Below are 144,179 nucleotides of genomic sequence, written 5' to 3'. Positions count from 1 at the left end.
TCAATCTGTGTTTTGCATGAGGCCACCATAACTGAGCTATAAAGCAATCTGAGATGGCTGCTACTTGTGCTGGGCTTGGATATTCCCAGGTGAAGTCAAGCTGTGAATCTAGGCTGGCGGCTGTTAGTGCCAGGCCTGGGGCTCATTGAGGCCAGCTCTTGCTCAGTTGAGAGGATTTCGGAAATTCTGAAGCATGAGCCAAGACCAGCTATTCATGTAGAAGAGCAGCTTGGGTGGTCCCACAAATTAGGCAGAGTGGAGTCTCTGGGGATCTCCAGGGTGGGTGGAACAGTGTTATCGAGGTTGATGGAGTCTCGGGAATGATGCCATCTTGCCAGCTCTGTCGGGGGAGGGTATAGAAAAGGGACAATGACTTCTGCTCACCTTCATGTCAGACACTTTGGTTTCTCTCTGTTATCCACTGGTGCCTTTCAAGCTGCTAGCCCAGTGCTGGAGCCCAGAGGGAGTCTCAGGGACTATGGGTGGGTTCTTTAATAAGAATTGTTTGAGGCTCCAGAAGTTTCTTCCACCAACTCAATCTCTGCTGGTTTTTGCAGCCAGAAGTTGTGGGGGCTTATCTTCCTGGCACTGTAACCCTGGGCTGGAGGCCTGATGTGGGGCTTGGACTCCTCACTCCTGAGATATCCCTCCTGAATTTTTATCCACCACACATGGGTGAGTGACCAGCCTGTCCAAGTCTGTGCCCCTCTTACCCATCTGGCTGGATGTGGTCTCTTTAATTCCATAGTTGTCAGAGTTCTATTCAATTTGATTTCTGATGGTTCTGAGTGATGGTTGTTCTGTACTTTAGTTGTAATTTTGATGTACTTGTGCAAAGAGGTGAGCCATATCTGCCTGTGCTGTCATCTTGACTAGAAGTCAACAATATTCATTTCTATCAACAAAGGGAAAGTTAATTAGTTATACACACCCCTACAATGGAACACTGTGCATCAGATAAAAACATAAGTAATATATGTAAATGCTGACACAGAACATTTGCTAAAATATGAAGTAAAAACTACAAATTTCAGATAAACAGGTACAATATAAAACTTCCAAAATGACCTATTTCCGGGAGGGAAAGAGTACATGGGAAAAGATCTTGAAGAATATATTTCAAGCCAAGTTGGGTGAATTCCTCTGGAGAGGGACATGGTGTTAGAGGAAGGGCCAAGGGGAATGTTCACTTAATCTATGTTTCTATGCAATGTTAATGTTACTTAACATATGACTTATAAAAATTAAGAATACGTGAAAAGACCTCTCTGTAAAAATATGTTTTAAGCCCTGGTTGGTATGGCTCAATGGATTGATCCCCAGCCTGTGAACCAAGGTGTCACCAGTTCAATTCCCAGTCAGGGCACAAGCCTGGGTTGCAGGCCAGGTCCCCAGTGGAGGTGTGCAAGAGGCAACCACACATTGATGTTTCTCTCCCTCCCTTTCCCTGTCTTTAAAAAAATAAATTAAAAATCTTTAATGAATGGATAAATAAATAAATAAAGTTTTAAAGACAAGAAAGGGCATGGAGCAGCAGCCTAAAGTTATGTATCTTGGTACTGGCTCTGCACTTGCTAGCAGACCACCTTGCTGCTCTGAGCGTCAGTGGCTCCACCTGTAAAAAACTGATGCTAAAATGAGATGACATAAATAACAAGGTTTCATGGACTTCACAGTGTACCAAAATTCATAGAATTATGATATATATAAAGTTTCAAGTTACTAAAGTTAGGATGGAAAGCAAATAAATAAACTAATCAAAACAAGGTCTAAATCATTTTAATGACTTGGAATGTTGGGCCTCAAACAACTGGAATAATTGAGTAGGGATGAGTATAAAGGTTTATTTGTAAGTTCAAAAGCATAAGTGCAGGACATAAGAAATCTGGTGTTCGAATCATTACTATAAAATATTTTAGAAGTAGTTATGTCTGTGGATGCTGAAAATGGAGCATAATTTCAAGTCATATTAAGAGAAGGCTTGGGAAGTGGGACTTTGTCACAGTTGTCAACTGAACCATCCACCATGATTGACTGGGCTAAACTGGCTGAGCAATTAGAAACACTAAAATATATATATCATGCAGAAATATACGATTTCTCTGAACTTTTCTCTATTGAGAGCCATATAAAAACATTTAATATCCTAATAATTTTCATTATAATGGGAGTTCCTTCAGAGCAAGCACTGCAAATTATATTTCTTAATTCCCTATAAAACTTAGAGGAGAGCGAGGCATATAAAAGACACTTAGTAATATATAGAGAGAATATTATAAAAAGAACATATGAGAATATATATTAAACAGAATAAAACATATTTTAAGACTGAATATAATGCAGTTCCCACTGCCATCAATCTGACCATTCGTGATGACATACACAGTTCTTGGGTGTAACAGAGTGAGTTGAACCCATACTGCCGGTTGATATTTTTAAATGTGTTACCTTTGTGTGACCTTGCTTTGTTCTTTTTCTTTAAAGCAGAGTGCAGTGGAAGTTTCCATTGATTCATTACTGTATCATATTAGTAATGGTGTTATGTGCAGAAGATTTTATGTCATAGGTGGCAGAAATGGCTGGCATCCATTAGAATGTGAAAGGAAATTATCCATCAATCAGAACCAACTGGGGACAACAACTATTTAAGCAAAGAAGCCCTTTGTAGAGTTTTATGAGAATTCAGACACATATAATTTATCTCTCTGTTAAAAAAATTCATTTAGGATACTAATTTTAGCCCTCTCAGATGTGTACTGTTGGAGGAGGCAGTGTGTGCATTGGACTATGGGAAAGATGGGAGCAGTGTGCATCACTGTGTACTGTATCTGTGACTCCTTCTCCTTAACATCCACCTGTGGTTTTCTTCGATCAGCCAATACACATTTAAAAAATTATATATATACATACATACATATATATATACACATATATAAAATGATCCATTCTTCCTCCTATTGTAAAATGAGACTCAAATTCATGAATTTTCAGAGCTTTTAATGATGCATTAGCAGGACTTAAAGGAAGTTGGCTATAGCCTATAGAAAATAGATTTTGAAACCTTAAGGGACAGGTGTCTCCTACTGTCATATTTTAAAATATTGTTCTCATCTAACTCAATTAATTGGTAATTTGGGTTTGAGAAGACAACGAAAGAAAATATATTACAGCATTTTGATTGGTGAGATGAGAAATAAGATGCAGGCATGTGTCACAGTGGAGATGAAGGTAATGTTCAGGATCCTGGCAGCACCAGGGGTGTCCAATCTGCAGACCACATGTGGCCCAGGATGGTTATGAATGTGGCCCAACACGAAATTGTAAATTTACTTATGCCTTTTTTCTGCCCATCAGTTTTGGTTAGTGTTTGTGTATTTAATGTATGGTCCAAGACAATGCTTTTTCTTCCAGTGTGGCCCAAAATGTTAGATACCCCAAGAAGCTGTTTATGAGACTTCCAGTTAATATGGAGGTGTAGATAAACATGGCTTGCCTCCCTGTGCAACTACATCAAAACTACAACTAAACTGTAGAACAATTATCATTCAGGAACATCAGAAATCAAGCTGAATGGAAGTCCTACAACTACGGAATTAAAGAAGAAACCACGTCAAGACTGGTAGGAGGGGTGGATACATGGAACAAGCTGGTCCCACACCCACATGTGGCAGATAAAAATCGGGAGGAATATCACTGGAGCAAAAGGTCCTAGACCCACACCAGACCCTAAAGCCCAGGATTCTATTGCCAGGAAGAGAAGACTCCATAACTTCTGGCTATATCAACCAGTAGGATTGAGATTGTGAAAGACTGATGCTTTTGGACTCCCAGGCAATTCCTCTTATAGGACCTGTGCATAGACTCACTCCCTCTGAGCTCCAGCACAAGGACAGCAGATTGAAAGGCATCAGAGATACACAAGGAGACACTGACTTGTCTGGCATTAGGGTAAGAGCTAGGGAGCAGCTCTTTGTCCCAGAAAGAAGTGCTGTCAGAGGTTATTGTTCCTTTTCAGAGCCCTGCCCCTTCACAGAGCTACAGAGTCAGTAGGCTGGCAAATATCTGAGATTCCATCAACCTGGTTCACAATGTTTGCCCCACCCTGGTGATTCCCTGAGGCCCTGCTCCACCCAACTTCTGGGCCCACCCATGCTGTTTCCAGTGGCTTTTCCATACAAATGGCTTGTCTTGACCCATTGTTCAAATTTTTCTAAATTCTCTCAAATAAGCAGTATTTGACTTGAGCATGTCTACTACATCTTGATAAGTTGCCTTAGGCCCAGCGCTAGTAGCAGCCAGCCTTGATTCACAGCTTGGCCTCACCTAGACACCTCAAAGCCCAGTAAAATGACAGCCATCTGCAGATCACATTGTAGCTTAAGCTGTGTTACTCCAGGCAAAACACAGGTGGAGGCTGACCTTGGACATGCCAACAGCAATCAAGGCTCAACTACAACAGGAAGGTGTACTCAGCCCACATGGTGGGCAAACTTCAAGTACCCAGCTTGAGTAATAAGGGAGACTGTGCCAGAGGACCCTACAGGACAACTACTATAATTAGGCCACTCTACCAAGCCTGGGAGAAGTAACAGCTCTATCTAATACATAGAAAAAATACAAGGAGGCTGCAGGAGTGAGGAGACAAAGAAACCTGGCTCAAATGAAAGAAGAGAACAAAAATCCAGAAAAAGAACTAAATAAAAGAGAGACAAACAATTTTCTAGATTCAGAGTTCAAAACACTGGTTATAAGGATGCTCAAAGAACTTAGTGGGGATCTCAGCAGCATAAAAAAGACCCATTCAGAAACAAACAATGTACTAGTTGAAATAAAGAACAATTTACAGGGAATAGATGAAATGAGGACCAAATCAGCAATTTGGAATATAAGGAAACAAAAACAACTCTTCAGAACAGCAAGAAGAAAAAAGAATCCAAAAAAACATGAGGATGGTATAAGTACCCTCTGGGACAACTTCAAGAATTTCAGCCTTCATATCACAGGGTTGCCAGAAGGAGAAGAGAAAGACCAAGAAACCAGAAATTATTTGAAAAAACAATGACAGAAAACTTCCCTAACTTGGTGTATGAGGATATATAGATATACAAGTCCAGGAAGCACAAAAAGTCCCTAAAAAGAAGATGAATCTAAAGAGGTCCACATCAAGACATGCGATAATTAAAATGCCAATTGTTAAAGATAAAGAGAGACTCTTAAAAGCAGCAGAAAAAAGCAGTTAGTTACCTACAAGGGAGAATGATAGCTTTACTGAATAAATGATAGCTTTACTAAGCTAACTTTTAGAATTAAAGAATAGTAAAGAGCTTCCTAGACAAAAAGCTAAAGGAGTTCATCACCACCAAACCAGTGTTATATGAAATATTAATGCATCTTCTTTAAAAAGAAGATAAAAATATGAACAATAGTAATAAATATGTGTCTATCAACAGTTGAATCTAAAAAACCAAATAAACAAGCAGAACAGAAACAGAATCATAGACACAGAGAATATTTTGACGGTTGCCACATGGGAATAGGGTTGGGGGATGGGCAAAAAAGGTTACGGGATTAAGAAGTACAATTGGTAGTTACTGAATATTAATGGAAATCTAAAGAAGAGTATAGGAAATGGAGTAGCCAAAGAACATATACACATGACCCACAGACGTGGACAATGGTGTGGGGATTGTCAAAGGGAGTGAGGATGATTGGGTGGAGGGGGACAAACAGGAACGACTATAATAGCATAAACAATAAAATATATATATATTTTAAAAGAACCGGTTTACAAGGTTTGGAGAGGCATAACGGAAGCCACATGTATTAAGTGCCCAAAGCTAGCCATATGACAACCCCCAGTCCTAAAGGGACATGAGAAAGGAGTGGTAGCCAGACTTCTTCCCCCCCACCCTCCATAAGAGAGGCCACCCAACTGGAGCCTTCAAGAGAGAAACAACCTGCAACCCAGCCAGGAGAGATTTACGGGGCCAAATGCCCAAACCTCATCCTTCTACTACCCTTCCATCACCTGCTAGCTCTTCCCCGTGGCCAAACTCAGCTGGAGTCAGAGAGCCAAAAGGCTGGTCAATGCAGTGATGTAGGTCAGCTTCCAGGGGCATGGTGTGGGGTGGAGAAGGGTGGAGAGTGCAGTTGGAGGAGTAAGTGGAGAATATCTAGCACAATGGACAGTCTTGACCCATATGCTACCCCATGGGCATGATAGCTTCGTTGTTTGTTTGCCAATTTTAATTTATTAGATTTAGAAAACATTGGCATACTTTCTGGTTGCCTGATACCTGAACATGTGTGCTATTTTGGGGGAAGTTGCCACATTCAGAGCCCCGTCTTTCCCAGATAGAAGACAGAAAACTTGCTTCCCAGACCCTCATTTGCAGTTAACTTGTTAACGTGTGGTTTAGAGTACATCAATCAGACATAGCCAAGCACAGCAGTTTCTGCTTGAAGAATGAAGCTTTGCACGGAACCCATTTTGCTGCTGAGGGTGGTGGGCGAGGACACTGGCTTCAGGACTCGCAGGGCCTACACCGGAGCTCCCATGACTGGGCCTCCCATAACTGGAGCAGCACAAACACACTGCACAGTTTTATAGGCTGTCATTCACAGCGTGGTATGTTCTGCACAGAAATGTCGTTGATACTGGTGGCAACTGTAGGTTCAGAAAGCCAAGTTCCTATAAATATCTAGTTCACTATAGCACCTAATATTTGGTGCTTGCAGCAGGAGTGGTTTTCTCAGAAGGCTAGTTCCAAAGTTTGAAGCTCTATTCCTGGAAGCTTATCCTCAGGCCTGATTCTAGCTTTCCCAACAATTTTTTGTATGCCACGCAAAACTCTTGTAATAAGTGACTTTTTGCTGAATCTGCCCAAGTTAGTTTCTTGTAACACACTACACTTCTATTTTCGTATCTTTACCTTATCTTTTCTTATTTTTACCCTCTTACAGTTATCTAAATTAAATACTTAGTATTTTCCTGAAACACACTATACTTCCATTTTCATATCTACTCTTATTTTTTATGCTCTTACATTTCTCTGAATTATGAACTTAATAGGACATGGCCATGTGAAATAATAAGGAGCATCCTGGTTAACTCTTCTTTCTATCTGGGGCCAGAAATGACAGTATGTACATATTGCATCTTAAAGAGATAGTAGACTTCTGATCAATGGAGGCATAGGTAAACATGCCTCACCTCCATGCACAATGATAGCAAAAAATACAATTCGACTGCACAGCAAATATCACCCAGAATTGTCAGGAAATTGAGCTGTGTTTGAGAAAATTGAGCTCCAACAACTAAGGATTTAAAGAAGCCACATTCATCCAGACTGTTAGGAGGGACAGAGATGCAGAGAGGTGTGGAGATGTGAAATGGTGCAAGGAGGCATGGAGACAGAAGTGGGAGGACCCACATCCATGTGTGGTGGATAAAAAATTGGCAGGGACACCTCAGGAGCCAGGGATCCCAGCCCCAAGCCAGACCACCCAGCCCAGGGTTCCAGCACTAGGAAGACAATCTGGTACTGAAACCAGGAGTCCCCATAACTTCTGGCTGTAAAAACCAGTGAGTTGGGGCTGCAGAAGAAATTGTGTGCTTCTCAAGCACTCCTCTTAAAGGGCCTGTGGTGGACTTAGGACTCACATAGGCCTATCCCCTCTGGGATCCAGCACCAGGGAAACAGCTGGAAGGGCACCCCTGGCACATGGGGAGAAAGTGGAGTGTGAGAACCAGGAGACAGCTTCCTCCTATGCAAACACCAGCAGGCAGTGGCATTGTCTCACCACAGAGCAACAGAGCCAAGACACAGGTAGCTAGATAAAGATAGATAAACTATAAAAAAGGAAACAAAAATGACATTGCAGAGTTCAAGGGCCAAAAAGATTGCTATCTCCATGAACAAGCAACACCGACAGAATGCCAAAGGGTGAGCTGGGCTGCAGCCTGGATCTGTTTGTCTCTAAGTCCAGAATTAGGTGGTGGCGGCTGCTCCACAGCCTATTCTACTTGAGACAAGGGGCCTGAATGAGGGTGACTGCCTTAGTCAAAACTGCATGAGCTATGACTTAGGAAGGGCTGTGTACCTAAGGAGGTGAAAGCATGCAGGCCCAGCCTTGAGATCAAGACACGCACCAAGCCACATGTCGTCCTTGTGACTGGACCTGGCATCAGCGTGGCCGAGACCCTGAATTGGCTTTATAGCATCTGGTTCTGAAAAGAATTTCAGGGGGCCAAGCAAATGGACAATCACAAAATCAATGAAAATAGACCCAGGGAAAGAGAGGAGAAAGAGCCAGCTAAAAACAACAACAAAACAATTCAATTCAAAATAAACTTGCAAATAAAAATTCCAAAATCCATGAAATCTAATCCTAAAAAAAAAATGAAGTCGATAAAATATGAAATCAGAACATAAGTTCACCTCAGAAAGAAAGTAATTTTCGCCCTGGCTGGTTTAGCTCAATGGATTGAACACTGGCCTGTGAATCAAAGGGTTGCTGGTTTGCTTCCCAGTCAGGGCATGGGCCGGGTACCCAGTGAGGGACACGCAAGAAAAAAACACACGTTAATGTTTCTCTCAGTCTCTTTTTCCTTCCCATCCCCTCTTTCTAAAAATAAATAAATAAAATCTTTAACTTTTTTAAATTAAAAAAAGTGATTTTCATGAGCAATGTAACAAATTGGTTAAAACGAGAAAGTGTGAGGCAATAAATAAGAGAATAACTATAAAAAGAACTAGCAATTATGAAACAAAAATAGGCATAAACAAGGTGAGAACAGATGGATATGCAAAATAACCAGAAGAACTCTTGACAAGGGAAAGGTAGCCCTTGAAATTTTTAAAATACTTAATAAATTAAATGAACTCTAGATACAGTACAGGAAATATTGATCCCTGGCAAGATCAAACTGAGGAATTCATCCCAAATTCAACGGAGATACAGGGTGGTTAAATGCATAAAACATGAGTCCCAGAAAAAAAGAGAATGAAAAGAATGACAGAGAAGGACCCTGGCTGCTGTGGTTCAGTGGATTCAGTGCTGGCCTGTGAACCAAAGGGTCACAGATTTGATTCCCAGTCAGGTCACATGCCTGGGTTGCAGGCCAGGTCCCCAGTAGGGGGCGCACGAGAGGCAACCACACATTGATGTTTCTCTCCCTCTCTTTCTCTGTCCCTTCCCTCTCTAAAATTAAAATAAATAAAATATTTTTAAAAAGAATGACAAAGAAGCAATGAAAGTTGCTTAACATAAAAATAATGGTTCATAATTCTCCAGAGTGAAAGAAAGACTTTTAAGTCCTTGTATTGAAAGCTTACCCTTGGTACCAAAAGGATAAATACAAATAAATACACACCTAGGAACGCTATCATGAGACTTAAAACGAACAAATAAAAGGAAATCTTAAATGTGCCAGAAAGAAAACCTGGAAAAATATATGTGTGTGCATATGAAGAATAACACCATCGGACTTCACAGCAGCAACATTAAATGGTACAAATGATGAAGAAAGCAGTCTTCAAAGTGCTGAATGAACAAAACTCTCAACTTAGATTGTGATATGCAGCGAAACCACAATTTAGTGATGGTGAAAATAAAGATATTTCAGACACACAAAACTAAAACCATAATCTGAAGACCTCCATTGACAGGAACTGCTTTGCCATCAGGCTTCCTACCCACTCCTCCCACAGTTCTCCACTGCCGGGCCACCCCTTCCTCACTCTCTTCCCTGCCTACGTGTGGTCCCAACCTAGCTAATGTTATTAACCCTCCCCCCGCCCCGTCTCCCTCTACTCTTCCTCACTATGCATCTCCTCCTCTAACGTGGACCTCCTTACCGCCACAGCATGGACACCAAGCACCTGCAGCCCTCTGCATCTTGCCACCCTGAGCCAACAGCTACACCTCTAGTGACCGAGAGTTTGTGCTCTCTCCTTCCCTAGAGCGTGCGACCTGGGCAACCTAAGACCAGAAGCATAGAAAAATGCTTCCCCGTTATCCTTTAGTTACCAGCTTTGTGCAGGGGATGGAGTAGCGGTAAGAAGTGAGCCAGAGAGCAAAGAAGGTCCAGGTCATGGGCAGAGAGCTGTGGCAGGAGGGAACACTGAGAAGTCCAACTCTTGCTATAATGAGTCACAATCTTAAAATGTCTCTATCTTCCCACTACTGTATTTGTGTGTGTGAGAGAGAGACAGAGACAGAGACAGACTGAGATTTTGTAATTCTCGAACATATGTGTCTCAAATCGGGAGCAGCTAACAAAAACACATTAGTTTCCTATCTCAGATAATAAGATTTAGTGGAATTTTCCATTTAACCAAGAGCCATTCTCATTTGTATTGTGAAATTGCAGTGAACAGGGATCCTCCCACACAAGAATGTATTGACCTAAGGCCTGATCTTTCTCCAGTACACAGTCTGACTGGTTAAAGCATCAGTTCTCCATCTTCAATGAAGTAGCTTAATCTGTGCTCTGAAGGCAGGAGGGCCCCAGCTAAGCTATGATGTCTTCTTCCTTTCAGGTTCTGGGGTTTGCGTGTTGCTTTGAGGGTGGAGTTTGTCCACAGAGGTATTTGTAGTAATAAAGAACTGTTTTATTTCAAGCCTGGTGAAATCTTGACCAATTTAACAGCCTATTAATTTTTAAAGAAGCTTCACAGAAACAAAATCAAGGCCATTTCTGATGACTGGCACAATCAAATTTAATTTCCCCAAAGCATCAATTAGAGAATAGAAAACTTCCAAATATGATAAAGAGTGAGATATTTTTCAAAAACTGCTGAGAAACATAACAAATAGATGAATCTCTAAAAAGCCAAGTAATTTGAGAGTTATAGTTTAAAAATAAGAGATTAAATATGTACCATCTTGTAGAAGCTTTTTGCGAATTAAATGTCTTTTTTAAATATATTTTATTGATTATACTATTACAGTTGCTCCATTTTCCCCCTTCATTCCCCTCCACCCTGCACATCCCTTCCCCCCTCAGTCCCCCACTTTAGTTCATGTCTATGTGTCACAAGTTCTTTAGCTTCTATATTTCCCATACTATTCTTGCCCTCCCCCTGTCTATTTTTTACTGGCCATCTATACTACTTATTCTCTGTACCTTTTCCCCCATCTCTCCTCCTCCCACTCCCCTGTTGCTAACCCTCCATGTGATCTCCATTTCTGTGATTCTGTTCCTGTTCTAGTTGTTTGCTTAGTTTGCTTTTGTTTTTGTTTTAGGTGTGGTTGTTAATAACAGTGAGTTGGCTCTCATTTCACTGTTCATATTTTTATCTTCTTTTTCTTAGATAAGGCCCTTTAACATTTCATATAATAAGGGCTTGGTGATGATGAACTCCTTGAACTTGACCTTATCTGAGAAGCACTTTATCTGTCCTTCCATTCTAAATGAAAGCTTTGCTGGATAGAGCAATCTTGGATGTAGGTCCTTGCCTTTCATGACTTGGAATACTTCTTTGCAGCCCCTTCTTGCCTGTAAGGTCTCTTTTGAGAAATCAGCTGACATCTGATGGGAAGTCCTTTGTAGGTTACTGTCTCCTTTTCTCTTGCTGCTTCTAGGATTCTATCCTTCATTTTAATCTTGGATAATGTAATTATATGTGCCTTGGTGTATTCTTCTTTGGGTCCACCTTCTTTGGGACTCTCTGAGCTTCCTGGATTTCCTGGAAGTCTATTTCCTTTGCCAGATTGGGGAAGTTCTCCTTTATTATTTGTTCAAATAAATTTTCCGCTTGTTGCTCTTCCTCTTCCCCTTCTCGTACCCCTACAATTTGGATATTGGAATGTTTAAAAATGTCCTGGAGGTTCCTAAGCCTCTCCTCACTTTTTTGAATTCTTGTTTCTTCCTTCTTTTCTGTTTATTTATTTTTTTCTTCCTTCTGGTCCACTCCATTGATTTGAGTCCCAGTTTTCTTCTCATCACTATTGGTTCCCTGCACATTTTCCTTCATTTCACTTAGTGTAGCCTTCATTTTTTCATCTAATTTGTAACCCAAATCAACCAATTCTGTGAGCATCCTGATCACCAGTGCTTTTAACTGTGCATCTGATAGGTTGGCTATCTCTTGGTCACTTAGATGTATTGTCTCTGGAGCTTTGATCTGTTCTTCTGTTTGAGACTTTTTTGGGGGGGGGTTCTGGTCATGCCTTTTATATATGAGGGGCGGAGACTTAGGTGTTCACCAGGGCGGGGCAACCCAGTGACTGGGTTGAGATGCTGTAGGTGGGGGTGGGGTCAGAGAGGGAACAATGGCGCTCGCTTCACTCTCTCTCAGATTTCAGTCCCTTCTGCTGCTTCCCCCAAGCAAATTGGGCCCTTCTGGTGCTAATTTCTGTGTGGGTGGGCTTTTGTACATTCTAGGACCTCGTGGGTCTCTCCAACAAACTCTCCTGTGAGGCTAGGAGTCTCACAGGCCTCAACCCCCACAGGTGTTATCAATCAGTGTTTTGAGGCTTTATTTTTTGGTGCTGGGGCCCTGGACTGCATGGTCTGTCTCACTCCCCAGTTTTGCCTGGTTTATCTCTGTGTGAATGTGTGGCTGCCTGGTCAGCCTTTCGCACCTCGCTGGGCCTGCCCGCTGCTGTCTTATGCACCCAGGGTCTGCAAACCATCACTTTTTTTTTTTCTGCCATGATCCCTCTCTGCCCAGCTGCCCAACTCCACCCTTCCTACTGGTCTGGATGAATATGTCTATTTTAACTCCTTGGTTATTGGACTTCCATACAGTTCAATTTTTTATCAGTTCTGGTTGGTTTTTTTGTTTCTAAATTTGTGTTGTCCTTACTTTGGTTGTGAGAGGAGGCACAGTGTGTCTACTTACACCTCCATCTTGGCCAGAAGTTTTTGAAATGTCTTTTTATGGCATTTATTTCTCTTTTCTTTGATTACAAAGAACATATAGAAAAAGGCAGACAGGAAAAAATGCCGATTTTTGGTACCATCCTAGAGATAGCTATGATTAATTTTTGGACTTTGCTATTTTTTAACTGGCTTTTTCTCTCAATATATATGATAATTAGTTTAATATATTATAAAATTTTCTTATGAACTTTAATATTACTGCAATAATATTATTTTATGATTGCAGACTATCCCATTGTCTCAATGTATCATAATTTGTTTAGCCAATCCTCTTTATGGCTATCTGGCTCTTTCCAGTTTCTCACTCTGATAAATAATGTGCAATGAACACACTTTTACAAAAAATTTTTTTGCACACCTTAGATGATTTTTTTGTTTAGATTTTATTTATTTATTTTTAGATGAGGAAAGGGAGGGAGAAAGAGAGGGAGAGAAACATCAATGTGTGGTTGCCTCTCACACAACCCCTATTGGGAACCTGGCTCACAACCCAGGCATGTGCTGTGACTGATAATCAAACCATGACCCTTTGGTTTGCAGCCTGTGCTCAATCCACTGAGCTGTGCCAGCCAGGGCAGATGATCTTTTAAGGTAACTTCTGAAACTTTTTTTCTATTCCTGAAGGCTGGAGTAACTGTCTCAGGAGAGAACTTTTAAGTGCCAATTTTCTTCTAGAACAGGCTATCCCAGGAGTGTTGACTTTATGGTTCACTGTGGTGCCAAACACTGGAAGCCTTGATGCAAGCAGCTAAGGTGGCCGAATCATTCTCAACAGACAGGCTCATGATTCATCAACTCTTCATTTCCATCTTGAAGCCCTCGAATTGTTTTTGCTGTTCTATTCAAACCAATTAAAAAAACAAAACAAAAATCCTGGACTGACTTGCATGCCAACTTTTTGATGCAGCTGAAATTAATTTTGATGTGTTTAATATAAGATTGAGAACTGTTCTCTGAGAGCTGTTATTTTTAGAGTATTAGTAACTGTTCCCATGCCTTCCCAATGCCAATTTTTGGTGAAGTTTATCAGATCTGTAATATATATTTTAATTAACTCCATGATTGAACCTAATAGAATTCTGCAAAACTTAACTGAAATTTTAGAGAAATCTGACGGGTATCCTAACACACAATTCAGTCCTAAGCATGAGTCAGAAAAAAAGACCTCTTGGGCTCATGAAATGTCTGTCCTTACATTAGCAGTCTCTCTTAAATCTCAGCAGGCAGAAAAATGAAGTCACTTTGGACCAAAGCCTAAGAACACAATGAGCTCAGAATACAAAATCCTCATTTAGGGAGGAGTTTATAATAGTCATCCTAGCAAGAAGTAGAATTTAAACTCTGCAGGTTGTTAGTGACACTGTTTATGTTTAAATAGCCAAAAAAGATGGGGAAGGAGCGAAGGGGATAGAGTTTTTCCTATTTATATTTTTCATTTCATTGTTTTTTCTTTTATTGGTGTGGGGTTTTTTTGGTAGCACAATATTTAAATGCGTGATTATGAGCTACAGTAGTTCTCATTTCATCACCATTAAAAAAGGGGAAAATGCAGGTTTATCCCAGATGACCTAATTATGGGTAAAAGAAACCTTATTGATTAAAATAAAATATTTTTTCTGAATATAACTAAACATTCTTAGAATCTTACGTTTTCATGATGCAGCAGCTAAAAATTAAGTTTATGGCTTATGGAAAAAGATTTTCTGGCTGAAAACAAATAACTAGGGGGAAATGGGCATAATTAAAGCATAGAATTTCTGATTCAACTAATATTTTTAGGAGTCCTGACCCCAGAAGAATTATAATCAGTTTTTAATAAAGGCCAATTCAGAAGGAACAGGGAAGAACTTGATGTTCATGGCACTTTTCATAATCACAGCTTGTTTTCTTTCTATAACCTCAATCGTTTGATTTATAAAAATTGGAAAACACTGCCTGGTTCATTAATAGTATATGTGAGTTCAGACTAAAAGAATGCCAAAGAAAGAGAAGGCTTTGGAAGGGCTGGGAGAAGAATCCAGAGGAGAAACAGAAGCTGTGCTGAAAGCCTGGGGGGCCTTGGGGCACAATTCCAGCCGCACCCTTCTCTCCCATACCAGAGTCAGCACGACAGGTCAGGAGCACAGAGTGACTGCGAGAATTAAAGTTCCCTCAGGTTCCCCCTTTATAAGCAAAATGAAGAAATTCTCATGACCTCTCATCATCCATTTGCAACTCAAGGTGAATTAGAGTTGAGAAATCAGAGGAAATGCCTGAAATCCATGAGTATGAGTGTTGCTGTGACTTGGGGGAGGAAGAGCAGAGTTGGGGCCCAACAAGATGAGTCTGGGCTTACTGCCAAGCTGGCCAGGCTAGGAGTGGGGGATTGGGCCCCTCCCTGAGAAATATGGGCATATAAATCACATGATGACAGGGCCCCATTCCCTGACTAAGCACACAGAAAATAGGAACAACTGGGGGAGGGTCCATGAGGTTCTATGCACCAGCAACGATAATGAACAGCACTGGCACTTTAGAGTTTACAAAGCCCTGTCATCTTTTTTTCTCATTTCTATCCTATGGACTCCTCACATTTCCAACCTTGAGTAAACTCTTAAGAGAAATTATACCCCAAATAGTTTATAATTCTCAAGCCAGGGGAAGATTCAGCAAGGGATTCTAAACAGAATCACGAGAGAACTAGTTTCTGAAGGAGGAGTGAACCCAGAGAGTGTGAAGTGCTGTGGGCTTGCTGACTGGTGGGCTCACTCACCAGACTCCATTTTGTTCTGCTCCCTAGGGTGTTCAGAAAGAAGATGCTATGAAGAGCATGTTCAGGCCACTCCTATCCAGACTGGGGTAAAGAGCTTCCAGATGGGACTGGGGAGAGCTTGCTGCCTACAAATCTTCATTCCCCTCCCAGGTAGACACATGACATTTCCAGAGGAAAAGAATACTATTCATCCCTTTTCCAATCTAGTAAGCCTCACATCCCCAAATGAGTGAGTCAGTGAGCAAGACTGAACTCACTCCCACACTTCAGATTCCCAGTGCATGACTTGGTTCTGGGAAAGAAGGATCCACATTGATAGCCATGATCCTCATGAACTTTTACAAGCAGCCTGCAAATTCCAATAATTACTCTTCACATCAATATCTTAGCTGTGTGTTGTTAACCCAAACCTGCTTTACTAAACTATGAGAGGTATTAACTTGTGGAGAACCACCTCAGCCAAAGTTAACAGCTATTTAATGTTACCATCTGCAGTAAATCTCCAGCATTTGTTAGAGCCAGCGTTGGCTTTGCCCCCATTGTGAAAGCCTTGTGATCCTACAGGGTCCTAGACCATGGATGTAGCAGCACCAGCTGGATCCAGCAGGCTGAGCTGTTTCGAACATTAACCAATTCGTGGAAGCATAGAGGAATCCTTGGCTTTAGGGAACGAGGAAGGCATTCAATGGAGGTGACTCATGTCTCTCTCTTCTCAAGCTTAAGTAAGTCCACCTTCATCCTTGTAGCCCTGGAGATGGGTCAGGACTTCTCCAGGCCTTCAGGTTAAGCCTGCAAACTACTTAATTAAATGCTAACTTGAGGGTTGGTGATAAGGGAGCAACAACTGCTGGGGACCCTATAAAGCCAAGTGGTGACCAGCAAGGCTTTACAAGGCTCCCTCTCACATGCTCCAAAGCTTTTCACTGTTCTAGGGGCCACAGAGTCATCCATGAGCATTAGTAAACAGAAGACCAGTGAAAGTGACTCAGCACCAGAGAGGTAGCAAGGGAGAAGAAATAAAAGCAAAGAAAAAGTTGGAGAATGAGCAGTTACTGTAGCTGCACCCACTCCATGACCCTCAGTGTCAGATATACCCTATTTTCAGCCTGTATTTCTTAATCCTCATCCTAGGGTATGTTTTTATTGATTTTTTTTAGAAAGAGGAAAAGAGAGACAGAAAAAACATTGATTAGTTGCCTCTCATATGTGCCCCAACCAGGACTCGAACCTTCAACCTTTTGGTGTACAGGACGATATTCCAACTAACTAAGCCACCTGGCCAGGGCTCCAGTCTACTTTTTGACCACATATTTTTGTATTAACATATATGGAGGCATGAAGGGTGGGGGCTGAAGTGTCCCTGCCCCAAAAGACACAGAAAAACAGTCAGCAATTTTCCCAGCCCTTCATTTGTTATCTGGTCTTTAGAGACTAAAATAAATCTTGATTAAGCCTTACCCTATATATTCTTTCAAATATCTGTCTCACTGAGTTACAAGACACAATATACCATCACTATTATACACACCTCTTGAGCAGAGAACAATCTATTGTTATTTTTTCAAAATTGTACTGGAGCATCAGAATAATGAAAATAAATTAGAGAATTTTGAAAGCTAGAAACAACTTTTGGGCTCATTAAACTCATTCTTCTTCTTTTCTGGATTAGAAGCCTGAGTGCAGTCCAAAGAGGTGAAGAGGTTTATCAAAGTCACCTGGTTGCACAGGGAAATCTGGAATTGCAATACAGAGATCTCGTTTTCTAGGAAGCTATTTACTGAAGAGTCTTACCAGACTCAGATTTGTTTCTTTTCTCATCCCCAGTCCAAAGTAGTTAGTATTCCTGGACTGTTGGGAATCGCTCTGCCTGGTTTCAGGAGTTGTAACTGCGCCCCATGGCTAAGGCTGAGTGAGCAGCCTCCAGACTGTGAGCCACTAAGGAGACAAAGCTTATCTCTGGCAGCAATGCTGCTTCTGCTTCATCCCCTGCCCCCAACGCTTGGTCAATAACTCAGAGACCTGTACAACCCCTCAGAGGGGGGGCAACCTAAGCCAGACATGATCACCTGGGAGGCCCTCAAGGAAGGACTCGGGGGGCTGCAGCAAAGAGGGAGTGATGGACCCTTGCCCCCCCTGACTATTCTGACATAGCCTGAGTCCCCATTTCCATATGGGAGAAGCGCTTCCTGGCTCTAATCCACTTAAGCCTAAAAATCTATGATGGAGAAGGTGGTGTAGCTCTTTGCTGGCTAGAGCGGGATCCGGGGTGATCAGGCATAAGAAAGAATTCACAAAGTCCTGTGAAGCCTGCTTTGCTAAGAGTGGTTTCATTCATATGATAAGGGTCTGGGCAGGAAATGAGTATATCTCCTAAAGTTTTTGAAACCTTCTTACTTGACAGACACTGACTCAGATTAAGCCCTCAGATTTCTTTGAAATGTTATCTATTATTTGATCCTTGCCACCTGACATTGATTGATGAACTTTACCTGTATTTCTGTGTATTATAACCTAATAAAAGCCATTGAAGAAGAGGTTCATAGTCCTTCTCCTCTGAGAGATTTACCACCTCTCCTCCCCAAGCAGACTACATCTTGGTAGTTTCATTTTCATCTGTGGCAGACAGGGGGACTTGCTGGCAAAGTTGCCCCACACTGGAGCATTCCAAATTGGTGAACAATAGCAAAGAACTCAGTGCCATCCAAAGCACTGATTTCTAGTGTTTCTTCAAGGGTGTTTTTAGCTTTCAATCTGTTACCCATAAGGAATATTGAATTTAGCAAAGTACATCAAAGTTTTCTATGCAATATGTTAAGAACAGCTGAAACCAATTAAATGCTAATCAATTTTACCCTGTCTGATGCAGAGTGGAAAAAATGTTCTGAAGGTCTCTCCACCCTGAGATGTTCTTGGCAATGCATCTTTGTGCTGTAGGCCCCCTCCCATCTCTCTTAGTCATATATATGAGGGAGGAGACTTTGCCAACTCCCTTCAGATCCGAGAGAAAAGAAGAACTTGGCCCAGACTTTTACCTTGAAATAAAAGTTCATCCTGGGAGGAGAAGGCTGCAGACTCTAGGACAATGCACAGCATGATTGAGAAAACAGGAGAGACTAAGAAAGGCAGTGTTGTCCAGCCACATGTATCAGTCCTCTGTGGATGCCTCATGGACTTACCGAGCATCTCTAATTCTATTTTCTTCCAGGTCCCACCTTCTCCCTGAAAGACGGGTAGCAAAGCAAAATATTTTCAAATCTGAAAAACTGGGGTTTGAATTTGGGCTCTGCAATTATTAGATTAGGCAAGTTATTTAACTTCTATAGGTCTCAGTTTACTTATTTGTTAAAAGGGAGTAACAATACCAAACCTCAAGAATTAAATAAGGGACTTCCGGCTAAGATGGAGGTGTAGGTGAAAATGCTGAACCTCCTTGCATAACCAAATTTAAGGACAACAAAGATTTAGAAACAATCACAACCAAAACAGACAGAAAATTGAACTGTATGGATGTCCAACAACAACAAACCATTCATCCAGACCGATAAGAGGGGCAGAGTCAGTGGCTGGCAGAGAGGGGTCCCGGTAGGAAAAGGCAATGGATAGCAGACCCAGGCGGGCGCAGGATGAAAACCCAGTAAGGCTCACAAGGAGGCCGGCTGATCATGGACACACATTCTCGTGCAGATAAACCAGACCAAAAAACGGGCGGTGAGACAGACTGCACAACCCAGGGCTTCAGCGATGGGAAATAAAGCCTAAAAGCACCAACTGAAAAAACTTTCGGGGGTTGAGGTGCAGAGAGAGGCTCCCCTCCTCACAGGAGAGTTTGCTGGGGAGACCCACAGGGTCCTAGAATGTACAGAAGCCCACAGACCTGGGAACCAGCACCAGAAGGGCCCAATATGCTTGTAGGAAGCAGCAGAGGGACCGAAATCTGAGAGAGAGAGAGAGAGAGAGGAACAAGGGCCATTGCTCCCTCTCTGTCCCCACCCCCACAGAAAGCATCACAACCCAGTGACTGGGTTGACCCTCCCTGGTGAACACCTAGGCTCCACCCCTCATACATAACAGGCGTGAACAGACCAAAACATTATGGCTCAAACAGAACAGATCAAAGCCCCAGAGCCAATACTTCTAAGTGACCAAGAGATAGCCAACCTATCAGATGCACAGTTCAAAACACTGGTCATCAGGATGCTCACAGAATTGGTTAATTTTTTACTCAAATTAGATGAAAAAATGAAGGCTATGCTAAGTAAAATGAAGGAAAATGCACTGGGAACCAATAGTAATGGAAAGAAAACTGGGTCTCAAATCAATGGAGTGGACCAGAAGGAAGAAAGAAACAACCAAACAGAAAATAATGAAGAAACAAGAATTCAAAAAAGTGAGCAGAGGCTTAGGAACCTCCAGGACATCTTTAAACATTCCAATATCCAAATTGTAGGGGTACGAGAAGGGGAAGAGGAAGAGCAACAAGTGGAAAATTTATTTGAACAAATAATAAAGGAGAACTTCCCCAATCTGGCAAAGGAAATAGACTTCCAGGAAGTCCAGGAAGCTCAGAGAGTCCCAAAGAAGGTGGACCCAAAGAGGAATACACCAAGGCACATATAATTACATTAGCCAAGATTAAAATGAAGGAGAGAATTCTGGAAGCAGCAAGAGAAAAGGAGATAGTCACCTACAAAGGAGTTCCCATCAGACTGTCAGCTGATTTCTCAAAAGAGACCTTACAGGCAAGAAGGGGCTGGAAAGAAGTATTCCAAGTCATGAAAGGCAAGGACCAACATCCAAGATTGCTCTATCCAGCAAAGCTTTCATTTAGAATGGAAGGACAGATAAAGTGCTTCTCAGATAAGGTCAAGTTCAAGGAGTTCATCATCACCAAGCCTTTATTATATGAAATGTTAAAGGGACTTATCTAGGAAAAAGAAGATTAAAAATATGAACAGTGAAAGGACAGCAAACTCACAATTATTAACAACCTCACCTAAAACAAAAGCAAACTAAGTGGACAGCTAATCAGGAACAGAATCATAGAAATGGAGATCACATGGAGGGTTAAGCAACAGGGGAATGGGAGAAGGAGAGAGGGGAAAAGGTAAAAAGAATAAGTAGCATAGATGGTAGGTAGAAAATAAACAAGGGATGGGCAAGAATAGTATGGGAAATGTAGAAGCTAAAGAACTTATGACACATGGACATGAACTAAAGGGGGGAATGTGGGTGGGAGGGGGTGTGCAGCATGGAGGGGAATGAAGGGGGAATGGGACAACTGTAATAGCATAATCAATAAAATATATATATTTTTAAAGTATATGATCAAAATACAATTAAAAGACAGAAATTGATAAATTGGATTGAAAAACATGACCCAATGATATATGCTGTCTATAAGAGACTCACTTCAAATATGATGATACAGACAGGTTGAAAGTAAAAGTATAAAAAAAACAATATGTCATGCAAACATTAATCAAAGCAAAGCAGGAATGACTCTATTCATAACAAAAAGAGCAGAGCAGGTATCAGAGCAAAGTGGCTTACTAGAGATAGAATGATCATTATATATACCAAACCAATCCACCAGGAAAACATACCAATCAAAATTGTCTCCAGTGATATATTTGATAATGGGTTACTATTCAAAATATATAAGAAGCTCATATAACTTAATATCAAAAAAAATCTGATTGAAAAATGGGTAGAGGACCTGAACAGACACTACTCCAAAGTGGACATACATATATGGCCAATATATGTATGAAAAGATACTCAACATCACTAATCATGAAAGCAATGCAAGTTAAAACTACAATGAGATATCACTTCACCTGTCAGAGCAGCGATCATCAATAAATGAAGAAGCAACAAGTGTTGGCAAGGATGTGGAGAAAAGGGAACCCTCACATACTGTTAGTGGAAATGTGGATTGCTGCAGCCACTGTGAAAAACAGTATGGAAGTTCTTCAAAAAATTAAAAATAAGACTACCATATGACCCAGCAATTCTACTTCTCAGAAAGAAATCCACTTATCTGAAGAAATCCAAAACACTAATTTGAAAAGATATAGACACCGCTATATTCATTGCAGTGTTATTCGCAACATATGGACACAACGGATAGACAATTGGATAAAGAATACATGGTATGTATCCAATACTCATCCTTAAAAAAATGAATTCTTTCTTTCATTTGTGAAAACATAGGTGGTCCTAGAGGGTAGTATGCTAAGTGAAATAAGTCAAGACAGAGAATGACAAATACCATATAATTTCACTTACATATGGAATCTAAAAAGCAAAATAAATGAACAAACAGAACAAACAAAGGACAAATTGATGATTGCCAGATGGGAGGAGTTGAAGGATGGGTAAAATTTTTTTAAAAGGTGGATGTATTAAAAACTACAAATTGGTGGTTATAAAAATAGTCACAGTGATGTAAAGTACACCATAGGGAACATAGTCAATAATAGTGTGATAACTGTATGTGGTGGCAGATAGGTATGAGACTTATCAGGGTGATCATTTCATAAGGTATATAAATGTATAATCACTATATTATCCACATAAAACTAATATAATTTTGTGTGTCAACTATAATTGAAAAATAAATTTTAAAAAAGACACCAACACCTGTTGCACTTTTCCAGTCCTTATTGCTCTGACTTAATTATCAGTATCTATAAGGCCCAGAGAAGAAACTGACTTACTCAGAGTCACACAGCAAATTATTGCTGCATTAGATGTAGAACCTAGTTTTATTAAATCATTTTTTATTTTTAATTACAGTTGACATATGTCATTACATTAGTTTCAGGTATATACCTCAGTGATTAGACATTACATAAACTAATAAGAGATCATCCCAATAAATATTGTACCCATCTGACACCACATAATTATTAGACTATTATTAATTACATTCCCTATGCCGTACTTTACATCCTGGTGACTATTGTTTAACAACAAATTTGTACTTCTTAATCTCTTTACTGCTTTCACCCATCCCACTACTGCTCCCATCAGGCTACCATCTAAATTTTCCATCTATCTATGATTCTGTTTTTTTTCTGCTTGTTCACTCATTTTGTTTTGAGATTCAATTGTTGATACATATGTGCTTATTTCTTCTTCTTCTCCTTCTTCTTTAAGACCCTTTAACATTACATATGACACTGTTTTGATGGTAATGAACTCCTTTAGCTTTTTCTTGCTTGGGAAGATCTTTATCTGTCCTTCAATTCTAACTAATAGCTTTGCTGGATAGAGTAATCTTGGCTGTAGGTCCTTGCTTTTCATTACTCTGAATGTTTCTTGCCAATCCCTTATAGTCTGCAAAGTTTGTATTAAGAAATCAGCTGACAGTCTCAGGAGAGCCCCCTTGGAGGTGACTAACTGCTTTTCTCTTGCTGCCTTTAAGATTCTCTCATTGTCTTTAACATTTGGTATTTTAATTACGATGTGTCTTGGTGTGAGCCTCTTTAGGTCAAATTGTTTGGGACTCTCTGAGCCTCCTGGACTTGTAAGTCTACTTTCTCCACCAGAGTAGGGACATTTTCTGTCATATTTTCAAACAGATTTTCAATTTCTTGCCTTCTTTCTTCTCCTTCCAGCATCTCCATGATGCAAATGTTGGTACACCTGAAGTTATCCCACAGGCTGCTTATAGTATCCTCATATTTTTTAATTCTTTTCCCTTCTTGTTGTTCTGATTGGTTGTTTTTTGCTCTTTTATATTACAAATCATTCATTTGACCCTCAGTTTCATCCACTCTACTGTTGTTTCCCTGTCAATAATTCTTTATTTCAGTTAGTGAATCCTTCCTTTCTGACTAGATATTTTTATGTTGTTGGGGTCCTCACTAATTTCCTCGAGCTTCTTACAACCAGTGTTTTGAACTCTGCATCTAATTGATTGTTTACCTCCATTTTGTTTAGTTTTTCTTCTATAGTTCTATTCTGTTCTTTCATTTGTGCCATGTTTGTCTCCTCATTTTGACAGCTTCCTGTGTTAGTTTCTGTATATTGGGTAGAGCTTCTTTGACTCTGTCTTGGTAGCATGGCTTCATCTGGTAAGTGTCCTGTAGGGTCTGGTGGCACAGCCTTCTCTATAACCCAAGCTAGATACTTGAGGTGCACCCTTCATATGAGCCGAGTACACCCTCCTCTTGTAGTTGAGCCATGGTTGCTGTTGGAAGGTCAATGGGAGAGATTTACTGAGGCCAGTCATCTGTAAGGATTGATTGTGACCACTGACCATCAACTTCTGTCCTCTATTAAGGATCATCTGTGCAGGGGCAGGATGGTGGTACTCCAATGTATTCTGTAGCTTTCCACTGGGTGTGATGACCCTGAGGTTTCCTGGGTGGTTAAGGCCAGTGTCAGCCCCCACTTGTACTTTGCCCAGAGCCACCCTGCCTGGGCTATAAGCAACTGAGATGGTTGCTACTTGTTCTGGGCTTGGAAATTCCCAGATGTGAAACTGTGAATCTATGCTGGCTACCTCTAGTGCTGGGCCTTGGGCCACTTAGCAAGAGGTATGAGGGTTGGAGGCTCACTGAGGTTGACTGTTGCTTTTTTGAGAGGATTTAGGAAGTTGTGAAGTATGAACCAAGATTGGCCATTCATACGAAAAAGTCTCTGTTAACAGATAGGGTGGGCCCATAAGTTGGATGGGACAGAGTCTCAAGTGATCTCCAGGGTGGGGCAAACAGTGTTAGCTAGGTTGATGGAGTCTCAAATATGGTATCTGCCTTCTGGCTCTATGAGGACAAGGTTCAGAAAAGGGACAATGGCCTTTCTTTCTTGGGGAATGCTGTCCCCAAGCTCTCACCTTGACTCTAGACCCTTCACTCATTCCCTGTACACCACTGGTGCTTTTCAAGTATCTACCCTGATGCTGGAGCTCAGAGGGAGTAGGTGAGTCCATGTGTGGATTCTTTAAGAGGAACTGTTGGGACTGTAGTAGTTTCTTCCACCAACTGAGTCCACACTGGGGTTTTTTTGTGCCAGAAGTTATAACTTATCTTCTGGTCACTGGAACCCTGGTGAGGCCTGGGGGGCGTGGTGTAAGACTGGGACTCCTCACTCCTTAAATATCCCTTCTGCATTTTTATCTACCACATATGGGTGTGGGACCAGCCTGTTTCATGTCTCCGCCCCTCCTACCAGTCTGAGTGGATGTAGTTTCTTCAATGCTGTAGTTGTCAGATTTCCATTCTCCTCGATTTCTGATGGTTCAAAGTGATGGTTGTTCTATAATTTAGTTATAATGTTGATGTGGTTGTGTGAGGATGTGAGTCATGTTCACCTATGCTGCCATCTTGTCTGGGCACTTTCATGAAGAATCTATCACTCCCTGTGGCAGGTCACTTAACTCATCTGAGAGGTCACCAATGACTCCTCTCATGCACTGACTTCTTACTGGATTTCCTCCAAGCCTATCTATTGGAAGGACCCAAGATTCTCTGGCCAGACCCCAGTTCCATTTCTCCCAAGTGGTCTACATCTGGTCCATAGGATATAGTCACATCTCCCTTGTCCCAAAACTCTGGGTATGCAGCCCACTTCTACCCTTTCTTAGGTGGAAGTCAGTTGTCCTTGCACCATATTCTCTAACTGCAGGGAGTACCTTCCTTAGCTCTCTGTGTAGTCTCATGCAAGCTTATCACACAAGGTCTGAGCAGAAAGCAGCACAGTCCCTTGGGTCTCTGGCCTATCACCAGATCCCTCCTAAGAGATTATTCACAAATCCTTTTCCTTCACATGCTTACTCATTGTGAATGTCACTGATCTGACTAAGGGGTACACACACCAGGAAGCAGTTCTCCACAATTGCCTTTGTAAACTTGCATGGGGAGAGTCCATCTTACACTAGCTTTGGTAATATGTATGTTATATCATGTATATTGTATTTGGAGCCTCAGTCAAAACCATGGCTGGAAAACACATTCTAACATCCTACTATGTTTATTTGAATGAGTATCTTCTATTTAAGGAAAGTGATATCAGTTTTTTATTTATGGTAGAAAGAGTTTATTTTTTAAATTAATGTATTTAATTATAGAGTGAGTTTTAAAAAGTATATTAAGTGATAAAATACAGGAGAACATAGGAAAGGCTAAGACACAGATCATATATGAGTAATAGTCATGATAGATTATAAATCATATTTCATAGAGATTAATTTTGTGAAAGTGAAAAGCATACATTAGAGGAAGGAAAAACTGTAGTTTCACTGTGAATGCTGAAAATGCATGCCAACATACAATTGTGAAGGCTTAGTAGATGAAACAGGGGACATTTGGAAACATTAAAAAATGCCTTCTGGGAGTTAAGGTACAAAATAGACTGCACGGGAGCATTATGTCCTTTGTTTACCATATTCTCCAACTTTTGAGGACACTGACCTCTCCCTCCCAAATGAATATAAAACTAGAGCAGTCCATTCAAAGGGAGCTCATTCCCTGGCCATAGGTGATTGATCCATGGTAGGACATTGACTTGAGTTTGACTAATTACACTTTTCCTTAAGAGTCTGAATTAGGACCAAGAGATTACAACTCAGTTTGACTGTCCCTTCATGAATAGATGTACTATTACTGTGCTAGTAAATTACATACCTGAGCTTGTAAAATAGACCAAACTCTTATAAACTAACAAATGATAAAACAGAACTCTGATTTTTACATTGCAATAAGAAATATAATGATCAACAAACTGAATACTTTAGCGTACAAATCAGCTTATTCTCACACTGTAGGTTAATTTACATAAGCAGCAAAATTATCAGAAAATTCCTCCTAGTCATTCTGCTAGCATTCAGAAGAAGGGATATGCCAACCTTGAGGGTCAGATCTTGTGTTCTTTGGGTCTAGATGCCTTTTATTCATCCTAGTGCTGGAAACACTCATTGGCTTTACCTTTCTCTATTATTCCATCACCAGCTAACACCCTCTTAAAATGGCATGTTTTTTTTTAAATATCCTAAATGTGGAAGGTTGAAGCATGGTCCCCTTGAGAGATATTCACATACTAATCCTTGGAATCTGTGAATATTACCTTACATGGCAAAAGGAGGCCTTGTAGACATGAGTAGGTTAAATATCTTGAGATGGGCTATTACCCTGAATTAAATGGGCAGGCCTTAAATATGATGACAAGTGTCCCTATAAGAGTAAGGAGACTTGGTACACAGACAGAAGATGAGAAGGCAAAATGACTCCAAAAGCAGAGATTGCAGTGACCACAAATCAAGGGATGATGGCAGCCCATAGCAGAGGAATGAGGCAATGATAGATTGTCCCCCAGAGCCCTGGAAGGAGCCTGGCCCTGGAGTGAGCACAGCCCTGCCAACACCTTGATTTCGGCCCAGTGATACTGATTGGGACTTTTGGCCTCCAGAACAGTGAGAAAACAAGTTTCTGTTGTTTTAAGCCACCAAGTGTGTGGTCATTTTTACAGCAGCCCTAAGAAACTAATACACCAATACTCAGTTTCAGCCACCCTTTCTCTTACAGGTTTTGTGTGTGTTACCTACCACTGAGTCAACTCCAACTTCTGGAGTCCCTATGGATGAGTAATGTCCACATGTCCTGTCCTATCCTCAACTGTCCTGCTCAGCTCCTGTAGACTCATGCCTATGGCTTCTTTTACAGAGTTGATCATCTCATATTTGCCCTTCCTCTTTTCCTGCTGCCTCCTATTTTTCCTAGCATTTTTGTCTTTTCAAAGGAATCCTGTTTTCTTGTGATGTGCCCAAAGTAGGACAGCTTCGGTTTTGTCATTTTTGCCTCAGGAAAAAATGTTAATTTTTTCTAGGACCCACTTATTTGTCTTTCTGGAGGTCCAAGGTATTCATAGAACTCTCCTCCAACATGAATTTACACACCTGAACTCTAATTTATTATGTGTGTGAACTAATAGTCATATATGTATTAGAAACTGACTTTTGCTACCATAAGCAGAAAAGGGAAATTGTAATTAGGGTCCAGGGGAGACTCATGGAGTGTGAAGGTAGGGATGCAGCTGGACTTCAAGAACAGGCAAAACTGGGCAACCTGGGAATCCTCCTTTTCAGTCTTCATGCCTACATGAGCATCTCTGTTTCATGGTCTCTCTGCTGTAGCCAGGCTTTCTCTGTTACTCACCCCATGTAGCAGACAATGTCTTCCTCCACCAGCTCTCCCCTGTAAATTGTGTTTCCTCAGCTGTAAAGTGAAGAAGTTGGATATTATGTTCTGCAAGCTCCCTCTGGCTCTGAAACTTGATGGAATTCTATCTATTAGGAGTCCCATGTGGTGAGTGATGGGAAGATCCTGAGAAGTACAGAGCACACCTTGTTAGGTATGAGGGAGCAGAGGTGCAGCAGGGAAGGTGCAGAGCACTGAGATGGGATCTCTTAAGGGGCCAGTGAGATCATGGGCTTCGCCAACCAGAGAAAAAAATTTGACAGGTGGCATGTTCACTTGGCAATGTACCTTCAGGCTGGCACTACCCATTTATGCTCTGATGGCTAACATCAACTATTTATAAATTCCTTCTCCTCCTTTAGTAGGATAATACTTTTTTATGCAAATGAGCTGTACTGCCCAGCTCTATATCTGTATTTCCCCAGAGCACTTGTTGCTACTAGCCTTGGAGGAAGTTCAGTCTGGCCTTGAAACTACAGGGAGACAACATGTGAACAAGTGTTCAGTCTTCACTTAATGTTGCTAATAGGTTCTTGGAAACTTCAACTTTAAGTGAAAGGACATACAACAAAACAAATTTTACCATAAGCTAATTGATATAAATGAGAATTAAATTCCTCAGTTATAAAGGACAAATGGACAACAACAAGGCAGGGTAGAAATGGAGGAGGGAGGCAGGGAGGGCTGGAGTGGGGGGGGGTCTCTGCCCACAGGGCCCCTCCGGCCACCACGGATAAGAATAAGTCTACCAGGACATGAGGCTCCTTGGGGCCTCCACATGATCATGCCTGTCTTAGGTTGTTCCCCTCTTGGGGAATCTTACCCATCATTGGCTAACCAACCAAGCATTGGGGGAAAGTTATGGATGAAATAAAAGGGGCCTAGGCAGTGTCCCTGCCAGGAGATAAGCTTTGTCTCTTTAGTGGCTTATGGTCCAAAGGTCGCTCACTCAGCCTTAGCCATGGGGGCGGAGTCACAGCTCCTGAAACCAGTCAGGAAAGTTCACAACACTGGGGTGGTGGGTAGGGCGGGGGAAAGTGCAGAAAACTGTACTTGAACAACACTGAAAAATAAATAAAATAAATAATTAATAAATAAAATTTAATTTCATTTAAAAAAGAGTTCCTATGGTATATTTCTGGTCACAAATTCTAAAATCTGTCTTTCGTTGGATAGTTAACACTTCCCACTCAAGTATTATAATTGCCTACTTGGCTGCCTAGATGTTGCACCAAATCAGAATTTTTAAGATGGCAGAGACTTCGTCTTCTTTAAGCCTACGTTTTCATCCCCAGGGTAGTGCCCATCACATACTAAGTGTTGATTTTTTTTTGTTGAATGATTGAGAATGAAGGTGAGTTTTTGACACGTTGAGTGTGAGGGGCCTTTGAGAGTTCCAGGTAGAGACACCAGCTAAGCTGTTGGTCGTGTGTGACAGAGCTCAGAAGGTCACTCTGGGCTGATGCCACGGTCGGGAATGAGGTCACTGAGTCAAAGTGTCTAGAGTATAGATGGCATTATCAACATTTTGGGCTAGAAAATTCTTTGTGGGGCTATCCTATGTATTGGAGAATGTTTAGCAGCATTCCTAAAGTCACTAGATGTCAAGAACACACTCAAACGAATACCCAGAATAATGTTTGACCAAATATCTGGGCACCCTGTGACTCAATCAAGTACATACATAAAATTAACCACCATGCCACTCTAAACATTCCATTTCTTTTAAAAATATTACATAATATAGGCTTCACTGAGGTACCTTGTTATACCCTTACGTGAAAGAAAACTATTCAAATTCATGTTTAAACAACACTCTTCTGTTTTAAAACACTGCATTTTGCATGACTATATTTAGCTCTGGCGTTCATAGGTAACCATTACTTTTTAAGCAACTCACAGCTTGCTAGCTTCCAGGAACAAGGATTTTTAAACAGTCTTGTGTGGAAAAGCGCTCTCCCTGAGAGTCAGGGGTGTGGTTAGCAGTGAGAAACTTGGCCAAGACTCGTTTGGGAAAGTGGGGTCTCTAACAGAGGCACACCCAGACCATGCCAAAGGAAGCAGAGAAATGAGTTACAGAGCAAAGGAAGGCTGGGAGGAAGTCCTAGCAACACCGCTTGGGTAAGAAGGAACATTTGCAGAGAGTTGTTAGTGGAGGGTGAATTTTCAGGAACCAGTACGGCCCTTGTCAGTCAGGTCTCAGAGCCAGTTGTGAGCAACCAAACTCCATTTTTTTTTTCATCTACATGGAGTAAGAATAATAGAGTGAGCAGTGGACAAAGGAGCAACACATTTCTCTTTTCCTAGAAAATACAAAGGAGAAAGAAAGAAAGAGAGGAGAATGAGAATTTCTTTTTAACATCTAATTTAACCTTTGGAGCAAGATTATTATATCCTTTGCATAGAATATAAAATTAAAGTTTTGAGAGATGAAGTTACTTGCCCAAGGACATAAAACTAGAAGTGGGCCAACCAAAACTTAAACACCCACTTTTCTCTCATTGCTGTTTATTATGCTGAGGTGACTGTTAGGGATGGCACTGCGCCTTTCCCCACCCCTGCCCCTGCCATATCCGTATGTGGAAGTCCTAACCCCCACCATCCCAGACTGTAACCTTATTTGAAAAGGGGATCTTTACAGAGATAATCAAGTTAAAATGGGATCAATAGGCTGGGCTCTAAACCAACATGACGGGTGTCCTTATAAAAAGGAGAAATTTGGAGACAGATAAACGCAGAGGGAAGACAGTGTGAAGAGACATAGGAAAAAGATAGCTATTTGCAGCTTTCCCTCCTGGCCCTTGGAAGGAGCCAACCCTGCCAATACTTTGGTTTCAGACTTCTCGCCTCCTGCAGAACTGTGAAACAAATTTTTGAGTAAGTCATCCCGATTTGGGCAACCCTAGCAAACTAATAAAGTGACTCCATAGTAAGGATTTAATCAAGGAAATAAAAAACATTGGTTATTTTTTACAAAAAGAATTTAATTGAAGAAACTGGTTAAACAGGTATTGGGGACTGAAATGTAAAGGGGAACTCTTAGGTAACAGAACTGCAGGAAGCAGCTACCATCTTTAAGGCTAGAGAAAAAGGGAAGAGGTGGGGTTATGAGAATCTAGAAGCTCAGAGAAGACAGGGTCCTGCGGAGCTGGGGCCCAGACTTGGAGGCTGCCTGTCAGCATTGGTGTCTCTGGGGGCTCAGAGAAGGGACCCACCCACTGGAACTCAGATCTCTGAGGAGAGGGAGCAGGTGGTAGGGCCGCTGTCTCCAAGGGGACTCTCTGAGTTTGGCTTACAAGTACAAAAACTAGAACCTTTGTCATCACAGGATGAAGAACCTGTTCTGGGGTGACACTGATAGAAACAGAAAACAAAATAGTCACAATAATCTCTTCCAGGCCTCCAGTCCCTCTATAGCGTCCCCAACGGTCAGTGTCACAGGGAGCTGACTGACCAAGGAGAAATGTGGTTTGATGGTGTCCCCCTTATTATAAAGGACTGGAGGGGTGTCCAGCCTTTTGGAGTCTCTGTGCCACACTGAAAGAAAAGTTGGGCCACACATTATATACACTGTGACAGACAATCATAAAAGTAGATCTCCTAATGTTTTAAGTAAATTTACAATTTTGTGTTGGGCCACTTTCATTGCCATCCTCAGCTACATGCAGCCACAGGCTGCAGGTTGGACGCCCCTGAGTTCTGCTCACCATCCCATCTCCAGCCTCATTACCAGTTGCCCTGAACTTGGCCAAGTTTGCCTGCACCATTTGGTATACCAGCACTTAAAAAATTTCCTGAAATACACTCCCATTACTCCTCAACTTTATTAACTAATATTTGTCTGTATAACCCTATTTTCTCTCAACCTTGGCCAGGCCCTCAGCCCCGACCAACAATGCTTTCGCTTGTTCCTATTAAATGTCATTTCTCATTCTCCGTGTGCACAACTCCGCACCCTCTTCATAAGCCCTTCCTCCAGTTTATCTGCCTCAATCTCAACAACTGAGATCATTTATCACACAGAAAATGAATTCTCAGACAGGAAGCCCTCAACTTCTCTTCCCTCTTCCTCTAACTTGCTATTCTTTCTGGTCCTAACTTTCCTCCTTCCTGCCTGTGCCAGGCTAATCTCCTCACCGTGGGGGCTGCAAACCCCATTCCTCCTGCCTCCTCCAGGCCTTACTCTCTTGTCTACATTTTTTTATTGGCTCTCTCACTCCCAATGCTACTTCCTCTCCACCTATAAACACATTCGAGTGTTCTTCCACCTGGAAAAAAGCTTCCCCAAACCCAGCTCTGTTTTCACATTCACATCCACATGTATCCTTCCTTCCTCACTTTCCAGTCACTCCTCCGCCCTTGCCCTCCGGCATCTTTTAAACACCTTCCAGAATGGTCAGCAAAGACAAAATGACTAAAGTCATTGTGTACTTCTCTTACCTAACCTCTTGGTAAATTTTATGATGTTTTTCTTGGTTTAAAATGGATATGCAGTCATTATAGACATTTCAGAAAATCAGAAAAGAATAAGATACATTTTTTTAAAGTTCTGAGAAACCATGCAGCATGTACGAGAGAACTGGGGTCCTTGGAGTAAAGAACTGAACAAGGAGAACAGGAATTGAGAACAGTTCAAAGAATCCAAAATGTTTACACTGAAATCTCAACTAGTGATGGTCTTTGGAGAATAGTTCTGGACAGTTCGGCACTCTGAATACCTAATGTTCATCCCCTTAAACACCAAGATATCTGAATCTTTTCACATAGGCTAAAAATCTGTTCCCAACATAGCATACTTCTCCCCTTATTCAACAGAGAAAAACAAAACGATTTACTCTTATTGAGGCTTAAGGTCACAATTAGGTGAATAGAAGTAATATTAGAACTATATTTGTGGCTTGCCTATTATGTGCCAGGCCTGCGGTATTTGACATATGCCACCTGAATGTCATTCACATAATTTTCACAGGTCATCTGGGTTTAATAAATGAGCAAACAGGCTCAGAGAAGTAAAGGAGGTGATAACCTGCAGGTCAGCTTCTCAGTGGCAGGGCCTGAGTTTGAAGCTGAGGCCTTGTGTCCTTTCTGCCACCCCATGCTGCGAGCCCAGAGAGGAGAGCACTGCGGTCAAGTCTGTGTCTCCTGGAGACCTGAGAAAAACCACTGGATGTCTCTGAGACTAAACTGTAAATGTGCAGGTAGGCTTTTTGTCAGTAGAAGTTGGTTCTTTGGGTTTCAAAATAGTTTTAATATTAGTTTGTTAGGGCCACCCTACTAATACCACAGACTGGATGGCTTAAACAATAGGAAATTATTTTCTCACAGCCTGGAGGCTAGAAGTACAAGATCAAGGTACTAGCAGGTTTGGGTTCTTCTGCAGCCTCTCTCCTTGGCTTCAAATGGCCTTTTTCTCAGTGTGTCCTCACTTGGCCTCTCAGTGTGTCCTGATCTCTTCTTATAAGAACACCAGTCTGATTGGATTGGGGCCCACTTTTATAGATAGCCTCATTTTAACACAATCACCTCTTCACAGGCCCTGTCTCCAACATTCTGGGGTACTGAGGGTTAGAGCTATAGCAAATGAGCTTTGGGAGTGCAATTTAGTACAGAATAGTCTTTGTAAAAAAAAAAGTTTTGACATCTAAAAACTCGGCTTTTAGCTATTAGAAGCAAATGCCCCCAAAAGATTACAGGCATAAAATCATATCACACTATTATTATTATGTCATATTATTAAATTATGAATCCTATACATTATACTTGGATTAAATTTCTTTGAATTTCCACTGTGCTCAGTTGATCAATTACATTGATCAATTACAATACTGGTTATAGGGACAAATGAGAAATTTAAGACATGCTGTCTTTACACTAAAGACCCTAGACAGTCTTGATGTTTTAAATGTTTATACTTATTTTTTACTGTTCTTCTGACTCCTCCATTGCTATCTAATGCTATCAACAGTTTTTCTTGCTGTTTGCAATATACACTATGATCCTCTGTCACTTACCCCAATTCAACCTTAGAAACTGGATTAGTTTGAATATACAAATAAGAAGATATCAACATTGTGTAAAAAGCTTGCCTATGGGTGAACTCTTTGGGGTGTGGCTTGTATGAAGCCTGTTTTAGAGACTTACAGACTTTGCTAACTGCCTACTATCTCTGCCTGTGTTTTGGTTGTTGAGCTTGCCCCACCCAACTCAAGTTTGAGGTCCATGAGATGTTTCCATATAGTAGAATCTCAGGCAAGGACAAAATCTCGTACCTTTCAGTAGAGAAAAACCTTGACTTTGTCAGGGGAAGCTCTGGAATCTATTTAAACCCCCAAATTCATGAATATTACATTGGCACATACAGTGGATAATATTACCTGATATGTTCTCCTCCTGCCCACCCCACATTTTCCCATTTATGTCCTTTGACCAGTTTCCATTTGACCTAGACTTGAAGTTGCCATTGCCTTGGGCTAGGTTTGTTACAACAAAATGCAAATAACAAAAAAGTCAGTTCTCAACATTTGGGTTTTAAAATAGTATTTGCAAGAAAAAAGGATTTTGCCATTCAAAAACTTGGTTTTTAGATATCAAAAGCTAATACCCAAAATGACTCAGGGCATAAAATTATGGCAGATTATACATTAAATTGTGAATCCCATGTTTCTAAAAGAGCTACATAGAAAGCCTCTCTTTGTTAGCCCTGGTTATGTTGTAATTAAACAAAACATGCTATTTCTGTGCAACTACTCTAATAAAAATAAAACAGTGTGTTTTAAAAGAATGTGCTATAAACAATACTGAGAAGAATTCTAAGGGTTCTATGACCCAGTCCACCATCCCAGGGTTGCACAGGAGGGAAGAGAAAGATGTCACCTGGGTGACTTGAGAAAGACCCTGTGCCTTTCCACAAGCTAGGGGGGAAAGTAAACAGAACTCTCAGAATCTGTTGGGGAGACCAGAGCCCAGATCTGCAGATCAGGGGCCAGTTGAATGGTCTGGCGCTGGAGGGGGTCTAGGTCAAGAGGCCAGAATCTGCCTGAGGAAGTCCCTGTGTACCCAAGCAGCTGTTCTGGCTCCAGAGAGCAGGTGAGCCAGGAAATACCCCACAGTGAGTTCAGGAAGGATCCGAGGTGATGACCCAGAGTTTATAGCCCATCCTTTCCAACATTCTCCCCCAGGGGAAAACAGGGAAAGCCAGTGAGCAAACTCAAAATCTGCTGCCAGGTAGAAGGAGATTGTAAATAGAACTTAAGCTCAGGATAGAAAAGGAAAATTTATTACTTCCCTAACCTCAGTCCTACTCCTGAGTTTGTGTCCTGAGAAATATGTTCCCACAACAGATATGATTTACACCCCTCCCCAAGCTATAAAGTGTAATGGAAAGTTATACTTCCAGTTAATGCTTATAATTCCCTGTTCTACACACTCCATTGAGAGGCAGATACTAGCAGTCTGCAAGTCATGATCTCTTGCTGAGCTGCTCATTCCACTCACCAACTCAGAGGAAGAGTCCCATACATGCCTCAGTGCATCTGATTAAAAGGGCTTCATCAGAGCCCACTTGTTCACAGTGACCAGAGCTACTCAAGCTGTCATAAGCAAAATTTTTCTAAAAATAATTTACTGGAAGGATACCAGGGTATCTCATGCACCTCAGAGGCAGAAAGAATGATGCAGACATTCCAAGAGTCTGGGGACCTGAGGGTTCACAGCCCGCTGTGCATTCTTGGGTTTAGGCAAGAAAGAATTTAAATATGAACCAGCATAGAGTTTAAAGGGACAGTGAGTTTATTGGTGTAGCAGTGAGACAGAGAGTGGGCTATCCCACAGTCAGAGCAGCACCCCCCCACCGGCCCCTTAACAGAATTTGCTTCCTTTACTGAAGTCCATTTCATCAGGAAATATTCATTAAAGGGAAGGAATATTCAGGATCTTCCTAGGAAAGGAGGGGCGATTTTTCAGAGGAGCTTTATTGGCCGTTTTGTGTCCTTATGTGGGCTTTCAGTTTCTGATCATGGAGGTTCAGGGAATGTTGTTCAGCATCCTGATGTATTACAATGAGAGTATAATGAAGTTAAAAGTTACTGTTGGGTGAAATTAGTTGCTATGTTGGATCGATCTTGTCCCTGCCAGTTTTAAGCCATAAATCCCAAGTGGGGTGGTCTTATTTCCTTGTTAACATTCCTGTGGCTTTTATCAATTGCAGCTGTTTCATCACATACTCTATCTCAAGAAGATGCAGACCTTGTACCAGAGTCAGGACTCTGGAGCCAGAACCAGGCCATCCGGAATACAGCCTGCGTCCCCCATTTCCAAGGATGGCAGGCTCTCTCCCCTCTGCGTGTTTCTGAATCTCTGCTTCTCGGATCTCTCCCTGAAGTACAGCTTCCTCTTCTGTGTGTGCTTGGTTCCTCCCCCCAAGATTAACAGGTAGTTTCTCAGCTCAAGGCCTAGGAGAGATGGCTAGAGGCTCTGGAGCTCATTTCTAACTCAGGGAATATTCTTTCATTTAATCATTTTAAGTGAGATTTTTATTTTCCATTAAAAACTTTCTCTAACTTTTAAAATTTTAAACCAAAGAAAAATGGAAAGAATAGTGCAATGAACAGAGTTGTATAACCTTTACTTAGATTTGCTGATTGTTATGATTCTGATGCTTGCTTTCTTTTTCTCCGTATTATATATACCTTCTTTTTCTGAACTCTTTGAAAATAAAAATAAATTATAGCTATCGTGGGATATTATCCCCAATTTCTTCTTCATGTATGTCCTGAAAGCAAGAACAATCCAAGAGGGAAAATTGGGTTGACTCGAACCCAAACTGGCTGTCACTGGGTCAAGTGTCCAAGCAGTTTCTGTGAGGGGTCACAGGGTGCAATACCAGCTTTGGAGTCTGTCTCTCTGCTGGGCTGGGCAGGGGGAGGGCGAGTCCTCAGGGAAGGACATGGCTGGGTGGGTACTCAAAGTGATTATCCTGAACCCAACTACTTTTTATCCCTTTTAGATTAAAGTGAGATATATATATATATACAAACAAAACATACCATGTCATGGACCCTTGAGGTTGAATAGCAGAAACCAGAAAACTGAAATCCAAAGGTCTACTACATTTGACAATAAGTCTACACTTGCTAAATGTCTATAGAACGTTCTCCTCTTGACCACTTCCAGTGGTGGAATTCTGATGTTGGGTATGCATATCCATAATGTGCAGGATTCAGTACCTGTGAAAAAATAAAATAGTTAAATAAATAGCTAGCAGCCATTGAGTGCTCACTCTGTGCTGGGCACTATGCTACGTGTTTTACACACATTATCCAATCTCATCCTTATAAAAACCCTCTGTGATGTTATCATTACTCACATTTGCAAAAGAAGCAGAAGAGTAGAGTTTAGGTAACTGGCCTGAGCAGCTACCTTGCAGGACTCAAATCCTTCACAACCTGTAGTCTTAACCACACTACCTTGTGTTCGAAGCATAACCAAGCCCTGAATGCATAAGGAAGATATTCATTTTCCCCTCCCCCTAAAGAGAAAGAAAACTTGAGCCTATTTGAAATAACAGAGGATGGAAATGTCCCAAATACTAGTCTCCAGACAACCCTTATCACTTTTACTTCAGGAAGCTCACTGGGAAACAATCATCACAGAGCAAGTATTCCTGTGCCAAGTAGCACTGTGCCTGAGCAGCCACAAATACTTCAAATTCAACTAAAAGGTCACATGCCAGATAAAAAAGGTGATGGCATTGAAATCAAACCACTCTTTCTAATCACAGTCTTTCCTCAGCCAACATGTCAATGGGAGTCTCTGAGGTGCTTAGCCAGATGGCAGATGGTGTGTCCCCGACACTAACTGTGTTCTGAGGGCCCTTCACAAGGACGTCTTCTGCTAAGTGGTGCCCATGGAGTACACTTCTTGCGGAGCCCCAGAATTTTAACTCTTGTAATCTATTAGATTCATGGTCAAGTTGATAAATACACTACACTGCTGCCTCCGAGTCTGCTTGGGACACAGGGTTTGAATATTGTCCCCCACTGGGCCCACCAGGATGCTTCAGCTCACTGTTCAAGTCCGGTTTGGGAATTCTGGGGTTCAAATCCTTAGGGGCCATTACCAATGTCACAGCCGCCTGCAGGCAGCCTCCTCAAAGGAAACTCTTGCTCCAGACCACCTTGTGTTCCTCCTGCCTGGGATGGCATGTGCCAAGGACACTGGAGTTAGGTGGCAGGAAATCATTACTCCCTTTCCTGGCATTCATCTCGTAGAGAGGAAATCATTCCAACAAACTCAATTTTTCCCAATAAGTTCTTATGACTCAACCATGCAGATAATTTTTAAAGCTTTTCCTAAGCCTACTTACACTTATTTAATTTTTTTTTGAGGAAGTGAAATGTGTTCTGAAACTTCCATTTTACAATGTAAGGTGCTACTTCCTGTTATTGACCTGAACTATATTCTTTCAAGTTTCCTCAGATATCCAACTATTCTTATTTTAGTTGCCAAATCCCTTTGTAAAGGGAATTTTTACCCCTGTGGTTAGCTGGGCTCTTTCAGGCTACTTGGAAAACACATACCTCTGTCAGTGAAAGGAATGTGTTCATTGCAAGGACACAAAATGCGAGCCACGGGGCATCATATCCATTTTGGGGGGGTTGATTTTTTAGAGAAGAAGGGAGAGAGAAACATTGATTTGTTGTTCCACTTATTTATTCATTCATTGGTTAATTCTTGGTTTCAATGGGAACTGCAACCTTGACGAATCGGGACAGTGCTCTCTCATCAGCTGAGCTACCCGGCCAGAGCGTCATCTCCATCTTGCCCACAGACTTCCAAGATGGAGGAGCATACCTGTCTTCATGGAGACCTGGAACAGTAACTCAATGCTGTTCTCATTCAGTCTGAGCTCCAGTTACTTACTTTCCCTTTCTCCATGTAGCGTGCATTTTTCCAAAGACAGTCGGTTAGATCAGCTTGACGCTGCTCCCTCCAGTATGGAGCTCCCCTACTTGGTCAGACTCTGTGACTGTCATGTCCAACCATACTTCTTAGCTTTTGACTCGAGGAGAAATGCCTTGTTCCATCATTAATAGCCAGGACCATTTGAAAGAAAGCTAGGGGGCATGACAGACATTTGTGATTTCATGGTGTATCTCCTAATTTATATTTACTGTTTTGTTCTATAACATCAAGTTTTCCTTCATGAAGGAAATGCCATGACCATTAGCAAATTGTGGAGATTAAAATGTTAACACAGCAGGCCCCAGACCACTATCCTCAGAAAGCTCTGATTGTAAGGTTGGTCCATAGCTGGCATGAGGAAACTTGGATTCCCAGAGAGTTCCCACCATTTCCAGAAGTGATGAGAATAGCTCACTGCACCTCAACTGTGCAAATGGCATTGCTTGTGCTGAACATTTGCTTTTCTTCTACGGGTCTGAAGTACTGGTACCTACTAGGCAGAGAGTGCCCATATAACAAGTCCCCAACAAAAACCCTAGGCATTGAGTCTCTGATGACCGTCCCTGGTGGACAACATTTCACACGTGTCCCAGTTTGTGGCTGGAAAAATTACCTTGCACCTGTTTTCTTGCCCCATGTGCTCTGTCTTTTGCTGATTTTGCTTTGTACCCTTTCACTGTAATAAATCACTGTCATAAGCTCACCTGTGTGCCCAGTCCTGCAAATCCTCCTAGCAAATTTTGGAAACTGGGAGTTGTCTTGGAGACCCTCAACAAAGAGTCAATCGGGTGCATGTGAATGAAACTTCATATCGGAGTAGCACCATTTCTTCACATTAAAAAAAAGAAACTGTAAGTCTCTTCCTTGGAGAGATATTACAACTCCCTCCTTCATACATCCATTACAACTATTTACAGCAATAACTTGAAAGAGTCAGCTTTCTTTGGAAGGAGTCATAGTGAGTAAAAATTTAATGAGGGCGAAGAGGAGAGACATCGAGGGGCAGGCACAGCTGGAGGGGGCGCCCGGGCGGCACCCCATAGGCTCACTCTGAGTGTTGTTCAGCAGGTTAATGGCAGCATTTCTATTTATCATGAAAAGCCAGTAAAAACGAGCATTTTGTGCCATGGTCACACATTCTTAATGAGGCAAATTCTTCTACTGCATGACCTTCATGAGCAGATCAGTTCCTTTAACCAGCTGCATTTATTCACTGTCATTTTTAAGTTTTGCTGGTGCATTAAAAATAATATCTGAGGGTCCGAAAGAAGCCCTATCATTGTTCAAAAGTGCCTGATTTACTCCCAGGGAATAGGCCAGGCCCTGGAAGAATCTCCAACAATGTGGTCTTATGGTAAATGTCAGTGATTATGCTGATAACAGAGTGTTTCACCAAAACTAGGCAGGAGAAGGCATTTTTTTTTCAGTGGGGGCAACAAGCATCACCTGCTTCGTACAAAGCCCATGACTGGGGCATTAGCATCCTGCTTCTTCCCGCAGGGTGGGAGTCTGGAGAGAAGCAGAGAGAACGTAGACAAAGGAAGGGTTTTGGAGGGAGGGAGACTAAAGTGGGAGAGGGGAGAGAGGAAGATGGAACAGCCACAGAATGAAGAAAGGCTCTCTTCAGCCTTGGCTCTGGCCATGAAAACCTCTGTCCCTTGGGGTTCTCTCAGGGGAGACCCAGTTTACCAATAATCTGGTGCCACTGCCACCACTCTCTCATCCAGCCCAGACCAGTTCCACTCTGACTGAACCTATAGGAAGATGGGCCCATCAGTCTGACCAAACCCATAGCCTTTCCAATCTCCACATAAATTCCAAAGGCAGTTGTTTACTCCTACATCTGGATTAGAGGAGGGAATATGCGGTGTCCCACCTCCCCAGGACAAGTCTGTTGTTCTTCTGCCCACATCTCTACATGTCCCTATGGTGTGTCAAAGTGGGAAAGAGCCCAGGAATCTGGTCCTTGCAGAGTACAGTATGTTTGTTGTTTTGGTCCGCCCAGTGTCCCACCTGTGGAAAAATTTCCTCCCTCGTGCCACGTGGTTTGTGAAGATATCAGTCAGTATTCTGCCTGACACCACCTAACACCTAAGGGTGGTGTCGTGACCCAAGCAGAGCCAACCACTGGGCTGTTCCCTTGGCAACATGCGTACCACCCAAGGGGTGGTGGGGCAAAGACGCAAACAGGACTAATCAGAACCCTTCCCTGAGGTGGATATATACACCTTGGGAACATAAACGCTCTGTTCTCGCTGGGGTTCCAAGGCTGGTTGAGTGCAATTTTGGGACCTGTACTAGCCATCTTCTCAGCCAAATGGAGAAATTAAAACTGCAGAACAAGCTGTGAGCCTGATAAGAAAAAAAGAGGGACAGAGAGAGAGGTGGCATCATGGAGTCCTGTATTTGTTTTGGGGGGCTTTCTTAAAAATTGATTGCAATCTTGGTGGCTTACAACACCAGAAATTTCTTCTCTCAGTTCTGGAGAGAAGAAAGAGGACTGAAGGCTGAAACCAAGTTGTCCGAGGGGCACTGCTCTGTCTCGAGATTTGGCAGTGGTGGTGGGGGGTGGGGTGGGGGAGAGTCTGTTCCTTGCCTCTTCCTGCTCTGGTGGCTGCCAGTATGGCCCTGATGTTCCTTGGCTGCGCCCCTCCAATCTCTACCTCTATCTTCGTGTTGCCTTCCTTGTGTGTCTCTTCTCCTCCTCTGTCTGTGTCTAATATCCCTCCGCCTCTCTCTTATAAGGATGCATGTGATTGGAATTAGGTCTCAACTGGATAATCCAGGATAATCTTCTCCTCTAAAGATCCTTAGTTTACTCACATCTTTGCCATATGAGGCAATATTCACTCAAACATGTAAGGTAACATTGCAGGTTCCAGAGATTAGGACGTGAGTGAATCTTGGCGGGGTGGAGGAAGCATTTTTTGTTAAGCCTACTATAGTCCCATTCAAATTCCTGGGGCCTTAGTTCCTGCAGCTCTTCCTTCAACCCCATGTTCCCACACCAGCCAGTAAATTCCCTCTTGCCTTAGGCTAGTATGAGTCAAGTTCAAATCCCTTGTATTAAAGGTGTCTTTAGATAATACACATCCCTGTGTCTGCAGCAGGCTGGGAAATGGAGGAGGCAGCCTGGTAAAATGGACAGAACATCTACCCTTCTGCAAGTGCTTGAGAAAATCATTGCCTTTTCCCAGCTTTGATGTTTCAAAAAGAACTGTTGTATTTATTTATGCTAGCTATGCTATTGTTTTAAACACTCTGGAATTATACTTATGGCCTGATAATCAGTGGGATTTTTTTTTAAAGTTATGACCAAAACCTCAATGTAAGAGGTTCGAGCAAAAAAAAAGCAGACAGCAAAGCTAAAGAGTTTGGGGCTAGTCAGTTGCAGCTCAGTTTGAGGCTCTGAATATATTACTGGGTTCCACCTCCTGGTTCTGCAGAGCTGGCAGTACCTCAGGCCCCAGGAGGTGCCCCTGCACCTCAAACTCACATTATCTTGTTCCCCGGGCCAGTGAAAGAGAGAGGCGGTTTTCCTAATGAGTGGAACAAAAATCTTGGAATAGAATCTCATTGGCACTATTGGCCTGACTTCTGTCAGATGCCTACTCCTAAAATGTGGGCAAGGAAATGAAATGCACCAATTGTCTTACCCCCGATCATTGCTTCAGCTCTGGAGGAGCAGAACACGCAGATGAGGAGTGAAAGAGGACCGGTGTTCTAGGGAAAGAGGGCAGGTGGGCACCGTCACCAGAAACAGAGTGAGAGCAGCTGGCTGCAGAAGGAATAGACGTGTACAGACTATCGTGACAATTTCATGATATAAAATTCCTTTATTTATACAAATGTGTAGGATTACCAGGCTTGTGATAAGCAGAGTGATTATCATAAATTATAGTTCTGTGAATATAACATGAAAATTTATACTACTCATTTACAGAATTTTCAGACATTAACTAAGGAGATTGTGTGGAGTTAGCATCTTTAGACAGGGCCAAATAGGCATACATTTAAATTATATGTTGCTCTGTATAAGTCAATAAATCCATGAATATTTAATAAGTACTTTATTTCCTCCAAGTTGCTGATGAAAGCATCTTGTCACAGGTGCTCTCCATGATTAAACAAAATATCCCCCAAAATGTGATTAATGTCACAATAAATATGATTAACAATAGTAAATATTGTACTCAATTCTAGAAGTGTTCTTTCGGCCTAAGTGTGACATTCACTTCTGTTGTGGTGGGCTCCAAACTCAGTGGGTACGTGCCTTCACCAATAACAGTGGGCTAACATGTTATGTACGTTATAAAATATACACAAATTTATAAAGCAACAAGATGAATTAAAGGTAAAATAAGCAACATTTTAAAAACATTTGATTTGTTAATAATCAAAAAAACCAGTTATTCTCACTTGAAAAATAAATTCAATGACAGTGATGTTTTATTTCATTCCAGAAATGTTTTCTCAACATTTTGTGAGAGGGAGGGTTGCAGCTCTAACTCTAAGTCCAGTTTATTTTGATATTTGGTTTTATGACTGTCAGAGGTAAAAAAAGATAGCTCAGTGTGATAGACTGAATTGTGTTTACACAAAATTCATGTTGAAGCCCTAACCCTCTATGTGGCTGAATTTGGAAATAGAACCTTTAAGGAAGTAAATAAGGATAAGCAAGGTCAGAAGGTTGCAGTCTTCTTTTTTTTTTTTAAAGTTGAACTTTTTTTTTACAGATCCGAAGAAATATATATTTTTTAATTTTATTTAGTTATTTTTCAAGTACAGTTTTTTGTCTATTTCTCCCATCCCAGCCCCCCCGCCCCATCTCCCCACCTCCCTCCCATTCCCCCCTCCCCAGTCCTCATCCCTGTGTCTTTCATACTTGTTCCTCAAAATCCCTCCCCATTTTTCCCCTTAAATTCCCTCCCTTTTCCCCTCTGGTCGCTGTCCCCTTGTTCTCTATTTCAGTGTCTTTGTTTTTATTCTGCTTGCTTGTTTGTTTTGTTGTTTAGCTTCCTGTTAAAGGTGAGATCATATGGTATTTGTCTTTCAGCATCTGGCCTATTTCACTCAGCATAATGCTTTCCAGTTCCATCCATGTTGTTGCAAAGGGTAGTAGCTCCTTCTTTCTCTCTGCTGCATAGAATTCCATGGTGTATATGTAACACAATTTTTTGATCCATTCATTTACTGACGGGTACCTAGGTTGTTTCCAACTCTTGGCTGTTGTAAATTGTGCTGCTATGAACATTGTGGTGCATAGGTTCTTTGAAATTGATGTTTTAGGATTCTTGGGATATAATCTTAGCAGTGGAATTGCTGGGTCAAAAGGCAGGTCGATTTTTATTTTTCTGAGAAAGTTGAAAAGAACTTTGAAGAGAGAGTTCAAGAGGGCGTGAAACCGTTAAGAGGTAAATGGGTGGGGACCGTGCAGTCTGCCCGGAGGATTCAACCCGGTGGCGGCAGCGGGTCCTGCTGTGCCTGTGGCCCAGTGGATCTTTCCCACTTCCCCGCTTCCCTGTGCCTCCCTGGTCCCTCCCCCTGAGAAGGATGCAGTCTTAATTTGATTGAACTTATGTTCTTACAACAAAAGCGATACTAAGGACGCACACACAGAGAGAAACAGCCAGGTGAGAACACAGAGGAAGTGGCCATCTGCAAGTCAAGGAGAGCGGCCTCACCAGAAACCAACCCTTCCAGCACCTTTGCCTTGGACTTCCAGTTTCCAAAATGTGTGAAAATAAACCACTGGTGTGTGAGCCACCTGGTCTGTGGTGTTCTGTTACAGCAGCCCTTGCAGACTAACTCACTAGAAATACACATAGCTCTAGATGGAAAATGTACATCACTGACTCACAATATTACAATGCTCATTTTTCAGTCCTATGAACCAATTATGCGAAAGTTTAGTCAAAATTTGTCTAGTAGGTATAGGTGGAAGCACTGCACCTTCTCACACAACCAAGTTTAAAAACAACAAAGTTTTAGCAACAAAAACTCAGCCAAACCACAGAAAATTGAACTACATGGAAGTCTGACAACAACGAACCCTTCAGCCAAACCGGTAAGAGGGGTGAAGCCAGCAGCAGAGCGGGGTCAGGCAGGAAAGATCCACTGACTGACCTGGGCTCACAACCCAGGTGCGTTGGCAGCTGTAGGCGGATCCCAGGTGTGGAGTAGTGGGTGGACCCACTGAGGGCTGACCACAGTCACACATTCGAGCGCAGATAAACCGGTGAATGAGCGAAGCAGTGAGACAGACCGTGCAGGCCCCAGTGGCAGAAAGTGGCAGAGGGGACCGCCATTGTCCTCTCTGACCCCGCCCCCACATATAGTGTCACAAACCAACGACCTGGGTGGCCCTGCCCTGGTGAACATGTCCTGGTACATAACAGGCACAAACAGATCAAAACATGGCTCAAGAACAACTCAGAGCCATAGAGCCGATAAATCTAAGTGATGAAGAAATAGCCAAACTTTTGGATGCACAGTTCAAAACACTGGTGATCAGGATGCTCACAGAACTGGTTGATTATAGTCACAAATTACAGGAACATATGAAGGCTAAACTAATTGAAATGAACAGAAATGCACAGGAAACCACTAGTGATCAAAAGGAAACTGGGACTCAAATCAAAGGAGTGGACCAGAAGGTGGAAGAAAATGACCAAACAGAAAAGGATGAAGAAACAAGAATTTTTTAAAAAATGAGGAGAGGCTTAGGAACCTCCAGGACATCTTTAAACATTCCAATATCCAAATTATAGGAGTACCAGAAGGGGAAGAGGAACAGCCATGAGTGGAACACTTATTTGAACAAATAATAAAGGAGAATTTCCCCAATCTGGCAAAGGAAATATACTTCCAGGAAATCCAGGAGGCTCAGAGAGTCCCAAAGAAGTTGGACCCAAGAAGGAACATACCAAGGCACATCATAATTATATTAGTCAAGATTAAAATGAAAGAGAGAATTCTAGAAGCTGCAAGAGATAAGGGGACACTCACCTACAAAGGAGTTTCCATCAGACTGTCAGTGGATTTCTCAAAAGAGACCTTACAGGCAAGAAGGGGCTAGAAAGAAGTATTCCAAGTCATGAAAGGCAAGGACCTGTATCCAAGATTGATCTATCCAGCAAAGCTTTCATTTAGAATGGAAGGGCAGATAAAGTGCTTCTCAGATAAGATCAAATTCAAGGAGTTCATCATCACCAAGCCCTTATTATATGAAATGTTAAAGGGACTTACCTAAGAAAAAGAAGATAAAAAATATGAACAGTGAAAGGACAGCAAACTCACAGTTACTAAGAACCACACCTAAAACAAAAGCAAACTAAGAGGACAGCTAGATCAGGAGCAGAACCATAGAAATGAAGATCACATGGAGGGTTAGCAACAGGGGAGTGGGAGAAGGAGAAGGGGGGAGAAGGTACAGAAAATAAGTAGCATAGATGGTAGGCAAGAATAGTATGGTAAATATAGAATCTAAAGAACTTGAGACACGTGGTCATAAACTAAAGTGGGGGAATTGTGGGGGAGGGGTGTGCCAGGTAGAGGGGAATGAAGGGAAGAAATAGAACTGTAATGGCATAATCAAAATATATTTTAAAAAACAACAAAATGTGTCTAGTAAATTTTCATCTGCTTTAGAAATTGTTCTTCAAATAAATTGAAAGTTGTTGCATTTTTATATTTTTGGGGAAAAACTTTGTGTTCAAGTCCCCCTAACTGCCACGGATAAAAATGAAACTACCAAGACATGATCTGCTTGGGGAGGAGAGGTGGTCAGTCTCTCAAAGGGGAAGGACCAAGAGCCCCTTCCTCAAAGGCTTTTATGAGGTTTGTAACACACAGTAATACAGGTAAAGCTCATCAATCAATGTCAGGTGTCAAGGATCAAACAATAGATAACATTTCAAAGAAATCTGAGGGCTTAATCTGAGTCAGTGTCTGTCAGGTAAGTGGATTGCAAACACTTTGGGAGACATACTCATTTCCTGCCCAGACCCTTATCATATGAATGAAAGCACTCTTAGTGAAGCAGGCTTCACAGGACTTTATGAATTCTTTCTTATGCCCGATCACTCCAGAACCCGCTCTAGTGGCAAAGGGCTGCACAATCCTCCAGGTCAAAGGTTTTTAGGCTTAAGTAGATTAGAGCCAGAAAACACTTCTCCCAGATGGAAATGGGGACTCAGGCTATGTCAGAATAGCCAGGGAGCAAGGGTCCATCACTACTCCCTCTTTGCTGCAGCCCCCCAAGTCCTTCCTTGAGGGCCTCCCAAGTGATCATGTCTGGCTTAGGTTGCCCCCCCTCTGGGGGGGTCTTACCCATCATTGACTAACCAACCAAGTGTTGGAAGCCAGAGATGGATGAAGCAGAAGCAGCACTCCTGCCAGGGAGATAAGCTTTGTCTCCTTAGTGGCTCACTCAGCCTTAGCCAAGGGGGGTTTACAGCTCCTGAAACCAGGCAGGGTGGTTCCCAACAATATTTTTCACAAATGAGTAAATAAACTACTGGGACTCTTGTTTGGAGAACTTTTAAACAGGTTAGAAGATTTTTTTTGATATTTTAAAAATGTGTATTTTTTGAGAGTTTTTGTGGGTGCCACACCTCTATTATCTTAAACAACAAAATCACCTAAGGATGAACATTTCCAAATATCCTATTTCAAAATATGTTCTTTGTAGCACATGTTTCTAAGAGCAATTAATTTCTCATTCATTATTTGCATCACAAATTTTCCTTGAAGCGGTAGAGGTATGTGGATTTTTTTAAACTAATAGGTAACATTCCACTTGTTATCACATAAAAAGACAATGCATTTGGAACAGCTGTCTTCATGTCAAATAAATACTTATATTTTCAAGTTGAACACAATGGCCTCTGTCCCAAGATCATCTGTGAGCCTCAGTGTGGTAAAACACAGTCACTTCCCATGTCATTTTTAAGCATTACAAATTTTCTGCTACATGTTAACTTAGAAAAATTAACCACATCATGACTTTCTACATCATGCTGTGTGGCTCTGGTCCCAGTGTCTTTGGTGCAGCGGCTCATCTGTGGATGGTGCAGCCACGGAGACCAGGTGTGGGGTGGCCGTGGGACCTCACCCTGAACCTCTTTCTGCTCCAGTCGAAGCAGACATTCCTCTGTGGCTCCACTTGCACAAGCTTTCTAGAAAATATTTCATTAAAGAAGTGATTTATTATTAAGGATGTACCTTTTTCCAATATAGCTTTCCTCATTGGCTCACAAACATAGTACTTCATTATGTCATTATTGAAACAGAATCCAGCCAATACAATAAGTTTAGAAACATTTAAAACACTTGTATTTTCATTCCCTTTATAGCCAATCAACATGGTGTAATTTGATCTAGTACTCAGTTTTCCTGCTAATCTTCAGGTCTATAATATGCCTGAAATTTATTTATATATATATATATAATATGTATTTATAAATATATATATTTTGCTAATTTCAGTGGTGTGTGCTGACCACAGATTGTATTTTAGCTTGTGGGCATACTGTTTTCCAGGTAATGCTTCTACTATTCCTGATTAGAGCAGGAAGACAATTGTTTCCCCTAAATGTATGTCTTTTACTGTTAAGAAATCTAAAAGAAGGTCTCTCAATATTTAATCTAAATTGAGTGGAATTTTCTAAAGTACTTAATTGCATACTGCACATTTTCAAGTGTCATCAAAATTCTTTTAAAAAAGAGCCCTGACTGGTATGGCTCAGTTGGTTGTGCCCCCTTCCCCAAAGCGAAATGCTATCGTTCGATTCCTGATCAGGGCATGTGCCTGGATTGTGAGTTTAGTCCTTAACAGAGGCAACCAATCAATGTTTCTCTCCCTCTCTTCCTCCTTCCCTTCCCCTTTCTCTAAAACTAAAATAATAATAATAATAATAATAATAATAATAATAATAAAAACAGCCTCTACCTTAAAAAATAAAAATGTAGGTATTTGTTTTTATACCTGGTTTCTAAATTTCTTGCTAATCCTAAGTATTTTTAACTGGTGCCTTAAGGAACACTTGGGATGAGAATATTGGTAATAATAATGAATGTGAATTCATATTTCAAATACTTTTTTCGTTACCTTTGAAGTTTCCGACTTACTTATTGTCAGATCTGATTGAGTCATTGTTTTTACCTTGCTAATGTGGCAGACAGCAAGCTCTTCTATACAAGTAAGAAATATGTCAACTCTGTCCTTTTTTTAGAGAGAGAGAGAGGGAGAGAAACATCAATGTGTGCTGGCCTCTCACACACCCCCTCCTGGGGACCCACAACCCAGGCATGTGCCCTGACTGGGAATCAAACTGCAACTCTTTGGTTCACACAGGCTGGCACTCAATCCATTGAGCCACACCACCCAGGGCCCTTTTCCTATTAACAGGAAAAAAATTTTTATCCTCATTTTTTTTGGTTTCATAGCCAAATGTTTTTTTTTACCTAGCTAGTTAAAACTAGATAGTATTATATGTAATCCATTTAAGTGGGCAACCTCAGTGTATCACAATGAGTTAAAAGGGAACTAGCTGCCGTCAGCCCCTCTGTGTGGGAGAATGCCCGCTCTCTCCTCATGGTACCTGTCTGACATATGGACCAAATAAGGGCACCACAGTCTGTCTACATATTTGTAAAGTCAATTCCTATTTTTAGGTTGGAAGTAATAAACAGATAGATATTATTTTCCCATGCCCCCTGGGGACCCTGCACCCCACTTAGGATGGGAGAGCACTGGTTTCCCCTGCAGTTGGTGATTTGTTGCTGCAGTGGTCATTGGTTGGCTAGTCTCCACGCTCATTCCCTTCCCTGCTCTTTCTGCCCATCATTACCCTGATTTTCTTTGAGTGAGTCCTCAGCTCCCATCCTACCTTCCACTCCTGAGCCGCCCTCCTTTTTCTCCCAGTAACTAGTATGGGGATATCAAGAAACTCCATCTAGACTTAAAAAAAAAAAAAGGGAATTCTAGGACTATTGTAGTAGCTCCGGAAACAGGCTCTCTCCCTCACCACGGGCATGATGAGGCCACTGCTGTAGCCAGTTTACTACCCAGAGGGCACAGACCAGAATTCCCAGGCACCACCACATGGGACCCAGGAATGAAATGAAATTGCTGAAGATAAAGACAAGAGATGGCAAGAAATCAGATCCTTGGTGACCTTGTTAGAGCTCCTGGATGAAGTCTTTCCTGAAGCCAGATCTACTGGTGGATCTCTCAGCTATAGGGGCCAATAAATTCCATTCAAATGCACAAGGCACTTATTTAAATTAGCTTCTCTATCATCTGCAACCAAAAAGTCCTCGTTGATATAACTGTCAACTCCCTCAAGCAATTTGTTTTGTTATTTGTTTTTTTTGTTTTTAAATTATTGTACAGTTAATTATACTCTGTAGCACAGAATTATCATCAGTACCTACAAAAAGTCCTATTGAATTATTTCTTTAGTAGCACACATTAATTATAAGCTATGTACCAGGCACTGTCCTAAGTAACTCACATATATTAACACATTTAACCTGCCCAATAATGCTATGGAATCAGTACTATGATGATCCCCATTTTACAAATGAGCAAACTAACTTGCCCAAGGTCACACAGTAAGCAGTAAAGCCAAGATTTACTGCTAAGACACACTTGAACCAGGGCTTCCGGCTCCTACACTAATGCTCTTAATCACGACAGGGGACCAGGAAGACTGCACTACTCACATGCTAACGTTTGGCATTGACTAATTGTCTAATTTTTGCCACCATGATGAGTCTAAGATAACAATGACCACTTATTGTGTTATCTTGGACAAATTACTAAAAATATCTGTCTCAGTTTCCTCTCTGTAAAACAGAAACAATAAAACAATACTAATGTCATATGATTGTTATATAGTTTAAATAGCACCAGCGACTACGAGCATCTTTTTTCTCCACTTGTTGGGTTTGCTCGTTCTTCTATTGGGTTTCCTGTCTTTTTCTTGTTGATTTGCAAGGTTGCACTTATGAATTTTTTTAGTTTAAGGTATTGATTCTCTCCTTCCAATCTATCTTTTTTTTTTATGATGCCCTTGATTGAGTAGGATTCTTTAATTTTGATAAGGTCAAATCCATTAATTGTGTCCCAAATGTAGAGAAAATTAAGACATGAAAAACACTGTTTATGCCCTAAACAACTTAAAATCCAGCTGGAGAATCAAGAACAACAACTGTGTGAACACTGTCACAGGTTTTGCTGCAATGGTACGCAACAGAACACCAAGTTGTAAGGCTTAATAACCAACTGTTAACCTTGAAAAAGTATCCAAATTTTCTGAAGTTCAGTTTCCTTATTTGGAAGATGGAAACAATAAAAAAATACCTCTCAGTTTGTTGTGATAAATAAATTAGACATGTCAAAGGGCATATGGTACCAACTACAATTCATTTGCAAAGTAGATCAATGAAATGCTAACAGCTAGGTATATGGAGGTCTACTACCCTCGATATTCCACATTTGAATTTCATAGCCCAGTGAAAGTCATTATCTCTGCTAATCATCAGATGCAGAAACTCAGTTTCAGAGAGCTTAAATAATTTGATGAAGGTCATACAGCTAGCTAAGTAAATGGTAGTGATAGAATTAAGAGCCAGATTTGTTTGACCTTAAACCTCGTGTGCTTTCTACTATGTCAAGTTATTGTCTAAAGAAACAAGTTATTGCTAGAGAAGCAATGAAACTTTGAGTACTGAAAAAAAAAAGACAGGCTTGAATAAACAAAAAGAGGAAGAGAAAAGATCATGCGGATTCTGAGGGGGTACTGTCCATGTGTAAGGGGGTGCAGTGCATCTGTATGGGGGTGCAGCGCATGTGTAAGGGATGAATGTGTGGTAAGCAGAAGAAAACCTGTGCATCACAGTTCACTTGAGTTCTGGCAGAGACTGGGAGCCCTGGCACAGAGCCGCTGGCAAGGGACAGCCATTCCCCCCTCTCTTATTGTCATATTAAGGAAGCAGGAGTGAGTTATCTGACTGCTGAGCTGGAAAGTATGTGTCACTCTGCCCCTCAAGTCCAGGGAGCATTTTGCCCTGGGAAGCATGTGTGTTCTGCTTTTCCAGAAACGGTAAAACTGCAACTTCACGCGGCAGATTTTCATTACAAGGGTTATTCTGCACCTCCAACCCTCTATCAGCCCTGGGGGATAGCTCCAGCTCCCCAATATTACACACAGGTCTTCCAACTCTTGCACGTGACAGTCAGGTACTAAGGGAGCCAGCCAGCGTGTTTTATTTAATTCTGCGGTGAAGTATAAGCAGATCCATTCATTGTCCGTGCCAATCCAAAGCCATGGCCGCCATTCCAGCTTTTACCAGGGACAAAGCTGACATTTTGCTCTCTAATAGTCTGGTTCTGGTGGCTAGTTTAATGGCTTGTGAACATGCATGGGAAATATGAGCGTTATTTGAAGCCCCTAAAACCACAACATTAGGCACTCAGCAAACCGTGGGAGTAGAGTGAACGTGAACAGGTCAGTGGACAACAAGAGAAGACTGGCTTGATCTGAGCATAGGGAGTACAGTAAGCAGCCAACGTAAAGTTAGATGGACAGGTGGTTCCAGCAATGAAAGACTTACAAGGAAGGCAGAGTTTGGATTTCATGTGGGAGAGAGTGCTGAAAGTTTCTGAGCCCAGAAGCATATGAGAAAGACAGTGTTTAAATCCTGTAGTTAGAAGGGATATCGGCAATGAGGTGCAGTGGAGACTAGAGAGCCTGGAGGTGGACGCCGACCAGAGGTGGTTTCCAGAATTCTCCAAGTGAGGACAGATGAAGGTCTAGCCTAGGGAAGTGGAAATGTGAATGACAATAGCAGATGTCAAAGTGAAAACTGCCAGGATACGGAAACAACCCAGGTCTGGGAAGCGGAAAGGCGTTTGCCGGCCATGCCTTATAAAGATGCCGAGGGGCAGGCCTGGGAGCTGGAGGGAAGTGGGGCTCAGCCTCGGGCATGTCCAATCTAAAATGCCAAGTGGGTTTTGTTTCTCAGCTTCTCAGCACCAGAGACACCAGAGGCAAGGTAGGAAAGGCCACAGTTAGAAGTTTGGAGAGTCGATACAAAGAGGCAGTGCACATTTGCAAGCCTCTGGGAAGAGGCTGGGGTCGATGGAAAAGAAAGCATGAACATGGAGGGTAGCTGAGGTGACAGGAATGGGAGCAGGGACACAGGTGACGGGTGGACGGAAGACAGGAGGGGGGCACAGCTCCTGGACTCGAGGAAAGGATGGACGGGATAAGGCTGCTAGCAAACGCTCCAGTCCGGGTATTTCCAGCAGAGCAGGGCTGCCGCCAACTCTCCCCCAGGAAATGCACGGTTGAACCCAAAGCAGCCTTCCGGGCCCCGCGCCCACTTCCTTGAGTCCTGCTACTGTGACCCCCGGACTGTGAGTGTCCCTGGGCATCCCCGGCTCTGTCAGCCCTGGGGGTCGGCTGGGGCTCCAGAGGCTGCAGGGCGCCTCTCCCTCCAGGCTCCTGCCCCACAGCGGACCGAGGTACCCCAGCAGCACCGCCCAAGCTGGGCACCGCCGCAGCCCGCCCGAGCTGCAGCAAGCGCGGCCCCTCCGGGGATGCGGCTTCGGCTCCCCCCGCCCCCCACGCACCCTCGGCTTTTGTTGCAGTGTCTCCCGGGGCACCCCATCTCTGCCTCAGCCTCCGCGTCCTGGGGGCCCGGCGCGGAGCGGAGTCCGGGCGGCGCCAGGACGCACCCGGGCTCCCAGGAGCCAGCGGGGAGAGGAGGGAGCGGAGTCGGCCGCCGCGGGGGCGCTGCTGCAGAAGGGGGAGGAGAACGGGGAGGAGCTGGGGGGCAGGCAGCCGGGGTAGGAGGGGTCTTGCGGGGCGGCGGGCGCAGGTCGGATTTCCTCCGAGAGTGGCGATCGGAGAAGCTCCCACAGAGCTTGCTGCAGCCGCCCCGCTCCGCGCCCTCTGGGAACCGGGACAGGACCGTGGTGAGCGCGCGGCGCGCGGCGGAGCAGGGCCGGGCCCCGCGGGGAAGCCGGGGGCGCTGGGCGGAGGGGGCGAGCCTGCGGGACCCCAGGAAGTTTCCGGGGTCGGCGCGGGGCCCGGTGCCTTCAGCGGCGCTCTTGTCTCTTCCGCAGATGTGGACACGCTGGCTCGCGCTCGCGGTGGTGGCGGCGGCCTGGGTCCGCGCGGAGGTAGGTAGGCAGCAGCCGACGGGGTCGGACCCCGGCCCGGGGCCCCGCGGTCTGCGCGCGGGCGGGCGGCGGTGCGTCCGGGGATGCGCTCGGCGGGGGGGGGGGGGGGGGGGACCGGGAGTCTCCGAACGCGGGGACGGCGGCGCTCGGAGCAGGACCGCCACTCACGAAACTTAAGCTTCAAAAATCAGGAAAAGAAGTTTGAGCAGTGAGCGGGAGCCCCTCCGCGGCTACCGCGGAGGGGGAGCGGGGCGGGGAGGGAGGACGCGCTGGGCCCTGCGGGACCGCGGCGGTGCCGGGGCGCAGCCGGGTTCAGAAAGGCGCCTGGAGAAGAAAGTCCTACGAGTTGGGACTTTTCCTTCCGAGTCGTTCTCCTCCAGGAGAAGAAAAAAAAAAAAAAATCCGACCCCCCACCCCCAGAATCCTAAGAGATTCTTCTTTTAGGGCGGAATAATTTTTTCTTTTATAAAGTAGGATTATAAATCCCTGATTTTTTCTTCCTTTGTAAAGAGCCTTCGGATTTTGAGTTATTGTCAGGACCATATAACGGCCTGCTAAATTCTCAAATGTTCTCTTAAACTAGCGTTTGCGCGAGTGTGAGCCATCCATTGCTCAGCCCTCAGAGGACTCGGCTTTTGGCAGTCATAGTACTTCAGCACTTTTTTGCTGATGTTTCTTTCTCAACTCGTGCCCTTCCTGAGACACTACAAACAACCAACAAATCCTTCGCTCACAAGCCCTTCCATTAACTCAAAGGTTTATGGACAGAAAATAAACAATTCTAAATTCCCTGGGCTCTAGTCTCTAGAAAAGTGAGGTCAGAAACCAAACATTTGGTAATTATGGCAGGAAATGTGGAAGGAATTAAAAAGCATGAGGGAGAAGAAATGGAATGTACATTACAAAAGAAATAGCTCCCTGGTGGGTGGTTATTCTCCCTCTTTGAAATTTTTTCTTCATGTTACAGTTTAGCCCCACCCCCGAGCACTGCCGCTTGACTGGGCCCAGAAAAATCATAAAAGCGTGCAAGGTCTTCACGATTTAAAAAAATACACATTATATTGAACTCATTTAATTCACCATTCCAGCATTGATTGAGCTGGAAACACAAGCTGTTTTTACAAGGAAATTTTTTAAAAGGTAGCTAATATTTATGGGGAATATACTTTCTGTTGTAATAACATACCTTTTTAATGACGAGGAAACTGAGTCATAGAGGTTACATAATTTATGCAGTGCTCTACTCCGAGGCGGTGGGGGTAGGGTTGTACCTGCTGTGTTCTTCTGGTGTAGCAGACACGGGGCTGCCTGCATAATTTCTTTTAAAGCTTCTCCAACCTTGTAAGGTCCATTTGGTTATCCTCATTACACAGAGGAAGAAACAAGTTTTGGGAAATGAGGTGACCTGCCCAAAGTCACACAGCTAGTTAAGTTCTGAAGAAGGATCTGAAGCCAGCTCCCTCCACTCCCTCCACCTTTGGAACTCATCTTGAATTTCAGATCAGCTTCTAATGCGTTGCTTTCTCTGGTTTGAATCTGAGGGAAGACTACCCTTCGCTGGTTGATTTAGTCCTGCCAAAAGGAACACCCTTGCTGTGGCCTTCAAAAGGCAGCTGCAGCCCTTTGGTGGACAGGGTGGATCCCTGGTTGGTTTTACAGCAGGTTTAGGACGGCCAGTGTGTGAAGTTGCCCGGGGAGGGGTGGGGAGACTGGGATGCTTATAGGATGTGTGAGGAGGTCCTGTGGCCCAACCTCCACGATCTATTCTGGGCTGCCTGTACTATGCTCCCTTCCCCCACGGCATGGCTGGGAAAAGCTCAGTTTTCATAGGAAGTTCCCCCAACAGCAATTTCCTGCTCTAGGTGGAAGAGCAGAGTATACTCTCACAGAATTCCCAGGCAAAATCTGTGGAGAAAAGGGTAGAATCAAGAAGGGCTGAGATATGAAAATTGAGAGAGTTGGTGCACAAAGGAGGCTGTGAACTCAGGTTATGGGAGGGATGAGGAGTAGGTATGATGTAGAATTGTCTCTTAGCCAATCGTGTCTCTTGGTGTCTGGCCTTAGTAACATTCAGCAGATTTTAAATCTATGTTTTAATAATACATCTTTAATTATCAGTATAAAGGTAAATTAATACCAGCAATTTGGGTATTATTTTAAGCATTTAATCGTGCAATTAATGGTGTTTGCAGTACAAACTTTTTTCTTTATCTATAAAACGTTATAACAAAGCTAAATAATATTTACATTCCACTTTGGTAAACTTTAGGATTCAAATTGTTTAATATTGTTGAACTTTTTAAAAATGAAGTTTAGAAAATAAACTCAGTTTTCTGGGTGCTTTTTGTTTGAATACAAGTACGAGTACTGAATTCAGCATATTTTTAAAATGTGATTACCTCACAAATCACGTCCTATTTGTGAAACTAATTGTTTGGAATAGTAGAGTTCTAGAATCAGAGGTGTCCCAAGGTTGGGAAAAGGTGGTGGTCATTATGAATGCCAATCTATAAATCCTGTTTGGTTAGATTCAAGAATCCAGTAACAAGTCTCATTAAGAAAAGTGTTATATTTTGAATGTTTTCCATGGTCTTTACTTACTTTGGCACCTCCAGATTGCTTTTTTGATTGCTTCCTCTTTCTTGTGTTTTCTTTGTCATTCTCTATCAAAAGAATTTAAGTGTATGACCCATGAACTAAAGAGGGGGGTGGGGGAGAATGCTGGAGGGAGGGGAGTCAGGGGGAGTGTGATAAAGGGGAGAAAAGAATGGCACAACTTTAATAGCATAATCAACAAAATATACTTTTTAAGAAATGTATTCCTTCAGGCGGCCTCCATCCACATTCTGCCCCACTCACCGGAGCCAGCACTCATACACTTTTCAGAGTCTGCGTGAAAGGGGTGTTGGCCTTGTGGCACGTCTCTCACTGAGCATGTATTAGCAACTGGTACGGGTGAAGAATGGGGGTGGCAGTAGCCTAGGGGGCGTCAGAGCTTCAACCAGCAACCTCACAGCTTCTCCTTTTCTAGATTCTGTTGGGAGGGGGCTTTGTAGGCCTGCTCCTCTCTCTCACACTCATGCCCCTCCCAGTGAGAATTACTGCAGTGGGCTGAGAGGTTGGGAAAGGCTCAGAACGGGCACCAGTGCATGTGCCCTTGAGTCTCCAGTAGGTGCATCCTAGTCCACTCCAGCATGGCAGGCTGGAGAGGACCCTGTGGCCCAACCGCCGGCTTTTGAAAGACAGCAGTGGTGTGTGCCTGTGCACTCTTCCCTTGGTGGTTGTCCCTGCTGGCACTCTGATTCCCCGCATTCCAGCTCTATAAATTCCTCGTAAGTCACCTAAGCACTGGGGACTGATTCACAAATCAGAACACTCATTTCAGACAAGATCGGGCGCGTTCAGGGTGGTATGGCTGTAGTAGAACACTCATTTCAATAAGGGAATGCTTGACCTGTGAACTGTGAGCACATCACTTAAGATAATAATAACAAGAGTAATAACAGTTACACAGACAAATAAGATTATTAAGGCATTGTCCCTGAGAAGCCAGATTTCTTAACCTCATTTATGCCTTGTTATCAACATACAGTTAATCAACCATGAGGAGTTTTATTGGCTGACGTGGGATCTTTTCCATATTCTTTAGCATTATTCCAATGGTGGATTCAGGCAGGCCTAGAGTCTGACCCACATCCTCTGACTTGTTGGAGCTGCAGCAAAACCAGGGCTTTAATATCCATCTTATACATTAACCACTAAAATAATCTCTTCATTTATCCTTGGCAAATAAACTACTTGCTGTAATTTTAAAGACCATTGTTGGAACTGGGATGTTAAAACATAGCAAAGACTCTGCTGAATAACCAAAACAGACGGACAAGCACCCTGCAAATGGAGGCCCCAGCTGTTGAAAATGTCTTTAGAAGGGAGATATGTTACAGTCCCCATAGAAGTCTCTGGATTGGGTGACAGAAAGCAGGAGGCAGTTCCAAGGCTTAGAGCATTTAGTTGGGGAGGAGCTGTGAGGTGAAGATCGGGAGGCATGGGCTATGGTGGATGTAATGTCTCGAAGAAGAAAATAAAGTCAGTGAGGCAGAAAGCCGTGTGTTTCCAGAAGAATAGGGAAGGTAAAGGATGAGCTGTAAATACTGGGGTCACCCGTGGAGAAGTGGAAATGTCACCATGGCTTTTTCCTACTCGTTAAATAACTGGACACCTGGACATACAATTTCTAGCAGCCACAATTAGTGTTAGCTCAATGACACCAGATATTACAGGGTTGAAGAAATACCTAGGTAGGTTCATTTTGTAAGCCAGGTGATTAATGTCCTGCAGGTCAGATGCATACTTTTCTCTAAGAAATGCTGTCTTCTGACACCTGTGACTTTGACGCAGGGTCCTTTCTCCAGGGGTGAGTCCTTACAGCAGGGCCTTCCCTCCACAGTGCCCATCAGTCAGTATTCCCTCTGCAGGCTTGAGCGCACCCTGCACACACACGGGGCAGGGTCATGGGTGAAGTGTGAGGACTGGTCTCTCAGGTTGCTTATGTCCTAGTGGTGGGCCAGCTGCTTGCAGCTGGCAGCTACAATGTATATTATTATAACTAGGTAGTGAACACGTATCTTAGCAATTATTATTATTATTATTGCTTTTTTTACATTAACATAAGGCCTCTCTGGATTTTTACAGTTTCTACATTAGTGCAGTACACAGATTACTAATGTATAGCTTAATGAACTTTTATATATGGATGCACCCCTGTGGCCACCACCCAACCAAGACTGAGGGAACGAGAAAGGAGGCTAAGAACTCAGGGTATGTGGAAATTGTTACAGTGAAAAAAGTGAGGAGTAGATATGATTACAGTTATATTTCATCACTCAAGGATCTTTATAGTTTAATTAGTCCAGTTTCTTTAGGCCTGGCCCTAGTAACATTTGTTTAACTTGTTTTAACAATTATAAACCTTTAATAATTAATGAAAAATAAATTAACCCCATTATAATGAGATTATGACATTTATAATATATTTATAATGATATTATAATGATAATGAGACTTGCAATTTGGATGTTACTGTAAGCATTTTCATATGAACTTGATGCTTGCAGGACAGAATTGTTTTTCTTGTTAGCCACAAGACATATAGCAAATACATTTAAATACAGCCTTTATTGACATGAATCTGTTTTAGCAAACTTTGGATCAGCTTTGGGGGAGCTGATTTTATTGCTTTGCAGGTGGATATTCCAAAACTCAATATAATTTGCACTGAGAAACTAAATCAAAAAAGAAACTCAAATAAGTCTATTTGACCACTTTGTCTCGTTCATTATTACTTATAAAGGACTCTCCATCTTATGCTACATAAGATGCCATAAATAACTCTACATTATTTATGATAGTTAAGAACTTAAAGCCTATTACTTATACAACGATAGAAGAGGTAAGAGTTAACAGCAATATGTGCCACTATAAGTTATGTTTACAAAAAATTTTAAGGTTCTGGCAAATGATCATGACTTAATTAAAAAATCAGAATACCTCTTACACCAATGCCCTCTCCTTACAACTATGTAAAATTTATACAAAAGTATTTTAAAAGTCTTGAACTCTATCATGAAGATTCTTGTGACCCCTCTCCTTTTTCGGGAATAATTTACTCTCCTAATATCATGTGCTGTTTTATTTAAATAAAAAGTCAATGTGTTATTTTCTGGTGAAATAGGAAAATAAAATATGCTCATAAAAAGCTTAGAGAATATAGAAAAAACTAGAGCAAAGAACAAAATTGCCCATAATTTCACCACCTAGAGATAAATCAGCATTTCATCCCTCCTTTCAGAGAAATTATTAAAACCAGTCAGCAGATATCGGTGGTGTGCCTGCTAGATAGACACTGTGGGCAGTCCAAACAAGTGCCTCTCAGCACTGTGAGATACGCGGCTTGCAGAGAGAGCACCAACATAATGTGCATATCATTGCTACCCTCACCCTTGCCCATGACCCACCCTGTCAATCAGTCACAGAATTCTTCCTCATGAGCCTGAAGAACAGGCTTGAAAACCCTTCTCAGCAATATGGCGTAACCACTAACAAGCAGTTGGTCTTTACGGGAGAAAAAAGATTGGCAGTGGGGTAAAGTGGTGATAGCCATGGTAATGAGAAGGTATCCCCAGACCAGGCGACAAAGCAGGCAGCACCTTGGAATATGGCAGAATTTATTACAGGGCAGTTTACTTACGGGAAGATGGAGTTGGAGCGGAAAGGGTGACCCGGCGGTCTGCAGGTTATTCTCCGCTAACAGATCCTTGCTGCAGTATTTATTTTATAGTATGACATGGGTACTAATTATCAACAAGACAAAGGGACAAAGAAGGCAGTAGCTCCAGAGGCCCTACATCCTCGTGTTCTTGTGATAGATGATTGCTCATAATGGATACTATTATTAGTTTGATATTTTTCTTGGATGTCATGCCATTCTGGCTGTTATTGACAAAATATTTATGGCTACATTTTAAGGAACACAGATAATTTTGTCAACTACGAAGCTTTAGCACGCCACTTGCAAAAGCCGGTGAGGGTGCTCAAAGGTCACAGCATGAAACTTAAAAATGAAATGAAATTCAGACACAGAGATGGAGTTGGTTTTGTTCACATCTACATCTGTACACAGATATTTGTCATTCCTGCTAAAAAAGTCAATCTTATTTGACAAATATTGGTATATCTTTAGCCAAAATTAAGGTGATTAGAAGGCAGAGTATGGGACTACATGATAGGAGTAGGGGAGCAAATGGATGAAAATGTTTAAAAAAACGGCATTTTGTTCCTGGCCTAAGCGTCTGCATTCTTTTTTTTAAAATGATTTTTTAATCCTCATTTGAGGACATTGATTCATTGCTTTCAGAGAGAGAGAGAGAGCCATTGATTGGTTGCTTTCTCCAACGTGCCCTGACTGAGGACTGAACCTGTGATTTAGGTATGTTCCCTGCCCAGAAATCAAACCCGTGACCTTTGATCTGTGGGTGACACTCTGACTGACTGAAACTTGCCTTGCATTGACCAGGGCAAGTTTCTAAGTTCTTTAAATGAGTTCGAACACCTTAAAGTAAGGTAAACCCTCTAATGTCAGCCATTAACAAAAATATGATAATGAGGATTTTCTTGGCTGTTCTGATGGGATAACAGTCACTGGCGAAGGCTCTCAGAGCTGCTGCTGTCACAGATAACAGCCTGTGCATCGGCGGCAGCAATAACCTGCTGATGGAAGGCTCTTTGGGTCGTTGTAGTACAAACATATTCTCTAAGTCTGCATTTTCTGCTGTGGTTGGATGATTTCCATGTAATCTCTTCACAGACTTTTTATGTGCTCATTCGGAAGCCATCGCCTATAAGCTGTTCCCAGGATTCAGTCTGAATTTATGACCCGTAAAATGTCCCTTAAATAATTGTGGATACTATTTGTGACCAACTAAGCCGTTGCCAAAACAAGTCATGTGACACATGGCAAAAACCATGACATTTTGCAGGCCCAGATTTACACAGGTGTCTGTCATAGAATAGCGGATTGAATTGATGTAGGGAAATGCCTCATTGTCTTTTCTTTTTATTGTGTTCAAGATTTAAAATCTCCTGTCTGAGGCAAATTTGTCTTTTTCCCAAGTCTTCCCTTCCATCCTCCAACCATAGTAAATGAGTGTAATTTATTAATCTCCTACAAAAGTGCCGGCATGAATGCTAGTCACTTTGCACAAATGCTGCTATGAAGAGTAGTTCGGAAGTAAAATGCATGCCATACAGGTCCCTGTTCTGAAGGAGCTGCTACCACTGTAGCTACCGTTCAGCTTGAATGGACCTGGCCGTTCAGGGCCAAATCCATGGCTTCTGCGGAAATTACCACCCCCTTCTTCATCTCCTGCTGCTGGTTCAGAAAATCCTGAAACCCGACAGTGGGATGGATTTTGAGAGGCTGCCCTGGAGCTGCTGGGGCCATTTCTGCCTGTGCACCTTGACCACTTGCCCAGGCTGTCCAGTAGGTGGCAGTGTTTTGGGTTGGGACTTCCTGTGAAATGGTGTCTGTTCCTGGGGGCTGGTGCTCCTCCCTGGCGGCTCATTTGCATGTCAGTGCCGCCTTCCACTGCGCTCCTTTCTTCATTCTCTCCTCCCGTTCTCTCATCTGGGTGTTTCCAACTCTTACCTTTGACAGGGACCCTGTTACAGAACCTTCTCATTTTTAAGAGGGACATCATAAAATAATGAAAGAGTCCTTGACCTAGAGGCCTGCTCTACGTTCTTGCTGATCTTACCTCTGTAAAGCCACCTGATGTCTTTGCAGCTTCAGGTAGGAGCAAGTGGAGGAGGTTTGAATTCTGGTGTCATCAGGCTGTGAAAACTCCTGCGAGTTCCTTAACCTCCCAGAGTTCCCTTTCCTCCTCCGTCAGCTGGGAGTGGCGGCTGCGGCGCTGGCTGCCCGTCCAGTTCAGGAATGGAAAAGGTTTCCTCTGCTCCTGCCACCTACTGAACACCACAGGTCTGCAAGGGCCGGAGTGCCTGTCACAGGCCCTGCTGGGCACCGACAGTGTTTTGTTTGTTTGTTTCTGTTCGTATTTGTTTTTTGACAGTGTGCTCGACTCTGTGAAGATGCCAATGAGAGAATTCTTAATTCGCACATTAGCGTCTCCTTGGCGTTGTCAGTATATGTCCAACGTGTGTGCTGGCTCAGGTTGTCACTCTGTGTGTGAAATACCCTTGGTACTGGTTTGGCACTCAGGCCTTGACGCGGGATTACCCAAATTTAAATCCTAGCACTGCCCTTATTACCATGTGGCCTTGGGGAAGTTAATTAACCTCTCTGAGCCCATTTCCTCATCTATGAAATGGGCTTTCTATAGAGTATTTCCCCCGTGGGCTACTTGTGAGAATCACACAGGCTCTTTATTCCAGGTAAAGCAATTAGAAAAGTGGTTTGGCACAAGCAGTACAGTAAGTGTTCCTTGTTACTTCATTCTTGTAGCACCTTATTTATGGGAAGAGCTCCAAAAGCTATGGGGGTGGGGGTGTGGGTGCTTGTGTGCACACACTTGTGTGTGCTCAGGCCTGTGCTCGTGGCTCTCGGAACTCCCTTTCACCTCTTTCACTCTCTCCAGAGATTAAGGATCTCCTTCCTTTAAAAGTGCAACTAGGATATTTATTTCAGTGGACGCTTTGACGCCCAGAGTTCATATCAGAACTCTTGCTTCTACTGAGCCAATCTTGCCTTCAAACTTCTAGATAGTGTTTCCTCGCGAAACCAGAGCTCTGTCCTTCCTCCATGGGGAGAAGGAAGGGCTCACTGAGCACCTCCTGTGCGGAGCTGCAGGCTGTGCCTGTCCGCCCGGGTTCCTCCTCCAGCCCGAGACAGCGAGGGGAGGGCTGGAAAGGGATGCGGAGTGAGAAAAGGCAAAGGAGAGGTCATCAAACTCCTGGAAATTTTCCCAAGTTTTTCTTTTTTATGTCCCTCCTTAAAATATGGAGGTGGCCACAAAACCTTGGATTTTTTGTAGTATGCTCACTTTCAGATACTCATGCTGTAGTACTACCCATAATACATCTGTTACCGGGTCACAAATTCTAAATTTGGAGTTTGGAAAAATATAATTAGGCAGAAGAGTAGAACCTTTGCTTTCATTGTTTGAAAAGTAAATAACCTCCTCTCAAAGATGGGTAGGAAGCACTCCTAGAACAAGCTGGATTTGTCCCTTCGGGAACAGCAGCAATACTTCTAGTGCTTCTCACTCGGACCTTCAGCCCAGGCCCGGCTGCCAGCCCCACCTGCAGCCTCTCGAGGCCTCCCATTCCAGGGCCCCAGAGCCAGGTCCCCAGCGATCCCACTGTGGCTCCTTGCTCTCCTGCCCGTATTTCCCCTCCTCCGCCTTGTCTCTCCACAATTACAGAGAGGTTATCCTGGAGTGTGTGGGCTGCGTTAGGAGCTGTCATCCCAGACACCAGGTTCACATTTTATGCAGAGAGAAAACAACACAAAGTCTTGAGGCATAATTTTGCTCCATCCATCTGAGACAAAGTCAACTGTTTAAAATAACTCAAGAAAGGAACATAAAAAGTATCACAGACCTATTGTTCTCTGTCACTCAGGCGCTGAGTTAGTGCTGGAGACTAAGACAAAGACCCTGCTGAGAAGGCACTCGCAGCCCAGAGGGGGAGGCAGGCCAGGGGCACAGGCTTAGACCGATCCCACGTGCGAAGTGTTAGGACAGGCCTGAGAACCTAACCCAGCACGAGGGCATCCGGAAAGTCCTCCAAGAGGGGGTGCCCCACAAGCTGAACCCTGAAAAATAAGTGGTATTTAGCTGGACAACAGGCTGGAGGACAGGCAAAGAGCCTTATCTAATTTAATTCTCACAACCTGAAAATCAAGTTATTTTTTTAAAGCCTCATCTGAGGATGTGTTCATTGATTTTTAGGGAGAAACGAGGGGGCAGGGAGAGAGAGATACATGTCTGTGAGAGGGAAACATCCGGCAGTCGCCTCCTGTGCGGGCTCCAACCGGGGGTCATACCGGCAACCTAGGTGTGTCCCCTGACCAGGAATCGAACCCACGATCTTTTGACGTACAGGACAACACTCCAGTCAACTGAGGCACCCAGCTAGGGCTGATAATGAAGTTATTATAATCTTTGTTTTATGAATGAAGAAACCATGGCTCAGAGGATTCGGTTACTCAACATCAGCTACCTAGTACATACAGTAAAGCCAGGGTACGAACCCAGGACTTCGACTCTCAAGGCAAATACATGTCCTATGTTCTAGACCCTCTGTGTCTTTTTTCTGAAAGTGACTTTGAAAACAAACCAAAAACATTTTTCTTCTAGGTAACAGGGACTCAAAAAAAAAAAAAAAGCGTACGGGCCTCTTCACATGACATCAGCCAAGAGCCTGGATCGACACAGGTCATTCTGGCCACATAGAGATGGGCACATCTCCAGTTGGTTGCAGTGCAGCCGCTTCTCTGACCCATATTGAGATGTAGTTGTCCTGTGAGAGCACTTGTAGCATACCGATCAGTGGCTCGGGCGATGTTCGAAGGCAGTTTCTTTGTCCTTCAGATATATTCATAACTGTTCTACATTGAATAAGACCAAATCACGGGACATGTCTAAGATTCCCGATGAGTAGCTGAGTACGGTTGTTCCGACTGCCTGCTGCCCCAGTGCGCTCGCTGAGGGTGCAAATGAGGTGGACCTCAGCCTGCTCTCTGCTTACCAGGCTGTGTGCCCACCCAGAGAAAGGGGCACCTTTTTCTAACTGATGTGCAAAGCTCCCAAACCCAGCTTTTTCTCTCGGATATAGGATGCCTTCTAGACTGTGGGGGTGGCCTTTTCTCCATCTGTACATTTTATAAATTGACATCATTCAGTCTTATAAGAACATTTTTAACAGACCTCCATCAAAAGCCAGTTTTGATTGAGGGCAGGCCTGCGAACCAGAGTATTGAGGTTCGATTCCCAGTCAGGGCACATGCCTGGGTTGCAGGCCAGTTCCCAGCGGGGGACACACGAGAGGCAACCATACATTGAAGTTTCTCTCCCTATCTCCTTCCCTTCCCCTCTAAAGATAAATAATAAAATCTTAAAATATACATATTTTTAAAAAGCCAGTTTTGTATGTTTTGCAGATTTTCCTCATGAATTCATTAAGGTGATACAAGTGAAATTTGAAAAAAATTGTATTTTTTTTCACCTACCAGTGTGCTACTTTGCGCTGTTGCCCATCTCAGTCTAGTTTCGAGCTATGATTCCCGAGCAATTAAGAAGAGCATTGCTGGCTTCCTCTGATTGCTGGATTAGCACAGCTTCCCTCAGCCCACAGCTGAATTCCAGCCTCAGAGAAGAAAAGCCTTAGACTGCGAGTTCCCAGCCTGGAGCCCGTCAGAGGTTGTGTCATGTGTTTGCATTAGCTGAACAAAAAGCCAGCAGGTTTTCCAGCCTCGCCGCCCCCTCCTCTCCGCACACCCCTCCAGAGAGGCCCGTTAACGTCTAGACAGTGTCTGCTTGGCACTTTGCCTTCTCAGCACGATCTGCACACTTCTGCAGCTCCGACTTGGGTTCCTCTCCTCAGTCCTTTCCTAGGTTTTCTTAGCCTTAAACTGTCTCAGGGGGACTGGCATGACCACACATATAAGAAGCAGGTGAGTGAATTTATGAGACTGTCAGGATTCCACTGTCTGGAAAGGTTCAGAGCTGAGAAAATACCAGTAGTGCTGCCTGAAGCTGTGACTGAGTTAGCAGACATTCCTGATAGAGCTGGCTTCAAACAGGCTTCCACCGATTGGCTGGAGGTGGGCTGGAGTGCGTCACCCAGGGCAGACGGCACCAACCAGGTGAAGAGCCTCGTGCCTTCCGTGGGTAACGTGAACTTGGACAAGTCACTGGACCCCTCCTCTGAAAAATATGAGGGTTAGGGTAGGTGAGCTCTAAAACCCAGCTCTGAAATCCTGTCCATAAAGAAAGGAGGCAGACATTTTAAGTGGAATTATCGAAATAGTCTGCATAATGGAGCTAGGATATTTGATTAGCCCTTCTCTTCATTGACTGCCCGTGGAGGAGCAGTTTGAAGAGAAAGAAGCTGGTGCAGGAATGAAAAAAGAATGAGGAAGAGCAGGAGGCAGTTTTGTGTCCCTCACTTCTTTCTGCTTGTGTCGAGTGTAATGGAAACAGGACAGCTTGTGGTACCGGATAGTCCTCATGCCCAGGAAATTCAAATGCTATTTGCTCTATAGAAAGGAATTACTTGATTTTTCTCCTTAAGAAAGTAGCTTCTCACAACACTGGGCAAGTAATGAAGAAGGCTGGGTCTGCCTGGGGTTAAGCAAGGGATTTTTTTTTAAAAAAAGAAGACAGCCCTGGCTGGTGTGGCTCAGTGGGTGAGTGCCGACCCGCGCTCCAAAGGGTCCCCAGTTCGATTCCCAGTCAGGGCACATGCCTGGGTTATGGACCAGGCCCCCGGTTGGGAGTGTGCAAGCAGCAATCACACATTGAGTCCCTTTCCTTCTCCCTCCCCACCTCTAAAAATAAATAAATAAAATCTTAAAAAAAAAAGACTACCCAAAATTCCAAAGTGTGCAATGTCAGCTTTTATTGAACTTACATAAACAAAACTTTCTTCTGACCTTTATAAATGTTCACATTTTCTTTTAAAAATGTTGCATGAGCCCTGGCTAGTGTAGTTAAGTGTTTTGAGTGTGGACTGTGAACCAGAGGGCTGCCAATTCGATTCCCAGTCAGGGCACGTGCCTGGGTTGCGGGCCAGGTTCCCCCATGGGGACCACGTGAGAGGCAACCACACAGTGATGTTTCTCTCCCTCCTTTTCTCCCTCCCTTCCCCTCTCTCTAAAAATAAATAAATAAAACCTTTAAAAAATAAAAATGTTGCATGAACCCTAATTTTAATTTCTGGAATGGTTGCTGCCTTCTCACCGTGTTACCGGCCCCTGACCAGGGTCCTGGGTTTCCCCGAACAGGTATTGATCGAGGTGCTGCCCTGGTCCCCACACCCTTCTCTCTAAATCGGCTCAGGGTTTCTGTTATAGCTGAGAGCGCCACTCTTTGGCCTTGACCTCATGGGTTAAATTAAGCGACTTGCTGGGGTGAACTCGGTAAGGAAACAGAGGCCATGCAGATGTTTTAGTCGTGCTTAGATGCTTGGTATCTTAACTGCAATCCAGTTTCCGAATCCACTAGGTAATTCCGGTATGCTGAATTATGCTTGACGTCATTCTAAAACTCAGAGGTGTACTTTCCCTCTCGAATCCCATGGTGAGCACGTCCCACTAGCCTCTCTGGTAGCTTTAGGCTAACTGAGCCTGTTTTCAGTTATGGAGAAGGACCCACATTTGTGGTATAACATTCGCAACAGAGAAAAATAAATGGATGAGGAACTCAAAGACAGTTCAGAGAAATTTCTGCTGACTGCTGCCAGGCTCATCTAAATTTTAGTGTAAATTTTGTATGTGTGATCATTTTGTGAAAGCAACTAAAACCTGTTGAACTGAGCAGACACAGACATACTTGAGTTCCCTCCACTGTTAGGGTCTCTATCGGGAGGACCCAGCGTGGTTCTTGGTCGCTCAGCCCAGCCCACAAAAACCTGCCCTGGGACGGAAGCAGAATTCACAAACGCTCAGAACACTTAGCTTCGCATCTCTGCTGGTATCCCCACCCCCGAGTCTTCTCTATATGTTGTTATTATGTATCTACAATTAATTAGGGCCTGGCTGAGAAGTCTGTGTCAGAAGCAGAAAATTTTCACTTGTCTTCTCCATGGAGTCCCCAAAATCTTTCAGGAATGTATCCATTTGTGCTTTGTTCCCCGACCGCTCCTCTAGTTTTCTATCCTTGGCATTTTTCTTTTCTTTCCTTTCTTATCCTGTGGGGCCTTGGCCTTGCCAACAGCCACACACTGAGAAGCAGACTTCCTGGTTTAGCTACTTATTTTAGGGTGAAGCCTTCCACTCTGTGCTTTAGTTGGTGTCTGCATCCTGTTCAACACAGTCATTTTCTTCATGGCAGCAAGGGCTGGCTAGTGATCCTGTTACAGGTTTGGGTCCTGACCTGGGGGATGGGGCTGATTGATATAAAAGACCCCCCCTTTTCTCCACGGGTTCCTCCCCACCTGTTGGGTTCACTGTGTCCACGCCTGTGGAAAGACATCTCTCAATACCAGAGATCGGTGAAAAGGAAAGGAATTCATTATTTATTTGAAATAATACAAACTAAAGTTCCCCACAAATGCACACAGTCCTCCTGGTACCCTCCACGTGGCAAATGAGAGCACTTTCAAAGCCTTGTGGTCCTAAACAGATTCATGGTCCCCAAAAGAGATGCCAGCCAAGTGCCTCTGTTTAAATCCCCGCACTAATCTTCTGCAGCCTCATTTCCGGCTCCTCCCACAACTGGCCACAGCTGCCAGCATTCCGGGCAGGTGTGGCCCTGTGAAGTGGAGCCAATTATCTCCAAGCTCTTCTGGACCTCGTCACAAATCCCTATTTGGAGCCCCCTCTTGGCTGCACCCTGTTACAACCGGAGAGCATCCCAGCACAAGGACACCTCTGTAGGTGTGAGTTCTCTGGGGGTTCTCAATTTCCTTTTTGGGAGGACAAGACTAGAAGGGAGGAGGGGACCGGGAAGTGTTCTGAGTAGAGGCCAGACACTTCAAGTCTTTGCTAAATGTTGGGCATATTGAATTCAGTACTCGGCAGACTTTTAATAAAATTTCCTGAGGAATTTGTGGGCCATATTGTTTAAACTTGGAAGGACAGTTGCCACGTTAACAGCTTTATATTTACGAGAGATGCAACTGGAAAAGAATCTTTGTATTTTTCTTTCCTATAGAAGAACATGTCTAACATGACCTGGATGCTAATAAGAAACTATAAAGCTTATTTCTGTATGTGTTTTTTACATGCCCTATTTAGATACTCCCTGCCTTTTTTAAAAGACAAAAATAAATCTTAAAGATGATATAAACTTCTTTAAGAACAACCAACACTCTGGACTGTTAACCCTGCTGCGTTGGTCATTGTACAGCTTAGTACTTAAATGTACTTGGTACTTAGTACTTGTAGTTAAATGAATTTCCCCTCTGAATTCCCATTCATTTGATCAATGGGAAGGCCCATTTGATCAAATAGAAGGCCCTTCATTTCCTGCTTAAGTTGCTTCAGCGAACTGCTACACAGATTAGTGGACAAGCTGGGTTCCTCCCCAGCGGCTCTATTTCAGTTGGTGATTGGGCTATTTTTCTCGGCAATGCTACCATCATTTTGCCCTGTGTAAATAGCATTGGCATTTAGTGACCATCACTACTCACTACTCGAGTTACAGTGGCCTCCTCATTCCCCAGTGATCTGTTGTTTAACTCCAGGAAAGTCTTCTCTCTGCCAGGAGATGAAGTGCGTGTGTGTCCGATAGCTGAGGGTTATTATGGGATAGCTGTGGTTTTAGAGGTGGCAGTAGCCATATTTGGAAAGTCATGACATTTCTTTCCAGGGAGAGACAAAAATTAGTGATTCCAAGCTCAGGGGTGTTTAAAGCATGTGAACCATCCCTAAGTAGTTCTTGTTTAGATATGAATAGGGTAAATAGAAAGAAGGAAAACAGTGATGAGGAGGATGGGGGAGGAGGAGGGAGGCAGTGGCAGGGGGTGGCAATGAACTGTCCTTGTTCATTGTCATGGGGTAAGTCAATGAAGATGAGGTGGTAAAGTGAGGAATTTCTCGTCTTTGTCTTGGAGCCTCGTGGGGAAATTCTGTGAGTGAACACGGCTGATGTGTGTGATCAGATGAGACATAGGTCTGCTTTTGCTGAGTGAATATATAGTCTGTAATCAAAACTCACAAAAGCAAACAATAATGAGAAAGCCATAAATTCACACATCACCGGTATATAGTGTGTAGCAAAGGCGATAATGATCTACAGTACCTCACACAAGGTGTGTGCTTAATAAATAGTAGTTGCTATTCTTGTTTTCTCTTCAGTTCCAGGAGACAGCAGAACGACAGGGAGAGACATACAGAGCCCAGATCCGTATTTTTCAAACTGCATGAGTGATATGAATGGATGTGGCAGGTCAAATGGATTTTTAGTCTCAGCACTTGCAGAGCCCTACAGTGTTCACATGCACTGTATGCGTATTTTCCTCTCTAGGAGGAAAGTATTATAAGCTGTGTTTCCCAGACACTCCACCACTGAACACCATTTCCAAATGTACCATAAAGATTTCAAGACTAGAATTCCAGGGACAGTTTGGGAACATCGGTCAGTTCTGGACAGATTTGCATAAGCAGAGGCTGTTGACATCTGACCCCAGGTCTTAGTGGGCTTTAGGTAAGTGAACTCACTTTCCTGAGCTAATTCAGTCTCATCAGGAAGATACAGGACTTACCCGGGCCCCAGGGCCAGTCCACGGGAGCGCTCCGTACTGGGCGGCTGGCGTGGCTGTGACATACACCGCCCGGGACTGGCTGGGATTTTTGGTTATCAGCTTGAAGTGCTCAGGAACCTTCTTGTTGATTACTCATGCTCCCAGTCCATCAGCAGGTCCGGTGGGCTCTGCTCTCAGAACATACCATGTCTTCATGGACTTTTCTTGGTGCCCATCACCGCCACCCTGGTCCGGCCGTCATCGTCTGGTGCCTGGACCTTCTGCAGTAGCATCCTAGCCGCTCTCCCCTGTTTCCTTCTTGCCTCTTCCCATCTGCTTCTCTACACAGCAGCCTGAGTAGTGATCTTCGTAATCACCTCACTCGCGCCTGCAAAACCCTCCAGTGCCCCCTGTGTCTTTGCGAATAAAACACAAACCTTTGCGCCTGCGAGGCCCTGCATGCGGCAGCCTGGGGGCCGCTCTGCTCGGCTGACCTCTCACTGCTCTCCTCGCTGAGCCCTGGGTCACAGCCACACGTGTTTTGGTTCCAGGGACATAATAAATTCCACCCTGCTTCAGAACTGTTGCATTTTTTCTTCTCTGTCTGCATCGTTCCTTTCATTCTTCAGGTCTAAGCTCAAGAGAAGTTTCCCGACCACTCAGTCCAAGCGGTGCCCTTGCACCCGGATGTCTCTCTCAAACATTGGCTGCACACTCGTATTGTAAATGCTCATATCATCTGAAATGACCTTAGGATTTGTGTTTATTCACCGTCTTCTCTTTATGATATGTACCCCTTCACCACAGAGCCCTCCTCTGTCTCAGTCACCTGTGAATACCTATTGCCCAGAAATGAGCTTAGCCTATGGCAGATGCTCAGTAAATATTTGTTGAAATAATCCAGTGGCCAAGTGGATTAATGAATTAATGAATCCAAATGTTTCCTATGTGATATGAGAAGATTCATAATATCCTGCCTATAATCTTGGTACCCCAGCCATCTCTGTGTTGGATTCTGCAAGTATCTGTGCGGCTGGGAAGATAGTTAACAGCACTTTGCCCATCAGCACTTCGCTTAACCTTGGACCTGGTGGTAATGCTGGACTAGCTTAGTCTGACACCTGGATTCTGATTATCTCGGTCCCAGGTGAAGTCAGGATTGAAGCAGAGGCTTGTAGAACAGTAAATATCAGCAGTTGTGATGTCATCGGGCATCATTCCGGGAGTAAGCTGATATCCTGAGGAATATAAAATAAAGCATGAAACTCTAGTTGGTGATTCCTTGCCCCAAAGCCTCTGGTCACTTTGTCTTCTGGCCTTACCATTTGCTGAGACCTTTACTTTTGGGGGAACCCTTTCTGCTTTTTGTTCTAGCTTCTGGGGCATTTGAATGGTGACTGTGATGTCCCCAGTATGGGTAAAACACATTAGATCTCAAAGACTTTTATCCTAGGGAAAGTTCCTCCAAAGGCACAGTGGTCAGCGGTGGGTGCAGCCCAGTTCTCTAAACTCTATCAGCTGACCCACAGGCCAAGCTTCCTGACTTGCATAGCCTGTTGCTCCATTTTTTAAGTGGAGTCAGGGTCCCCTAAACCAGCTAAATGTGTGGCATTTCTCCAGTGTTTACTCAGTTAAAAGTGAAGAACAGAGCCCTGAGAACTGTACTGCTGCATAATACTTAGGAGTGTTTTCGCCCTGAATGATCAATAACCTGTTACTCACCACTAAGCTAGTAGGTTATTGTGTAGCATTTCTAATGTAGTCCTCGGTGAAAACAACATGAACAGAAAAGGAGATCTATGTGCATTGTTGGTATAGCTTGAGGGTGTCACAGGATTTTCCTCTCCACAAAAAGAGGGAGTTTTGCTACAGTGGAGGATACCTGGCAGTCTCTCATTGGAGGGCCTCCTGTCAGCTGAGGCCTGATTGGCCAGCACAAGTAGGTTTTACAGCTCCTTCCCCCCAGCTGTGACTTTCCAGCCGCTCGGAGGAAATAATGCACGACAGGAATGTCTGAAGAAGAATAAAACGTGCATGCTTCCGTTGACTTTAATCTCAAGGCACTAAGAGTGTGTGTGTGTGTGTGTGTGTGTGTGTGTGTGTGTATGCGCGTGCGTGCATGCAATGTTAGCGAAAGCTGGTGGCAACAGAGTGTAGCAGTTCAGCCAAGAATATTAAAAAAAAATATTTTGAGAAACAGCCATTTCATTACCAAATTTGTCCATAGACATTTATGCAAAAAAGTATATTTAAATAGTTCAGAGAAGCCTCCAAATATGTAATTTAACTGGCCTCTTGTCATTGTTTCGTGAGAGAAACCACATAGTCTTAGTGACAGGAGGTGGGAAACATTTTATCTCCCTTACAGGAGACCAGAGGAGACATTCCTTAACATCACAGCAACTGAAAACAGAGCCAGAATTAGGCTTAAGTGCACACGGCATCTGCCCATTGTCAAAGGGCCAGGTGTTCATGGCTTCAGTGTCCTGGTCCCAGACGCAGCCGGGCCTTCTGCCGGGCTGTGCGTCCAGGGGATGTCTGTTAACCTCGGTTGTGTGCAGCGCTTGTAAAGCATTCCAAGTTAAAGTCTCGCTCTTGCTGCCTTAACTCTCTCTTCATTTCAGCTCTCACTTCAGTAATTTGTCAAAACTACTCAGACTTTCTGTTTAGAGTTGTGCTGTTTCGTAGGAAAAGCCACCAGCCCCAAGTGGCTGTTGAGCTCTTGAAGTGTGGTTACTCCCATTAAGACATGCTGTTAGTGTAAAAATACACGCCACGTTTCAAAGACTTTCTACAGAAAAAAACATGTAAAATATCTCATTAATGATACTGATTATGCACTGAAATGGGAATATTTTGGCTACATTTGCTTAAATAGAACAAATTACTAAAATAATTTGATCTCTTTCTTTTTACTTTTTAAAATGTGGCCATTAGAAACTTTTAAATTATCTGTGAGACTGATACTGTATTTTTATTGCACAGCGGTTGAGGTATGTGCCATTCAACCATTGCGTTTAGCCAGACATTGTCTTGAGTTACCTGTTATAGGTGGAGTTCTGTTATTTAAAATTCCGCTCACTATGCCCTCTCCCCCCATGGATACTGTCGGCAGTGTGGGAACGAGTGCCGTGTAGCGTCTCTCTGAGCCCCATCATCAAGCGTGATGTCTGGCGTTTTATCGCTTTGTGGCCCCACATGTTGCCTGCTTCCTTGGAAATAGGTCTTGTCCAGTGGCACTTTGGACAGTGATTTAAAAAAAATGTAAGTTAATTAGTGTTTGGATCATTGCTTTTTTCAAAGGGACTAATTTTATATAGTTCTCAGGTTGTCCAGAGAGGCTAACATTCCTCAAATCTGCAGTATTAAAGTCCAGGGGATCTGCAGTCAGCGTCACAACTTCCTGACACGCGCGCCCAGTAGGAGCAGTGGTGCGAATGGATGATTACAGATTTTAAGGAGCCCCTCATGGCCACCCCAATATCTTGGGGAAGTTCCACACTAAGCTCAGAGATTTGTGCCCCACATTCCAGGACCTGTCTGGGTTTAGGTGCAGGTATGTAAGTCAGGTTGGCCCTGGCGACTCCAAACCCTGAGTCAGAATTGAGAGAAGAGGGCCACCACCAGCCTTGGTCGCCAAGTAACTGGCAGGAACTCCTACCAAATGGCTGTGACTCCTAGAGTTCCTGAGAAAATACTAGGAATGCACCCTGGGTGGGCCTTACCCTTTAAACATCCTACAATTTTGTAACTGAGCTTGTGGCTGAACCACATGCTCATAATTTCTAGGCTGGCCACATTATGCCTAAAATGCAGTCATTTCTGCTGGTTCCCTGGGAGAGTCTGACCTTTCCCTGGGTTTCATGACCACAGGATCACTGAGCCATTGTTTTTGGTTCAGTTGTTCTGGAATGTGTAAGAATGCCCTCCCGGAAGCCTTCCCGCTTCAGAGGGAGAGTTAGTAGCTCTCTCTGCTGGGGAATGAGCCCACTCTATCGCCCACATTATGGCCTTAAACTAATAGAGAAACAGCTCCCTTTAGCAACAATGCATGAAATAAATAAATGATTCTCTCTTTAAAGGAGCAGTTGAAAGGACTGTAATGACCAAGATTTTGAAGCAAAAGTGGTCCCATCTGCTCAGGTTTCCCAGCTTCCCTGCAGCAGAACCCCACACATATCCTCATGGGGTAGTTGAAAGAATGGAGATTAAGTCTGCAAGAGACTGGCCATGCCCAGAGTAGTACATTCATTGGGTTTCTTGTCTCTCCTAGGTTATGCCTGCCCTAGAAAAACCAAGTTGCAAAATCTATACCTGGGTTTCTGGGGGCTCACAGACACCAAGTTAGAATTGCCACTCTATAAAATAAAAATGATAATTTTCCCTTAGGCAGCCTAATAATTAAGGTGACTGTGTGTCATAGTTTGCCTGTTGCCCAAGTGAATCTGTTTAAAAGGCTGTTCTTTACTCTCAGAAAAGTCCTGGTTTGGCTGATAAAACACATGGTTTCCCTCCTAAATTCAGATATTCTCTGGCTCAAGCTCACAAGCTCAGCTTGCCCCGCAGCGCCCATCCAGTGCCCCCACATAGAGAAACTGGGTCCCGTAGTGACATGTAAATTAAGCTTGCAGCTTCCCTCATTGGTCCTCAGACTCAGATCTAGAAAGCCCTTGGGACCGAAGACCATGCAGAGAACAATGTCGCCTGTGCTCCTCCAAGAGTCTGACTCCTCCCTCATTCCTTCCTTTGCGTGGCATCTAGAGGGAGCCCTTCATTTGCATTTGGAATTGTTCTGCATGTGTATGGGGTGGGGCGAGGGGCATTGGGCGTGGGAGGTCCTGGAGAGTAGGGGAGAGGGCAAGCTGGAGGTGCAAGCCCCGCCCACGGAGTGTGAGGGTGATGGATGTCACCTGCTCCTGGCATTTCTTTGGAAGACTACCCCTTGGACTGCTGGTTTTCCCCACTTTTCTCCTGGCCAGCAGTTGCCATGGCAACACAGTGTCTGAGAACTTCTAATTGCATCTGTCTGCTTCTCCTAGAACCATACCAAGCCACACATATGGAGACTTCATTTAGCCTGGAGTTTCTTGCTGTGTTTTCACCCCTTCTGCATTCCTTAGGCTGGAGAATAATTGCCAAGATACCAGCAACTTGACGGCTGCTTTGCAGCCACAGGGCCCCCAAAGATTCCCAGGGTTTCGTCCGTGTGTTTTAAGGTGGAGACTCACACCGCTCTGCTGGGCCCAGTCTCTGGGTCTCTCTGCTCCATTTTGTTCCAGTCATCCCCCGCTTCCCTGCTCTCCCCACCCACCACCCTGGCCCCCAGGTAAGACATATGTCAAATTGTCTTACCTCTTGGTTGGATGTCACAGTTTCTTTTAAGCTGCCTAGCCCCAGGGCAAATAAACCACTTGGGCATAGCTAAAAACACATCCTTCCCTGGCAGCCCCCTGCAGGATGAGCGAGAGAGGAGCAGTTGGAGACTCTGACACATTCTGAGGCCAGGGAGAGGTAGAGCAAGGCAAGAAGCTTCTTTTTCTGGTTTAGGGAGACTGACCAACTGGCCTCCCTTGTATAGGACAGTGTAGGGGTAGGTTCCTGAGAGGAGTTAACACAAAACAGCTGCCTTGGATAACAAGCCCATTTCACAATTTCTCTTGGCGTCTTCTCACTTGCTTCTCTTCATTTCCACTTCTGCCTGGTTAGGCCACCACCCTACACTCTGAAGTCTCACCCACTTTTGCTTTCCTCCAAGGTACCTCACATTCCCACATGACCTCACCCTCGACCCTGTTCCCGGCCACCAAACCCCCGTTCGCTCACCCATGTCAGCGAGCCTATACATTGCTGGTGGACAGAAGGAATGACTGGAAGTCATTTCAGTCCCGCATGGCTCTCCTGTTCACTTCACCAACAAATACACACGCGCACACACACCACCACCAAGGTCTTCCTGTGGGTCTAAGACAATCTCTAATTAGTGGATTTTCAGGCTGAATATTTATGGCCTAGTGGAGAAGGGTGAGGTCTTTAGGTTAGTTCCCCCAAACGACTGAGCTCGGAAGGGGGCAGCCCAGGAGATGAGTTGGCACAGGGTCTGTCTTTCTGCCCAAGTCTTCGGGGCACTGGGTTTCAGGAGCCCTTTTGTGCTTTCAGCCAGGGTTGATTCATAACACAGGGTACTATGCTGGGGCCTACAAAAGACCTTTAATACATACTCCTTGTCCTCTAGGAATGTATAGTTCAGCTGGGAAGACAAAACCTGTGCAGTTAATTAAAATAGTTTTAAAAGTGATCAAGATGAGTTTAGACGAAGTAGAATGAAAGTTCAGAGGACTTCCGCCAAGATGGAGGCGTAGGTGGAAGCACTTTGCCTCTGTGCACAACCATATCTAAAAACAACAAAGTTTTAACAACAATAAACGCAGCCAAGCCACAGAAAATCTATTAATACGGAGTCCGAAAACGACGAACTGCTCAGCTAAACTGGTGAGAGGGGCAAAGCCAGCAGCAGAGCAGGTCGGGCAGAAATGATCTCTTGACCTGGGCGGCGCCCAGGCAGCCGAGGGTGTGGATCCCAGGTGTAGGGAGCTACAGGCGGACCCAGGGAAGGCGCGGGGCAGCTGGTTGACCGTGGTCATGCATTTGCGTGCAGATAAACCAGCGAAGAGACGAGCACTGAGACAGACATGCAGCCCCTGGCGCAGGGCGCTGGGCTTGCACATTTGCACACAGATAAACAGGCGGCAGAGGGGCGAGTGGTGAGGCGGACCGGGGGAGTGGAGAGGACCACCATTGCTCCCTCTCTGACCCCATCCCCACATACAGCGTCACAAACCAGCAACCTGGGTGGCCCCGCCCTGGTGAACACGTAAGGCTCTGCTCCTCAGATGTAACAGGCGCGAACAGATCAAAACATGGTTCAAGAAGAACTCAGAGCCCCTGAGCAGATAAATCTAAGTGATCAAGAAATTGCCAACCTATCAGAGGCACAATTCAAAACACTGGTGATCAGGATGCTCACAGAACTGGTTGATTTTAGTCACAAATTACAGGAACATATGAAGGCTAAACTAATTGAAATGAAGGGAAATGCACAGGAAACCAATAGTGATGGAAAGGAAACTGGGAATCAAATCGAGGGAGTGGACCAGAAGGAAGGAAAAAATGACCAAACAGAAAAGGATGAAGAAACAAGAATTCAAAAAAAATGAGGAGAGGCTAAGGAACCTCCAGGACATCTTTAAATGCCCCAACATCTTCTGGTACCCAATTATAGGGGTACCAGAAGGGGAAGAGGAACAGTCACAAGTGGAAACCTCATTTGAACAAATAATAAAGGAGAACTTCCCCATTCTGGCAAAGGAAATAGACTTCCAGGAAATCCAGGAAGCTCAGAGAGTCCCAAAGAAGTTGGACCCAAGAAGGAACACACCAAGGCACAGCCTAATTACATTAGCCAAGATAAAAATGAAGGAGAGAATCCTAGGAGCAGCAAGAGATAAGGGGACAGTCACCTACAAAGGAGTTTCCATCAGACTGTCAGCAGATTTCTCAAAAGAGACCTTACAGGCAAGAAGGGGCTGGAAAGAAGTATTCCAAGTCATGAAATCCAAAGACCTACAACCAAGATTCCTCTATCCAGCAAAGCTTTCATTTAGAATGGAAGGACAGATAAAGTGCTTCTCAGATAAGATTTTTTCAAATTCAAGGAGTTCATCATCACCAAGCCCTTATTATATGAAATGTTAAAGGGACTTACCTAAGAAAAAGAAGATAAAAAAGATGAACAGTGAAAGGACAGCAAACTCACAGTTATCAACAACCACACCTAAAACAAAAGCAAATTAAGAGGACAGCTAGATCAGGAGTGAACCATAGAAATGAAGACCACATGGAGGATTAGCAACAGGGGAGTAGGAGAAGGAGAAGGGGGGAGAAGGTACAGAAAATAAGTAGCATAGACAGTAGATAGAAAATAGATAGGAGGAGGGCAAGAATAGTAGGGGAAATATAAAATCTAAAGAACTTGAGACACGTGTTCATGAACTAAAGGGGGGGAATGGTGGGGAAGAGGTGTGCAGGGTAGAGGGGAATGAAGGGGGGGAATAGAACAAATACAATGGCATAATCAATAAAATAAAAATATATATTAAAAAAAAAGAAAGTTCAGAGAAGGAAGAAGGAATTCATATCAACCGAAAGGAACAGGGTACCTAAGAGGGAGAGGTGAAACTTGAGCTCAGCCTGAAAGGACAGGAAGAGGTCGTGCAGTCCAGACAGTAAGTCAGGCTTCCCAGATGTTGGCACCGTTTCAGCTGCTCTTGTAGGACACTTTCTGCTCACCCGAAGGTTAAAGAAACATGGAACAATATCTACTGGTGCAGACATTTTCAAAGGGTAATGAGTTCTCATTTCAAAACGTAGAACCTCAGGAGTCCTATATGTTTTATTTTAATCTACTTGTGATTTAAATATGCTGTGGCTACCTGCTGTAGCCACGGGCACAGCTGGAGCTCCTTGTAGCCAGAGAGTTACTGGAGGTGAGGAGGCCACGGATCTTGAGGCCACATGAACAATGAAGTTACCCAGGAGAGAGGAAGACTCAACCACGTAACAAAACCCTTGTTAAATGTGGCCAAATAGTTGCTAGTAGGTGACAGTGTCAGGCATTTGAATCAGTGCTAGGTCATGTGAATCTGCTTGGAGAATGGGGGCTTAGCCTTCGGTTTTAGGGGGAGCCCGGTGCAAACTGGGGTAATAGAAAGGAGCCACAGATATGGGGGGACTATTCCCCAGTTCAGGGAAAGTACCCACGTTCTCTGCCCCAGCAGATTTCTTCCCTAGGAGGTATGTGTATCGGGAACTACCCAGGGTCTACCTAAATTCAGTGGACCATGGGGCAAAAGGGTGGAGAGAACGCGTAGCTCCTCATCCCCATCTCACCTGCCTCCCACCAAAGCAGGGGAGTAAATCTTACATTCCACACGGACACCCGTGAATGTGAGTCCTGTGTGGTTCCCGGCTTGGGAAGTCCAGGGAGATGGAAGGTTGGCCTGCTCGGGTGCTGAGCGTGTGCAGGAATGTTGGTCCAGATGTGGCGGGCATTGCAGGGGACACTCTCCCACAGCGGCCCTGGAGCTGTCGCCCTTCTTTAGTTGAGGGTATTGGGTTTTAGGTGTGTGGGTTTCTTTCTTTCTATTTTTTTTAACTTTTAATCAACCATTCTCCTTGAACTACATGTGGAAATAATTAGACCATGAATGCTGAGTAAATGTGAGTCCTGGCAGTCCCAGACATACTTCAGTGACAGGTTCTTGGCAGGAATGAAGACTTGTGAGTCTCATGTGAATTTCCTTTAACCATTCTCTCCCTTCTTTTCTTTCCTTTTTTTTTTCTTGCAAGGCAAACACAAACAGAATAAAAATGTTATTAATGGCATTCTAGGGGAGTAGAGGATTCCAGCCAGTTAACTGGTGAGTGAAATAAGGCCACTTGATTGGGGTCCCATTACTGCCCACCTGACTTCCTCTGCCACGGTCCAGGAGGGAGTGGAAGGCATTGCTCGTGACAATTCTTTGACCATGAAAGCCAGTTTTAATTCCCCAACGAAACCCAGCAAAAATCTTGAAATACCCTTAAGAGGCTGTACATGTAAACATTCTCTTTAGTTTGGGCCTTTGGGTTAGCTTCCCTGGGAAAATAAAGTTTGATATTCGGAAACATCTGAATGGTAAATTCCTGCGCTTTCTCATTAAGAGAATTCTAACGATTTAAGGGACTTTGGCATCAGGTACAGCCCTTTTCTGATGGATGGGGGAACTGAGGACCAGTGAGGTCAAGCACCTTGCCCTAAGTCACACTGTGTTGTAGACAGCGGTGTATCAGCCCATCTCCAGGGTTCTGTGTCACTTCTCCCTGCACAGAAGCTCACTGCCGCTGTCTGGTCTGCCCTCTGGGTTACTGGTTCAGGTTTTAGCAGAGGTTTAAGGCTTTTTTGGTGGGCGGAGGTGGGGGTCTCATCCCAATGTTTGCCAAATTGTTTTTCATACAGTGGCATTCAGCATCCATTTCTTGGAGCTCTCTGTATGTACTTCCTGGGGTTGCTCCCAGTTTTCTGAACGCACCTACTCTGCTTTCCTGGCTCCTTTGGCTCCGGAGCCCTCACTCGGTTGTTCACTGCAGGAGAAGGGGAGGGGGCCCGAATTCCAACCTGCACCATGCTTGCCCAGCCCTGTAACCTGGCCAGGTGTTGTATCTGCCTAGAGGAGGAGGCACCTTTTCCGATTTGCACAAAGAGCCCGTGCGGGCTGGCAGCAACCTGTTCTCCCGCCTGCTCCTTTCTGTGCGCATCCGGTCCCTTCCTCTCCTCCGCGCCCTCAGCCCTCCGTTCCCATCCTTTCTTCCTGAGCTCATTTATTCTCTTGGCCACATTTCCCACTCCTACACGGATGATGGCCGGATGTGCATCTTGAGCTTTTTCTTTTTCTTAAATATTTTATTTATTTATCTTTAGAGGGGAAGGGAAGGAGAGAGGGGGAGAAACATCAATGTATGGTTTCTTCTCGTGCGTCCCCTGCTGGGAACCGGCCCACAACCCAGGCATGTGCCCTGACTGGGAATTGAACCAAGATCCTTTGGTTCACAGGCCTGAGCTCAATCCATTGAGCTACACCAGCCAGGGCTCAAGCTTTTTATTTTCAACTGTCAGTGGAATGTTTTACATCTCCTTAGACTTCTACCCATAAGTGACCCGTCACTGCTGCCCCTCCTCCCACAGCCCTTCCCAGACTCCATCTGTGATGGACATACCAGAACCTTCCAGGCCCTGAAAATCAAAGATCTTGGCAGATCTCCAGACTCTCTCCTTCCTTATGTCTGTCTCGTAGGTGCCAGATTTCTTTGTTCTTCAGAAATTTCTCTTGGATTCCTTCCTTTCTCTGCATCCCAGCCACCACCTTACATGAGACTCATCACCCCAGCCTCTTTCTAGCTGATTTCCTTGTGTCTCCAATGAATTTCTCCTCACCCCTTTCTTCCCATGTACCACTGCTAAACTGTTCTTAAAACCCTCCTGTTCAAAATCTACAGGGTTCCCATCCAGATCCTTCCAAATCCTGCCATGCTTCAGGGCTCAGCTCAAGTCCCGCCTCAGCCAAGAAGCCGCACCTCCTGGAGGCAGCCCCATTTCCTTCAGGGCGGCCTCGGTCTGTGTTAGTTTCATCCCCTTGACCACGTTAGAAACTTCTTCGAAGGCAGAGGCCCTTCCTTCGGAGTCTGTGCTGTAGAGCTTGTACCGCACTGGTCACAGACTATTACTATTCTTGTTTTATTATTATGGGCACTCAACAAATATGCTTTGTGATGGGTTCAAGTTACCTTCCCCATCCTTTACTGAAGACTGAAGGACTATTTCTCTTCCTACTTTGTCCTTCCAAGTGGTAAGTCTTAGCCAGACAGTTAGAGAATGGAAAATGAATACCGCACTCAAACCTAACAAGCTAGTTTGGAGCAGAAAGGGGTCTGGGTAAAAAGGTTTCACCCAGGTGTTCTGAAGACGCTAACAGATAAAGCTGTGAAACTCAAGGCTTGCCAAAAGCACTCTTTTGGAAGACTCAGGATATTTTGGGTACTTCCAGGAGTAACTGAGGAGTGTAGACAGATATTGGGGAGCATTTCAGTCAGAGCGGAGTCACTGGATGAGCCTGACTTGAGGAGACGGCATGGCACTCCCTGAGGAGACACTGCAGGTCATCGCCGCGGGCCAGGACCTGAAGGGGTGAGAGCAGAAACCTCCTCCTCCAGTGCCGGTGACAATTCGGAGTCACAGTCCGCTCACTGCCAATCGGGGTGAACCTTCCGACCTCACAGAGCCTTGTGAGATTATTGTCAGTCCTGTGTGAATGTGCCCAGCATATTTCCAGCTCTGTAGGTGCTTCCTAAATGCTGCTGTTTACTTCTGCTAGGACTGGACAGGACCATTGCAGAAAACTGAACTTAGCGTTACAGAGAAACCGAGCATCCAGTTTGCTCTGCTATGTCCGGGCCACTTCAAGAAAGACCTGCTATAGAGAGGGGAAGGCAGTACAGAGAAAGGGCTTCCCTGCAAAGGTGGCAGCTTAGGTCCTTCAGTCTGACAAGACAGACACCTAGAGAATGTGACAGAATCTGTAAAATAACAACAGCGATGGTTAAGATAAAAAGCCTTGTCCCATTCGAAACTTGAAAGTAGTCATTTTCAGGCACACGACCCAGTATCACATGAGTGGGCAGTGCTGGGAGCGTGTTATCCCGTCGGCTCAGGCAGAGGCTGAACACAGATATTAGTACAAAGGAGAATTGGATAAATCTTGAACAATGGGTCCATAATGGATTTTTTAAATCTTAAAGCTGATCCTCCTGGTTGATGCATCTCTTATGTTGATGTCACAAAGCCCAGCTGTGCCTTTGCCCAAACGTCCTGAATGCCGTTGTCACTTGCCACTGCCACTGCCATTAATCTGTATGGATTCCAAATGATAGTTAATGTAAAAAAATGTTCATTCAGCATTTTCTCGGGCAGGACAATGTGGTGATCCTGTGGGAAGCCAAAATGTACAAGCACTTAGCCTACTTGAGATAAACTATACGTGTGTAAATATTAAATGAGGCTCTGACTAATAGACTAAAGGGGCAGAAGCCTTCCCATTTAGGAAGAAAATGTAAGATATAGGTGGTCAGATTGACTGTGAGGCTAATTAAGCTGCAGTTTCAGACCTCTTCAGCGCGTGCCGCCCCTTCCGAGGCCCTGTGCCCAGTATCAAGTCATCGCTGCAGATTCTTTTTCTTAAGGGGGACCCTTCAAATGTTTTCAGTTTAAGCCTCCACAAAACCAGAATCTGGCTCAGGTGCATAAACTCGAGATGAGGGATTGGTCATGAGGACATAGGGGAGACACTGTCCTTGCCACGCAGTGCCTGCTGCCAACTGCATCAGGACATCTGCTAGAAATCACCACTCCTTCCTCTTTCCCTGGAATATGTAGGAGGCCCCCACATGTTCTTTTCAGAGAAAGGAGTCAGAATTTGAGCAAAGTCACATGGTGCTCCAGCTAGATGGCAAGGTCCTGAGTGGTTTTGCTTTCTCCTTGGCTTTTTCAGGCCTGGGCCACTGGGTTCCATTCTAGGATGGCTGCCCGGGAGTAGCCAGCATCCCACCCACACCCACGGGGGTCTCCTGTTCTCCCCAGTTCTGTGGGTGCCTTTGTCCCCAACTTTATGCCGTTGTGCACATCTGAGGGGCCTTCAATGTTGCTGTGAAGTTTCCATGACTAATTCTGGCAAAGCAAGGAGAGCCATTTTCACGTCAACAGAGGCGCTCTGTCGCAGAAGAGTGGCAGTTGGAGCCAAAATTCCACCTTGGCATATGTGAGGGCTGTTTTCATTTTTTTTCAGAAAGAAAGTTGGGAAGGAGGAAAAGGATGGAAGGCACAGCCGACCCAGTTCATGTTAGTGATTGATGGTATATTAAGATGCAGTTGTATGCCTTTGCTTATAACCTTCCTCCCCTGCCAAAGCACTTTGTTCTTCCAGAAACTGTTTTACTTCAGAAGACTTTTTTAAAACATTCAAAGTGTACTTTATGTTCAGACGTAATGCTGCTCAGCCCAGAGACTCAGACACACTATCGCCTCTAGTGGTGGTTTTGCAAATAACTTGCTTTTTCAGGTGCAAAAATAATCCCCGTCTCTTTGAACCTTGGACCCAAGACAAAAGGGTTTAGTGGAGAGGGCTGGACGAAAGTTGGGGCCCTCAGGCCAGGCCCCATGAGATCTTAGATCAGTCCCAGCCGTCCTTGTGTCTCGGGTTCTTCTCCGTCATAGGTGTTACATGTGGAAGGGCGTGAGAGAGAATCCCTGCCAGCTTATCCTCAAAGGTTTTGAAAATCAAAAAGGATAGTAAAAACTATAGACTAATCAAAATTGTTGGCACAAATATAAAGTATCACTTACTACCATGCAGAGGTTGTTGCTCAGAGAGGAAGTTTTTTCCTGGTAAAGGTCAGCAATGTTCCCCTCAGTCTTCACTGAGAGGAGTTTACGTAGTGAAACTTAACCATGACCCAGACCCCCAGGGCATGGCTTGCAGCATATAATGGAAACAACACAGAAGCAAGTCAGAGATGGTGTAGATGGGTGGTGCTAGAAACCTGATGTTTCTCCATTGGAAGCAAGTATTTTGTTGATTTTTATCAACGGATCAGGGTGTCCAAACTTCCAGAACACACCCTCTCTCCCCAGTCATACTCTTGACAGGTACATTCAAACTGTATACCATGACCTCACCCTCCTAGGGAATGTTCACCTGCAAATATGGTTACCTGCATGTAGATGAAATTCTCCTACAACCTTGGGACCTGATTCCTAAAATTGTTATGGTGGTTAAAGCAAGTAATTCTGTTTCATCTGTGAGAACTGCGTTGAGCCCTGTGACCTCTCCCTGCACCGGCCCTGGTAGCTGTATCCTCTCTCAGTCTCCCTCCCGTGACTGTTCTTGGTAAAGGAATAAATACCAAGACTCTGGAGCTGGGCTGACCTGCGTCAGAATCCTGACTCAGCTGCCACTAGTTATATGGCCCCTGTGCATCACAGAGCTCTTCTGAATCTTAAGTTCCGCCCGGTATGTTACATGGGGTGAAAAATATGGAAACCCGCACAAATGTTTTGAGGACAGATATCTGTGAAGAGCTTCACTCAGTCGTAGGTGCTCTAATTAGTGGCATTCGGCCCTCGGCCATTCACCCCCCAAAAGACCTCTGCCCTATGCCAGCAGGTTTCGCTGCCTCCAGCCTCTCTCCCTCCAGGCTGCCCTACACTTGGAGTCAGAATTTCTAAGTCGAAAGGGACTAGACACGTGGTCCAAGTCACCTCATTCGTCATGTCACCGGCCCCATTCCAAACTTCCCAAGGTCCTCACTGCCCACCGGGTCCACGGGAAATCCCTCAGATCAGCTGGCAAGACCTGCTCCCCAACACCTGCTGACCCACCCATCTCTCTCCCTCACCACGTCCCTCCCTGTCTGTGAGCATGATCCTGCCACGAACATCTCAAGATGTTCTCCCCCATTCAAAATCGGTCACTTAACAGATGGGTAAAACCACCAACCACCCTAAGGGACTTCCCAGGAGCCTGAAGGGCTTTCCGTGGTGCAAAGAAGCCATGTCTTGGGAGAAAATGTTCTTTGTGGTTGATTTCTGCACTAAAGCGTGCCTGTGAGTAGGAAGAATTGGGGAGGATCATGAGGGCTTCAGGTAAGACATTCTTTCCCAAGCTGACAGATCCCCAGTTCTTGGTTCCAGCTGCTGGTGCCTGTGGGGCACCCGCCCCGATCTTCCACCTCCCCACCTCACCGGGCAGGGAGGCAGAGCTGGGAGGGGCAGAAGGAGCCCGGCTTCGCTCTGCATTGCGGCTCTGGCTCTGGGCTTGTGAGACAAAGAGAGAGATTGCCACCTATTGACAGATATACCACCCGCACGGAGAAATGCTTGTGTAGCTAGCGTCTCTCTGTGGTCTCCAAACGATAAACAAGGCTTGGTAGGCCTTTTATGTTCCCGTTCCGTTTGTCCTGCTCTCAGTATTGTCACTCCAGTGCAAGGGGGGTAAGGGGAGGGGGGGAACTGGTGGGGATGTGGCAGCCCGAAGTGGTAATTAGCATCTCAGCGGGAAAACTGTCCGAAACTCTGTTTTGCGCCATAATCATGGCCACTTCCAGTTGTGTGGCAGGCACTCCTCTCCATGCGGTACATCTCATTTAATCTGCACATGGGCTGTGTAGGGGTCAGGGTTCTCCCTGTATGCACGAGGAAACTGAGGTTCAAAGGTAGTGCCTTGCCCACTACCAGGGCAGCTAAGGAGCAGAGGTGGGATGTGGGATTTCAAATCCAACTCTCTGGCACAGTGTTAAGCACTTTCTCCTGACATTTACTACCTATGCCAATCACATCCTCATTATAATTTCCTTAACCTTAAATCTTCTGGGTATGAAAATAAATATAAAAGAACTTTTCCTTTAGGTTTGGTAGAATCATAGTTCTGCCACTGGCTAGCTAGTTAGTAAACTGATAAGGCCTATTTCTCTCATCTGTAGAATGGGAATGATTATGCTGTTGAGCTTATGGTGCTGTTGTAGAGCTGAATGAAGGTAACGTATGGGACCTGGCCAGGCAGCTCAGTTGGTCAGAGCATCATTCCAGCACACCTAGGCTGTGGTTTTATTCCTCAGTCAGGGCACATACAAGAATCAGCCAATGAATGCATAAATAACTAGGACAAATCTCTCTCTTTTTTTCTCAAATCAATAAATAATTTTTTTAAAAATTATATAATATATAATAAAAATCTCTTAGCAGGGTGCCATATATTTATAAATGGGAGCTTAATCATCTATTGTCTGAGGATCCAGGTTGGAACCTAGCTCCCCTCATTTTAGCTCTGAGACCTTGTGGAAGTTACTTGACCTTTCTGATCTTTAATTTTCTTTTCCATAAAATGGGCTTAATAACACTCATGTTCTTTCAAGGAGGTCCACACAGTAAGATGAAATTACATGTATGAAAACACTTCAAAAATTTTAATTGTACTATTCAAGTATTAGTCTTTATATTTTAAATAAAGAGTATCTGTTTTTATATGGATTTTCGAGAACTAGTTCTGCAAAATGACTTGGGTTGAATTCATCTTATAACTAAAAGCTTTTATTTTTAATACACATTAAAATCAACAACATAAGATAAAAAAAATAAAAGAGGCTCCATAAATGCCATAGGCTATCCCTACAGGAAACACTATAAGCATTAACATTAATAACACTTTTCATAGGCAGTTTGTTTTACAGTTCATGATGCACTTCCAAATACATTATTTCATTTCACCTTCACAGGGCAGGGTTGGTATTTATCCCTATTTTATAGAGGAGGAAACTGAGGCTCAAAGAATTAAAGTGACTAGTTACAGCATGCAGCTAAGTGCTGAAGGTTGAGGAGCTGTGTCTTTCAAGTGTAGGCATATGTCCCGTCATGCATTTTATGCATCTGTGTGTGTGTCTGTAACTCGTGTGACACACCCACAGAGGGTTATATATTTGTCTGTGCCCCTCTGTTAGTGGGTTGTTTCCTGAAAGGGAAAGAAGAGTCTTATCTGAGATTTTTTTTATTAGTCAGTGATAGCCTTTTCTTCTTCCTTTTTGGATCTGCTTTCTATTCCCAGACATAGTTTCAAGAGGGCTGCTCAGCGTGGGGAATGTGCTCTCTTTTTATCTCCATTCCTGGTTCAGGAAACAACAGCTCTATAGGCCTCCCTGCCTTCTGGGAATTACTTCCTTTTTCTTCCCTGCCTGCCAGCTTTATTGAATTTGCCTTAGCAACATCCAAAAAGAATGGGTGTAACTACAGCGTGTGAACCAATGAAATGTGAGCATGGCAAGAGTTTCTAGACCAATGGGGGCCTTGTATGACTTGCAAGCTGGCTCAGGGAGAAAATAATAACCTGGAGTTTGCAAAGCATCCTCCAGGTGGCAGCAGAGCAGCTGTATTGGACGCAGACCCTCAGCTCTGAATATCTACTTTGTTTTTTGCTTTGACTTATTCTTGGATGAAAAACCTTTACCAGCTGTAACAATTTACTGTTAGAAGTGACTTTGTGCATGTGAGGTCCCCGCATGGTATACGAGACGTGACCAGAAGGGCAGAATCTTAGTTTCAACTCCACCTTTACTAGGGCCAATCCCATGATCCCATCACAGCCCCTACCATCTCTGTTGTTTAGTCTCAGGCAATGCCACTCCGTGGGCAGCGGCCCAGAGACATAGATTAAAGCCCTCTCCTGCCTTTCAGTTCTGGTGTGTCCTCTGAACAGGAATTCTGGCCCTAAGTGGTTTGAGGATAGTTCTACTGCTTGTCGGATGGCTTGGCCCTCTCCGTGGTTGTGGAAGCCCTAGGCAGATGTAGGCGGGGCTAAATAAGACCCTGCTTCCGTGGCTAACCAGCTTTTTTTCGCCTTTTGAGATGATAGTGGCCTTGAGCACTGCTTAGTGAGATTTTGGTCCTTCAGATATCCGTCCTTCTGTCTAATGTTTCCATTTCTGCTGGATCTATTCTTCTCATCCTTTGGGAATCAGTTAAGGCCTCCTATGTCAGTGTCTCATTGGATTCTCCCCCTCCAGCTCCCTGGCATTTCCATATTGCTTTGTAAAGAACTCTTTATTTGTGTTTCCTCAGAGCATCATGGAGCTTCTTGAGGACAGGGACTGTGCCTTTGTATCGCCATTCCTTAGCATAATGTTGGCAAATAATAGATAATATTATGTTACCTGATAAACATTAGTAGAAAAAAGGGAGTGTGCAAGAAAGGAGCTCTTGCTCTTTAAGAAACAATCTTAGGGACTTGCAAGTAGCCTGGGCTGGGCCCGTGCTGGCAAAGCTGGTGCTGGCTGCTGGGGAAGCTTCTGGCGGTTCAGGACCCTTCGACTCCATGAGCCCTGACTCCAGACCAAGCCCTGTGCTTGAAAGATAATCCCCACCATTGGCCCATCCCAAGGTGGGTGTGTTTCAGCGACATGGTTTTCTTATGATTCTGTGTTTTAGGAAGAACTGAAGAGTAAATCCAAGATCTGTGCTAATGTGTTCTGTGGAGCCGGCCGGGAATGTGCAGTCACAGAGAAGGGAGAGCCCACCTGCCTCTGCATTGAGGTGAGTCCTGAGGTCAGGAGCCAGAGGAGAGGGGCCAAGGCCAGTGTGGCCACCTCGCTGCACGTGCGAGCTGGCGCAGCAGTGTCAACAATTTCATCCTCTCTGTGAAAGCACACCCTGTCTATCTGAACAGAGTAGAATTTTCATCCCAGGAGTTAAAAATCAGATGTGAATGCAGGGATATTTTTTTCTTTTTTAAAAATGATTTAGGTTTATCAGATTTTTAAATTACAAAATAAGTCCAGTAAGTATAGATATGTGTATAAACAATATTAATAATCTGTATAACCTTCAAATCCTGTTAGTCTGAACCAGTGTTAACAGTGTGGTATATATTTCCACATTTGTTTTCTTTGCTACTATAAACACATAGCTATGGTTCCCATCTATTTGATACAAAATGGGATCATAACATCTATATATGTAGATATGCAACTTGCATTCTGTACTCATTCATATATCATGGAAAACCCTGTAGATCAGCATGTATTGTTCTGACTCCTTTTTTAACATTTCAATCTTTAGTGGTGTAAAAGAACCAGACATACGTAATCATTTTCCTATAGATGGACACTTAGTTCATTTCCCACTAAATAATAACACCTTTGTTGCTATCTTTATTTCTGTAGGATTGATTCCCACTAGGGCTTGCTGAGAAATGCACATTTTTAAAATATAGATAGAATGCAGGTTTTCAGGTTTGCTTTAGTTTGAAATAAACTATAAAAAGAAAAAGTGAGCTTTCAAGAAATACTTCTCTCCTAAGCAGGATTCTGATAAGTTCTCACCTTAGGCAAACAAAAGTACCCTAGATGGGTGTGACCTTTTCCCTGCTTCTGTCAAAATCAGTCTGTCTTTCTGCAAATAAATAGTCCCAACTTAGTCCCCAGGTGAAGGATCCTCATCCATTGCCCCAGTTAGTCCCTGGGGCAGGAAGCCCCTCGGTTTAGAAGCCTGGAAAACAGGCAGGTTGGGAAGCCTGGCAGGGCCTCACTGGAGGTGCACTGGCCACTGTGTGGTGGCTTAAGACCACACTTAGGGTTCAGAAACCTGGCCTCACCTCAACCACGAACATTTGTGTGACATTTGAGCAGGCTTGTTGCCACTGGATGCTATGAAGACAGAGACCGTATTTGGCTTTGCCGAGTGCCCAGCACATGGAACTCAGAAATAAGAATTGATTGGGTGCAGTTTGCCTTTCTGGCTTTCGTATTCTTGCCTGTTCATTGGAAAGGTTGGGCTACTCCCATCTCGTGATCTGGGTTTCTTTTCGCTGCATCTGCTCTTGCTTGCTTTAGTGCTTTTATTAGGCCTGTGCTGAACTTGCTTCCCTCTCTCGCCTTTCAAAAACCACTAAAGTCTTAAGAAACTGAGCTTGCCTGTGACCATGGCACTATAAATAGCCAGAGCAGACCTGAGTTGCCAAGTGAACTTTAGTCCATTTCCCTGTTCGTAATGACTCTCTGTGGTCCTGCACAGAGACCCCGGCACCCCAGCCCAGCCGCACAGCAGACAGCTGTGTCTAAGATTAGGAGGGAAACACAATGGCCCCAAAATACTAAACAAAGCAAGAGAGCAAAGATTCTTATGGTTCATCCCCAGAAGAGTTGAAGAACTGGGGCGTTTACCTCCCTTTCAGTCTCCACATTTAGAGCTCTCAGCTCTGGCTGTTTTGTGTCATAGAATGTTGGAATTTTAAGGGATCTTAGTTCATCTAAATACACTGAATGACTTTCTACAAAGTGACAAAGTGAAGAAAACTCCGAATTCCTGACGTCTAGTAAAAATGCCCTTTCTGCTAATTTGATGGGGGTGGGGCAGAGGTCTGGATCTTCACAGAATAGGAGAGATGACCCTGAACCCAGATGGGCACACAGGGCCATGTGGGGCTGCAGAGCGATAAGGTGTCTTCAGCGCTGCGTGGGGTAGGTCACAGGTGCCACACTGAGGCTCCCTCTGCCCTGGTCGGATAGAGGCCAGCTCTGCTGGTGGGGAGTCCCCACCAGATGGGTCTGTGTGTGTGCGCGTGCACACTCCTGTGTGTGTCGACACCCTCGATTGCACAAACACCCTCTGCTGGTCTGTTTCAGCAATGTAAACCTCACAAGAGGCCTGTGTGTGGCAGCAACGGCAAGACCTACCTCAACCACTGTGAGCTGCATCGAGATGCCTGCCTCACGGGATCCAAAATCCAGGTTGACTATGATGGACACTGCAAAGGTAGGCAATGCTCTCACCACCATATCCCAGCTGCAGCCGTGGGGGGCCAGGGAACAGAGCAGTATGGTGTGGGTTCTGGGAGTCCTTTCCACCCCGACCGCAGCACCCAAAGCTATAGACACCACCCACCCAGGTTCTTGGAGGTTCTTGGAGGCGTATCCTCTTGACACTCATGAGCCTGCTTGGTTCATCCAGGATGGCCCAGGCCTGTCCACAAGGTTTCCTACATCTGACCCTCAGGGGGGCTTCCAGCTCTGTCTGCAGCTAGATAGTGGATAGGGAGCCACATCAATAATTGATAATAATAAGGAAGTGTTTAAGTGCATTCTGTATCTTTTAAAAAGCAGGTTAGTTTCACTTTTTCCATTCTTTTAAAATCTGGGTACCTCTCAGTCCTGGTATTATTACACTCAAACCATTGTCATTAGGATAAGAGGGCAGAGGTCCCACACTTGTTGCTCATTAGACACTAGCTCCCGGCCTAGCCTTTCTCAGCCTTAAACTTCCCTGGAGAAATAAGAAGCTGTTTCCCACGTGTTGGTCTCCACTCCATTTCCATGTCCATAGTGATTCCACGTGAATTATCAAAGTCCCAGTGACCTCCCCTACCCCTCAACCTAACAAGACGAAGTGTGAGACTAGGAGGGACTTTGGTGGCCTGAAAATGTCAAACAAAGCAGGAAAGAAAAGACCCCTAAACTTGCGTCTTGGAAGAAGAATAGGAGACAAGGGCTTAAGACAAAACAATGAAAAAATGACATGACTCTTTTAATGTGGGGCAGCTATAATCCCAGTAATACACTGCAATTTTCTTTTTCCTTTACTTTGCATTATGCATGTTCTTCTTTTGTCTTTCAGAGAAGAAGTCTGTAAGTCCCTCTGCCAGCCCTGGTGAGTGCCTGTTTTTCTGCCGTGTGCATCTTAGGGAGGAAATTCTTTCATGATGGAAACTTCATGCCCCACAGTCCCTGCTGAAGATCACAAGATCTTCTATGTGTGAGTCCCAGTGACCCACAACTAACTGGTCGCTCTTCAACATAGCTCAGAAAGCTGCAAAACTTCACTTTTGTGTTTGCCATTTGAAGCATCCAGTTGGGTCAGAACGTTGGCTGCATTTTGCATTTTTCTGAGTAGTGATTGAACTGCAAGGACAAGAAAGCCACTGAGTCCTTCCTCCAATGCTCTGTAAGACATGCTGATGTCATGGGCTGAGCAGAGTCAGAAGGCACAATTTTCTGAAAGGAGATCATTTAAAATGCCAGTAAGATTTATTCTGTGATTTTCTATGAATAAAAAGTAAAATTTCATTATGATTTATTGTTACAGACTCCTTTAGCATATACTTCTTCTTAAATCTTCACAATAACCTTGTGAGGTAGGTCTCACTGTAATTATCTTACACATGAGGATATTGAGTCTCAGGGAGGCCAAGTGACTTTCCCTGAATCACACAGCTAAACAGTGGCAGAGTGGGGAAGGTGCCCAGATTTCATTTACTGCCTCAGTGCCGTTTGCACATCCTAACATACTGTCTTCCGGGAATTCCCTTTCGCCAGCCTGTCCCTTCTCTGCTTCCCCATCCACCCATCTCTCAGCCCCTCCCTTGTTTCCATGTGGCTCACACAGCTTCAGCAGGGCCCTCCCTTGGCCTCGTTTTCTGCCGTGTATAACAAAGGATGACGCAGCGGTGTGAGTTCTAGGTGGAAGAAAGTTTTTGACAGACGTGGCTGATGAGAGAGAGAAGAACCACACAGAGGGGATCAGAAATCCAGTGGCATAAAGAATTGCAATGTTCTTCTGTATTCATTTATTATTTCAGCTGATCTTTGAGCCAAGAGAGCTGTTCTGTTGATTATTTTCCCCTCAGCTTCATAAAATTAATGAAAATGTCCTTCGTTTTGCTGCTCTTCCCTTTTTTCTCACCTAAGCAACATAGTCTCTCGTTTTCAGTGTTACTGATCTTTATATATTCTTTAGAGACATGAGTTTGAATCCTGGGTCAGATATTTCCAGTGCGCGCCGCGGGTTGACTCCCCTGCGACAAGTGCTTGAGCATCCGTTTCCCTGTGGAATTCAGTGCCATGCTGCCCTCAGCCCTGACAGGGGGCTTCCACATGGTGCGTCCCAGGTGACACTCGGCTGGCCTCTCTCCCTTTCCCGCAGTCGTTTGCTATCAGTCCAACCGTGATGAGCTCCGGCGCCGCATCATCCAGTGGCTGGAAGCAGAGATCATTCCAGACGGCTGGTTCTCCAAGGGCAGCAACTACAGTGAAATCCTGGACAAGTACTTTAAGGTAATCCGAAGCTGGGGGCCAAAGACTGGTCAGCCCCAGAGAAAGGGAGACTCCCTCTCCCATGGCCACACCACAAGGAAATACAAACCCGCGAGAGCCCTTGAGTGTTTCCTCCTCGTAGTTCCTTCTGTGGAGCAGTGACAGGGGCCTTCTGAGCAGCTCAGTCAGTGGGAGTCGAGCAGCACAGTCTGAGATCCAGCGCACATGTTGGTGGTGATGAACTCCTTTAGCTTTCCCTTGTCTGGGAAGCTCTTTATATGTCCTTCGCTACCTACTTTTTGATGATTACCTGAGACCTGTGTGTACCGTCTTCAAAGGGAGACTCCCTCCCACCAGCCAGACAGTTGCCTGTTGATAAGTGATCTGATATCTCACAGGGACTGTTTCTGAACCAGTGAATTGCCCTCTAGCCCAGCTGGCATTCCTTGTAGGAAGATTAGTTAAAAAGCAAATCTAACCAGAATGTGGCTAAATCAATATCAGTCTCACCTCAGCTGGTGATTCAGTCACTCTTTCTTAGGCGAAAGCGCAGCAGAATGAGGAGGGAAGACCCAGGCCGAAAGAGCCTTTCATGGCCGTGTCACACACACACCCTGGACTCTGGGTGGCAGACTCTGGTGGCCAGGCTGAGACTGGACCCGGCCTTCTTATCTCCCTTACCCTGGTATTACGTTCCCCATCATCCCAGCTACTGTGCGTGAGTGAGGCCTGGCCTAGCCCTTCTCCTTTCAACAGCCTCCAAACTTGCAGTAAACCTCAAACATGGCTCTCATAACACACTGCCTGCCTTTCCACAACCCTGTGGTTACACAGAAGAATCAGGTTATTTCAAGTATAAAGCTGGGAAATGTGGGAATAAGGAGGTATTATGCCTTTGTAGCCGGTTGGTTGAACAGAGGCCAAGTGAACTAAGGTTGGTTCATGGTCCAAGTTCATGATCCTTCCCTGACCCCTTCACATGCAGGCCCCCTAGGGATTCTTAGTTGTTTCCAGGGCTGGTATCAGACCTCGTTTTTCCTATGGGTTCCACATACAGACCTGGCCTGGGGAAGCCCAACGGGGCTCCTGTGAGATGAGTACAGGCAAGCTGGCCCCTCTCACAGCTGCAGGCCTGGACTCTGGTCCCAGTGAATGTGAAGTGAGTGCACTCAGCACTGCCTTTTGAGGGCTGCCTGGGCTGCAGTCTTCAGGTTCTGGGTACCCCTGGCGCCCTCTGGGTCTACAGCCACTGCCGGACTGTTCCTCTCCCTGCACTCGGTCTGACTCAGGCCCTGACGGAGCCAGGGCTCTGTAGGAGTTGCTCTGGTCTGCCCAGCACTTGCAACATTTGGACTCAGGAAAGTTCTGCATTGTTAAGCATGTCACCCGGTCAACCTCATTTCATTTCTCTCCCTTAATTAATCAAGGTGACATAGGTGAACATTCAGGGAAGTTTCCTCAGGGTGAATGTGTAGTGACTACATGTGAGATCTCTTCCTAGGCTTTCGGACAAGAGTGGTGGTAAACAAGTGCTAAACAAGGCCGTCATAGTTGTCTTACACATTCCTGTTACTGCACATGTATGGAAAGATATATCACCTCAAAGTGGAATGCACGTGCCCACGATAGTAATGGCAGGAGAGCTGGGAGCTGTACCTTTACCCACACCCTAGGAACCTGGGCAGACCTTTCCTCCAGAATTCCTTACACCTTCTGGGGAGCCACCTAGGAGGTAACATGGGGGTGCTGATTATTTCCTAGGGCAGAACTCGAGGCAGCCTAAGAAAAGAATTTTGAAAAAAAGTTTTTTTCCATGGGAACTATTTTAGGAAAACAAAAGTGTCCAACTTAGAATTTCATCCCTGCCTTGAAACTGACAACCTCCACCTGCAGCTAAGGCAGGAGTGGAAGGTCTTGGTTTATTCTCTTGACAAAGTGGGAGCAATGCCTGAGCTCACGGCACCCTCGCCTTGTGCTTGTGGGATGCCAGCTGGGCCATGGGGACAGCCTGCCCCAGCTGAGCTGAGGACCTGTGCGCCTGTCTGCAGTGGGGCCCACAGCACAGGGCAGAGCGATGGGGACTTTGCAGCACCTCTGACTGCAGGTTTTTGATGCAGACCCTTGGCCTTTGACTCCTCCCTGGTGCAGGGGCACCAGTGCGAGAGTTAAGCACTGAGCCGGCAAGGGAAGCTGGAAATCAAGCAGTGAGAAATGGTCCCGTGAGCTCTGAGAGCCACCTTTGTCATTGTTCCCAAGCAGCGTGTTAGGAATACGCATCTTGGACTCTGCTGCAGAGGTTCTGACTCACAGCTTTGTTATTAGATGTTCATTAGGGTTTGAGAATGTGGCATGGTGGCTAGCCTGACCCCAGGGGTGCCATCGAGACTGTCTGCAGAGTCTCTCAAGGCACCAGGCTTCTTGGCTACGGCAGGCTGTGCTCAGGCTGCCTTCCCGAGGGTCTGGGTTTGAAAGGCTCTCTGTAGCCTCTACCCACGCACTTTCACTCTCTGTCCTTGAGGCTTTCTCTGGGGGCCCAGGGGTTTGGGCCTTGGGTGCTGTAGCTCTCTGGACACCCAGCCAGGGCAGGGTTGGTTGGAACATGTCAAGAACAAGGTGAACCTGAGGCGGGTCAAGCTGAGCCAGGGAATGCTGGAACTGGGTTCTACAAAATGTTCCTGAAAGATCCCTTCACCCCCTTTCTAGAACTTCGATAATGGTGACTCTCACCTGGACTCCAGTGAATTCCTGAAATTTGTGGAGCAGAATGAAACCGCCATCAACATCACCACCTACGCAGACCAGGAGAATAACAAGCTGCTTAGGTGAGTGGGGTGAGCGGGGCAAGGAGGGGACCCTGAGGGGAAGGCTGGACCAGAGAGGGGATCTGAAACCCTACCTGCAGAGGAGCTGCCACTGCTAATATGAATTGAAACACAAAATAGGAACTCTGTCCTGGTCTGTTCCATGAACATTATGAACTTTGTGAACTAATAAATTCAGCACCACTGGTATCCGATCAGGTGGTTATTATTTTTGGCTAGAACTTGCAAGGAATAGAAGAATGTAATTTTTAAATAAATGACCAAGATTGCATCAGAGCAAAGTTGTTTCTGGGTGTTGTGAGTAATGTTTTAATGGTTAATTTTCTGACGGAATTACTTTAATGTATTATTACCTAACTGTACATCTGAAATTGTTTTAGTTCTGATTTTAAGATAATTGGTGCTATTTCACATAGAGAACCCTAATTATTACAAATGTGAGTACATCCCTCTCCATTTCTAGTATTATTCCAGCGTAAATATTAATAAAAGTTAAACTTCTGGTGTGGTTCCAGCACACTGGTAAGAATTAAAAATAGTTTAAGCACCACTTGGTTCAAAAGAAGTACAAAGCCTGAAGCCCAGATTCTAGAAAGATTCTTCTTAATGATAGTCTGTGGCCTACACATAATACCTGAAAATCCTTCATATTTTGATATGAAGTTAGACAGTATTTTACAAGTTCAGCATTTGCTCTTCATAACATCCCAGTGAAGGAGGACCTCTTGTCCTCACTTTACAGATGAGAAAGCAGGCACAGGAAGGCTGAATAATTAGCTCAAGGCCATTTGGGTAGTAAGTGCTTGACCAGGGCTCAGGTCCAGCCACAGGAGACTGAGGGAGCTGGGATTCTATGAACCTTTTCTGGAAGATCGCTCTCTAGAATGGTGATGCTTGTTGAACTCCACATTTTTCCAGATCCCACATTCCTTTCACGTCATCTATTACCCTCTCTTCTGTCTTGATTTTCCTAGTTTGGTTGGCTTACACCATAGGGAAAGGCAGTTACTGGTAGAAGGTGTGCAGGTAGTGAAACATTTGTCAATCAAAATTGGACAGAACCATTCAGGAAATTGTAGTTGCCTTGGGAGGAACATTTGAGTGATCTGACATCTGGTACAACAAACCGAAGGCTGGATGTTTACAGGAGTCAGGACGGTCGATGGTTGTGGGAGGTCAGTATAGAGAGAAACTTTCTCAATTAACAGTCACTTGCTTGGCCTCCCTTGGGAGCTCCAGGTGTATGTGGTTCTCGTGCTGATTTCCTTTCTTCAGGAGTGAAGCTGGGGGCCGGGCGACCCATTTCTCCTGTGTTTTGTTTCAGAGGACTCTGTGTCGACGCTCTCATTGAACTGTCTGATGAAAATGCTGACTGGAAACTCAGCTTCCAAGAGTTCCTCAAGTGCCTCAACCCATCCTTCAACCCTCCAGAGAAGAGTATGCTTAACCCAAAATGGGGAGATACAGGAAGTAGCAGCATTTTGAGAGGGCTAGAGTTGATGGAACGCTCCAGAGCTTGCTAAGAAAATTCCTTTCCACAGTTCTAGGTTGGCTCCAGCCCATCATCTCCATGGTGCTGTTCAGGTCCCCAAACCTGTGGTTGTTGGTAGCATTTGCTCAGATATGGTGCTTATGAGGGACAGGCTAACAGAATTAGATGTTCCTTTAAAAAAGAGAAAGTCAAGGTTTTGTCTGGGGAAAGGGTAAGGTACACAGACTGTAGTAAAGATGCTCTGTTCCACCTTCACCCTAAACTATCACCCTTATATCTGGTCCCAACAGAGTGTGCCCTGGAGGATGAAATGTATGCCGACGGAGCGGAGACCGAGGTGGACTGTAACCGCTGCGTCTGTGCCTGCGGAAACTGGGTCTGCACGGCCATGACCTGTGACGGTGAGCTGTGCCCCAGGCAGAAAGAAGGAGCAATGGGGAGAGAGTGTCCTTCTTGAAATCACCACGAGAGAAGTCAGGGTGGGGGTGACGGAGAAGAGTAAGGTGGTAGCTGGGAGCAAGGAACCTGGGTAGCAGGAGGTTCAAGACCCAGGGCAAGATCCGGTGTTGATATGAGATTGGAATAGTAATGGTCATAATGAGAGCACACACTTAGTTAGTGAGAACAGCGTGCCAGGCACTCTTCTAAGCACTTTACATAACCCACTTAATCCTTATGACAGCTTAGAAAATCTGTGTAAAAGACTCAGGCGTTTGGAGATGAAAAGACTCCTCCTCACCACCCATTCTCAAGAGAAAAAGGAAAAATGTTTGTAGACCTTTGGGCCTACAGAATTAGATGTTCCTTTGAAAAAGAGAAAGTCAAGGTGTTTGAGACATGTGCAGGGTGGGTCAGGGATACAGAGACATCAGAGTTTGGGGGACCAATGCAGAAGCCAGAGTGTATGTTGGAACCACCAGGGTCCCCTCAAGGTTCTGGGCTACAGTGATGTCAAAGATTAAAGCCAGGACCTAGGGGGAGAAAACAAGCACCATTCAGAATGGAAGCAAAACAGAGAAGGGTGAAGCCAGGTCACATCTACTTTGGGAAGAAAGGTCAGTTGGAAGAAGTCAAGTACAAAATTTATACCTACAATGAACTTAAAATTATATCTTAAAAAGCCAACTGAGACAAGAAAAAAGCAGGCTGGTCCTAGGATCATGTTTAAGGTCAGATAATCTGGTAACTAACTGGAGGTGGAGGATCCAGGAAGAGGTGGTTCTAGACAAAAAGCCAGACAACACCAATAGTACAAATGGAACTCAGTACTACCCAGGGGATCCCTTGTCTCCCACTCCCTGCGACCGAGTCTCTTCTCAGTGTGAAAGGGCAGAAAGCCAGTCTAACTTCAGACACAAATGAAAGAGCAGGAAGAGGCTGTTTAGAGACTAGAAATGCCTAGAAGTTGCTGGAGGCCAAATCAAAGCCAAGGTAGCCCGGCCAAGCACACGGGAGCTACTGAAGCCAGGAGAGAACATCTTAAAACAGTACCTCAACCAGGAAGCATCCTGTACTCATCTTCCCAAAACTCTCCACCGTAGCTGTCCATGCCTGACTGCTCCTGGTCTGGCTTAGCAGAGGTAGCCATCCATTTCTAGGACACAGGCAGTTGGTGAACAGCTGGTACGGTCATCTGGACAATGAGACCCATCACATGCATCAGACAAAATCCAAATGATTGCTCCCATGGGACACTGCTCATTTTCACAGCAGCCCTGGACTGTTGATCCTCCCTGGGTGGCCCAGGTTCAGAGTCTACATGGGTATAAAGAGCACTCTCCATGGCGGCACCCCAGAGGCCTTCGCGTGTCTTGGTGTGTGGGCCAGGGATCGGAGAGGACAGTGTAGCGGTGTCATTCCAAGGGACTTTCAGGTCAGTACTTGAAAGTTAAATCCTAAATCCCAATGGCATAGAAAAGAAGGAGCACCGAGATGTGAAGCCAGCTGGAGCCAGAACTGAGGGAAATCGCCGTGAGGGGCAGCTTGATGCTTAAGTCAGGAAGCTGTAGTGGAGCAGCATTTCCCACAAGTACTGTTCCCAGTTAAATGTCCCGATCCCTGGGTTCCATCCCAAACCTCCTGAATCAAAATCTGCCAAAGAGCAGTTTAGTAACCTACGTTTTTAAGATATATGCTGTAATTTTGTGTGTGTGTGTGTGTGTGTGTGTGTGTGTGTGTGTGTGTGCAAGTTTGGTAAACATTGTAGGTGTGTTGTTACCGACCCTGGCTGCACATCTGAACCACCTTGAGAGCATTCTAGGACGCTGTGCCCAGGCCCGACCTCACAACAATGACATCAGAGTCTCTGAAGATGCAGTCTAAGCAGTTGTATTTTGAAATGTTCTCTAGGATCTGTGAATGGTAGGGGAGCATTGCCCCAGAAGAATTCCAGAGTCAAAATCCAGATTTTCTTTGTAGCTCTTTCTGCAAGGCCAGTCCTGGAGCAGATGTACAGAACAGTTGAAGACACTAGAAACAGAGGCCAAAAGATAGTGGGTGTAGATTGTTTTGTTTTCAGTGTGTTGCTTTGGAGGTAGCAGAGAAATGTGAGTAATTCACTCTTCCGCGAATTAAATGGGAGGTAAAATTAAGAACCTAGAAAGTGGATACCAGCGGGATCTCTAACTGGCTTCCCTCAGCTACCTGTGCTCTGAGCCTTGGTTCTTCTTGCAGGAAAGAATCAGAAGGGGGTCCAGACCCAGACAGAGGAGGAGATGACAAGATATGTCCAGGAGCTCCAAAAGCACCAGGTGAGTTGCAGCCTCCCTGCTGATTCAGGTGTCTTTGCCGCCACGAGGCCCTTCCACCATGCAGACATTGCCTAATAGCCCAGGAGACCAAAAAGATGCACCCTCTTCAGTGCAGTAGACCCTGAATGATACACCTATAATATCCAACCACAATACAGCTCTCTGATGGGGTCCTCGCAGGGTCCCGCAGGTCCTAGCAGAATTGCTTTATTAGTAAGAATCAGTCAGTAGGTGATTTGCAGATGGGTTGGAAATGGTTTGCAAATGAGCAAGAACTAAAGAAGTTTACTGTTTTCTGTCACAAGTACCCAGACACAGACCATAAATTCCTGAAGGCAAAGCTCTATGGCTTGCTCACCATTGCATCCCTGTATTTACCACAGGGTTGGGTGTATGGTTGGTTCTCGGTGAGCATGAAATTAATGGATTTGGACTAGAGGAGAAAGGATTTATGTTAAATGCTATGCTGGCTAGAAAACAGCCTGGACTGACAAACACCGGAAACTTCAACGTTCTGCTTCCTAGAGACTTGAGAAGATAATGAGAATTCCGTTCAGTTTCTATGTCAAGTTGGAGGCCTTCTTGGGGAAAAGGTGCTTAACAGAATAGTGATCCACTGACATATTTTGCTACGGTCCTATAGAGAAGACATAGGTGTGCTGGACTCCCAGGCCTGTCTTTCCACTAGTTTACCATAAAGTCTTAACGAAGGATATTGTACCTTAAGTCACCTGTGTGTAGACTGGGTCTGGTAATACAAGCCTTCCCTCTGACATATAAGTTGTTTTGGTTTTTTTTTTTTAATTTTTTTTATTCTCACCTGAGGACATGCTTATTGATTTTAGAGAGAGGAAGAGGAAGGGCAAGAGAGGAAGAGAAACATCTATGTGAGATAGAAATATCGATCAGTTTCTATCTAACCAGGAATCGAACCTATGACCTTTCACTTTACAGGATAGTGCTACAACCAATTGAGCTACACTGGCTAGGGCCCTGATGTAGTTTTTAAGGAATATACCAATCATAAGAACTGGTAAACTATTGAGATGAAATATTTGACTGAAAATAAAGAATTGTTAATATTCATTGCTCATATTTATTGACTTTATATGCATTTTATCATTATCTTTACTAATACTGTAGAAATCTCATGTCAGTTTTTTAAACCAAAGCAGAGACTCCTATCTTTCATTTTTAAGTGTCTCTGTCTATGTAAGTCCCCTCAGGTGCAGATACTATGGCAGGGACTCAAGTACACATAGTTTATTTGGGAGGCAATCCCAGGAAACACCAGGAGGGGAGTTGGGAGCTGAGCTCAGGAAGGGGAGGAAGCAGTAGCGTGTGTCCAGGAGGTTTATCACTGCAGGCAAGTGGAGCTTAGTTCTGGTGTGGAACTCTGGGAACAGTTAGCATGCCGGAAGGGATTCCTGCATGAATTCCTGTCAGCCCCTAGCAAGGGCTGCCATAAGCAAACATCAATTACTGGGCATTTCTGGCCTGCCAACACGTGTGAGCAGAGCAGGCTCCTACTACCAGAGAAAAAGAGGCAGTAAGAAGCCAGTTCAGTGAACTGAAAGAGTAAAGACAAGGGGCCATGGATGGGGCACCAACAGTGTCTGCTAGATGCCAGTCACTTTCGTCATTTTCTTTTCTATTTAATTTTTTTGAAATAAAATTTGAATATAAAATTCACATCTTTAAAATGACAGTGCAGATTAACAGGGTGTTACCAAACAGACCCATGCAGGGGGGCATAATATACTATTACTGAATGGACCCCCCTCCTGCTGGGGTCCCCCTGTACTAGGTTCGCCTTGCCTGCTGTCAGGGAATTACAGCTCTCTATGCCAGAGATTGGTGAAAAGGAAAGGCATTATTTATTCAAAAGTTACACTAACTTAAGAGTAATGACTTAATGTCTTCATTAAAATCCCAAAGTCTCTTAAAACACCCACAAACACACACAGTTCTTCCTTTTCCCCTTTGCCTAGTCCAGGGTACCATATCTCAGGAAAAGAAATAGAAGTCTGTGGCTCAGGCAGCCCCCGGTTCTTCCCAGTAATCCATGCTCTGCTGGCAGGCCTCCCTCAGTTCCCAGCACCATCAGCTGTGTCGCCGCTGCAATCTCCAGTTCTTAATCTAAACCCACATGGCACCTCTGCTCTCCCACCAGCAAGAGTCCTTTCACCCCTTTCCTTCCTGCAGTGTCTCTCCTGCCTTCTTCCAAACTGCTAAGAGAGAGCTCTACATCGCTGCTACGTCTTGCTTTCCAGCTTCCTAAGCTGCATGGCAAAGGAGCCCCAGAGCCGCATGGTTTTCCCTTCTCACCAAAGCTGCGTGAATCCCCCTCACCAAAGCCTCACTGTCCCCTCCCTGTCACCAAAGCTGCATGATCCCTGCCCCTTGCATGGCTGCTGCACCTGAGTTTACATCCCAGTGCCAGTTTTCCTCTGCATCCCCATTTCTAACTCCTCCCACAATCAGCTATACCTGCCAGCATTCGTGTATTTTGCCAGCTTTTCTGGGCTGCCATAGTAAGTCTGGGCAGGTGTGGCCCTATATGGCATGGAGCCAGTCATCTCCAAGCTCTTACTCGGGTGCTGTAACCAGGGGGAGTTGCCTCCCAGTTAAGTCATGGGTTGAAGTCATTCTCATCTCCCTGGCTCAAAGCAAGGTCACAGCTGTTTAACATATCCATGAAACCAGTTAAAAGTTATAGATATGTTAAATGACCATGCCCGAGGTTATTTGAAAAACTTGCTATGCAGAGCAACTCTCAATGGCTCTGCTCCATGTGTCCTATCCCCCAGTTCAGATTTGTGAGGGCGAGGGCATCCTATGTTTTTTTAATAATTCCTGAACATCCTGAGTTCTGGACCCTATTACAAATCCCTCTTTGGGGGCCCCCTGGCTACACCTTGTTATAAGGACTCTTCTAGTCAATATGGTGCCATAGGTAAATGTGGCTCGCCTCCTTGCACAACCACATCAGAATTACAGTGAAATTATAGAACAGCCATCACTCAGAACCATCAGAAATCAAGTTGAGTGGAAGTCTGACAACTATGGAATTAAAGAAACTACATCCATCCAGACTGGTAGGAGGGGCACAGACTTAGACAGGCTGCTCCCTCACCCATGTGTGGTGGATAAAAATTCAGGAGGGCTATTTTGGGAGCAAGGAGTGCAAGCCCACATCAGGCCTCCAGCCCAGGGTTCCAGTGCCAGGAAGATAAGCCCCCACAACTTCTGGCTGCAAAAACCAGCAGAGAGATTGAGTTGGTGGAAGAAACTTCTAGAGTCCCAAGTAGTTCCTCTGAAGGAACCCACACACAAACTTACTCAGACTCACTCCCTCTGAGCTCCAGCACTGGAGTATCAGCTTGGAAGGCACCAGTGGCAGACAGGGAGACACTGAAGTGGCTGGCATCAAGGTGAGAGCTGGGAGACAGCTTTCTCCAAGACAGAAAGATGGGCACAGCCACCGAGCTAGCAGGTGGGTGCCATCTATCTGAGACTCCATCAACCTGGCTAACACTGTTTGTCCCCCACCCCACCCCAGTTATGGAAATCCCCTGAGACTCCATCCCACCCAACTTACAGCTCTTAACAGTAGTTTTTTCATATGAATGCCTAGTCTTGGCTCATGCTTCACAACTACTTAAATCCTTTCAAACAAGCAATAGCTGGGCTTCAGTTTGTTGAAGCCCCCAACCCTCTTACCTTGTGCGTCTTGCCAAGTGGCCCCAGGCCTGGCACTAGCAACTGCCAGTGTAGATTTGCAGTTTGGCTTCACCTGGTAATCTAGCCCAGCACAAGTAGCAGCCATCTCAGGTTCCTCTATAGCTCAGGCAGGGTGGTCTCTGGCAAAACACAGGGAGGAGTTGATCTTGGCCTGCACCACCTGGGAAACCCTAGGGCCTGTGCACCCAGTGGACAGCTACAGAACCACATCAGAGCACCACCACCCTGCCCCTGCACAGCTGATCCTCCATGGAGGGTGGAGGTGGTGGTCAGTGGTCACAGCCAATCCTTGCAACTGATGGGCCTGGGTAAACCCCTCCCATCAGTTGCCAACAGCAACCAAGGCCCAACTACAAGAGGAGGGTGTACTCAGCCCACATGAAGAGCACACCTTGAGAACCCAGCTTGGGTGATAAGGGACGCTGTGCTACTGGAACCTACAGGACACCTACTATATTAGGCCATGCTACCAAGGCAGGGAGTCATAATAGCTCTACCCAATACACAGAAAGAGACACAGGGAGGCTGCCAAAATGAGGAGACAAAGAAACATGGCCCCAATGAAAGAACAAATCAAACTCCAGAAAAAGAACTAAACATAATGGAGATAAGCAATATATCAGATACAGATTTCAAAAACACTGGTTATAAAGATGTTCAAGGAACTTAGTGAGGGCCTCAACAGCATGAAAAAGATCCAGTCAGAAATGAAGGTACACTAATTGAAAGAGAACAATTTATGGGAAACAATAGAGTGGATGAAGCTGAGAATCACATCAGTGATTTAGAACATTAGAAAGCAAAAAAACAACCAATCAGAACAACAAGAAGGAAAAAGAATCCAAAAATATGAGGATGCTATAAGCAGCCTCTGGAACAACTTCAGGCATTCCAACATTCCCATCGTAAGAGTGCCAGAAGGAGAAGAGAGAACAAGAAACTGAAAATCTATTTGAAAAAATAATGAAAGAAAACTTCCCTAATTTAGTGAGGGAAACAGACATGCAAATCCAGGAAACACAGAGAGTCCCAAACAAGAGGGATGCAAAGAGGCCCATACCAAGACTTGTCATAATTCTAATGCCAAAAGGTAAAGAGAAAATCTTAAAAGCATTTCTAGCCCCGGCTAGTGTGGCTCAGTGGATTGAGTGCTGGCCTGTGAACCAATGGGTTGCTGGTTTGATTCCCATTCGGGGCACATGTCTGGGTTGTGGACCAGATCCCCCATGGGAGGCGCTCAGGAGACAACCATGCATTGATGGTTCTCTCTATCTCTTTCTCCCTCCCTGCCCCTCTCACTAAAAATAAATAAATAAATCTTTAAAAAGGATTCATCCTCACCAAACCATTATATGAAAGATTAAAGGGACTTTATTTCAGAAAAGAATATCAAAGCTATGAACAATTAAATGCATGCTTGTCAATAATTCAATCTAAAGAAGAAACTAAGCAAACAAGAAGACTGAATCATGGATACAGAGAGAGTTTTAGGAGAAAGGTGAAGAAGTGAGAGGATTAAGAAGTACAAATGGGTGGTTACAGAACAGCCATGGGGAGGTAAAGTTCAGTGTAGGGAATGGAGAAGCCAAAGAACTTATACTCATGACCCGTGGACATGAACAGTGGGGATTACCTAAGGTAGTGTGGGGTGCTGGCTGAAGGGGGACAAAGGAGGGAAAATTGGGACAACTGTAATAGCAAAATCATAAAATGTAATTTTAAAAAACATTAAAAAGATAATGAAATGTACAGTCCAGTGGTTTTTAGTGTAGTCACAAGATTGTCAGCCACAAGAACATTTTCATCATCTCCAAAAGAAACCTCTCACCCATTAGAAGTCACTATATTCACTCTTTTCTGGTAACCACTAATCTACTTCTTTTTAAAAGATTTTATTTATTTATCTTTAAAGGAGAAGGGAAAGAGACAGGTAGAGAAACATCAATGTGTGGTTGCCTCTCATGTGTCCCCCACTGGGAACTGGCCTGCAACCCACGCATGTGCCCTGACTGGGAATCGAACCGCAGTTGTTTGGTTCACAGGCCTGTGCTCAATCCACTGAGCTACACCAGCCAGGGCTGCTTTTTTAACTCTTAAGATTTGCCTGTTCTGAACATATATAAATGGAATTACTCAATATGTAGTGTTTCTGTCTTCCTCTTTTTATTTAGTGTAATGTTTTCAAGGTTTATCCTCGTTGTAGCATGAATTGGTGTTTCATTCTTTTTTTTTTAATTTAAATTATTTTCAATTAGTTGACATACATGCTTTATTCTATTTTAAATTTAAATTACATTCCATGGTATGGATATACTACATGGTATATATCCATTCATCAGTTGATGGATATTTGGTTTTCTACTTTCTGGCTATGATGAATAATGGTGTCATGAACATTCTTGTACAGCTTTTGTGTTTTGTTTCTCTTGGGTACATATTTAGGAGTGGAATGTCATTTGGTAACTCTGTTTATCTTGTGAAGAAATACCAGCCTGTTTTCCAAAGTGATGTACCATTTTACATCCTCACCAGCAGTGTTTCAATTTCTCCACAAACTTGGCAACATCGTCCATAATTTTTTTTATTTAGTTATTTTTCAAGTACAGTTTTCTGTCTATTTCTCCCATCCCAGCCCACCCCGCCCTGTGCTCCCCACCTTATTTTTTTAAATTTAGCCATCCTAGTCTACTGGCATCTCACTGTAGTTTTGAGTTATATTTCTCTAGTGATCGATGTTGAGTATCTCCTCATGTGCTCATTGACTTTAAGTAGAATGACTTCTGCCCTGGCTGGTGTGGCTCAGTGGACTGAATGTCAGCCTGCGAACCAAGGGTCGCTGGTTCAATTCCCACTCAAGGCACATGCCTGGGTTGCAGGCCAGGTCCCCAGTGGGAGGCACGTGAGGAGCAACCACACACTGATGTTTCTCTCACTCTCATTCTTTCTCCTTCCCTTCTCCTCTCTCTAAAAATAAATAAATAAAATACTTAAAAAAAAAGAAGAATGTATTTTTTGAAGAGATGTATCACAGTTGTAAGAGATAGTACCTTATTACCCTCATTTTGTAGTTGAAGACACGGAGGCATAGAAGGTTTCATAATATGCCCCAAGTCCTCCAGAACTCAGCACAGCCACACCTGAGGTCCCAGCCTCCGGAGCCTGTTGCTCTTAACACTTCTCCGCACTTGGACTCGGGACATTTGTAGCACTGCTGTTTTGTAGCCTTCTCTTCATCTTGAAAGTGGGGCTAATCATGCCTGACCCGATTGTTTCATAGGAATCCCAGTGGGGTCGGCTCTTAATCCAGTGACAGCCCCTAAATGACCGTGTCATGATAAGACACAATCCTTGCCCCAAAGTTGTGTGCCATCCGCAGAGGAGATGGACTACTAAACAGAACTAAAATTTGGCGTAAGCATGTGTCTGCCAGTGCTAGATAAAGTCTTGAGGTCTAGAGAAATGCCAGTGATTTAAACAAAATATTTCGTAACACTTATTTTCTCTTGCTTCTTGAAGGAAACAGCTGAAAAGGCCAAGAGAGTGAGCACCAAAGAAATCTAGTGAGGAGGCACCAGGGAACGGTGTCCAGAGATGGGCACCTTCTCCTCCACTTCGGCGCTGAATCCAGTATACACGAGTCTGCTACAGTCGCCAAATCACCAGTATTTGCTTGTATAGCAACAAGTTTTATTTTGTCTGTTTGTTTTGCAATAAAGGAAATGGGGTGGCTGGCGAGAGGGGAAAGGGCCATAACCTCCATTTCCAGGAGGGATTTGAGAGAAACTGTATAAATGGGGCTTTGGGGCTGGAGGCAAGTAAAGAAACTGCATCAGAGTAGGGAGAGGGGCAGGTCCAGATCTGAACCCACTTCTGAGTCTAACACGCTGCAGGGAGGGCAAGCAGTGCCAGAGAGAACTTAGCAGGTGGTACCTAGAGGAGGACTTTGGGAAGCTCAGTGGAGAAGAAGCATTCTGCTTCCAGTTCTTTTGGTCGCTATCAGCATAACAGAGCCCAGCATCTCTGCATCTCCTCATGGCCCCAACCACTGCCTGTAGATACACAGCTGTCCTGCCTAGCTCCTCAGTGTCCCTCAGACTTGATGGAGTTTCTGGGAACGTATACCCAAATAATGCAGATACTTGTGTACTCTCAGCCCCTTAGAGACCTAACCAAATTTTAAAAAATACTTCTTACCAAAGGTGCTATTTTTCTGTAAAACTTTTTTTGGCACGTTGACTTCATTTTTTCATTATTATCATTATATTAGTTGTATTTTTAATATTTTATTTTCTTGACTAGAAATTACGCTTTTGTAATTAGTTTTCCATAGGCCTACCATTTCAGAGGTAGGGGAACTTGGGGTTCTTCCAGGTGCAGGGACTGCTGTCACCTGACTTCCTGCCCTGCCACATACTAGCCATAGCCCAGAGTTTGTCCCCCTGGCTTCCAGTGGCTCAGTGGTCTGCCGGAGGAGCCATGGTACCTCACACAGGAGCCTGGGGAAGAGGAGCATCTCCATACAGAGCTTTCAAGATCCAAAAGCTAATTTGTTTTCAGTTATTCCGAGTTCATTCAAATCAGTATTTCAAGGATGGAGACGAGTGCAGCTAAGCGAGATATCCCAGCCTATCAATATGCTCATTGGTCCACCACTGACTAGGAGAGTGACTTCAGCTTTGTCTCTTCCTATTTCAGGGTCTCAGCTTCCTCAGTGAGCAGGCAGGAATGCATTAACCTTTTGATTTCATCAAGTCTGTGATCATTGATCCATGAGAGACAAGTTCCTATGATTTTCCCTTCCTCCTTAGGATAAATGAATATTTGTTAGAACAAGAAGATTTAGAAAGCCAAAACAAGATGACCAAATTTGACCTCGGTCTGAATGGCCCCAGGCTGTGCTCTGATGCAGAGCCCTCTCAGGTAAAGCCTTGGAAGAGAGCGGGGAAGAGAACCACGCCACTTGTCTACACTTCCGCGTTTCCTATTTAACCTTAAAATTGTGATAGATGAGAAGTCAGTCCTTCCTATGTCTTTTGGCCTGTGCAGTCATTAACCCTACTCAGTACCATATTTAGGATACATTTGGAATAACAAAGATTAAACACTTGACATAAGGTCTCATTTTCAAAAAGCAGATTATAGACCAGCAGAGGGAAAATATGTAGATTGATGAAAGTTGTACTGAAAATGGAATATCTTCTAAATAAGTTTCCTTGTTCTCTTTTGAAAGGAGAACACCACACTTCATTTAGAATTCTAAGCTTTTATCTATCATCCCACTTAAAAGTTCCCTTCAAACCCCACTTGTGTGGTCTGAAATGCTCCTCCCTGTCCAAGTGCCTTGGGAACTCCCAGCAACAGGCCTTGGTCAAGTTTGCCAGCACTTGGATGCTAAGGGAGGGAGAGCAGGACTACCAGTTTGTTTAAAGCAAGAAACCAGAGTGTCTCCTCACAAGTTATTTGGGACAGTGGTTGCCACCCAAGACTTATCCTGCTCTGCAACAACGAATTCCCAAGAGCAAATCTGTATTCTGCCTGTAAATAGGGAAGCTCTTGTCTGCACTATAGAATCATTCGATCTGATGACCATTCATGGAAAGCTGCTAAATAGCCAAATTTGTGGAGTGTTGTGTGGAGCAAATAAGCAGGATTAAGTTGGGTTCAGTTCCCCCAGCTCTAAAAGCACATGGCTTAGTCTGCAAGCTTCCTTGGGCTTTCTCTGTGTGTATACAATTTTATTTTATAAACATATTAATTACAGCACCTGCTAAGATCCAGTGTCCATGGAAACCTCACACGCCATGACACTGGACTCCACTGCTTTTGGAAAGCAGGGCTCCTCCACCTGCTAATAGGTCCATGTGAACCGGTTTGAATGTCTTTACACCTTTGTTTTAAAATAGCCAAATTTCAAGAAGCAATTTGAACAGGTTTTGTTGCCTATGTGTTTGTGAAGTGTATTTGTATTTAGTAGGCTTCCATACTGCATTTAACTTGTTTTTGTAACTCCTATTTTTTTTTGGATACTATTGATAAATAAAGAAGTTAAAATAATAGTTGTATTGGTTTCCTTCCCCCCCCGCCCCCAAATAATCTTACGAGAACATATTTACCTCATAAAAGTGGGTTTAGGATTCAGGAACCTTAAAAGAGACCTGAAGAGTTTCTCCTAATAAAACCTTGGAACTGCAGCTGGGAGAGAAAATTCACTCAGGGATTGACAAGTTCATTTAAAAGAATGACAAACTTCTAGTCAAGATGGTGATGTAGGTAACAGCTCTCCTGCTAGCACCATGACGTCAAAATTACAACTAACCATTGGAACAACCATTATGCAGAACCATCAGAAATCAAGCTGCATGGAAGTCCTACAACTATAGAATTAAAGAAGAAACCACATTGTTACTGGTAGGGGCAGGGACATGGAATAGGCTGGTCCCACACCCACCTGTGGCAGATGAAAATCGGGAAGGATATCTCAGCAGTGAGGGTCCCCAGTCCTCACACTAGGCTCCTCAGCCCAGGGTTTCAGTGCCAGGAAGATAAGTCCCCATAACTTCTGGTTGTAAAAACCAGCAGGGATTGAGGCTGTGGAAGACAGAAACTGCTGGAGTCCCAGGCAGTTCCTCTTAAAGGGCCAGCGCACAAGACTTATTTGGACTCCCTCTGAGTTCTACATGGGGGTAGCAGATTGAAAGCCATTAGAGACAAATGGGGAGGAACTGAATTGTCCAACATCAGAGCAAGACCTGTAGGGCACCTTTCTCCCAGACAGAAGTGCTGGCAGAGGCCATTGTTCTTTTTCTTAGCCCTCCTCCCACAGAGCCAGAGCCCATAGGTTGGCACAATATCTGAGACTTCATCACCCTAGGTCACGCTGTTTGTCCTACCCGGGTGATTCTCTGACACCCAGCCCCACCCAACTTTCAGGCCTGCCCAAGCTATTTCCAGTGGCTTTTCTATACAAACAGCTTGTCTTGGCCCATGCTTCAGATTTTCCTAAATTCTCTCAAACAAGCAGCATCTGGCTTCAGCAAGCCCTGTACCTCTCTCTAAATTGCCCTAGCACAGCACTAGCAGCAGTGGGCCTTGGTTTAATTCTTGGCCTAGCCGAGGCATGTCTAAACCCAACAAAAGTAGCAGCCATCTGCAAATCTCTTTGTAGCTTATGCTGTGTGACCCTGGAAAGAACACAAGTAGAGGCTGACCTTGGATGTGCCAACAGCAATCAAAGCTCAACTACAACAGGATGTTATTATACACAACCCACACGGTGGGTGCACCTTGGGTATCAGTGTGGGACTAGGGGAGGCTATGCCACTGGACTCTACAGGACAACTACTACATTAGGCCACTCTACCAAGCCTGGTAGATATAGCAGCTCTCCCTTATACATAGAAACAAACACAGGGAGGCTGCCAAAACAAGGAGACAACGAAACATGGCCCAAATGAAAGAACAGACAAAACTCCAGAAAAAGAACTAAAAGCAATTTACTAGATGAAGAGTTCAAAACTGCTTATAAGGATGCTCAAGGAATTTAGTGAGGTACTCAACAGTATAAAAGAAATCCAGTCAGAAATGAAGGATACACTAATCCAAATAAAGAACAATTCACAGGGAATCAACAGTAGAGCAGATGAAGCTGAGAGTCAAATCAGCAATTTGGAATATAAGGAAGCAAAAAAAAAACAACAACGAATCAGAAGAGCAAGAAGAAAAAGAACTAAAAAATGAGGATTGTGTAGGGAGCCTCTGGAAAAACTTCAAGCATACCAACATTCACATCATGGGGGTGATGGAAGGAGAAGAGAGAGAGCAATAAATTGGAAACCTATTTGAAAAAATGACAGAAAACTTCTCTAACTTGGTGAAAGAAATAGACATACAAGTCCATGAAGCATAGAGAGTCTTAAACAAGATGAATCCAAAGAGGCCCACTCCAAGACACATCATAAATTAAAATGCAAAAGTTTAATGACAGAAAATCTTAAAAGCAGCAAGAGAAAAAGTTACCTACAAGGCTACAAGGGAACTCCCATAAGACTGTCAGCTGATTTCTCAACAGAAACTACACAGTAGAAAGGACTGGCAAGAAATATTCAAAGTGATAAAAACAAGGACCTACAACCAAGATTACTCTGTCCAGAAAAGCTATCATTTAGAATGGAAGGACAGATAAAAAAATTCCCAGACAAGAAAAAGCTAAAGGAGTTCATCACCACCAAGCCAATATTATATGAAATGTTAAAGGGGATCTATTAAGAAGAAGATCAACAATATTAACAATAAAATGGCAATAAATTATATCTATCAACAACTGGATCCAAAAAACAAAACAAAAAAACAAGCAAAACAGAATCATAGACATAAAGAATATTTTGACAGTTTCCTGATGGCAGGGGTTTGGGGTGATGGGTTCAAAATGTAGAGGAATTAAGAAATACAAATTGGACTTACAGAATAGTTGTGGATATGTAAAGTACAGTACAGGGAATAGAGTAGACAAAGAATATATGTGCATGACCCATGGACATGGACAACGGTGTGGGGTTTGCATGAGAGAGTGAGGGTGGGCTAGGTAGAGGGGGCAAAGGGATAAAACTGGGACAACTGTAATAGCATAAACAATAACATATAATTTTAAAAAATAATGATGGATGGTGGGTCTCATGTGGGAAGTGATAAGAAGTCAGGGTGAGTCCTAGCTGGTGTGGCTCAGTGGATTGAATGCAGGCCTGTGAATCAAAGGATCGTTGGTTCAATTCCCAGTCAGGGCACTTGCCTGGGTTGCAGGCCAGGTCCCCAGAAGGTGGTATGTAAGAGGCAACCACACATTGATGTTTTCCTCCCTGTCTCCCTACTTTTCCCTCTCCCTAAAAATAAGTAAATATAATTGAAAAAATAAAAAGAAGTCAGGGTGTATTGAGAAGAGGCTAAACTAAATGACTCCTAGAGGCCCCACAGGTGTTACGAGACTGGAGGAATGGCATCAGGTAAGGCTGCCTGAAGGTAAACCTGCACAAGAAGCCAAATAAACCAGGGAAGGTGGCACAGGGAGTGCACCGGGGTCTGGCTGGATAACCTTAATGGCTTTTACCTGATACACACACATTATCCATAAGCATACGTATATTCATGTGGACTGAATGTTGGCTGGTTAAGACCGTATGTTCTGCTCCATCTTGGAGACATATGACCAACACTTGCTCTCCACTCCTGTGTCCCAGTGATTACTATAACCACCACGCACACCCCACCCCCACTAATACTGTCTTCCAAAAGAGCCCTTATGGTCAATGAGGTTTATGCTTTTTAGTATTTAGTCATGTGTAGAAGTCTTGTTCTCTAAAATTATAGCCAGGTCACCTTGACTGGATTTGGAGTATTACTCCATTGCTAATCAAATACTAAAAGACCTTCTTTGGCTATGTTATTGTTAAAGATTACCAATCTCATTAGTCACGGTTTGATTATTCAAATTTTCATTCTCAGAAGGAAATCTCAAACCCAGTCTGAAGGGTACCTTGTCCCCAGCCACTTTTAAATATTGGGCGGCCTCTCCCAAACCATGCTCTGGGGCACTTTTCCTGCTGTTACACTATGTGTGTGTTCAGGAAGTAAAATAAGTTAAAATAGTCTGAAAACATAATTCAGAAGGTAAGTTTTCTTTTCTTTCTTTCTTTTTTTTTTGGGGGGGGGGGAGATTTACTGCTTTCCGGACCTGAAAACTAGGCAGCACACCTGGGGCCACACAGCGAGGTCCTGAGTAGAGAACGCACATGTCTGGGGTTCTGCTTTGCCTGGGGTCATGATGGGCGGGCGTTTAGGGTTTCAGGGGCTCGCTCTTTATCCGGTAAACGGGACTCAAAATGGGGTTGGGTGCTGGCTCTTCAGTCAGTGGCTGGCAATGTCATGCAGATACCTGTGGTGGACACAGACGCCTCTTTGAAGTGGGTGACTCAGAAATCAAAGCGCTTTGACGCACAGTCAGGAAGAGTGCTATGGTCCACGCGCTTTAAGAGCTTCACTGGCAGGTGATCGATCATTCATGCAGCTGGACCGAAAACCCACTTCCTTCCGTCGCTCCTCCAGGATTTTCACACGGCCTTCTCCGCAGGACTCCAGGTTAGGTCCCCCGATTTCATGCATAACCCAGATCTCAATGAGTGTGATTTTATCCTTCTGGAAGTAGGGAACTTCAAAATCTGCCCAAAAAACCCGCAACAACACACAAAAAACCTTTTACGGGACAGGCTTCTGTGGGCTCCGAACCATTCAGCATGATGTGGAGCAGGCCAGAACTATCTTTGGCGTACTGCATGGGAGCCGTTCCAGACAGGATCCGCAGCATGGTTTTCGCACTCCTCTGATGTGGGGCAGGACTGGTACTGGAGTCTGGAGGCGTTTTCCTGTGGACACCAGCTCAGCAGAGCTCCGACCCGCCTACAGAAAGTGGCTCTCGGGCGCAAAGCGATGCTTGCTCTCCGCACAGCTGCTGACCAGGAAATGTTTTGTTTTTGTTTTTTTTTTTTTTTCCCCAGAACAGGGCCTGGCCTCTGGGAATGGGGTGCCTGGAGAGGTTTATGAAAAGGTTGTCATCGGAGGGAAGCACGGAACAGGGGTCCTTCTCCGGCTCTGCGTGAAAGGCTCCCCGGATGGCTGTGCTGTTCTTGTCCCCGGGCACCGGAGAAACAACTTGTTACTGCCTGGGCATTTTCCAGTTTGCCTGCCCTGTTCACCCGCAGAAATCTGGACGTTTGGGTAAGGACTTGGGTTTAGGATACCCGCCAGAAGATACCGCTTTGCTTTTCTGGGACACCATTTAAAATAACCACAAAGCCCTGGCTGGTGTGGTTGAGTAGACTGAGCACCCCAGAAGATAAGTTTTCCATAATCAAAATGTAATATTAAGAACGATGCAAATTAGTACAGATAACGTTAATTAGCTTTAGCTTTGGAGCATCTGTGTTGTTTCCATAAGTCCCTATTGAATTATTTCTGTAATAAGGGGAAGGATGGAGAGGGGAGCAAAAAGAATGTGAATGAGTAGATGGATCTAAGGTCCACGCAGAGCCCTGGAGTAAATCTGGATGCACGTGGGACATGCAGAGAGGAAACCCTGGGCTACTGATGCTGAGGGCCGTTTCATGGTGAAACGTAACAGCTTCATTTTGCTGCTGGAATGAGAGAGTCTTCCTGTCAATAGGAGTTAATTTTTTTCAAATTATTTCACATTTATTTCTTATTGAAAAAGTAACATATGCACATGACAAAAAATATCCAAATCGTATCAAAGAAAATACAGTGGAAAAGTTCTTCCTCTTAGATAATGTGTACATTTATAAATTGGCTTATAATTGCCCACTGTTTTTCAAAGAGGTTGCACCCAGTTACATTCGCACCAAAATTAAATAAACTCAGCATGTCTATTTCCTTACTACATTTTTTGCAAGCACTGTGTTTTAAAACTTCTGGGCCTCTGATAGAGGAAAAATGATAACACATTGCTTGCTTATCTATTTATTTTAATTAATTAATTAATTTTATTATTCCTTCGAGATTGAGTACCTCTACATGAATTATTGGTCCTTATTCTTTTATTTCATTGCCTTTGGTCATTTTTCTCTTGGTTGTTGGTCTGCTTATTGGTTTGTAATAGTTCTATAACCCTGTGAAAAGATATTTTACATGTAAGGAATATAGAGTTAATGAAGTTTAAGGAACTTCTCTAAAGCCACACAGAGGCAGGATCCAGACCCGGGTCCCTCTCACACTCATTCTACTTTCACGACATTTCCCTTTATTTTGAAGATGATCACACCTACCCCATGTTCATTGCAGCATTATCCACAATTCCATGCCTTGGCCAAGATATGGAAGCAACCCAAGTGCCCACCACCAGATAAGTGAATAGTGGAGATGCGGCATATTTACACAATGGAATAGTACTCAGTCATAAAAAGGATGAAATCTTATTATTTGCAAGAACATGGATGGACCTAGAGAGTATTATAGTAAGTGAAATAAGTCAGTCACAGAGAGAACAAATACCATATAATTTCACTTAGATGTGGGATTTAAAGAACAAAATAAATGAACAAAATAGAAACAGATTCATAGATTCAGGGAACAAACTGAGGGTTGCCAGATGGGAGGGATGTTGGGGGGCTGTGTGCAAAAGGTGAAGGGATTAAGACATACAAATTGGTAGTTACAAAATAGTCACGGGGATGTAAAGTATAGCACAGGGAATATAATCAATAATATTGTAATAATAATGTATGGTGCCAGGTGGGTACTAGAATTATCTGGGGGATCATTTTGTAAATTATATAACTATCTAGCCACTATGCCATACACCTGAAACTAATATAAAATAATATTGAATGTCAACTGTAACTGAAAAATAAAATTGAAAAACAAAGATCACATCAATGCGAACCATTAATTCCCAGTTAGTGTTCTCTGTTATGCAGTTGCTGACCACATAAAAGTAAGTCATAAGTTCTTTCATTTAGTTCTAATAACTGTATGCAGGGCTTGCTTTGGTTTCTTTTAAGTAGATATGTGAGTGCAGTTCAGGGGAGGCCTCTGCAGGTCCCTGAAATGCAACCCCCAGTCCAACGTGGTCTCCTGGACAAGATACATCCAGAGGCAATGGCAGCCAGCCCCGGGGCCCCCAGCAACCTCCAGCGTGCACCTCAAAGGTCTGGCCTGCTGAAAACTTACCTTAGGAACGCGAGTGCCAAATCTGTACAGTTGTACAAATCTCCTGGTGCGCCTTCTTTTTGTGACGTCCTAGGTGGAAGTTTCAGAAGCAGACGTATGTCTTACCTCCATGGAAATTATTTTATCACCTAACTCCAGTGATTCCAAAAACTTTGGTTTTGAGCCAGTTGAAAAATCTCTGGTTCCTGAGAAGTTATCTATCTTTTTCTCACATGCCTTTTCTCCTCTCTCCCATAACCTAAGCTCCATTCCTACAAGGCCTAGCCACCAAGAAAGGCATTGTCTTGTCCCCATTTCCTAAAGGAACAAAAGAGGAAAATCTGTTTAAAAAGGAAAGTAACAAGAAAAATTTAGAAGGTGGGGTTTAGGAATAATAAAGACCTTGAAATCAACTGGGTAAATCAGAAAAATTTAAGAGTTAGTCTAACCATCTTTGTATATTTCCAAAATGTCCATAGCCTTTGTGCAGTAATGCCCAGAGTAGGATTTATACAAATTCAATTCCACGATCATTTTTACAGCTGTCTCATTCTCAGGTTCTGTATATGAGCATAGTGCCTATGTAACATCATTACCAAAACCAAAAATATCTGGCTTAGAGAAAATTTGGTCTGCCCTGAACTTTCCAACAAAAAGACACTTTCCATTGTCTGTCACTGAAGTACCATATCAATAAAATACACACAAAATAGATAGTTCAAAAGGCTTTTAACTGTCTTTTATTTTGCAGTAAAGATTTTTAAAGTTTCCTCAGAGAACTTAATGTGTGAGAGGCATAGGTCAAATGAAAGTATACCTTACAAATAAAACAGAATTAAAGAGAAAAAAACAAGACTTCCATACAAGACCTAAATAGACAAAATTGGGGAGCATCCAACATACTGGTCCTGCTAACCCCTTACTTTTTTTTCTGCTTATGGCAGAAAGGTGCCAAGAGGGGAAAAAAGAATATTTTCCATAAGAGAAAACCAGGAGCTCTGGGAAAGACTGTTTGGTTCTTAGGCAGATGTGATTCAGATCTCTTCAAAGTAGTCAGGTGGAGAAGGATACTTTCTCCTCACAAAAAAAAAAAAAAGGAAGGAAGGAAATGAGTGAGTGAGTGAGAAAGAAAGGAAGAAAGGAAGAGGGAAGGAAGGAAGGAAGGAAGGAAGGAAGGAAGGAAGGAAGGAAGGAAGGAAGGAAGGAAGGAAGGAAGGAAGGAAGGAAGGAAGGAAAGAAGGGAGGAAGGGAGGAAGGAGAAAGAAAGAGAGAGAGAGAGAAAGGGGGGAGAGAGAGAGAAAGAAAAAGAAAACACAGCAGGCTGGAGTTTTGTATCAGAGATAAACCCGGCTTTCAGTGGCAATGTATTTCTGAAAGTTACACAGGAGAGGAGAGCTGTGAAAAATGAATGCCCTCTGTTTCCCCGAAAAGCAGGGGCTCTCAGGCAGTTTGTTCACCTCCAGCAGCTCCCCTTTGTCTGTAAGGCACACTCCTGGTTGACTCAGTCATTGATTCAACAATAACAGTGTGTGGGGAACAATTACAGAAGCTAAAAAAGAAAAGAGACATGAATGGGATATTTCCCATCAAATTCCAGAGAGAGAAGGGAGACAGAAACAAAATGGGCCCAGGGCCTTGGAACAGCCCTACTTCGTCTCCCGGGTTAATGGGGCTGAGACACAGGCGAGTGAAGCCAACACCCTCAGCAAGCAAATGCCACCCATTCCAGCGAGGCATGACTGCAGAGTCTGCGTTTTAGCTCCCGAACCCACAGAGGGAGACGGGAGGAGGATGTTGCTGATGTATCTTGAGGAAAGAAATAAAGAGGTCCTGCATTTCCATTTCAAGTTTCCAAGTTATTTTGCATCTCTGAGGCCTAAGGAAAAAATTCAGGAATTAAGAGCTAACAACATCTGTTGAAAGAGTCAGGCACTAAAAGAGAGAGGGCAACATGGCTCCTGTTTGGGAGGGATTCTCAGTCTTGTAACACAATGAATAAAAACGAATTTCAGTGATGCAATAATTCTGCAAATATAATGTGTTCGAGGTTCTATGGAGCATGTGTTTCCCCCCCAGAAGTGCCAGTCACATTGGAGCCTATGTCAATCGAGCACCCTTGAACTGCAATATGCAGTTCAAGCTCTTTGCAGTTCGAGCTCCATTTACAAACCAAGCTCCTGTGTGTGTCTGTCTTGCTTCTCTTTTTCCAGCTTCCATGTCATCACCCACAAGAGTCAAAACAGAGCCCCAGAGTTCCATGTTCTCCAGAGAAGTCTGCTCCACCCTGGCCTATACATCTCCACCACAAAGAGCGAAGAGAGGACTTCAGAACTCCCTGTGCTCCTGATGACACCCACCCTCACTCCACCACCCCAACAACATTTATAACTTTGCCATCAGGGTCTGCCTTGAGGCCACCATACCTAATATTATCGCAGCTTTTCCCCTACTCATATTTAACACTGCAAGAAGCCCTAGAACCCCAGTGTATCCTTCACCCCATGGACTCTAAACCCCATATGGCTCTGTACTGTCCCTTTTCTGATCCCATTTCCAGTCCATTCCCAACTTTCTGAAACCCACTCTTTCCTCTGGAATTTGCTATCAATTGTCAGCAAACACCTACTCCTGACCTCCTCTGTTAGTATTTCTCTCTCCTTCTTGCTCAGACTGAAATCTGGCTTTCCTCTGAGGACAGGTCTTCCCTCTCCAGCCCTTTCAAGTGATGCTGGTTTTCTTTCCAGCATTCTTCATGTACTGTGGGTAGGTAAATTCCTTATTACAGCTTCTCTCCCTCCCCCCATCTCTATAAGCCACTATATTACAATTCCATGTCATTACACATTTCCATCCACTACTCTTCTATGTTAGTCATCTATTGTCCCCACCACATCTATTGTCCCTATTGATTTTAGCTGCGACTCTTGTCAATCTATACAACATTACTTCTGTCGTAATTCTTGGTGTCACTATCTCAGATAGGTCCATTGACTTCCCTTGGACCATTCTTCCAAGGATATTGTTTCCCATCTTACCTTAGCCACCCTCCCCATGGTTAGAACTTAGGTTTTTGTCATTAGCAATAACTACAACCAGTCCATTACCTCAATTTCATGCACTGATACTCTCCAGCCCCTACCTTTTATCCTTCCATCTCATTGTCTCTAGTACCTAACCCCCAAAATGATCTGGCTCCCATCAGGACCTGAAACCAAATGATCCTCCCACTTTTTCACCATCCTTCATTCCTTTCACATCCTTCATCCTTCCTAACCCAGCTTAGATCCATGACTGATTATTTTCACCACATTCTAGCGTGCACCTGTCTTCCTTTGTCATACTTGCATAGCAAAGCCCTCCATTCTCTGTCCACACACAAGCAGCTGCATGTGGCTGGAGAAAAACACACAATCATGCTGAGGGTCCTCACTTTAAATTCATGACCATGAACCTAGTATATGCCTTTAGTACTTCCCAGGAAGCATGTTATGTTTCTTTATTCTTGCCTACTATCATAGGTGACTATTTATTTCATTCTTTCTCCTCAAATCTTACATACCACCATCTCCAGCCTCTCAGCTAAAAACTTGCCTCTTATCTCACTAAGAAAATTAGAAGCAAGCAGAAAAGAATGCCCACAAGTGCCCCCTACCACACTACTCACCTTTGTGCATCTGCCCACATATTCTGTGTAAACTCCCTTTTACATGATTTTACCCAAGGAAAACCCTCCTGCCTGTGCATTAGACCCCATCCCCTCTGCCTTCTGAAAGACACTACTCAGTAATTTTCCCTTCTCCTCCTACATCATCAATTTTATGCATCCATTTGTTCATTATCAACATACAAACACGATTATTTCTCCCATTTAAATGAAAGAAAAAAGTGAAACCAAGACCCTCTAAATTTCTAAGCTAATACACATCTCTCTGCTCTTCCCCTTTGAAACAAACTGTCCTCTGTGTTAACTGTTTAGTGATCTAGGCTCGGACTCAAAAAATAGTTCATGTTCCTCCCCTCAGGGGATCCATTGTCAGTTATCTTACTTTGAATCATCAGCAGTTTTTGACCCAGGTCACTACACAACTTCCTCCCTGAAACATTTCCTTCATTTGGCTTCTAGGTCAGGACACTTTCCTAGTTCCCTTTCCACTTCACTATCTACTCCTTCTCATTCTCCTTTCCCGATTTCTCTTCATCTCCCTGACCTACAAATGTTGAGGGTTGCAGGACTCAGTGCCTAAACCTCTGCTCTTCTCCATCCATGACTACTTGCTTGGTGAGTCATCTAGTCTCATAATTCAAAATACCATCTACAGATTGACAATTCCTATATTTATGTTTCAAGCCAGGATCTATCTCCTAAACTGCAATTTCACAGCCAACCATCTACTCTGCATTGCCCCTCAAGTACCTAAAATGGGCATCTCTAACTTACACACATCCCAGACCAAACTCCAGGACTTCCTACTTAGAATAAATGGTGACTCCATTCCTCCAGTTTCTCAGGGCAAAACCCTAAGTCATCATTGACCCTCTCTTTCTTTCACATCATCATCTAATCTGTCAGCAAATCCTACTTGCTCTACCTTCAAAAATACATACATAACCCAATCTCTTCTCACCACCTTAGACTAAGTCATCATCTTCTCTTGCCTGGATTGTTGTAACAATCTCCCAACTGGTCACCCTGTTCCCATGCTTGGCCTCTCCTAGGTCTTTTCTCAAAGAAGCCAGAAAAATACTTAAAAAATATAAGTCAGATCATTGTTACTCCTCTGTTCAAAACCATCTACTAGTTTTCCATCTTTTCTCATAGTATGAACAAAAGCCAAACCCTATAAGCACAATGCAATCTAGCCTCCTATTATCTTTCTGATATTATCTCTTACATTCTCCCACATATTCTCTCTATTCCAACCACTGGCCTTCTTGCTGTTTTTCAAATCCGCCAGCCTTTGTCCACCTCAAAGCTTGGCTTCCTCACTTCCTACAATTTTTCATTAAAATTTAATTACTCAGTAAGACTTTCTCCCCTCTTTCCCATCTGACTTTCATGCATTATTTTGCTTTATATGACTTCACCATCTGATATACTATATAAATGTTTTACTTTAAAATGAAATATAATATACCCACAGAAAAGTACGTGTAAGTGTCCAGCTCAATTAATTTTCACCAACTGAACACAGCCATGGAACCAGCACCCAGATCAAGAAACAGAATGTTACCAACACTCAGGAATCTCCTCATGGTCTCTTCTGGTCACTATCCATTTCCTTCCTGATCCAAGGGCAACCATTATCCTGATTTCTAACAGCACAGATTAAGTTAGCCTGTTCTGTATTTCATATAAATGGATTCAATTCAGTGACATACTACATATTTTATTGATCTGTTTATTTACTATCTATTACTTTCTACTACTAGCACGTAAGCTCCATGAAGGTAGGGTTTATTTTATTCCTTGTCGCATCCCCAATGCCTAAAAAAGAATCTGATGCAGAGTTGTAGCCCAACAAATATTTCATGAATGAATGAAATACTACACAAATGGAAATGAGAGTTAGAGAATTAAGAAGGGTTTGAAGTCTGGGCCAAATCTTGAAGGATGAGCAGAAGCTTGTTAGGTACTCCAAGAAAAAAAATGCATACCAAGCATAGGAAGAGTCTCCAAAAATGAAAAAATGAACAAAATCTAGAAACCACAAAGAGTTAGTAAGCTGAGACCAACAAGCAATAGCCCTGTGCTGAAAAACAAAGGGATGCGAGGACAGAAAAAATAGGTGTGTGTCACATCTCAAAGGGCCTTATACAAATAAGTCCATAAAAGGAGGTGAAGAAAAGTAAACTATATGGGCCTTTTATGCATTTCCAGGACCTATTTTAGATGCTGAAATTTAGCGAGACATAAAGCAGGGATTTCCTTGGAGTTATCTCAGTGATAACTTATCCTAGTGTCTCAGGAGAGAGTCTGTGGCCCACTCTAATGGTCAAAGACACCCAACCACTCTTGAATATGTGGGAAAAGCTTAATAGTCTATAGAATAAGTAACCCCATTCTTCTTTTCTTTAAAGAAAAAGGCAACTCAAAAGAGAACATTTAAATCTCTGAGTCCATTTAATTAGTCCCGTTTTACTGGAATGAGGCAAGGAGTCAGGAGCTCTGCCTTCCTCACCTGCTGCTCAAGACTTGGAGGAGATAGCATCCCATCCTCATACAGAGGGACAGGCCAGAGTTTCCCTGGGTCTTCACCACCCCTAAGGACCAACATTCTACATCAGTGGTTCTTGAATTTGAGAGTGGGTAAAAATCACCGGGAGGCCTTGTTAAAACACAAATTGTTAGGTCTACCCTCAGAATATTTGATTCAGTAAGTTTTGGGTGGGACCTGAAAATCTGCATTTCCAGCAAGCTCCCAGTTGGTGCCGATGTTGCTGGTTTGGGGTTGCTTCTTGGAGAACCGCTACTCTTCCCAGCGCTCACACTTCACACTTTCAAAGGTTATTATAATGGAATGAAATTAGAACTCAATGACAATAAAATTGAGGAAGTAGAAAATCTGTGAAAATTAAACAACACAACTCTAAATAATGAGTCAAATAAGTTATCCTGAGGGAAATTAGAAAATACTTTGAGATGAATGAAAATGAAAACCTAACATACCAAAACTTACAGGATGCTGCTAAATCAGCACTGAGAAGGAAATTTACTGATACAAATACCTATATTAGAAAGAAGATCTCAAATCAATAACCAAACATTGTACCTTAAGTTTCCAGAAGAAGAAAATTAAACTAAACCCAAAGCAAGCATAAAGACGGAAATAATAAAGACTAGAGTTGAAGTAAATGAAATAGAGAATAGGAAAATAACAAATAAAATAAATAAAACCAAAAGTTAAAGAATTAACACAAAGCCTTCACAGACTCTTCCAAAAATAATCACAAGGGAACACATTTCAGCTTATTCCATGAGACCAATAATATCCTAATACCAAAACCAAAGAAAGGTATCACAAAAGGAAAAATCTACAGGCCAATATCTCTTATGAATATGGAGACAAAAATCCTCAACAAAATACCTGCAAACCCAATCCAGCAACAACAAAAAAAATTATATACCATGACCAAATATGATAGATTCCAGAAATACATGAGGTCAGTTCAATATACAAAAATCAATGAGTGTGATATACCATGTTAATAAAGGACAAAGATTGCATGATTTTCTCAGAAAAAGCATTTAGCAAAAATCTTAATTTTTTCTTGATAAAAATACTCAACAAGCTAGCAATAGAAGACAACATTCTCATCCTGATAAAAACCATGTACAATAAACTCACAGCTAACATCACATGTAACAGTGAAAGACGGAATGTTTTGTCCTTAAGATCAGAAATGAAACAAGAATGCTTACTCTTACTTCTTCTATTCAATATTGTACTGGAGAGTCTAGTCAGAAAAGTTAATCAAGAAAATAAAATATAAGTAAAATTGGAAAGAAATAAAACTGTCTTTGTTCATAGATAACATAATCTTGTATATGGAAAATACTAAGGAATCTCCACAAAGAAAAAGCATTTACAACTAATAAATTCAACAAAGTTGCAAGATACAAAATCAATGTACAAAAATCAATTGTATTTCTTTATCCTAGCAAAAACATTTCAAAAATAAAATTAAGAAAACAATTGTATCTACAAAAAGTGAAAAAAATAAAATACTTAAGAATAAATTTAACAAAAGAGGTATGACATGCATTGAAATCTACAAAACATCACTGAAAGAAATTAAAGAAGGCTGAAATAAATGGGAAGACATCTATGTTCATAGATTGGAAGACAACAGTGCTAAATTGGCAGTCCTCCCAAAATTGATCTATAAATTCAATACATTCTGTTTCAAAATCCCAGGTGCCTTTTTTTGCAGAAATTGATAAGCTGATCCTAAAGTTCATATGGAAATATCAAAATAAGAATAGCCAAAACAATCCTGAAAAAGAAGAATAAAATTGGAGGATTCACACTTCCCTGTATCAGAACTTACTAAAAAGCTATAGAAATCAAGACAGTGTAGTACTGACGTAAGGATAGATAATGCAATGGAATGTAATTGAGAGACCAGAAATAAACCTTGTTTATGGTCAGTTGTTTTTGACAAGGATGTCAAGAGAATTCAGTTGGAAAAGATTAGTCTTTTCAATAAATGGCCCTGAGAAGACTGAATATCTATACACAAAAGAATGATATTGGACTCCTATCCCATGTTATACACAAAGATTACATAAAAATGATCATAGACTGACATGTAAAAGCTAAAATCATAAAGCTCTTAGAAGAAAACATAAGAGTAAATCTTTGTGATCTTTGATTAGGGAAATTAATTCTATTCTGCTTCAAAGGACAACATCAAGAATAGGAAAGGAAACCCACAGTAGGGGATAAAGTATTTGCAAATCATATATTAGATAAGGGACTGGTATCCAAAAAATATAAAGAAGCTTTACCACTTAATAATAAAAAGATAAGTCGCCCATTTTTTAAAATGAGAAAATGATGTAAATGAACATTTCTCCAAAGAAGATACACAAATCACCAATAAGCACATGGAAAGATATTCAATGAACATCATTAGCCATCAGGGGAATGCAGATCAAAACCACACCCAATAGCATGACTAAAAATTTTAAAAAAGACAAATAATAATGAGTGCTGACAAGGATGCTGAGAAATGAAACACATACGCTGTTGGTGGGAATGTGAAATGGCAAAGCCACTTTGGAAAACAGTCTGTTAATTTCTCAAAAGGTTAAAAAATGGAATTACCACATGACCCAGCAATTTTCTTCCTAAGTATGTATCCAGAACAACTGAAAACACGTCTACACAAAAGCTCACACACCAATATTCACAGCAGCATCACTCATCATTGCCCCAAAAAGGGAACACTCCCCAATTTTCATCAGCTGATGAATGGATAAAGTGGCATATCGATACAGTGGAATGTTATTCAGCAATAAAAATAAATGAAGTATTGATACACACTACAACATAAACTTTGAAAACATTATAATTCTGATCGAAAGGAGCCAGTTACTACATAATGTATGATTCCATTTATATGAAAGGGTCGTCAGTGAAAATTAATAAAGGACCCACAGACAAAGCCAAAGTGGGGATAGGATTGAGGGTGAGAGATGGGGGTGGGTGGGGCAGGGGAAAGTGGTGGTGGGAAAATGAAGACAACTGTATCTGAACATTAATAAAATAAATAAATAAATAAAATTTAAAAAGGTCTAAATAGGCAAGTCTATAATATATTGCCCAGGAAGTAGATTAGCATTTACCTAGTACTGAGGGAACAGTGGGAGGAATGTAGAGTGAGAGCGAATAGATACGGAATTCCTTTTTTAGGGTAATATGTTCTAAAATTAGATAGTGATGGTTGGTACACAACTCTGTGAATATACTATAACAATTGAATTGCACACTTAAATGAATTTTATGGCACGTGAATTATATATCATAAAGGCATTTTAAAAGAGTTTTATAAATATAGCTCTTTTGGGACTATAAAAATAATGTATATTCATTACAGAATGTTGTATAAGACAGACAAGTAAAAAAAGAAAAGAAAAATTGCCTTAATCACATCATGCAGAAATAACCAGTAATTGTCATTAATAAAAATAGTTATTATTATTATCATTATTACCATATATCCTCTTTTTTTTAACATGCTTACAGTTAAACAACCTGGGCTCATACTCTCTTGCTTTTTTAATGACATGGAGAAAGGCTCACAATAACTATATCCTTTATACTTTTTTGGGATTGTTTTGGCTATTCTTGTCTAAAATTTTTAGTAAATAATTTTAACATTTGTATAATATTCACAGCTAGTTACTGGGAGATCCAGTATTCCCAAAGTGCATGGGTTGATTAACTGCCATGCTCATATTGACCAAACCTGAAAGGGGACGATCAATATTTGCATGAAGTCTGACTCCCTTACCACTTCTCATACAGAGGTTGTACTACCTTGGACAACTACTCACCCCTCCTTTTTTTGTTTCCTCACTTCTACATGCTGTGGGTAGTAGAAGATGATGCCTGAAGTCCCTGCCAGATCTAACCCTCCAAGGAGGTCTTGGTAAGGATCTAAGTCAGGAACATGGGAAGTAGAAGGAAGAAGCTTATGGTGCAGTTTAATCATCACCGTGCCTTCCTCCTTGAAGGAGAAGCAGATGGGACCGCCCAGGTCAGCAAACATCAATGACTCTGCCTGAGGCTGTGGATGCTATAACACAAGCAACTGATTGCCCCTGAGTCACTATGGTACAGTGGGAAGTACACAGGCCTTTGTTAATTTAGACTTGGGTTCAAATCCTGCAATGTAGTACTTTCAGCTGTGTGGCCTCTGTGTAATTATGGTCTCTCCCTGTTTCCTTCTCTGCTAACTAGGGTAATAGCATCTACCTCAGAAGTCACTGCAAAGTTAAATGTGGTATGTGAAGGTACCTAGGTCCACCCTACAACACCATATATGTTCAATAAATACATGTTCCTTTTCTTATATGCTTTTTCAAGTCTTTGAATCCTTCCTTGAAGAGTGTGAAAACAGTTTGGAAGTAACAGAACTGACACACACAAACTTATCCATCAAATTTTCTCTAAAGGACTCTGTCAAGGAACTGCAGGGTTCCCCAGAATGTAGTTAGATGAAACATTAGGACTGTCTAGGATTCATGAATGGGCAGTGACTTCATTTCTAGTCTCACTGCTTATCACACAGGGGCTCCCCTTCTCCAGACTTAGATCTATTCACGCAGTCTGTGGTCTTAAGTATATAAATGCTCAGAATAAAAAAATAAGGTACATGACACCGGCGGGCAACCGGCGGCTGGGGAGGCCACCGCCACCCTGGGCCTGCGGAGTGGCTGCCTCAGCGATGCCGCTGCTGGTTGAGGGGCGGCAAGTGTGGCTGCCGCGGTCTGCGGGGGACCTTGTCCGAGCCCACCTGCTCCTGGAGGTAATGGGACTACCTGCTTGACACATTGTGATGAACTGACACCAAGGCTGAGGTCCCCTTGATCATGAACTCCATAAAATTCTTTTCCAACCACACTCAACGTGAAAGGCTGGAGGCGCACCTCGTGGGCAGCTTCGGCGATGAAAGGCGGTGGTCACAAAAACTTACTCATCAGCTTCTTAGTGAATTTGACAGTCAAGAAGATGACATTCACTTAGTGACATTACGTGTGACAGAATTAAACGACCAGGAAGAAAACGAAAACCACTTTCCAATAACTTATGGCGTTGCTGTCAACATTAAAACTGCAGAGATTTACAGAGCCCCCTTCCAGTATCGCAGGCCGGAGGAGGAGCTGCGCGCTGCTTGGGCTTTAACAGGAGGACCGATGATTAGTATTTACGATGCAAAGACAGAACTTTGTATAGGACCTACTGGATGCCATTTCCACATGTGGATTTCTGGTTACAGCAAGATGATAAGCAAATACTGGAGAATGTTTCAGGTCACCTCTGGTGACGTCACCCCCACCTCTGGTGACGTCACCCCCAACTTGGTTGAACATATTAGGTCTACCTAGGTGTTTTTTAAAAAATACCCATCTCCAACAAACACACTCTGCTTTACAAAAAAAAAAATGAAGACGGCTTATGAGAAAAGATCTCTTCTGTAGGAAGCTAGAAATAGGAATTACCAAAGCAACTTTTTGGCATAACAGAGACTATTGGTGGGGGTTGGACAGAATATGAATTTGGAATCCACATCTGTTGAGTCTTAGTGTCTTTCAGATGACTTTCAAAATAAAATCTTACTTTGGCAAAGGCAAAAAAAAATAAAGTACATGAAGTTTGGATTCCGAAAGGTTTGAATTTTAACTCTTGTGCTAATTAGCTATGTCCTTGGTCAAATTATTTAACTTCTTGGATTACTCACACAGGAGGGGGGCAACAATAACAATTCCCTTGCAGAGTTGAGGCAAGGACTGAAAGTGAAACACATAAAGTGCCAGGCATGTGGCGAGAGGCCCATAAATGGCAGCTCCGACTACTCAGCCTGTCACGTCACAAAGGTGATGCCCTTGGCAAAGGAACAGAAGCCTCATCAATAATAACTGCCACATCAATCAGGGTAAAAGTTGTCAGCCCCTGAAGTGTGGATTCTTTTCAAACCCAAAGAGACTCCACCTCACCACCTTCTCTTGCCCCAAGTTACAGGCTTATGTTCCTGATGTTTCCGTAAATCTCCAAACAACCCAGCAGTGCCTGATACATTTGGCATTCAGTAAATATTAACGACTAATGAATTCTCTGTGGTGAAACACACCCTGCCTTCACTCACTTACTGGGATACTTGCGGATGATTCTGAAGGGCTGGTTGTTCACATCTGTCTCTGTTATGCGGCAGATATATTTCTTGTTCAACTTAATGGGGTATTTCAGGACGGAAAACACCTTGTAGAAGCCATTCACCTGCTCCTCCACGACCTCCGCAGTACTGTGATTGCTCAGGTCCCTCTCTGCCCAGTCCCACCATGTCACCTTGGGCATGAGGTACCAGCCCTTGGAGATGCATGTGGCCATCTCCTCATTATCAATCCTATCAAACTGCACTGGAGCATTTTCAGAGTCTGGTCAAAAACAATTAGTTCCTTTTTTGTTTTATCCTAGGAGGACTGGGCTAGCAGAATCTTGCCCTGAGTTTTTACGGTGACCCTTATGTGGGCAACACATCTTGAGGTTCACTGTAGTTAAAATTTCAGTCCAGGCACGGTGAGAGACAATTACGAGACATGTATGCTCCTGTTCTCCAGGTTTCCCCTACTACAGGCTGTGTTTGTTTTTGGAATCTTCCCCTCTTTTGAGGGGTTCATTCTGAACTTTTGCTAACTTCATATAGTCTGCTGAGAAACGCAGATGATAACAAATAAGTCTCACCATTTCCCCATCTCTTCCAACTCCTACCCTGGAAGAACTCTGCCACGCCTCCCTCCACCCACTGTGAGATCAATCTCTGGTGGGATGAAGACCACTGTCCATGTAACCCTGAGAAAGGTGAGGATCCCTGAGGCACTATGGAGATCCACCGGTCCAGTCCAATCCCACATTTGAATAGTGAGAAAATGAAGCCTAGAAAAGCTAAATGAGTTGTCCAGAGTTATCTAGAACTAGAACTTGGGCCGCCTGACTTCCAATGCAGGGCTCTTCTTACTAAACCACACATCAGATCTCAGAGGATTTGTGTAGGATTATTGTTATTTAACATTTTTGTTTTTCAGTGTTAAAATTTGTTTAGTGAGTTCACAACAAGGCCAGTGTTTTCCTTTTCCTATTCTTTGGTCCCTTATTTGAATGCTAGGTACAGATATAGCAACTTTGGTTGAGAGCAATATTTTTAGCTGTGATGAACTGACATTCCAATTACATAGTATAGACTCTTGTTATGGGAATGAGAAAAGCCTATAATGATTTGAAGACAAAAAGTGAGAATACTAGAAGAGAAAACTTACAGTTTATCCCTATGAAGAGAGACAGAGCTTGGAACCAAATTTATCCCATAAATGTTCTCACCTTCTACTATTAGCTTTATTGTACTTTTGCCTCTTCCATGGGATGTGATGGTTGCACACTTACAGACAGCTTCATCCATGAAATTCACATTTCTTAGTAAAAGTGATAGAATCCCCTCAGACATTTCACCCTGATTCATGGAGACTCTTCCCTCATACAATGAGTTTTGGTCCTCTAGTTGCTCTGTGTTATTGCAAAACTGGTAAACCAGCTTAGAGAAAACTTCAAAAAATTATAATACCTGAAGAAGAGGAAATGTTCTCTATAAGTTTCTACCTTATATTCTTCTCGGACATCTTCTCATTCCCAAGAAAACTCAAGACTTTCTGTGCCCTCCACAAAGGAGAAATGGCAGGAGAGGGGAACGTCAGTGAAAGGGTGGGTCTGTAACTCTTCTGTAGACACTGAGAAGGTCAAATGAGGAGTGAACTTAGTAAAGTACTTATAAAGACCAGTGAATACTATATCAAGTAGGGTTTAATAACAAATAAAAGGAGTCACTCTATTTCAAGCAGATAGGAATTTGGTACAGAAAATTCAACGTTTATAAAATTATTGGAAAGCTGAAGAATGAGCCCAAAGATGGGCACAGAGGGTAAAATTTGCAATGTGTGTTGTCTTTCCCCACAGCATGCTGGGCTTAGAATGTTCTTTCCTCAGTTCCTATCTCAGTGTTAGTATAAAGACTGAACGAATTAATTCAGGAAAAGCTTTTAGAATATGTCTATGTTTTATTTATTGATTTTTTAAGAGAGAGAAACATCGATCTAGCATATTGAAAACACTTAATGTTACCTGACATATTAGGGTTCTCCAGAGAAACAGAACAAACAAAACCTGTTTAAAGAGATCATGTTATTACGGAGGTGAGATGTCCCAAGATTCACAGTGGGCAAGGTGGAGACCCAAAAATGCAATGGCACATGATTTCCTGTGTATGTGGAATCTAAAGAACAAAATAAACAAAATAGAAACAGAGGACAGACTGACAATTGTCAGAGGGGAAAGAGAATGTGAGGGGTGGGTGCTGGGTGAAAAGGGTGAAGGAATTAAGTACAAATTGGTAGTTATGGAATAGTCACAGAGATAGGAATTGCAGCATGGGGAATATGGTCAATAACATCATTGATGTTAGTAACATCATTCTTAATAACACTGTTATTAACAATAACCATTGATGGTCAATAACATCATCGATAACTCCGTATGAGACCAGGCATGTACCTGGGATGCTTGAGGACCACTCTGTAGACTGAGTGATTTTCTGGCCACTTTGCACTTCTGAAGCTAATGCAGAATAGTACTGAACGTGAACTGTGGTCGAAAAAAATACCTTGGAAAACACAGAAGAGAAATTATGATGGAAATACAATACATTTAACCTATCCCTATTGCTGGACATTTTGTTCCAATTTGTGATATGGTTATCCCATGTAATATATCTTTGTATGTTTGTATGCCAAAAAAGAAAAAGAATTTAATGGTGTATTCCAGTTCAACTCTGAAGGCTCAAGATGAAGGGGAGCCTTTTCTGTCCTAGTCTTGTTCAAATTGTTGCTGTTTGTCTAATATGGTTATAGCCAAGAAGCAGTGGATTATAGTTACGAGAGAAACAAATCTTAGTCTTAACATTTGTAAATCCAAGTTACAGTTCTAAGTTTCCCCCATGTCTAAGGCATTTCACATTGGGAAAATCTTTGTAAGTTACAGTTTCCTCATGTATAATTAGGATAAGAACACCTGCCCTATGTTGTTATGAAATACCATGGGATCGTAGAGACTGTTTTTATATGACATGGCTTAGTCATTTTTCAGAGGGACAGAGGAGTGGACAAGATGAGTGGGCACCACTAAACTGCCCCCCTTCCCAATCTCTCTCATAAGAACATGTAGCTTATTCATGAAAGCTCCTTAATTTTAGCTTCTCAAATTACACCAAGGAGATCTGTTACAGCTGTACTCTTTCTGGCCTCACAGGAAAGGGTCTCAGACTCAGGAATTCAAAGGTTGTAGCAAATCATGAAACGTGAACTACTGATGATGTAATTGGTAATATGAAAGCCAGCGTCTGACTGATGTGTCTGCAGATGGTTCTACTTGAATCTGAATAACTCTTTTGTTTCAATCTGTATTATTTATAGATGTGTCTTTAGCTTCCCAAGGTCTAAGAAGCTGAGGCAAAAAGTCAGTAAAAAACTAATATTGTGGTAAAACATTTTCAAGACTGTAGAAAAGGACACTCTATCTAAAGTACCTACTACTGTTGTACCTAGATATAGTATTAGGTTGTCAGTACTGCTATAATATGTAAGGCATTGTTCTTAGAACATATCTTTCTCTTTCTCACCTACATACACACCCATTCTTTTAATTTATTTGTTCAGGTTTTTCCTGGTTATGAGTGAATTACCTTCTTACTTTGACCTATTGCTCCCCATTACACACACACACACACACACACACACACACACACACACGCGCAATGCAACCAAGCATCAGAACAAAAGAGCCAGTAGAAGTAATCTGGTGGACCAGGCCCTGAAGGAACTCCTGAGTAGATCTCTGGAGCCTGAGATCTGCTGCCTTCAAACTGCTGTTATCTTTAAGCCAGTGATTTACAACTCATGTGCCATGGTACAATGGTACGCTGCAAGAATGTTCAATACATGCTATACCTGACTGTTTAGTGAGAAGCACTGACCTCTTTTTTCTTAAATCAGGGGTGTCAAACTCATTTTCACTGGGGGCCACATCAGCCTCATGGTTGCTTTCAAAGGGCCAAATGTAAATTTAGGACTATATAATGTAACTACTCCTTAACTGTTAAGGAGTTGAAATTACATTTGGCCCTTTGAAGGCAACCACGAGGCTGATGTGGCTCCTAGGGAAAATGAGTTTGACACCCCTGCCTTAGATCTTCAAGTAGAAAGATGACAACAGCCAATACAACAATAGCTGTCCAGTGTGAATGAGTCAAAATTATACCTATTTTTGTCAGACCAACAAAAATTATCACTTTTTGGTGTGCTGCAGAATTTTCATAATTAGTTTATGTGTGCCATGACATGAAAATGGTTGGAAATCATTGCTTTAGGTGACCAACAGATCTTCTGTAGGCCCCTGAAAGATGACATATGCCTAAAAACTATAAATGTTTAATCACTTTGCAGAGCAGTTATAGTGCAGCTTTTGAACTGCACAGATGAACCAAATTGGGGGTGTGGAGAGGTTTTTCTCATTAAAACAATGAAAACTGTAAACAATAATGATTTATAATTTGTGACTGTTATATTTTCCCATTTGTTCTTCACTCTTTCCTGTGAAACAGATACAGTGTTATTCTCATCAAAAAAAAAATGAAAAGACCGAGGTTCAGAGAGATTAAATTGTTTGTGTTTTTAAAAATCTCCAAATCAGTATTTTCTTCACTGTCACCAAAGCTGTTTTAGAAATACCCACAAAGTTTTTTTTGAAAAGCGACTTACCTGCATCATGAACAAGCAGAAATATGTTGACAATCAACAAAAAGAGAGACATTCTATGAGAAAAAAAGAAAGGGAGAAAATTTGCCTCAGCCAAAAAGAGTGTGAGCCAGGATGACCCAGCCAACACCTGCTAGATCTAAGAAAAGCTCCCCCTGACACCACCTTCACACTCCACGCTCACCACATCCACCCTTAGCAGACAGAGACTTCCAGCACTTCAGCATTCCTAGTGGGATGCCCACTGAGTCAAGTTCACTTAGGCCGATCCTATGCAGATGTGTTTGATTTGCTTCATAAAGCTGGAATTCTATTTATCTAATACACAAATCTGTTTCTCTAGATGAGTCAGAGCCTGCCCATTTGGATCAGAGCCTGCCCATTGAGGGGTCAATGACAACTTCACAGGCAACTGTCACTGGCCTTTCCGGATGTTGCTGGGGGAAAGTCAACAGTGGAGGAGGTGTAACTAGAAGATATACAAGTGTATCTGGAAAGTTATGGAGTGATGCTTCCTAAATGGATCAAAACAGCTATGGGGAAGGAAAAATAATTTTCCTTGTACTCTAAGTTCTCTGGCTGGTCTAATAAATAGACATGAGATAGATAACCAGGAGGGAATAACCAAATTTATTACATATGTACATATGGCAGGTTGGGATTCTATATGAATAGGGAACCCAAGAACAAGGCAGGCATTTGAGATTTATATGCCATCTTTTGTTGCTGTTGTTTAGAAATGCTGGACATGGTGATAATAAAAAGCAGATTGATTTTAGTGGGTTTTATTACTGTTCACAAATATACTATAGACCATGTGCTCCATTTATTTTCTGCTTCCAGGGAAGGCTATGCACATTATACTCCTCCTTGGTGCCCAATGCTTTAGGGCATGTATTTCCAGAGGTTCTGTTATGTGTATACATAGACACTTTCTTCCTAGCTCCATAAAAACATGAGACCATGCTATACATACTAAGCAGTAGATTGTGGATGTTTTCTATCAATAAATTAGACCTACATCATTCATTGTCATATATTCCATAATAAATTTGTCTAATTCTCTCTGGATGGGCTTTTAGATGGCTTTTGATGTCTAGATATTGTAAGCTGAGTTTCAACAATAATCTTGTATTTGCATCTTTGTACACTTATCCAATGTTACCCTTAAAGTACACGTGTAGGGATACAACTGCTATCTCAGAGGGAATGCAGAGTTTTGACATTTACTCTTAACCTGCCCTCTAGAAAGTATATTTCCTCTGTCATCAGCTGATCATGAGAGTGCCTTTTTCCCTGCACTCTTTCTATCATTTTCATATTTCTGTTAATCCAATATATGAAAAGCATCCCATTTTGTTATTTTACTTTGCATTTCTTTGACTTAAAGCAGTATTTAATTGCTATGTTTATATTTTATGCCACCTTGAACTAGGGAGAAAGAAGACCTCGTGGTTTAGGACTTCAAAGAGCACAAAAGCAATCCACGTGGAGATGAAAAAGCAAATGTTTGGGAAACAAAGGTTTGCTGGGCCATTCTTTAACAACGGGATACAGAGAAGACTTTGATCAAAGGAGCCTTGCTAGATTCCTCCCTATGAAACACTAACCCATGTTAAACAATAGTTATCTATGATGATAGCTCCTTTCCTGGTCTTCTATCCAAATTCTTTTATAGACAGTTGGGGGAAGGTCAAAGTTTCTAACCAAGTCTTTGTTTCTTAAAAATAATCAGCTTAAAATAAGCAATATTTTAGGGTGGCTCCCCCTGATAATGGAGAGGCAGTAGTAAATGAGTCTTCCCAGTCAGGGCTACACTCTAATGGGGCAGCTCTGGAAGGGGAGGGAGAAAGGGCTCAGAGAACACTCAGCCCCTTTAAGAAGCTCTGACACAAATGGATGTTTACATACAGATAAAGGCAACCTTACTCATGGGCTGGACCCACTCTCCCTCTCATCTTATCTCTCACCACTCCTCCCACTCTACAAGTTCCACCAGTACCATCCCTAAATCATGATGCTGTCCAAATACTCCCTGACTGCCACGTTCCCCCATCACCACCACCCTCACTTGCCTCCCACTCACTTATCATTAAAAACTCTGCCCAAGTAGCACTTCTCAAAGCCTTCCCTGATTCATGTCCAGTTCATCATTCCCCTTTCTGTATCTTGAACATACTTTGAACATACTGGTCATTGCATGAATCACACTGTAGAGCAATTATGTTCTTTTGTCCTCTACTATTTCAAAGGAAGGAAGGAACGCAAGAAGGGAGAAAGGAAGAAAAGAAAAAAAGAAAAGACTTGTATCTTACCAGCATATTTTCCTGCTTCCTCTTCTTTCTGTAATTTATTAAGAAAAAAAAAAAAAAGAACCCGCCACAATCCTCTGGGTCTATTATATACATCATGATAATGACAACTACATATCAAATGCTTACAAATGTTAAATTTAATCTTCATAATAAGCCTATGAAGTAGATATTATATTACCTCCAGTTTATAAGTGAGGAAAATGGGGCATACAGAGGGTAAATAACTCATCTAGTGTTGCGCAGAACCAAGACTCTGACTTTTCTGGTTAGCTGAAGCTTATGCACGTCACTAAAATTCTGTCCTGACAAACCTCTGCGACTTCACCACACACCATGGGAAGTTGCATCATCCAGGGTGTCTACCAAGAGAACAGGCAACTCATGGGTTGATGAGGCAGATGGCTGTGGAATATTATAGTGTCTTTCCTAGAGGCTTATTAGACTCGGGAGAATGTGTTCATGGGTTGAATATTAACAGATACAGAAGTCTTCAGAAGAACATGAGGACAAAAGAGCAGACCTTGCTAGCCAATGATCAAATTCAGCATTTCTAGGGTCGATGAGACAAGTGAAGAGATTCTACACCATGTCTGTCTATTCTAACTAGGAATGTGACTAGTGATTGACAACAAGTATTGATTTAGAAAATATCTCACTATGGTATATGTAGTAAAACATTTTAAAGACATCTCTAAAATAACATAAAATTTAAAAGGTAATAAGTCAACTAGCAGCTACAAGAGCTATAGATAGTTCAGAGACAGAAAGAACAAGAGAGAGAGAGAGAGTAATCAAATGTCATAGAAAAAAAGTTGTATGAATATAATACACCTTTTCAACTCAATAAAATTTTATCCATTTCCAAAATGGGAAGTTTTTGTCATTATGAAAAACATAGATCCTAAAGCCTTCCTAATTCTCCCACCTCAGTCATATATACTTTTTTCTCTTCCATACTTCTACTGTATTTTGTACTTTTTTAATAGTACTCTCATTCATTTAATAAAGCTTTTTAATGATTTTTTAAATTTTTATTTTAATTGTTGTTCATGTACAGTTTTGTCTTTTACTTCCATCCCAGCCCACCCCCCCCAGTGCTCCCCACCTCCCTCCCATTTCCACCCCCCTTAGTTTTTGTCCATGTGTCCTTTATACTTGTTCCTGTAAATACTTCCCCTTTTCCCATGAAATTCCCTCCCCTCTCCCCTCTGGTCCCTGTCAGCCTGTTCTCTATTTCAGTGTCTTTGGTTATATTTTGCTTGCTTGTTTGTTTTGTTGTTTAGGTTCCTATTAAAGGTGAAATCCTATGGTATTTGTCTTTAACCACCTGGCTTATTTCACTCAGCATAATGCTTTCCAGTTCCATCCATGCTGTTGCAAAGGGTAGGAGCTCCTTTCTTTCTGCTGCATAGAATTCCATTGTGTAAATGTACCGTAGTTTCTGGATCCATTCATTTACTGATGGGTACCTAGGTTGCTTCCAACTCTTGGCTATTGTAAATTGTGCTGCTATGAACATTGGTGTGCATAGGTTCTTTTGGATTGGTGTTTCAAGGTTCTTAGGATATAATCCTAGCAGTGGAATTACTGGGTCAAAAGGTAGATCCATTTTTAGTTTAGTAGCACAGATTCATTGTAAAAAAAAGTTTGAAAAAACAGAAAAGAATAAAGAATATTATAATCACTTTTAAGTTCATCACCCATACAACCATTGTTTTCATTTTGGAATATTCTCTTTCAATCCTTACATGTGTACCTTTTTATTGTTGTTTACTTTTTAAGAGAACTCAAATTGTATATACAGTTTAGTGTCCAGGCTAATATTCCCCATGATACTATTTAATAAGCATTTCTCCATCATTGAAAATATTCTTATAACCTGATCTCCTTAGTTTTATAATTATTTGTATGCAAAATCTTATCATCCCTACTAGACTGTAAGGTCCCAAAGGACAGGGATAGGTCCTCTTAGTCTTTCATATGCCCATCATGGTATTCCATGTGTCATAGGCACCCAATAAGTATTTATTGGATTAACTAAATTAAATAGAATATGGGACAACAGTCTTACAAAGTTTCAATATTAGTAGGAAAAGAAAAAAAACAGAAAAAAGAAGTTCAGTGTGGCCCACGAACCAGACAATCGCGGTTCGATTCCCAGTCAGGGCACATTCGTGGGTTGCAGGCCAGTTCCCAGCAAGGGGTGCACCAGAAGCAACCATACATTGATATTTCTCTCCCTCTCTCCTTCCCGTCCTCTCTAAAGGTAAATAAATAAAATTCTTTAAAAAAAAAAAGAAGTTCATAAACCACTGGAGATGGGTATCAACTATGCCAAAACAGAAAACTCCAGCCTGAAAAATGGAGAAATCTATGAACTGGCTCTGTGTAGACATGTACGTATGTGTAAATGGACCAGATACAGTTGGAGTAGGCATCTGAACAATTCAGTCACAGTATAAGTCATTTGGCTCTCTAGTTCACAATCATGGCGAACAATTTCTCCTAAATAAATAAATTCTTTATTGAAAGAGCTTACCTGTATCACAGCTGGTACCTTTGACCAGCCAGGTGAGAAGCAAGTGAGGTGAAGTCATCATGTCTTCAAAGGAACTGTTGTGTGGCAGCCCACAGGGACTTCTCAGTGATATTATTACCAAATTGTTGCAGCAAAAGCTCACCACAATGCTCCATGAGACTTAATATTCTAATGGCTGTATTTTTGGCAGAAAACAAGTATTTGCAAGGAAATCTAGACAGGGTGGCTGAAGGGAAAAATGCCCTTCAGTTGATCTCCCTTCTCTTTTCAGTAACATTCTAGTCAGTTTGACCCAAGAATAGTTTAATGGTATAGTTTCAATAAGTGGACAAATATGCCATGTACTTTCCCGGTCCCCTGAAATTTAACCCTTTTCCTAGATAATGCATTATGTTGTCTCCATTTCTCGTCACACTCTCCCGTGGCCCCACTGCATCTCCTTCTGCTAGCCACAGACAAATCCCATGACTGTGAAGCGCCACAAGCCACCAAAGCTCCTTCATCTCCCATAGGGTTTTCAGAACTCTCCAGCCTGACTGGATAGTTTGAAGGCCAACTACAGGATTGGGGATGCTGCTTAATTTTGACCCATCGGCCACAAGGAAGAGAGATGCACCTGTGGTAGCTAACATAGAGAAGGTTTTATTAGAATTAGCATTAAGAGGATTCTCACATTTATGTAAATATTTCTCCAAAACTTTTTATCACATAGCTTCATTTTCTATTATTGTTGCTATTTCTATCTTTCCCCTTTACGTTTACTGATTTGTAATGTTAACTCTATTTCTGAATCACATTTGAATTATTTCTTTTTCTCATTTTACATTGTACTCCTGTCACTTTATTTTTACCACAGATATATATATATATATATATATATATTTCTAAAGCATAAAATGTGTTATTTTAAATATTTGCAATTTTCTCACCAAGATATGGAAGCAGCCCAAGTGTCCATCAGTAGATGAGTGCACAAAACAATTATGGGACATTTACACAATGGAATTCTACTCTGCTGTAATAAAGAAGAAAATTAAGAAAATTTTACCATTTGCAACAGTATAGATGGACCTGAAGAACATTATGCTAAGTGAAATAAGCCAGTCAGAGAAAGACAAATACCATATGATATTAGCCATAGGTGGAATCTAATGAACAAACTGAACTAACAAGCAAAACAGAGACAGACTCGGATGGAAAGCAGATGACAGCCAGTAGGGGTGGGGAGTTTAGGGGTTGGAGGGATTGAGCAAAAAGGAAAAAGGACTCCTGGACACAGACAACAGTGTAGTGATTGCTGGCGGGAGGGGAGTATAATGGGACTAAATGGTCATGAAAAAAATACAATAAAGATGAAATTTTAAAATAAATAAGTAAATATTTGTGATTTTCACATATTAGGGTTTCTGCCTGAATGTAATCTTGATCCAAAACAAGGGCTAATTTTTTAAAGGACCCTTTCAAAACATGTTTCAAAATCAGGACACTATTGGTTTTAAAAACATTCTATCCCTGGTTCAAACTGACAAAATACATTCTCCCACAACTATAATTCAACCAGAAATTAAAGTTTTGGTACGTAAATTAAAGTTAAAAGGCATAAAGCTTCTTACATAAAAGAGTAGCAAGAAAATCTTTACTCTTCTTCTTAGAAGGAAAGCTATAATGCCATTGATTATAAACAAGCTCTTAACATTTTTCTGCATAGGTCTGTAAAAGAATGCCAAACATTTTTCTTATTTCTATTCATGTCTTCAAAATCATAAATAATTTCATAAATATTAAAATTATAAATATTAATTCATCTCAGAAGAGATGAATTTATGGCAAGGGAAAATATGTTACTTAAAAGTGCTAAATTAAAGCCAGAATCAGGTTTTTCCCCGTTAAATTGTAGCTTTAACCTGCAATAAAATCTCAATACTTAGTGAGTTCTTAACCTCATCAGTTAGTTTGAGCTATCTCAAATTAACTAACCTACTTCATGGTTTCAAAACTCATTTCTAGCTACTATCACTTAAACCAAAAACCACAGACGTGCTTCTATAGCTGAAATAGTAAAACACCCTTACTTGATATACATTACTTATGTCAGGCTTTAAACAAATCCAGTAGGGCAAGTACCATCCATATTTTATGGAGGGAGAAACTGAAATAAAATCCCACATCCAAGGACACCAAGCAATTTAACTGCAGAACACAGGAAGAAGCCAGGGGATCTGATTTCTAGTCCAGTCTTTGTACTTTAAAGTCAGCTTGGTTAATCCCCAGACTTTAAATTTCTGTGGCTTTTCTTATTGTTGACACTATTATAGATGTCCCTCATTTCAACCCCTGCCTTTGCCCTCCTCCATCCAGCCTCTGCCCCCTATCCCCAGCCCTCAACACAGTATTGTCTGTGTCCCTGGGCCAGGCATATATGTTTGGCTAATCTTTTCACCCTCTTTTATCCAGTTCCCCCCATCCCCCTCACCTCTGAGATCTGTCAGTCTGTTCCATGTATCCATGTCTTTGATTCTATTTTGTTCATCAGTTTTTCTTACTAGATTCCATATATATGTGAGGTTATATAGTATTTGTCTTTCTCTGACTGGATTATTTCACTTAGCATAATAATCTCCAGGTCCATCCATGCTGTCACAAAAAGTAAGAATTCCTTCTTTTTAATAGCCATGTAGTACTCCACGTACCACAGCTTTTTTATCCACTCATCTACTGATGGGCAAATGGGCTGTTTGCAGATGTTGGCTATTGTAAACAACACTGCTATCAACATAGGGGTGCATATATTCTTTCCGATTGGTGTTTCAGGATTCTTAGGGTATATTTCCAGAAGTGGGATCCCTGGATCAAAAGACAGTTCCACTTTAAATTTTAGGAAACTCCATACTGTTTCACACAGTGGCTGCACCAATCTGCATTTCCATAAGTGGTGCACTAGGGTCCCCTTTTCTCCACATCTTCGCTGGCACTTGCTGTTTATTGATGGCAGCCATTCTGGCATGTGTGAGGTGATACTTCATTGCAGTTTTAATTTACATTTCTCTTTATTAGTCATGTTGAGCATTGTTTCATGTCTCTCAGCCATCTGTATGTGCTCTTTGGAGATGTACATTCAGGTCTTTTGCCCATCTTTAATTGGACTGTCTTCCTGGTGTTAAGTTATAGAAGCACTCTATATATTTTGGAAATTAACCCTTTATCAGATGTATCACTGGCAAATGTTCTCCAATACAGTAAATTCCTTTTCCATTTTGTTGATGTTTTCTTTTGCTGTGCAGAAGCTTTTCAGTTTGAAGTAGTCCCATCTGCTTATTTTTTCCCTTTGTTTTCCTTGCCGTGGGAGATATATCTGCAAAAGTACTGGTACCTGAGACATGTGAGATTTTACTGCCTATGTTTTCTTCTAGGATTTTTGTGGTTTCATGACTTAAAATCTTTTACCTATTTTGAGTTTATTCTTGTGTATGGTGGAAATTGGTGCTCTATGTTAGGGAGGATAGATAGTAAACCAAGGGAGAGAAGAGGAGGGAGACCTCTCACTCATTAATTTAGCAGTTCTGAGCTTGGTCAGGTAAGATTGCCAGGTATCCAGAAAGTCACACACACGAAAACAAAATAACCATGATGACTCAGGAGGAGGGAGAGACCTTTAAATTCTCTAGGTATCCTTTCCACTATCTGGCAAAGAAAGCCTTTGAAACTGTGTATTACTCCCAAGGTCTGGAGATGGGAGGAGGTGGAAACTAGAGGCTGGCTACGAGCATAAAATCCCTATAATCTCAATAGTCGGGACGTTCAGATTAGCTGGGTGCCGGCTTGCAGCTTCATGCTCAAGTGTATTTAATAAACTTGCTATTTCATTTCCATTATGAAGAGTTGTCTCTCACCTGAATTCACCTCTTAAGAGTAAGCAGGCCTCCCAAGTCGTTTCTTTCTTTTTTTTTTTTTGCATATACCTGCCCAACTGCCCAACACTATTAAAGAGACTGTTTTTACTCCATTGTATTGTCTCCTCCTTTGTCAAATATTAACTGAACAGAAAGGCGTGGGTTTATTTCTGGTTTCTTGTGTTCCACTGATCTATATGCCTATTCTTGAGCCACTACCAGCTTGCTTTAATTACAATAGCTTTATAAATTCCTGGGATTTGCTCTAACCAGCTGAATTCCTGCTTTCTCACTGAATCCTGCACACTAAGGGGCCGCACTCCCAATAGGTCAGTGCACCATGACATAAGAGAATCGTAAATGCCCAATAACTAATCAACCCTCCATCTATTTACCCAGGTGGCCTTAGACTACGGGGACTCTTCACCAGACAGAGGTTACACAAACCGCAACTGTCCAAACCTGACGGACTACAACGACCCCCGGGAACTACTCAGCAGCCACGAGGTGTCTGCCCCGCCCAGCGCCGCAATTCCGTACCACGCGCCACGTGAGACCGAGCCCCGCCCCAGAGGACGGCCAGCCGTCACCGCCCTACGTCGCGTGACTCAGCAAAGGCGCAGCGGGTTAGCGCCTGCCTTCGCCACTTCCGACACCACCCGGGGATCAGGTTCCGGGCCGCCGAGCTCCG

The 144,179-nt window shown here is 43.1% G+C and overlaps 2 protein-coding genes and 2 pseudogenes across 3 annotated transcripts in view; 3 read left to right on the top strand and 1 right to left on the bottom strand.

The window, feature by feature from the left end:
- Window positions 1-52,778: 52,778 nt before the first annotated feature.
- FSTL1 (follistatin like 1) lies at window positions 52,779-111,006 on the top strand. 2 transcript variants are annotated; one of them, XM_037139806.2, is made up of 11 exons: window positions 52,779-52,870; window positions 53,946-54,002; window positions 89,545-89,649; window positions 91,740-91,869; window positions 92,728-92,760; window positions 94,033-94,163; window positions 96,846-96,964; window positions 98,289-98,401; window positions 98,747-98,857; window positions 101,130-101,206; window positions 108,467-111,006. In XM_037139806.2, the coding sequence occupies exons 1-11, from the start codon at window positions 52,802-52,804 to the stop codon at window positions 108,509-108,511; spliced, it is 990 nt and encodes a 329-aa protein (XP_036995701.1). In that variant the 5' UTR covers window positions 52,779-52,801; the 3' UTR covers window positions 108,512-111,006. The 2 variants fall into 2 exon arrangements, with proteins under 2 accessions (XP_036995701.1, XP_053519110.1); XM_053663135.1 differs by lacking the exon at window positions 52,779-52,870 and adding an exon at window positions 53,680-53,795.
- A 3,906-nt stretch (window positions 111,007-114,912) lies between these two features.
- Window positions 114,913-121,335, bottom strand: LOC119045170 (ADP-ribosyl cyclase/cyclic ADP-ribose hydrolase 2-like; annotated as a pseudogene).
- Window positions 121,336-128,614: 7,279 nt separating this feature from the next.
- On the top strand, window positions 128,615-129,376 carry LOC119045168 (protein N-terminal asparagine amidohydrolase-like; annotated as a pseudogene).
- A 14,717-nt stretch (window positions 129,377-144,093) lies between these two features.
- LRRC58 (leucine rich repeat containing 58) overlaps window positions 144,094-144,179 on the top strand; it is a 14,140-nt gene continuing 14,054 nt past the window's right edge. The window contains exon 1 of the mRNA XM_053663091.1: window positions 144,094-144,179. This exon is cut by the window's right edge and continues 571 nt beyond it. The gene's annotated coding sequence lies outside the window, so the exon portion shown is untranslated.

This window comes from Artibeus jamaicensis, unplaced genomic scaffold (assembly GCF_021234435.1).
Source record: "Artibeus jamaicensis isolate MK-2021 breed Jamaican fruit bat unplaced genomic scaffold, CSHL_Jam_final contig_3126, whole genome shotgun sequence".
NCBI classification, from domain to species: domain Eukaryota; kingdom Metazoa; phylum Chordata; class Mammalia; order Chiroptera; family Phyllostomidae; genus Artibeus; species Artibeus jamaicensis.
The sequence above is the reverse complement of the archived record's forward strand: the minus strand, read 5'-3'. Positions and strand labels throughout refer to the sequence as shown.

Coding starts and splice junctions, on each gene's coding strand:
- FSTL1 (XM_037139806.2), top strand. CDS start 52,802: ATGTCCAATCTAAAATGCCAAGTGGGTTTTGTTTCTCAGCTTCTCAGC. Junction 52,871..53,945: donor CCAGAGACACCAGAGGCAAG/GTAGGAAAGGCC, acceptor TCTCTTCCGCAG/ATGTGGACACGCTGGCTCGC. Junction 92,761..94,032: donor AAGTCCCTCTGCCAGCCCTG/GTGAGTGCCTGT, acceptor CCTTTCCCGCAG/TCGTTTGCTATCAGTCCAAC.